The 144,179-nt window shown below is 38.4% G+C and overlaps 3 protein-coding genes and 1 long non-coding RNA gene across 7 annotated transcripts in view; 3 read left to right on the top strand and 1 right to left on the bottom strand.

The window, feature by feature from the left end:
- DPH6 (diphthamine biosynthesis 6) overlaps nucleotides 1-8,755 on the top strand; it is a 210,181-nt gene extending 201,426 nt beyond the window's left edge. For both annotated transcript variants that reach the window (XM_056346646.1, XM_056346647.1), the window contains one exon: nucleotides 8,439-8,755. In XM_056346646.1, coding sequence (XP_056202621.1) covers nucleotides 8,439-8,554 — 116 coding nt within the window. In that variant the 3' untranslated portion in view covers nucleotides 8,555-8,755. The remainder of the gene's footprint in view (nucleotides 1-8,438) is intronic.
- Nucleotides 8,756-49,140: 40,385 nt separating this feature from the next.
- On the top strand, nucleotides 49,141-58,018 carry ZNF770 (zinc finger protein 770). The gene is made up of 2 exons (XM_056345140.1): nucleotides 49,141-49,257; nucleotides 54,031-58,018. Exon 2 carries the CDS (start codon nucleotides 54,166-54,168, stop codon nucleotides 56,314-56,316), a length of 2,151 nt encoding a protein of 716 aa, XP_056201115.1. The 5' UTR covers nucleotides 49,141-49,257; nucleotides 54,031-54,165; the 3' UTR covers nucleotides 56,317-58,018.
- LOC130152138 (uncharacterized) lies at nucleotides 56,551-66,640 on the bottom strand. Of its 3 annotated transcripts, XR_008822894.1 has the most exons (4): nucleotides 66,522-66,640; nucleotides 66,103-66,208; nucleotides 63,888-63,988; nucleotides 56,551-58,932 (listed from the first exon to the last, which is right to left on the bottom strand). It is a non-coding gene; the product is annotated as an uncharacterized LOC130152138 (long non-coding RNA). The 3 variants fall into 3 exon arrangements; XR_008822892.1 differs by having other exon boundaries at nucleotides 66,103-66,624; XR_008822893.1 differs by lacking the exon at nucleotides 66,103-66,208 and having other exon boundaries at nucleotides 66,260-66,624.
- A 110-nt stretch (nucleotides 66,641-66,750) lies between these two features.
- Nucleotides 66,751-122,532, top strand: AQR (aquarius intron-binding spliceosomal factor). Its single transcript, XM_056345138.1, has 35 exons — nucleotides 66,751-66,962; nucleotides 67,814-67,870; nucleotides 69,044-69,084; nucleotides 70,048-70,083; nucleotides 72,188-72,308; nucleotides 73,628-73,768; nucleotides 75,368-75,436; nucleotides 75,934-76,034; nucleotides 76,700-76,776; nucleotides 78,025-78,089; nucleotides 80,003-80,119; nucleotides 81,062-81,175; nucleotides 81,984-82,087; nucleotides 82,882-82,984; nucleotides 84,027-84,147; nucleotides 87,070-87,211; nucleotides 88,008-88,186; nucleotides 89,966-90,133; nucleotides 90,550-90,719; nucleotides 94,183-94,424; nucleotides 96,074-96,217; nucleotides 96,787-96,856; nucleotides 99,399-99,509; nucleotides 101,053-101,162; nucleotides 104,328-104,463; nucleotides 105,882-106,091; nucleotides 106,917-107,054; nucleotides 107,873-107,944; nucleotides 111,134-111,321; nucleotides 112,974-113,145; nucleotides 115,678-115,848; nucleotides 116,581-116,666; nucleotides 117,484-117,658; nucleotides 118,745-118,858; nucleotides 122,018-122,532. Exons 1-35 carry the CDS (start codon nucleotides 66,879-66,881, stop codon nucleotides 122,264-122,266), a joined length of 4,398 nt encoding a protein of 1,465 aa, XP_056201113.1. The 5' UTR covers nucleotides 66,751-66,878; the 3' UTR covers nucleotides 122,267-122,532.
- Nucleotides 122,533-144,179: the final 21,647 nt, after the last annotated feature.

Below are 144,179 nucleotides of genomic sequence, written 5' to 3'. Positions count from 1 at the left end.
AGCTTGATAGAATTATTGTGGAAGCTAAATCTTAATTCTTTCTACTGAGAAACAGCCATAACTAATATGCAGAGGAGCTCAGCAACACTTGTTTATCTTTTAGAGTCACATTTCTTTGTGCAACTTGCCGTTGATGCACTTGATAACATACCTAATTCGACTGGTGCTGTGTGTACTTTGCGAGGTAACTTCTGTATATCCCGAGAGAGGTAGGTGACGTGTAATTGTCTTAGGGATGGCATTGAGATTGAAATTGTAATTGTTATACATATTGGTATAAAACCTCATCTGATGATTACAGTTGCCTGATTTGCTTACCTCCTCAGCACTCCTGGTGCATCTGTCACACTGTAAAGCTTTGGGAAGAGTCCATACTAGCCTTCAAACTAAGCTGAAGTTCAGGTTTCAGAATTTTGGAGGAGGGTCAGGAGAGAAGGTATACTTGGGAGAGGATGTTTTAAGATGGTAGCATCCATGAACTCTGCTTCAATACCTCACCTCATCCAGTCTCAGTTCTCCTGTGCAGGGTGTCCACTGGAAAAAAGGGATAGACTGGTTTAGGTCATCTTCTTCACAGGTTTCTTCTCTTTAGTATGTAGTTTCATGTTCTATCTAGTCTAGTTTCAAATATCCAATGTAGCTGAGTCAGGTTTTGTTTTGGGCTGTGTTTTTTGTCTGCTTTTATTTGCATGTACCCCAATGACATTTTCATTTCAGTCGTTTTACTACATAGTTTGTAATTTTAGCTATATCGTGTTATAAATTCCACTTCAATCTGCTGCTTATTACCTGCAAGTACTCCTAAGTCTTTTTTCATCAACCACCTTTTTAAGATTTTTGAGCTAGTAGCTGGCTTTTCACTTGCAGAAAAGCAAAAGGCTTTTCTTGTCTGCAAATAAAGAGGGAAGGAGGGGAATGCCAGGGACCTTCTCTTATAGAATGACAATACTCCCAGGAAAATGAGAGGAAGGGAAATAGATGTTTACCTGTTTTTCCTAAGATATGCAGTAACTTGGGCATCACTGAAAACATTATTTAGAAGCAAAGGCTTCCTAAATTTTGCGTACTCTGTTCTGAAGCTCTCTGGATGTGTCTCAGTTCATTAGTTTGAAAAGTCTTTATAGATGTGAAGTAGTATTTTAATTTTGTTTAGAAAAGGCTGAAATTAGAATTCCATATTAGCAAAGGAAAGGAGAGGGGTTCTTTCATGACTGAGTTAAACAGAAGCCTTTAGAAGAATAGAAAGGGGTTGGTTCATTCCCATCTTCGTGTAACTTGAATTACAGGGTTTAGTAAGTGAAACGGATCATAAGCTAAACCCCGCAGAGTCCAGAAAGCTCTAATTAACGCCCACAGTGAGTAACTTTTCTGAAATTGGTCTTTAATCAAACTTTGCTCTGAAAACAAAACAAGGTATCATGGCAGCTTGATAAAAGAGACACATTGCCAAGGCTGACAGGCCCACAATCAAACCAGCACTAAAAATAACTGTTTTGTCTACTCATTTTCTTTCAGATGCTAAAAAAATGCATTAGCTGCAGTCTAAAAAAACTTCCATAGTTACTCAGCCAAGTGACTCAGCTCTAGAAAAGTGAGGGTCCTATAAATGTTAATGCCTTTCCTAATGATGAGTGGGCCCTCCTTCCTTCCCACACCCTCCCATCGAAGCAGAGGAACAGCAGAGAGGTTGGTGAGGCTGGGAGGGGAAGAGGCAACTATTGGGTTCCTTCAGAGCTGGTTGTTTGAGGCCAGCTATCCCTCTCCTCTGGCTGCTGGTGGTGCAGAGCTCAGGCATCCTCACTGATAGTTTGGATTAAGATAAGCCTGTCATTCATCTTTCTTGTATCTCCCATGAACAGTAAGGTCCACGGCTGCTAGCTTGTGCACACACAACTTCTCCTCACTGATTCTGAGGGCAGGAGTTGTCAGTAAGGCACACGGAAACACAGCTCATTTTCCTCTTCCTCTGCTCAGCTGTAGAAAGAGTTGCTCCAACTCCTGTGGGTACTTATCCAAACCTACAGTGACCTTCGTTATGTTTTCACCATAGCCTCCATAAAAACATTGCTAGCACTGTTTTTTCAGGTTCAGGATAGATTCTAAAGGGACAAGGATCCACTGCACAAACAGGACTAGCAGTAAAATATTAAAAAAACATAGTCTTCTCATTATAGCAGATTTTTATCTCAGTACAAGAAAGACATGGACCTGCTGGAGTGAGTCCGGAGGAGGGCCACAAAGATGCGCAGAGGGCTGGAGCACCTCTGCTGTGAAGGCAGGCTGAGAGAGTTGGGGTTGTTCAGCCTGGAGAAGAAAAGGCTCCGGGGAGACCTTATTGCAGCCTTTCAATACTTAATAAAGTGCTTATAAGAAAGATGGGGACAGACTTTTTCATAGGACCTGTAGTGATACAACAAGATGTAAAGGTTTTAAGCTAAAAGAGGGTAGATGCAGACTAGATATACAGAAGATATTTTTTACTATGGGGATGGTGAAACACTGAAGCCGTTTGCCCAGAGAGGTGGTAGATGCCCCCTCCCTGGAAACATTCAGGGTCAGGTTGGACGGGGCTCTGAGCAACCTGATCTACTTGAAGATGTCCCTGCTCATTGCAGGTGATGTTGGACTAAATGACCTTCAAAAGTCCCTTCCAACCCAGGATGCTCTATGATTCTATGATTTCATTCGGTGAATGATTAGCTGGATGAAGTGTTACCCTGTTTTGTACCTATCAGTGCCTACAACTCACAGTATTTTATGACCAAAATGTCAGTGTCCTATCAGTTTGGATTCTAACAAACATGTCCTTCACAGAAGAGGTTGCAATCATCTGAAATGGTTCTTTGGTGTTAGGGATGAGCCGAAAGAGGATGGCTAACTTTGGCTTTAGTGGTTCTGGTCCAGGCTGTATTTTAATCTGGTATGTGATTACTTGAAAAAGACTTTTTCATTGTTACAATTAAACTAATCTGGTGTGAAAAGCAGGAAGCCCTTCAGTATAGATGGGTCCATAAGTGCAAGACAAACTGAAATGAAATGCGACAAAAACCTAGGAGATACATTTTTATGGCATAATTGTTTGAAAATACAGACATGCAGATTTCAGTGGCTGCTTTGGTATCTGACCAGGCACGTGTTTGTAGAGACCTGAGTTCCAAATGCAACTGTAACTCCTTCTGTAATTTCTTTTTTTTGTTATTGTTTTTTTGGGGGGAAGGGTGGTTATGTATACTTTAGAAATAGGCCTGAAACAGTAAATTGGGGTGGGGGTGTGTGTGTGTGTGTGTGTGTGTGTGTGTGAGGGAGGGGTGTTAAGTTTAAGTCATGCCAGTTACTTTTTAAATTTTTTTAAACAAATATTATTATGTATTTACCATTCAACAAGAAAGCTCATTCATCAGTTGTTGACTTAGAAAGAAGGGAGAGAAATCTAGACACAGCTTAAGAAGTCTTCACAACACAGACTGGATTTTCAAAGTTATATAGCAAAGAACACAAATTCCTTTATTGTCATAGTTTCAAAAACTGGTTTAAGTAATCACAGGTTTAAAGCAGTTTCACAGCCTTATCCAAATTCATATTGGCCATTTGTCTCATATATCATGGCAACAGACTTCTGCAATTCAAAGCAGCTGCTTAACTCATATTCAGATAAATATCCCAGGCCAGAATGATTGAAGTGCATCATCAGTATTGCATGAAGGAGCTTATATCATCTCTAAAGCTGTGCTTAATGTGATCTGCCAAAAGGTGCCACCAAACTCCCCTTGTTACCAGTCCTTAACAAAACTCAGTTACACCCTGATCATCATTAGAAGTATGCAAATCATCACTATCCTGACATTATAAATAAGTCAGGATAAATAAGGCAAAGACAGACTAGAACTCACTCAAAACCAGGGCCAAGGGAAATCAGCGTAATAACCAGGATAAATAATCAGGAGTGGTTGGCCTCCAAAGCAAGATCCATTTCCATTCTCCTAAGTTTAGTTATTGTTCATTTCACTCCTTTTGTGGATATGAATATTTCCCACTTGGAAAAAAAAAATTAAGACTTATTTCAAATTTCTGTAATTTTTGAATAAATTTATAAAAACATTGACTAATCTTGGCCACTTTTCTTTGGCCACAAAGACAAATCTTTGGCCACTTTTCCCTGGAACTGGTAGGCTCTTAGTATTTTTGAAGATTAGCTGATATGTTTTGAAAGTGGAAACACAATCATTTACAAGGTGTTGCTTCCATTTTTGCTGTGGGCAGAGTGGTTTTGAAAACCCTGTCCCTTAACAGGGAAATGACCCATATGACCAACGTGAAATAACGTGATCGAGAATACTGAAGAAAATGATGAGGTACCATGTGAAAAGCCAAGTACTGAATTATGCAAAATGTCCACGTTATTGTCATTTAAAATATTCACAGCTGCAGCAAAAAATCAGCACAAAATCATATTTGCAAAGGGACTCACTTTTATATTCCAACAGTATATTTTTCTTTGCTGGGCTCATTTTTATTTTGCACAAAAAGGTATTAATTAAAATGAAGCAAGCAAATTGTACAGGTTTCATTTTAAAATCTTATATCCCACTGCATCATTTTATATTATCTGAAGTAAAAGTGTGGGGAAAAAACCTGAATTGTAAAAACTGGCAATTTTTTTAAAGCATGTTTTCCTTCCTTGCTGTGGTTGTAAACCACAGAGACAGTCAGCTGGATGTTTAAGAAAGGGAGGGGGTCTCCAGTTCCTCGTGTTTCACCTTTTCATTGCACTGCCTGATCATTTAAGACAGAAGCTTGTTCCAGACAGCTTTAATTAAACTATGCTGTGAAACTGTATATAGATCAATGGAAGTGATCCATAACAAGAGGCTAATCATGTATTTAACAGTGTTCAGTCCAGTTCAGTCACCTTCTACCATTTCTGTGGCTTTACATTCATGTGGCAAAGCCCTGAATGTGTATATGTATTTTTTAATCCATCTCATTAGTGACCATATGCTTTGGCTTCAAGGGAGACAAGATCTGTCTGCAATCTGCCAGGGATTTAGGGACATCAATAATTTGTGAATAGTCATGTTGGTACTGGTCGAAGGGTTAAGTGTTCTGCACACCAGGGGCACATCTTTTGGGACTGGAACTCTTAGTCAACTGTTAGGAACCTGATCCCCTGTGACGCATCTTTTCAAAGTACATGCTGCATGTCAGATCTCTGCAGCTGAAGCAATGGAGCTTTATTAGCTCAGGGATTTAAAAACCTGCTCTAAGCAATGTAACAATATCTTTTGGTTAAAAAGTGAAGGAAAGATAGTAGTTGTAATATGAAAGTGATTTTTTTATGTGCTGAGCTAAATATGATCATCCTTTTTGTTACTATTTTCCTTTTCAATATAAACTATTAGATTACTCCTCCCCTGCAAATATCCAGTGAAGCAAGAGTACCCCAGCAATAATGGGGAACTGATTTTGGAAACATAAGTAGATTCTGTGGCCTCACCTCATACTGCCTAAATCCTGCTGAAGCCAATGACAGCACAGATGTAAAAATCGTCTTCCTAATGTTTTGGAATGGCCCTTGAGGGGCTCCCAGGGCACTGTTTTCTCTACTTAATGTGAAAAGCACCTTTAAAAACAATAGCTTACGGTGTTAGGTTGTGCCATGTTATATGGAAGGGCTGCAAAGTCAGTGTGAGAGATCATCAAATTATTGGATCTCAGTATCATGTCCCTACAGAGGAATGGCAGAAACAGATTGTAATGCCAGAACTTCTGGTGAGAAAGACTTGGAATTCTTGTTGTTCATTTTAAGTTTTGGCTATGTCCATATCCCTCAGCTGTACCCAGGTCAGTAAAAAAACGCCATAGTGGTGCAGAAAGAAACTCTGTATGGAACCTGTGCCCAGAACTTCTGCCGATCAGTTGGGATTCAGTGGGATACATCTTACAGGATGAAGCTTGCCTGCTTTCAGCAAATTTCTTGTAGTAATAATAATTAATGGGAACCGTCACAGGAAATGAAAACATGCAGAATACACATCAGTTGTTTGCTGCTTGCTCATCAGCTGGTTTTGTTTGTACTTTAATAAATGTTCTGTATCAGGACAGAATAAGTAACTCCAAGATCGACATCAATCATGTATAGCTCATGACTGAGGCTCTTATTTATCTAAAAGCATAATTTACATAAGTAAAAAAATATAGATTTTGATTTATTAGTGTCACATCATTAAAAATATACAGTTAGCATTGGAGGATTTAGAGTAATTTATTATAGCAGGTAAAATATATAGCTGTCAAATTTTGGATTGTGTCAGCTATGATTACCTAGGCCACCACAAATTTACTAATTGTGTATTGTCTTCTGTGGGACCTTAGAGTACAATTTTGCTGTTTTAGAAGACCCAGCCTCCTCTTTCCAGAGGAAATTTCCATAAGCAGACTTTTATCCACAATTTTTTAATATATAAAGATGCATGTCTAAGGTAGAATGCTTTCATATGAAACTATTTGATTTATAAGTATGATAAAACATTTAGAGGCATATGTCCCAGCTTTTCATCCACATTTCAATTATACGTGTAGGCTTTGCTGCAGCAGTTTGCATTTGCAGTAGAAAAGGTGGTGGTCTTTTGGAAAGGTTGCTCTTTCTGGCTGGCAACCAGGTCCTCTAGGGCAGGTTCAAAAGTAAATGTTTATGGCTATTTTGGCCACCTCAAAAAAACAGAGGAATGGAGTTATATTTCCAGTTAACCTCACTTTCAAATTCTCCCTTTGAAATTAATAGCTGATTTTGTTACGGTAGCTCTTAGCACTGTTTCACAGCTTTTAGGCCTGTGAAAAAAGTTAAAGACTAAAATTATATTTTCTCAATTTTAATTGAGGAAAAAGGGAAATGTAATTTTAATCAGGTAGAATCGGTGATTCTTGAAGTGGCTTGCCTTCACCCACTTCTGCTTAATGCCCTGTGAGCCAGCATAGCTATAAAGTTTTCTGAAGTCAATGCTGAGAATGAAAATGTTAGCTGATGCTTAATTACTGGGTCACTTACTGATGAGTATCTGCAATACATAACCTGACTACCTTTTTACACACAATGTCAAGTCCTCTGACCTTTCCACTGACTGTTGATCTTTGGATCACCCTTGCCTGTTTTCACCTCTAGTGTCAATGATACCAATACGAAAGGAAGTCAGCAGAACTTGAAGGACTGGTACTGTCTTTGCAATATTTTGTAGGTAGCAGAGCCTGTATTACATTACTTTGTGCTACTGCTGCCAGGTAACAAGACAGAAGATTTTTGGCTTCAGTGAATACAATTGCAGAATTCCTGTTTTATCCTGGATAAGGTAACACTTTGACTGAACTGCCTATTCACAGTTTCACAGGCAGTGATGCCAAAAAAAACCCTCTGACAGTCTTCAAGTTCTGCCCTCTTTACACTCTCTCCAACCAAGATTGCTTAGTGTTATAAAGAATTGCCATAATCATAGAAGCTGCAGACAGAAATAACTTAATGAAACCAAAACCTATGCAGACCATACCTTACCATTAGGAAACTGTCTTTTGTAGGGTCATTTGGAGAGCTTTCAGCAGTCTTCTTTAAGGGTTCTGTGTGGCTGGATTTCTAGCATGTCCATTCCCTGCAACATGACCAAAAATGTCTTGATACTGAGGTTTAAATTTTCCATTCTGTAGTTTTCTTCCATATTCTACTAACTAGATCTTCTTTCTCTATTATTAATTCTGTTCCCGTAAAGGACTTGAAATTTACAAACTTCTGCCACACATACCAGTCTCTTTAAAGCTCTTTATAGCTAGATTCTGTATTCTTAGCAGTTTGAATCTCTCTATAATTCTAAATATTCAGTCGTATATGTTGCCATCCCTGTACTTCCTCCATTGTATCTTCAGCATGGCATACTTCTACTGATTTCAAATGGAAATCATGTTCATAATGTTTTAAAAAATGGCTCCTTTTAACTTCTAGTAGATTGATGCACCACAGTGGGACTTGAGAACAGAATTTCGTTTACAGACAACTACGTGCTGATCATCCCAATATCAAGTATGACAAAGAACTGAATTTCAACTAGCCTTTAGTTATTTTTACTACCTGCACTTAGTTTCAGGTTGCTGTGTCTGTAACCAGCAGACCACTCACTCACTCACTCAAGGTTGAGAAACATGCTTTTAACTGTGTTGCTGAATTATGGCCTTAGGCAACGTGTAACGTTAATCTCAAATTAGTCAACAAGGAGGTGGGAGATGATGATTTTTCCTTCTATATAAAGTGAAAACTTCAGAGTTGCATTTCACTTCCTTTTGTTGCTTGCCACTCCACAATAACTTTCAAAAATGTATTTAGAAATCATTTCTAAGAGATAACACAAAATAGAAAATGAGACCGAAAGGATTCATTAATTGTTTTGTTTCTATTTTAGGACTGCAAGAACATCTTGAAAAATATTTGGACAAGAAGAAACCAGCTCTGATTTTAGTACCTGTGGTGGATTTACCTGGCAAGGAAGTTATTCATATATCGTGCTGGCTAAGCTAGTAATTTAAAAGAGATGAGCTGATACCAAAACACACATTCAATCCAGGAGAGAACAAAGAAAAGAGTTGATCATAACTGTGTTAGATACTTTCATTAAGCTATATTGTTTGATTTAAGCAAAGTCATATTTAGCTTTTTAATGATGCCTCACGATATGTGACAGTGCCTGCTTTGTATGAACAATAAAGGTTTCTCTACAAATTATTGTGCTTTTTTCTCACTTATTTTTAGTTCTGTTCTGGTAGTAGCAGGTAGTCTTTGGGAGATGTCATTTGCTCTGATTACAGTTGTTCTTTTGTTTGATATATTTAGGCCTGGTTACAATAAACTGATTATAACTTCAGATCTTTTGGATGAAGATGAAACCGGAGTATTAGCTCCAATACTGCTTTAAAGACTTGATTCCTTTCAATTCTGTTATGAATTTACTGACTTCTCTCCAACTTCTGAAGACTTTATTTGTGGCCAGATTTTAACCCTTATCTTGCACCAGGAAAGAATTATTCCAGGGGTATTCAGGATGCACATTTTACCAAAGCAAACAATAGAGATGATGGCCACACTGTAGGATCTGCCGTCTTGCTTTCTGGGGCAGTAGCGGGTATCTTTGTGCTTTACATCTGGTAGACAGCTCTTATTAAAGAGATACCAGTATCTCCCCCTTCAGAAGACTTGAGTCTTCTCCAGAAAATCAACATGAGTTCTAGCACTACTTTCATTAAAACAGTCTCAAACCACAGTCAGCTGTGTGTCACCTGCTCCTATCAATTTCATTGCAACTGATATTTTACTCATAAGATCAATATAGGAGAGAACGCCTTTTGGACTTTGCTTGAGGCAGTAAGGCACTGTAGAGAAATATTTTCAGACAAAGGCTATAAAGTTACACCTTCAAGAAAGAGTATCAAACCTTTTCCTTGCCTCTGTTCTCCATCTATATATTCTCATATCTTCTCTTCCAGTGTGTGTGCACTATAGCTACATGACCAGCACTCCAGCTGTCTTTCTCTTACACCACTGTGTACCTGAGGTACCACTACAAAAGTCAACTGCATGGCAGTATGTTTACGTTACGGTTACTATGAGGTGGACTTAGCACTCCAGTTTTATTTTCTTACCCACAAATATGCACTTGGCAGTAGCTGATACAAAACCAGTGACTAAAGGTAAGAGGATCTTCCTCTGTTAGATGCTTTGCATGTCCAGCATACTATGGTGATGATTACTTGAAAACAGAAACTGTTACATGTTAAATCCTCAATATTTTATCAAGTAATACAGCAGAGCTGCCATACTTTTTAATAAGAATCACTCTTTCCACAGTTATTCAAATATTTTAGAAGGTGGAAGGCAAAAAGCTTTTTATATACCAGTGTATAAATACATGGAGGTATTAAATTAAATTTCTTAATAGAAAACGGAAGAATCTGTTAACAATACAGTAGTTCATTAACGTTCTGTATCATTTTTATGTTAAATGTATTTGATCCTTGTTCTTTCCTATGACCAGAAAAGAACTTGTTAATACTTGGATATGCCTGTTTTGTTTGAATTCCACTGTTTTAGAAGGCTAAATTATTTTCTTACTTTTCCCTGGAAATACAAGTGTTTTATTTCTCTCGGTGTGGAGTGCCCACAGACCAGACGCACAAGCTGGACTGAAACAGAAGAGAAGGAGACTACTTTCAGAGAGCTGAGGATGAAGCTTAATTTTTCATCTATTTGAAGCCAAAGAGATGGTATAGTTTGACTGTCTCCTGTGGCAGTCATGTTTTTCATAGGGAGTTTAAAAAAGATACCAAAACATGTTGATCTTGGCTTTTGTACTGTGCTGCATATTTTAACATGACAGGATTTTTGCTCCTAAAGAAACCAGCTTTTCCTGCAAGTTTTCCTGCAAGACTCGTGACTCAAACTATCTTTTTCCCCAGTAAAGGTGCATTGAAAAACGATAACACAATGCATTGGTCTGTAAAAGTATGATCTTCTTTTTTGTCTCAACAGAAAGCAAACCTTTTCCTTTTTTGAGACAACCTGAACTTCAATGGGCTTACTTTGTGAATAGCTAAAGAATACTTTGCTGACTTTTTCTCCTTGAGAGGCTTCATGCAGCTTCTACGTGGTGTGAGTAACTAAAACTATAAGCTGGGTCTGCAGTGTTTTAAGTATGAACAAGGCAATTTCTTCAACATTGATATGCAAGGTAGGTGAGTAAAGTGCTGCTCCAGATAGAGACCTAAGACTTTTATAATAGAAAAAAATAACATAACACCATTTTATCTGCCTTATGCTGTCACACTTTCATCATAATTACTGGGTCCTACTGTGAATAAGTTGTTTCACAGAGCTCTTTTTCACTTTCTTTGTAACAGAAGTGCTAGCTGAAGATGGGAGGTGGGGAGATAGGCGCACACACACACATGCACACACACATACAGGTGTTTTAGTGAAAAGATGGAAAGACATCTAATACTCAAAATTTACAGATGCAGGGTTTGTTTGGTTTGGTTTAGGTTTTTTTCCCCCCACGATTATCTTTGTTGAGTGGGAAAAAAACCAGCAGGTTTTAATCTTAAGACTGTAAATTTACATCTGTGCTAAGACACCAGTTTTGAGGACTCTCTGTATTACAAAAATTCTTCTGTTTCTCTGATTTTTACTAAGCCTGCAGGAAAATGTTTTGTATGCATATTACAACACGAAAAGTTGGCTGATCTAGGTTCCAGCACTCAGAATACAGAAAGGCTATGTAATAGGTGGGAAAATGTCTTTAAAAATGTAACCTTAGGTTTTATTTTTAACTTCTTTGCTGTAACAAGTGTTAGAATATGGCTTGCACATCTTTTCTTCTTTTTTTTTCCAAAAGAAATCTGTCTTGTTATAGTTCTCTGTGACAGTAAAATGTTGTCTCCTGCCTCCTTTAAAAATCTCTGTATGTCAATTTCTTTAGTTGTTTGAAAGCACGTTAAAGTGAACTGGCCAAATAGGACTGTAAGACCAAAACTGATTTAATAACTTTGCATTTTACTCATTTCAAAACCCAGTGATGGCTACAGTACCAGTGAGTCCTTACAATGCACATGGCTAAGCTGCTATAAAGGCACCAGAGCTGATCTTCCTAAATAGATTTTAAAATGACATTGAGATATTTTAAGCAGAGATTATTTAATTTTTTTTCCCTGTGAGTTTTATAGTTAGGTGATTCGGGAGCTGATTTGTTACACCAGATAGCACGGGTGCATCTTTCCTCTTAGACTTCCGAAGTCTGACAGGCGTTGGAAGCAGGATGTCTCCTGAGTATTAGAGAGGTGATCTGAAGCAGCTCTTCTCCTTCAAGGACATCCTGTTCATTATCTCCTGTCTATGTGCAGTACTCTAGTCAATCAAAATACAGTGACTGAATAAAACTTTTATTTCAAATAAATTAATGCATTGATTTAATAAAAGGTTTGTACTGCATGCTATAACAGTTCTCTAAATGAACACTGAAATCCTAAAATACAGAAACTTTTCATGTGTCCAAGTTAAATCTCTGTTACTTCTTTCAGGATGAGTTTGCTGCAGCAAACCTAGTTTATTCTGCCTCTTAAAGTAAAACTGTTCTGAGCTCTCTGAGTACTAACTGGCACTTATTATGTAAGTAACCTCCTTTTACTATTATAAATGTCTGGCATTGGGAATACATATTAAGAATACTTGACAATTTACTAATTTATGATCTCTTTAGTTGTATTTTAATATTTTTGGCAAGCCAGCCTGTGTTGATGTATTAGCCAAACATTCAAAATACAGACTTGAGATCTTGAAAGCTTCTTTTTTTCAACTTTCATCTGAACACTGAATATTTTTGACATATTTTAAATTTTAATTTTAAAAAACAGACTGGGTACCTGTGAACTGAACCCGTATGTTACATGCAAGTGCCCTTTTACTGATGACTCACTGCTCACAATCTCTTGGCTTTGACTTCTGTTGGATTAATTCACGGCTAGAATTTGCCTGTGGTTTCCTGCTTTTCTCATTTTTTAGAGCAATGTCTGCTTTTTCCCCGTATTCCCAAATAGAGAGGTTGGTCTGAGGAAATTCTCACAGGATATGTCACTGGAAGCAGTCTCCCTGTCATTGCCTTGACTCTCCATTTCATTTGCAATGTTTGAAAACCATTTCTTGGATATGTCTGCTCATTCTCCACCTCCTATTATATTGCTATTTGTGATTTTATTATTTAATCTTAAATCACTTTTAAATACTGTTTGCATAATTTAATCCAGTTGACAAGACTTACTGTCCACAGTAAAAACAGGATGTGCTCAAAATAGGTCAGATCTCACTTCTGCTTTTCCCAGCTTTCAGAGATTCCAGCTCTTCTCTAAATTATCCAGATCTCCAGTTCAGAGACATTTCAGAACAAAAAGATAAGCTGAACTAAATGCCCTGAACAAATTTACAGGTGTCCCTATCTACTAACCTCTTAGGGGACACCAAAGCCAGGAGGCATGGGTTAGGATCATGCCACCCCTTTCCTGGGTAGTTTAAGCGTATCCATTAGTTTTCTTGGGCCTCTATTTCCATATTTGTATGTGTTCTCACCCTTTTAAAGATGTTGGCAAAGAGATGCTATGTTGTACTCATACAACCTGGAATAACAAAAAGTTTAGACTGAGTGAGCAGCACACGAGAGTGTGAAAGTAATGTTGTAGTGGGAACCAGAATGAATGTGATCACAGATAGCGATTTGCATGAGCACAATCTGGAGAGCTTTTCTCTCACCACACTGCCTGCAGCAGTCTCAGATCACAGGAGAAGTCTGTAATACATCTAGTAACATTAATGATATGTTTTACAGCATGATTCATCCCCAATGATCCCAAAGTGCTTTACAAGTCCATTGCATAAAACGTGCTTGGGCCATCGCTAGGACACCCACGAGGCCTCCCCTGCAGGTGTGGATGTAGGCAGGTCTCTGCGGTTGTGTTGCTGGCAGAAGAGCTCCTCCGCTCTCTGCAGTCCCCTGAGCAGGGGTATTTGCTTTGGCAGAAGCACAGTTACCGCCGAGAGATTTCAACCTCAAAGCCACATCACCAGGCAGCTAACATTATTACTTTGTTAGTCATGAGAAGACTTGTTCCACTTTAGATTTTGCCATGATAGAGGGGGAAAACTCCCTTCTGGGCTCCGTCAGGCAACAGCCTATATTCTCATTCTGCAGCTCCTACTACTGACAGCTGTTGACAGTACTCTATAACCATAACATCTATGGTACATCAAATTATTGCCATACCCCACACAAAGACATCGTTTGCCTGAGATAGGAGTTGTGACATTGCATTAGAGGTGAAAGTTTGCGCGAGCATTGCTTCACCTTCTCCGATTCCTGTGATTTTGTTGGTAGCTGCGTTGACAGTAGTTTATTTTGTTGCTTATAGAAGAACAGAGGTCCAGAAGGAAGAAGTACATTTCTCTGATGTAAGAGTTATCTCGTTGCAACAAAGTTCAGTCCTACTCCCACACAGACCCAACCGTTCTGCAGCAAGACCCAGATACATGCAAATGTAGAGCCTTTTGTAACTGAACCAAATTTCCACAGCTCCAGAGCCGGATCTGTTAAGGTTCAAAGCAGGAGGTGTTAAATGATATGAAATAATAGAAAAGAAACACAGACAAGAAGTCAGTGCCAAAGGAGTGGTATCATTAGGAACCGGTGAGGGAGCCAAGCTAAAAAGGCAAATAGGTCTAGGAAACTGAGGGGTTTATTCTGTATTTATAGGATGTCTTTGAAGGAACGGACCCTGGACTGCCTTCTCACTGTTGCTAGTTGTAACTGTAAAAGATTAACGTATGAAGAACAAAGAGGAATAAATAAGAGTTTCCAGGAAAGAGATCCAGAAGTTTACTTTAGAATGCATCTCTCGTCCTTTCAACAAGGTATAAAATGGTAAATGATTTGACTACTTACTGTGTGCTTTGGTCTGGCATCCGAAGGTGCGGATGCCTGACATGAGGGTAATATGCAAGAGGAGCCACCAGCTGTGTGCCATCCTGCTGTTAGGGGACATTTCTCCTGGGCACTGCCACAAGGGACCTGGCTAATAGGTCTTGACTGGAGGGCTGTAGCCCACAAATGTGCTTCTCAATTGTACTCCTCGTTCATCAAGGCACTACAGCGTACCAAGACATTGATTCGGGACTTGCCTTTCATTGTGATGGATCTTGTTTAAAACTAACTATTTAAATACTAAAAGTCACAATATCTCATATTGCTGCTCAGATGAGGCAAGCCAAATGTGATTCTCTTTACACAACAGTCCCCAGTGCAGACAAAAAGCTTTCTCAGGTTGAGATCCTGCCACTCACGTAATTATTTAGAGAAAGACAGCTCCACTACTTCAGCTCTGGTACTTCACAAGAAGAATGGAAACATTAGGAAAAGTTTTTTCTTTGATGTAGAATATGCTGCCAATTTTTTGTTATTAAAAGAGGAGCTAACTTTAAATAAATAAAATTTTGCCTGGAGGCTTCTGAAAACTAATGTTGTGTTTTGACAGTGTCATTTTTCTGATTCCTGAAAGCATTATGTGAGTTATCTCAGGACTTCATCATGATTTTTATTCTGTGCTGCATATAGTGAATTAGTTTTTCAGCTCTGGATTTTATTTGATTTCCGTTTCTCTCTCTCACACACACACACGCAAAGTCATATCCCTGTGCAACTGACAGGTGCTCCCCAAAGCTGTTTTTTCCCCCTTTTAAGGGACAGGTGGATCAACCCCATGTAGAGGAAGTGAAAGACAGGGTGTAGTAAAGTGGAGGCAACTACCATTATTTTTTATTGGGAAAAGTGGATGACGAGCAGTCATCTTTGAAAGTCTTTGAAAAGGAAAACAAACTAAGGAAATAGAGAAAGGTCACACAAAAACCCTGTGAAAAGACAGAGTTTTGTTTACAAAAAAAAAAAACCAAAACCACAAACCACACATGCTACCTTCAATGTGCCATTTCTATGCAATGCCTTTTTAATTGAGATTGTAGCTTTAAATCCTCTGAATTCATGCTTTGCCATAAAGGATATTGCTGTAAGGATGATATAGGACTTTAAGAAGAAGCAGATAGTCTTCAAATAACAGCTGATTTGAGACCCCAGTCTTTGATGATAATTTATGGCCCTCTTTAAAAAAGTAAAAATTCGTTTAGGTGTATGCTCAACTAGAAAACTCAAATAATATGTGCTTAGTGAGAGAAAAAAGATTGCTAACAGCACAATGTGTCTTACAGCATAAAGTGCAACCCTAAAATTGCACATTGCTGAGCATTCTTAATGTGCTGTGAGCAATTTCGTACACCACATTTCAAACACTGAGTGCACACTCTAATATGTACATATATCAAGGGTGGCCAAACTTTTTGATATGTGTCAAAAAATGATTTCAAGAGAGAAAAAGAGCTGGCCAAAGGCCCTCAATTCCACTTTACAACAACTATCAAGGTTTCAAATTCATATTTATTTCCTATGTGAATGCAAATAAAAGATTAAATGGGCATTTTTTTGGTCATGGTTGGTTGGGGTTTTTTTTCCCCAGAAAAAAGGAGTTGGGTCAAAATGTTTATTTTCTTATTGAAAAGGTCAGATTTTCTATTCAGATTCTTTTTTTTCTGAAATTACCAGAAAGTGTTGGACCATGGAAACCTTTCTGTTGCAGAACTTGTTGCAATTTACATCTCTTAAAATGTTTAGCTGGAATGCCAAGTGCTATTTAAAAGGTGGGTTTTTTCTATGATACTTTAAGACACCTTATTTTCAGTAGAAAAAGAATCTCCTCTCTGGTGTAGAGTTCAGAGATGTAAGCACAGTCCTTAAAGACAAGAACTCTTGAATTCTGATGTTATCATTGAACTTTGCAATAGTTGCAAGTAATATATTTATGACCTGTTCCTCCTGTAAAATTAAGACAACAGTAATGGATTAGATTAGATTGTTGTGAAAATTCTCTTGTAGGGAGTGATAGGTCTACAGTGAGGTATCTTGTAAGTGTTACACATCATCAAAAAGGAGAATGTGTCCAATGCTCTTTAATTGATAAGATGGATAATTTTGAGTCCTGAGTCAGCTGTAGATTACAGAGACTTTTTAAAATACAACACTGAGAGTTTTTCACTTGCTTTCTGGTCTACATTAGGAGACTTCAGGGTGGTATGGGGGTGCTCTTGCAGGTACAGACTGGCCCAGGAGCCTGGAGTATAGCCCAGGCTCGTGTACCCTGTACAGGGGCAGGGTAACTGTCTGGACTGTGTCTGGATTTGTTTGTCTCTACGCTACACAGCAGCACGCAGCATAGGCATACTTTGACTTTGGGGCTTCTCTTGCGTTTTCATGGGTTTCGGTGTATCCTCAAAACTAGAAAATAGTGGGTTTAATATTACTGAGATTTAAAAAAAAAGCTTTTATACAGAAGCTGGGGTTAAAAACTGCAAGTAGGGCAGGAGGACTGAGAAAACTGCTTTTTCTCATCTGTCATCACACACTGTACACCTTTCGTCTTTGGAAGACTTCTCCTTTGCTACCACTGTGTTTCTCTTTTCTCCCCTTTCTTTCCCCATCTGTGTTCCTATTTCTCCTTTTTTAGTTTCTTTTCTTCCTTCTCTCCCTGATACTGATTTATAATGTCCAGTGTCTGTTCAACAAAAGGAAAACCCCATGTGAGCTCTTCTTTTGCAGTCACAACTAAGGACCTTAAAAACCCATGATGAGAACCATAAGCCTAAGTGAGATGGCACACAGAAAAAAAAAAATTGGCCCCACTGGCATCAGGTGTATCTGGAAATACAAACTGTGAAGTTACATAGATCGAGGTAAGGTAAGCAAGCCTTCCATGCTTTTACTCAGGTGTTACCTGCATCTGAATAACGTGACTCTGTAGTGAAACATCATCTGTTGCCTTTACCAAGTCCAAGCACTCCACATACATTTTTAAAAAGCACTGAAGTGACTGGGAACAAAATTTGGATTTTGACTGAGTAAAATTTATGCTCCCTAGCCATGTAAGCACCTTTGACAAAATGTTTCTTGGGAAGGCAATGTTTTAATATGTGGTAGCTTGAATGGAGATTTGCAAAGTTTACCGGAGCAGACCTTCTAGATAAACTGTGCTGGCAATCTACTGCAAAAGGTGCTAGAAAAATTCTCATTATTCCTTGTCTCTTTTGCTCATGATATTGGGGGGGGGGGGGGGGGGCGGTTGAGGGGCTGCACGAAGAGTGCCACCCCACCTAGGCTTGCTGTCGAAGAGCAAAGCACTAGCACGGTCGCTCGGAGGCGCCGATTTCCTCAGTGGCCGCAGTGCTGGGGCAGGCGGCCTGGAGAGGCGGTGGGTGCCCCATGCTGGCAGCACCGAGGGCATTTGGGCAATGCCCCAACTGTCTGCTGTGGCCAGCCCTGAAGCGGTAAGGGTGTTGGACTAGATGATCGTTGTAGGTCCTTTCCAACTGAAATAATAGTCTAGCGTATTGTGTTGTGTTTGGTTCAGTTCTGGTTTTCTGACTCTCTACCCGGCCTGGTTCCAGAGTACCGAGCAGCCAATGTCTGCGTCTGTTGTTCAGTGTAAGGCCCCAGGTTTTCCGTGAGTATCTTACCGGTTAAGCACCTCACAAGTTAAAAATCCTGGTGAAAGCCCTTGTGCCTGTCCCCAGGCAGGGGTGTCACTGTCGCTACAGTGATCGCTGGGTGCTGGTGCCGGCCCGCGGGGAGGTTTCTCTCTTTTTTTTTTTCCTTCGTAAACTCTCGCAGCCTCCCCCGAGAGAGCCGGGCGGTGCCGCTGCCCCCGAGCACGCCGCACGGAAGCCGCAGCTGGGCGCGACCCGCCGCAGACGCGGGGATTCTCCCTCCGCCCGCCCCGCTCCCGGCCCCTTCCCGCCCGCCGGCGGCCCGCGCGCGCCGCCATTCCGCGGGCAATGCTGCCCCCGCCCGCTCCCGCCGCGCAACTGCACCGCGCGCTGCGGGCCGCGCCGCGCCGGGGGACAGGGCTGGGGACAGGGCTAGGGACAAGGCGGGGGGGACAGGGCGGGGGGACAGGGCAGGGGACAGGGCTGGGGACAGGGCTGGGGGGACAGGCGGCGCGCGGGGCTGGGGCGCGAGCCGGGCGGCAAGGGCGAGCGTGCGCGGCTGGGACGTGAACTTGGTGGCATCCGCGGTGCTTTTTGCAGCGGCGCCTTCGGTCCCCGGGGTTCTGCGCTCGCTCTGACGTCGTGCAAGCACGGGGCACGATAATTATGATCAGCGATTAATGCTAATGATCACCACTGTACGTGAGGGGAACGTACAGTCAACACGCACAAGACCTTACCGTACAGCTTGCTGCATGGCACACCGAGTTTTTCGTTAATTCTGTGTTGCCGGTAACATTGTTGCATGACCCGTTCGCTCCCGCAGCTATAAATACCAGAATTACATTGAAAGCAAATACAGGGACCTGAGTACAACTTACCAACAAGGAGGTCAAGAGAAAAAGGTTGTAGCGTGAACCATTGCCAAAAGGAGAGTTAAAACTTACTAAGAGAAGGAGTCTGCTTTGTCTTATACTTTTTAAAACACTTCTGTTGGTTGCTTTCTCGTGCTGCAGTTTCTTCATATGCTCCCTACACCCACTAACACACCCACCTACACACACTCACAATTTACCAACATATTTTATGTCTTTGCTGAATTAAAATCCACACCGTCATTCAAATAAAATAAAATAAGCAGCTGTGTTCTTTCCACCAAAAAACTAACATTTCCTGACTTGGCACTTGCAAAGCGTTTGAAGGAAACAGGCTGCTGGAGGTACTTTTATACCAAGACATTGCACAGAAGGCCCAGGGCTGGATCTGACGCATACCAGTGCACTTAGGACCACTCTGCTTTGGAAGGGGACCCTTCCCAGGAGGAAGGACCTACAAGTTATGCAAACCATGGCAGGTTGTCTCAGTGGTCCCTGAGAGTCCAGAATAGGCATCAGTTGCCTCTCCGGGCACTGACAGGCAGGGCAGCACAGACTCACATTGCAGGTATTTATTTCAAGGTGTCTCTTCCTACTGGAGGAGTCCTGCTCCCAGCAGTGCCGGCACTGGAGACTGTGGCTAGCATTCAACCCTGCCTGCGGCATCTTCAGTGCTAGCTCCCAGATTCAGACTGAATCCCCAGGTGAAATTTGAAAGGACTCAGCACACAAACAGTAGGAAGGCAGGGCCTAGAAAGAGTCTGCAACAGATTACATATCCCTGTGAATCCTGTGTTGGCCTCCATTCCTGCAGTTTATCAGCCATGGGCCATTGCACCTCACTCTGAAGATCAAAAGGGTTGAAAACAAGACAGCACCTCAAGTTGCCTCCTCAGTGTGAGTAGGTCCCTTTACTGTACCACTCCTTTCTGAGCAAGCATTACAACATGGCTGTGGCAGGAGCCGCTCTCTCAGAGCGTGTCACTGACAGCTGAAGGAGCAAGGCTGCTGCACTGTACAGATGGAAAGCAGATAAAAGAACAGTGACTAATTCAGAGATTCCTTGTCATCTAGTAGAATCCAAACACCTAGTTTACACTCCTGGTTTATTTATAAAACACATTGTGAGACACAGATCCCAAGAATGCATTCCTTAAATTGGCTATGTCAATTTCCCAGGATACTGAGTAGGTACATACCAAGCCAGCTGGTGGGAACAGCTGAAGAAAGGCAGGACTCTGATCCTTCCTCGCAGCTTAGGTGCCTTTCAGAGGTCATAGCCATGAATCCTTTCCTTGGATCACACATCTAAGCCAGGTTGGACTTCGCACAAATCCAACCCAGAGAAACAGACAGTGCTCTCCTCTCGTTTGGCATACAACTCACTCTGATATGTGACAACCATAATCAAATGCTTTTACTGCAAAATTTGGAGAAGGGATTTTGAATCGGTATTAGCTGTTAGAATACTGTAACCATCAATCATTGACCTACTGAATTTCTGGCCCTTGCTGTAAGCTTTAATCAGTCCATCTAGTCTTGGGTGCTTAGTGTCACTGCTGTTGATGGGTACAAACTTCTATGCCTAGGGAGGTGGAGCAGCAGCCAGTGGTGCAGGACAGGGCACAAAAGCTGCCAGCGACTCTGCCAGAAGCCTTTGAAGATCAACAGGAACAGTTTGTGGCAACTAGACTAAACAGGGGGAACGAACTGGGTTTAATCCCTCACTCTAAGAAGGACAAAGATGTATGCTCCACTACAGCTGTGGAACAAAGGAACTCAGGTGGGAAGAAGAGCATTCCAACAAAGCGTACCATTTGCTCAGATGAGTACGGACTAAGACACTGCAGGTCACATTAGTAGGAGCTTGTCATGTATTGATCAACAACTGACAATGATGGCAGAGGACCAGAAAAGCTCTGTTCATAGAAAAACCCGAAACTTCAAACCATGTATGCTATTGAAAGACTGTTTCCTTGCTTATTCTTTTTTAGCATTTGAATATTTTTGTTCCCTTTCAGGAATGGGACAGTGGATAATTATACAAGGAAAAAAGAAAACAAATTATTTCTTTCTGTGTGCTTTTTCTCTCAGTCTTTGCTCTTTCAGGTACAACTCCTCAGTAAAAAAACAAACAAACAAAACCAAAAAACCAACATCACACTTGTTCATGTTTCTGAGCTATTTTGTATCAAACTGTCAATGATACTCCTATTTCCTTAAGAAATCCTCCTTTTCATTGAGAGTTACTGCAATGACATTGGGCTAACCTGTTTTAATACTGATTTGACAGTAAGAATTTATTCCCTGAAGTACATAAAAACTGCTATCAAAGCCCTAATTCAGCAAGACACTTAACATATGCTTTCCTGATATTAGTGAGATATTTAGATGCGTGCTTATACACTCTGACCAACTCAGATCAAAGTGAATGCCAGTAAGCAGCACAGTTCACATCAGCACAGAAAATGAAGAGACCAAGACTTCAATAATATTATCTAAGAGGCTACTCCTTCTACTGCATTTAGGATACTGGAAAGTATTTTATGATACTGGGTTTAGGATGCTGGAAGCTTGCATTTCTGGGGCTAGGAACTGAGCAGATTATTTTAGAGAAATCCTGGCTCTCCAAAGCAATGGAGTATTCAGCCTCTGCACATGACATGGACGCACTGTCTCCAAAGCTGAAGGAGAGCAGTGGTGAAACCTACTGGTCTAGTGGAGCTATATAACTTGAAGAAGGGAATGTACCAGGGAGAATTAGAAAAATGAGGTTGCAGGAAAAAGAAGAGAAGCAGCCATGGCGATAAATTATAAGGTAGCAACAAAAGAAATAAGGAAAATGCAGAAAACTAGTTTTTTGCCTTGTCAAAGCCACTGCTCTTCCTCACCTTATACACTGAGGGCAGGCAATGGGAGTTATATATGAGTGAATGCACTACACTGTGAAATGAAAACAGAAACATTTTAAAATCAGTATCTTCACTCTTTCATTTTGTTATATTTTCCAGTGGTACCAGTCATATTCAGAATTTATAAGTAAATAGGTCCACCACAGAAAATGTACTGGGTCTGGCTGGGATTAACTGGGAGTTACTTTCTAAATAGCAGTCCCCATGGTGCTGCTTTTTTGGATTTGTAGCTAAAACAGTGTTGATGACACGCAAGTGTTTTGGCTACTGATGAACAGCACTTGCACAGCATCATGGTTTTCTCTTTCCCACTCTGTGCCCCCTGTGAGTAGGCTGGAGGTGGGCAAGGAGATGGGAGGGGAAGAGCTGGAACAGCTGACGTGGTGACCAAAGGGATGGTCCATACCATAAGGCACCATGCTCAGAAATAAAAACTGAGGTAGAAGGCAAAGAAGGGGAGATTATCTTCCAAGGCAGCCACTGACTGGAGATTGGCTGGGCATCAGTCTTCTTATGGGACATGGTGAGTGAGTGCCTTTGCATCACTTGACATCACATCTTTTGTCTTCGCCTATTAAACTGTTTTTACCTTGACCCACGAGTTTTCTCACTTTTGTTCTTTCTCTTGTCTCCCCATCCCACTACGGTGTGGGGTCAGGGTGGGGAATGAGTGAGCAGCTGTGTGAGTGCTTGCCTGGTGGCCAGGGTCAACCCACCATAGCAACAATAACAGAATTTCATCAAGTCAGTCAAAATGTCTTGAAATTACTCAGATTGCTACTTGAAGCAATGTAGTCTGGCATCCAGAAAATCAAACCAGCTACCATATCTTCAGACCCTTCAGTTTTCTTCTCCATTTTGGTCCTGTTATTCCTCTTATATAAATCAGGTTGTTGTGGAAGGCAGGGGAACCTTTGCATTGCTTTGACTACATGATGACCTGAGGAAAGGAAACTTGTTACAACAGGTCTTCTGGGATGGACATTAATCTGTATTATTTGCTGAAGAAGCCTAGGAACTTTGTGCCCCAGGCCCTCTTTACTTGAGACACAAGTATAGTAGCTGGTGAAAACTAACCGTAGGAAGCATTCTGCTTCCAAGGCTGATGACAATAAGGGGTAAAAGAGAAAAGAAAATGAAGAAAAACTCTCAGCACTCCTTCCCTGTGTATTGGGAAGCTGATTTTGGCAGCTCTGAAGGCTCAGAGCTCTGCTAAGATGTGTTGTCTCTTAATTTTTTAATGAGCTGAGCAATTGACAGTCCCAGCTGAGTACTCATTTTTGTTGCTGTTGCTAAGCAAAACAATGGTAAAAAAAGTTCCTGTTTAATTTTCTAAATCATAAATACAACCAAACCATTTGTTTGATATGTGCAGAAATTCATTCTATCTCCATGCCAGCTCAGCCCACATACCTCTGTTCACTCTGTTGTGTTTTTCATATGTATTTTTTCAAGCTATCCAACATATCCCAGGACACACCCAGATCTGATTGTCCTGCACATCCCATATACCCTTCAGGCCACACAGAGGTCATTCAGCTTATCCTCTTCATTTGCACTCCAGCAAAACCCTTGGTAATACAAATTGATGCAGGTTGTCTGTTCTTCTCCATAGTGGCTGAATATCTTGCCTTGCCAGTGCATATAGTTTTAGACACCAGACATGCTGGGAGCTTTTTGCATTTTCTCTCTCTCCTCCAGTTATTTCCTATTTTCTACAAAAAACTTCCTATCTTGTCAAATATAGAAACCTTCCAGACCCCCTTCTCTTTGTTTTCCATTTATCAAATACTTTTTTTTTTCTTTTTTATTCCTAATTTTCCCTTTCCTTTTCCCTTCTCTCTTACATTTTCTTTAGCCAGCCATCTGTCTACATTTTCCTTAGCCATCTGAGTTTTCACTCATGGATAGTTAAAAGAAGTTCTAGTCTCACATACATTTTGATAAGGGCTGATACTATCTCTCCAATCCTGTTCTTCAATGGCTTATCTGCTCAGAACCTGCCTTGCAATATAAAGAAAGTTTATCTAACATGGTATTAAACAATTTTGTCTGTAACGTGAGTAAGGAAATTCCCACTTAAAGTGTTAGTGAACTGTAACTGACTGCAGGATCCCACTTAGCATACTCAGAACATATTCCTGGTTCCACTCTTCAATCTTCTCAAGATATGTTTTTGTTTACTGTAAGCTACACTTAGAAGCTATTGGTAGGAAGTTCCCTCCACATCAAAAATGAAATTGTCCCTTCCTGACCAATTCAGACAATTCTCTGATCCTGAACCCTGACCTGCAAGGCACAGTCAGCAAGCATTTTGGGGGCCATAGATAACATAGCACCAGTTAAAATGGGGAGGCAGAGCAAAATGAGCAAGCAATTATTAGCCCTCACTGCTAATAGGGCAGCAAAAGGGGAAACCTCTGCCCCTTGGTGAAACTGCCTGATGTAAGTGCCTTTATGGCAAACAAAGATGCTGAAGAAAGAACAGTAAGTAGGAGAAAATATTTTCAGTCGTACTGAGTGTTTAGCTTTGATGGATCTTCCTTTGACTATGGAGTTCAACATTACAATTGTGCTACTCCCAGGTTTTTAATACACTGAGGTTACCGTGAAAACACCACCAACAAAACAAAACACCCTCACATAGCATTATTTTTCATGTTCTAGTATAGCAGCACTTTCTGTTCCAGCAGCAGAACTCTGAGTACTCATGAGCTTACTGTCAATGAGCACTTTGAAAAAATGCTACTGAACCTCAGAAATGTTTTCTATGTTCACCACAGTTAGCTTTTTGTCTGTCTGCTGGGCAAAAATCTTAAGCAAGCTACAGTTCTCTACTCCATTTTCTTCAGCCTTTTTCTCTCTTCTCTGGAATCCACACCTTTCAAGCGCAGTTAACCGATTACACAGGGAAAAGGAATTTAATAAATCATATAGGCACACTGTAAAGGATTTTCATGCATTCCTTTTCTATGTAAATGGTCTGTAACTTTTTCATGAATCAGGCCCATAGACTCGTTATTTTACACTTCCATCTTCCTTTCCCTGTAGAATTGCAATTTAAATGATCCTGAAACATTTGAAGACAATTAAAGGTTAGCTTTGCATATCAGTGACCTACCAGCAATTCCCTGTAAAGCTCTGATGTATGTACAACGTTTGATCTACAGCTACCTGACTTCAGGAAAGTAGAAGTGTTTCCATATTGCTCTGAACTCCAGGTAGGGTTGGAAAATAGGCTCAGAAGGCACGACAAAATAGCTACTACTTCCTTAGAGCTTCACACAGTTCTAGGACACCATGTGGATCGTCAGGACTTTTGACTTCCTTCAAGTTTTGAGCAACACATAAATCATTAGGAGGGTTTTGACTGCCGTGCTAGCAAGATTTAAGGGAGGTTCAACAAATACTTTTGGTTGGTTATGTATGTTTTTTCTTACATCAAGCCTTAACTGTATTTTTTTTAGAAATTGTATAACCTTTATTCCCAGAGGCAGAAATGGAGACTTATAACTGTGGCTCTCTTACAAAGAGCAAAGTTATGTTGGGGGAGGGATTTACATCAGTATACTATACTGTGCAAAAAAACCCACCAACCCGAAACTTGTGATTTTGCAGCAGCAGCCCCACCAGGCCTGACCTGCATGGGTTCTTAGAGGAAATGAAGGCTGCCTGACAGCTTGGAGTGACCACGTGTGACTTGATCAAAGGTGGAGTAAGAGGTACCAACCAGTAGAGACTTCTGCAGGCATTGGAACAGCATATGTTTTGAAACAAGGGCTGAAATATAGTCAGGAAAGTTGACAGAGACTCAGCACTTAACTGGATTTTGAGTGAATTGTGAAATAATTGGACGAGATTCTTTTCCTTCCTCTCCAACTCCTTCCGACTTCCTCCCTCTGGAAAAGCACTTTAATATGTAGAATATAAATTAACGGGTCCCAAAAACAGTTGATACACATTTGAGAAAATATTGTTGCACAGCATGACTGGACAGTTTTATTCCATTTGAGACATATTCAAAAGATGGAAATTATTATAATATTGGATGATGGAATAGCTCCAAACTCTTTCAGCTTTGTCTGGAACAGGCACAGCTTAGCAACTATTGTCTTACATTCTGACTAAATATAAATACTATCAAATATTTATAAATAATGAGTGCCAAATCAATCACATTGTAGAGTTTTACTTGAACATGTAAGTTCTGTCCTTAATCTGACATTTATGAAATTTTTACTACCAATCACTTAAGACAGTCATCTGTCCATATATGTTGTCTTCTGAAAAAATAAAAATGAGGAGATGGAAACAGCTCTGTAATTTATTCAAAATCTCTGAGACTGTTTCTGTCAGTGTTCGTGCTGATAAATGTTATGTTAACAGGTTCCCTGTTTGTTTGACATTCCCCTAAGGAGGGCTCAATATGATTTAAATAGTCTCATATATTTAAAGTACAGCATTAATATCTAGTCTGCAATGAGAAAGACAGGAAGGGTCACAGATGGCCCAGTCATCAGTCTTGCAGTTGATAGCCTTAGTCTCCCTTAGTAAAAGTTTATTTACATCACAAAATACTACTGATCTTGAAAATCTTGATTTAGGAAAATACAGTGTGGAAATTATGTCCTGGATTGCAAGACTAACAACATTATAGGAATTTGTCCAATAATAGTCTAATGTCTGCTTTCCACCTTTTTTGCCTAGATTTGCATGTAGTTTGCTATACCTTAGCTCTCCTCAAAGGAATAAGAGGCTTTTTGCAACAGATTAATACTTCCCCATCCTTAACACACACACAGAGGTACACATTTACACTCATATCCTTGGAAGCTATTTTCTAGAACATTTTTCAATGTCAGTAATACAGATGTGATGAATCAGGCCTCAATCATGATTGCAGTTGCATCCCTGTTTTCCAGAGAGCATTTGGAATTGCTAAAGTAATTCAAAGTCTCAGATTATTGCCTTTTTGTCATGAATATTTGTTATGCCTTGCCTCCATTTGATGGGCATCAGATTAAAATGAAAAAAGTTGAATCCATAGAGGCTCATTTTTATCACTGTAGACAGACTGAAAGTAAAAAACGCTACTATAGAGAGCCCACTAGATCAAGTAATCCCACTTAGGTTATACAAAGGTGGTTATTTTTTTTCATCAGACATTACAGAAGAAACGTTATCATTGAGCATCAGCCATGGGAAACCCAGACTGTCAGAACTTTGTTAAATACTTGGTGAGAAGAGCTAATGGAGACTACTGTGTGTCCATGTTTTGATTCACCTGCAATCACCAAAAACCACACACCAGGCTCCAGGGGGAGAGTGCTCTCTGAAGGAGGACTTAGAGAGGAGATTATCTAGAAGCTGTCAGCTTTCCTTTGAGTGAAATGATAAAGTTGACAACCAGACAGTTTTAATTTTGATGAGCTGGCTCTGAGGTTGCAGAAGTTAACAGAAACTGAGGTTGCTGTAGCCCCTCTGACATCCTCCCTGCTGAATTACCTTTCATATAATGTAGTGCCTGGTGTGTATAAATGAGATTACTCCTAAGAGATGTTAATTCCAAAAGCCGGGTCTTCTGTTTAGTCAAAGATTCAGATAACTTTCTCTTGGCCTTCAAGCCCACATGCTAACTAAGGATTTCAAAAGAAGGTCAGAGATTCAGCGCTGCAAGGCTTTTATGATAAGACACACAGCTGCCCTTACACATTTTTCTGGACTTTCTAACATGGTTTTTGGCAACTGCAGTTGAATCAAAACTTGGACAAATACATCATCTGTACTACAGAGGCCAAGATGATTTTTTCAAATAATATCCTGAAGATATTAACAACTTTTGGTGACTTTACTACCTTCAGTTTGGGATGCTGGTCAGCAGCATCCTCCACTACCTGAATAACTGCTGGTCATCATCATCATTCTCTGGAGTCCACAATGAAATATTAGGGCAAGTTCAAATCATGATCTATTTTCAAAATCACAAGAAGGGCTTTACTACTTCTCCTAAAACATTGATTCAGTGACTGTTACACACATAACCAGAAGTCTTGATGTATTTCAGTTGAGCCACACTTCTAAACAAACAATTATTCCTATAACTGATGGACCTTCCAAAGGAAAAACAGAAAATGTCTGTAACATTACCACTGAGGTCATGTTTTTATTAGATGCAGTAAAATGTTTCCAAGGTGCAAAAATTAAATTATCTTTCATTGTAATATGTTTAATTAGAAGATCATGTTACGTCCAACTACACATTGCTTGTAAAGTCCCTTTGGCAAAAGTTCTTTTAAAGGAGAAAGAGATGACACAACACAAATAACTGATTACCTGATGATCCAGTTTATCATAGCTCTCCATTTCCCCACTTTTTATTCTTCCTCATCTGAGTTGGATGAAACCTACGCTTGGCACTTGTGGATTTAACTGCTTTGGACATTTCTGAATAGGGCATGTTATTGGGGTTTTTATGTCAGTCTTAATTAGCTGTTCTTTTTGCCTTCATGTTTGCTGGTAATTGTAATCATACCACTGTCTGTCAAGATACTGTTTTCTCTAATAGGTGTGAAAATATAGTAGGCTGACAACTACTATTGTCACTAAACCCTTAGCGTGTCTTTGAAGTAGACAGAGATAATACTTTTTTATTATTATTATAATTATTATTATTATTTCACTGAAGTTTCACAAAGTGAAAGTCCAGGTATAGGAAGACGCATTCAGTCTGTGCTTTAAACCCTAAGCCTTACGGGCCAATGCCCTCATTTCCTACGATCAGGAACATGCTGGAATTCATGGCAACCAGCTTCAGGGTGCAACCACATAAAATACTAGGTGTGAAGAGACACAGAAAAAACTGAAGACAGGAAAATTAGAAACATGTATCCCCAAAGCCTTCTTAGTGGTTGCAACTAAGTCCAGTGAACTATATTAAAGTGAATCTGATATAAAGGAATCAAAGGTCTGGACACTCTTTAAAATTTACCATGCAATGGGCTAAGTATTTCAGTTAGAACATCAACAACTGGGAAAGCTGCTTGTCTGAGCCAGACAATGAAGACAGTTTGCCAATATGGAAACAAGCCAGAAATGCCACAGTGAGGGAGGAGAATTTATTTAGCAGATTTCTAACAACTCTGACAAACAGACAACATAATAGCCCTTTATCTTCTGTGTGGATCTATGGGCATCTGCCACTCAGTTATACCTTGGGGTTTTTTGTACTTCTCATACGTTAGGAAAAAGGAATCAGTTGAAGAAAGCATATTTAGTTGGCATTAAATGATTCGATTGGGTCAACGTGACTCATCAGGGACTTGGAGCCCTATGGTCATGTATGTAACTAGTGAAGATGAAGAGGAAGCAGAAGGAGAAACTGCTGTGGGGATATATCCTGCTCCTGATGAGCCTGGAACTAAAATCTGCTGGGTCCCACTCAGTGACAGGATCTCCACATTTTAGACTGAAACAGTATTTCTCATCTGCTGTCCTTTCTGCTTAAGCCACTTCTGAAAACAAGCAAACCACATCCTTTTGTTTATTCTTACCACACTGTCACCAGCTTCATCTGGTGGGCCATCGTTTCTTACACAAGAAGATATAATAAGCAGTGGATACCTACCCAGCTCCTCCACTGCTGCTCATTCTGGAATGTACAATGATTTATACTGCAGAATACTGCACCATATAGAGATTTCAATACCACGGCCATTACTACAGTACACAAGCTTCTGTCTGCAGTGCATTAAGCAGCATATTCCAATATCCATGTATAGTCTTCAGCAACAATGTAGAGCTGGAGTGCCTTGCTTAGGTGAAATTTGTAAGGGCAATTCAGTTACTGACATGCCATTCTTTTACCTCAGACTTCTAAATAAGGATCAAAACAGAGAGATTTTTCTGGTAACTTGCTCAAAGGATCAAACAGTTCCTCTCCCAGGTACGTACCTATCAGGTGATAAGGGATGCTGTTAGGCTGCTCATACATTGAGCACATCTGCTGGTGACCATATTCTTCACTTCCTTCTGCAGTCAGCTTCTGCAGTTTCTTCAGACAATTTACAATGCATGCTTTCAATATAGGGCAGGACCGTACAGGAGTATTTATGAGTGGAATGAGTTCAGTTACTATTATTTTTATCATACCAAAACCACACAGAAGTCTCTCTGTTCTTCCTAGGAGAGCTGAAAATCCAATTTAGACATGATGTAGCAAAATGAAATTTAAAAAAACCAAACCCAAAACATAGAGCAGCTGGAAGAGGGTTATAGCATTACAGCTACATGGTTAGGCAGCAGAGACTAGCATGTAAATGTAAATTTAACAAAGTAAATTTATGATAATAAAATAAAATAAATCTATGTCTTTTATGTAATGGAATTTAGTAATAATAATAACAGAGATCTCTGTAATACACGAAATGAGGTTATCCTTGCTATTAGAACGTTCAATTCAGAAGAAATAAAAGTTAACAACTGATCAAATCAAATTAAAATATAGAATCCCCAGCATACCCTTTCATCATGCTTTAATGGCATGTAAAAAGCACGTACTTAGATAACCAAGTGAATCTGAGCAAATCTTTATGCACAGATGTCATGGACAAGGACTTACCTCAGCTTTTTACAATATTCTTTTGAAGAGTTGCAAATCTAAAACTAAATCCAAATGTATAATTACCTAGGGATTCTATATCCAGAGACCTGACTCAGATCATTTGTAAGAGAAAAGCCAGTCCAGCATGCAAAAAATCTTTGAACTGTACATCCCATTTAAGTGTACGTTAAGAGCTCATATATAAAGAACAATACACAGCTGAACAGTTGAATAAAGAAGGGCAGGAAAGCTAGCCTTTTCTTGAAGGAATGCAAGGTATCTGAAGGAACTAGCTTTGTGTAATTATTTGGAAGGTGGATTCAAAGCATACTACTATCATCCTAAAATATTCTTCTTTCATGGAATTAAATTTTGTGTATTCATTCTTCATTTGTCTCTAAAAGGAGAATCTACGTAAGTTACTCTCCTGTCCTAGCTTCAAAATTCTGGAGGTTGTTTCTGTCTTCATTAGGGTCTATCTGAGTTTTGCCACTAATCGCAGAAGGAACAGGACTTGATTTTAATACTACTTCAGGGACCTCCTTCAGATGCAGTCACTAATCCACTTTTATATGTAAATCACATAAAACACTGACTTATATGAAAGTGAGGGGAAGGAGACACCTGTGATTTTGCTAGGTGGAGAATCAAGGCCTAAAGAATTGTCAGCTCTCAGAGTTAAAAAATTAAAAGAAAAACAAACCCCTTCAGAATAGCAAGAGTATCCAGTTCATTATCACTGTGCAAACTGGTACCCTTTATGGGTTTTGCTCTTTTTCTTTTCCATCCCCACTGTTCTTAATAATTCAGTACCTTCTTTCTTTAATCATATTATTAAAGGCAATGTACTGATGATTCATTTCACTTTCTTTGCTCTCTCAGTGATGTCCATTAATGAAGACTTACTTTTCAGCGCCATTGACTCACTTATCTAAATTATTTATTTGGTTGAGCAGTTCAGTGTATCCAACTTTTTTTGCTCAGTATAGCAACAACTTATAGCTCAGATTAGAGTATCATATTGATTTTCTCCTGGAAAATGTGTATGAAATGAATTGTGCTTTAATGTGCCAAAAGTAGTAAATGTGAGGCTGAAGAAGGTATGGCTAAATAGATAACAATAATTCCTTGTTCTGTAGCAATTTTTTACATTTGTTCTCATTTCCATTTTGAATGAGTAAAAGACTTTTTAAAACCTTAATGGTGCTGAAATGCCCATAAAGAAGCCCATTCCCTGCTGGTTAGGGTACTGGTCTAAGGTATGAAAGTCAGATATACAGGTTTTGCCTTTTGCATTCAGCGCCGACTATTCCCTGGCCACTCCGAATCAGAAAAAAAGACATTTGAAAGTCTTCCCCACCCAAGGCCTATACACTAATCATCACCCCCAGAAGACTTCATGTAAATCTTCAAGGAAAGGACATGTTTTCAGAAAATTTATTTCACAGAAAATTTTTGACCTGTTTCTCTTGTGTCAATGATTGCCCATTGCCTTGTTTGCCTTGACTGTAAGGAAACTGAGGTTGTTAGTGGGATATATTGGTGTGGCTCAACTTCATTTGATTCCCCTTTTTCTCTCCTATGGCCATGCAAATTCATAATGCCTCCCTCCTTCAGCTGCTTTCACAACTGATTGTACTATCTTCTCCTACTCCTATCTCCTAATAAAGATAATTTTAAAAGAAGTTAGCTGCTTTCAGTCTTTCATGAAATCCAACCAACAAAAGTGTTGCAAGAAGGGTTCGCCAGAGTCAAGAAGACGCTCAATATGAGTTATGCATCTTGCCCAACTTTATTAGTTTCCAACACTACTTATATAGAACCGATACACATGCTTATTTGTAAAGCAGAAATATAATTGGTTAGTAGTCTCTAAACACGCGCGGTTCTCACACCCCTAATTATCATGACTAAAATAAGCATTCTATCCATGTAGCTAATTGTGTTGCTGTGCTTCAGCCTTGTAGTTTGTTACTCCCTATTTTCCCATACTGGTCCCTATCTTTCTTGGCCCTGCACCTGCTTTCCCAGCAGCTGTAGCTTGTTACAGCCACGGCCTGTTGGCACAACATAATTACTCAGTCTCAGGATTCAAGAATAGCTTAAGGCTACCTTTCTTCTTAACTTCAGCACAGCAACTTCAGTACAATTCTGATTACAGGCCTGTTCTAATACCAAGCCTGGATTGTGCAGATCTTCAGAGATTCTAAAGCCATGCTTCTGCAGCCATTCTTCTACACAAAAGTACTTGTTTCTACTTGAATATTGGGGGAAAAAAATCTAATAAAGTTCCAGATACCCAAATTTTCTTCATTTGCTTCATGTGACATTTGGAAAGGTTATTTTCTTTGTTATGCCTAGACTCATAGATTTCTGCATAATGTTCATATCCTGTTTAAAACTCTAACCTATAGATAACTATTAGGAAACCTCTCTTTCAGTCTCAAAAAAACCCCAAAAATCTCTGTGAAATCACACTTCACATAGAGAACAGTATTTTCTTCACCTAAACACAGTAGTTTGGGATAATGGGAAAAACTTTCCATTCAAAGTCCTTGATCATCTTGTGTTTAGATTCCTAGGACTATTGGTACAATTCTGGTACATTCTGTAGGATCTGTGTGAAGCAGTTATCAGAAACAAGCGTGGGAACTTGACTATGAATAAAAAGGAATAAAATTTATCAGAATTTATAAAAGAAAAATGGAAGGTGAAACTTCTGAAGAAATGTGACTGATATTTGGCAGACGGAAACGATCTTTATTAGCTGTTTAATTTGTTATGGAAATGATACAGAAAAAGCTTTGAATGCAGAAGTATTGGAAATTTCTTGACTTAAGACTTAGTACCACCATCTGTAGATACGTCTGTGGAATGTGACTCTGGAAGAACGGACAGAAGCTACTGTACATTTTCCAGGCAGCAGGAATGTTTGTTCATAGGCATTATGTGATGCTAAGTATCATGGTGTTTCAGCACTTCACAAGTAATAACAGATTTTATTTTAAAGTGTGTTTTGTTCAAGAAAAGACTTTCTCCATTTTACAGAAACAAACTGAAACACAGAGGAAGTCTAGAATTCATATTTTTCTCTGTACTAGATTATGAAACCATTTATATGTGGAAGATGAAGGATATTTCTCATCAGACTGAATAACATTTACTGCACCTTTGTAAACAATCACATATGGGAGCAAGACCAACCTTTAAATGACTAGTTCATAATGAAAAGAAAACTTTAGCAAACAAACCAAGAAATGTTACCCAGATCCTTAGAGTACATCATATTAAGAAGCAGATTGGCAACACTAAGTTTTCAGTGCATCCCATTACTGTTCCTTAATTCATAATGCAGAGCAGATCCCCTCATTACTGCTGGAGTAAATTACACGATAGAAGTAGCAAATAAATAATTTTCCATTTAACCTCACAGAAAATCATGTACTTATTACCAAACCCAGTCCAGGCCATACAGCCCCATGCTTTCATAGCCTAAACTCTCCAATATCATTCTTTACAGAAAAAAAAATTGAGACAGAAAGTGTTTTAATAATGTTTGACTGATGAGTTTAAGTAGCTTTTATTAAATATTTGTTGAGCTTAAATGGCTACTGAATACTTGGGAAAAGAGTGCCATTGTTAAAATATCAATGCCATAACTTCTGAATTAGTGAAAGCTGCATAAAATTCTAGGTGCTTCTTAGAATGTATTTCCTCCCAGCCACCATTTGCACAGTACAGCAACCTCCCCTCTACACAAAACTTAACTCAAAATGAAAGACTAGGCATAACACTGTTCATCTGGACTCTTAAATGTTTCAGCAGGAAAAGCTAATCAATATGAAAAGAACAACAAAAACAGAGGTAGGAAAAAATTGCAGACATTTACCAGTACCCTGAGTGCTGCCCCATGCCCCTGCTCCGAGGGATGTGGCTTTCTGTTCTCAAGTAAACTCAGACACAGTGCAGCTGCATAATCTGGGTTCAGACTGTTGAGGAAAGAGCTGTGTGAGAAAGATCTGCAGGAAGGGGGGTGGCTGTACCCTCCTTGCATGGAAGCTGCTTTCAGACCCCTGCCCTTGCCCTTGGCCCTTGTTAAGGGGCCCTGCCCATGTATCCCACTGATCCAGACCTGACCCTGAGCCACTGACTTGACTTCCCGGATTGGACTTGCACCCGTCTCACCACTACAGATTGTCTGGCAACCCTTGGACTGCTGGCTGACCTTCATTACCATCACCAGACTTGCTGTGCTCTTCTTCTTCATGTACTGCAAGGCTGGACCTTTGTTAGTGCAACCACAGCCCTGCACCTGCCTTGGGTCACCCTTGGCTTGTGGCTTACCTTCCTTTAGAGAGCATCCTGCTCTTGCTGCTACCTAACATCTTTATATGCCATAAGAAGTCCAGGCCTAACACACACACACCCCTGCCCTCCAAAAAAAAAAAAAAAAAAAAAAAAAAAGAGAAAGAGAGATTGAAAAACTAGAAGACAAACAAAGACAAACACAGCAAACGATAAAAATCCTTTGCAGGTCACCTTAGGCACTGCTTTTTGGCAGAAACCAATTCAAGTATTTATAGCCAAGCTAAAACCCATTGAAAGCACAGGTCAAAATGGAAACACTGACCCCTCCCTGCTGCAGGGTTAGTGAGTGCTACCCTTGTCTAAGTACTTGTAAGCTGCTTGCAATAAAAAAACCTCTTAGTTTCAGTCGTCCAAGTGTCAGTCCTTTGTACTGGTTAATATTATCAAGGGAATCCTTGCCTGACAGAAAGTAATTTAGGATCCATTAAATATGATTACTTGGCCTTGAAAATGATGGATATTGAACAGAATTATAGGATCACTTTACAAAAGAAAGGTCTCTTTTATATCCTTTCTTGTGGGGCATTAAATAAAGTCTGAGAAAACTCCTAAGGGATTCCTGGCATTTATAGGTTACATTTATGAAAAGAAGGATTGATATTCATATTAAAAACTCTAAAAATTTAACAGGGTGATGTGGCAAGCACGTGGACAGCTGTGACATGTCTAAAAAGTGAGTGACATGTTCACCAACTGTTTTCCTTGCTTCAATTATACTAGAGATATGAAAAGTGCCTTTAATTTGAGACTAATCTTTCATGTTCTCTATTGGAACATTAACCCCAAGTGGTTTCCTAAGTTCCCCATACTTCTTACTATACCTTCATTTTTAACTGAAGTACTTATGCCAGAGGTTTTCAAAATTCTCAGGCCACTGTTTTCATCATACCCTTTGCTAGCCATATGTTGAAAGTGAGTTTGTATAGAGACTTGATATGTTTATGCTGCTTTAAACCAACTGAAATATAATCTTCAGAAGACTGTATTTTAGGTACAGGGGAAGTTTGACTTCTTCATTACTAAAGGATCTGTCCTGAAGTTCAAACATGCAATGAAAATAGGCAGACAGTTTGTTCTTCCTCACATTTCTCCCACTTGAATTTCTGACCAAAACTGAGGAATTGAAATCAGCTAACTTTTCTTTGTATTGTTTTTTCCATGAGGAAGGTGAGTTGGCTAATTTGTCCCATGGAGAAGGCTGGAAATACAGCCCCAACAACTGGAAAAATAAGTTTTATGGTTGGCTTCCCCTTAAAATAAATCATTCTCTAGAATGCAGGGACAAAAAGGAAAAATAAAGAGAATAAGATAAAGAAAAATTAGGTCTTCTGCTTTGATCTTTCTCATCTCACTTTGTTTCCACATAACAAGCTGCCCTAGAAACCACAGTATCCTGAAACGCCCACCTTCACTCTGATATGTCCCTACAGATAAAGGTTCACTTTACAGGCAGAAATTCCAGACACTTTTCTTGAATCTTCTTCATTAACCATAAGGCAGCAGTTTCATCACTAAGACTAAAACCACATTCATCATCTACTTCACAAACATAAACAAAACCACAGTATGTCTGGGCACAGCACAAGACATGGCCCACTGACAAACCTTGGCTTATATGCTTTATATTTTGAAATGGGAAAGAGCTTTAGTACATTTTAGATGTGAAATTTTCAAGCCAGTATTGTCAATGAATTCCCTGACAACTAATTTCTGATTCCAGTATATGCACTAAGCACACATTCAGACAATACAAGATTGTTGATGCATACTTTGAACCATTTGCATACACTGGCATCTAAATTTTATTTTTAAAATTTTAATATATCATCTCAATGACATTGTCACCTCTCTTTTTTTAGATCTGACTATATGTAGTGCACACCTGAAGCGAGTTTGACCACTTCAGAGGCAGCCTTTCTACTTCATATTATGTGTGATCATTTGTACCTGCGTAAACATGGCACAATATTTTATGGGACTACAGTGCTTTAATTTATACTGACAACAGCTGCGACATACATCTAGAACTGAGCAGATTTCAGGAAATGTCTGATTCTACAGTAAAGTAGGTTAACTCTGAGCTGATTTTTTTACTAGTAAAATAGCAACACTCAGCAGCCTTATGCCTCAGGCACACATCACATACATACACATGCATTTAAATTCTCATCGCCAAATTCAGAGCAGAAATCTGAACTGGGATTTTCCACATCCCCTAGGAATGCCTCAGCTATTTGTTTGTTCAGGAAGAGGGGCAGTCTCACTTTCCAGTTTCAATCAGAAGAACACATGCTTGACATGACATAACTTCACTGAAGAAGGTTGTGTTAAAAGTGATAGATGGCTCAAAAAAAACAGTTTTAGTGAATGAGCATTTCTGATAAAAAGGTGGTTTCACCAAGCAGTTCTTGACCAATTCCACTTATGTGAGCTTTACACTAATTTGGTGACTTTATAATATGTAAGGAAATGAAGAATAAATGCCCTATATTACTAATTAAATTTATACAAAAAGATTCCTGATAGTATCATTATAATTTCATAATCCTTAGCATGCAAATTAATGCAGTGCTTAACCTCTCCCTTTTTTAAAGGAATCTGTGATTTCACATCTGGGAATATTTAGCAACATATGAAGTTTCTTTTCATTTAATTTTTCTTTTCAGTAATTAACTGGAATCATCTTGGAGATAACAATACCTGAAAAGTTCTATCAGCTGAGTATAGGAGGAGATGCAGAAGAAAAAAAAAAAAAGATAGGTGGTTGTAAAGAAAGGAGCATTAGGCAGCCTTTGATCTATGTACTAAAATCTTATTAGCTATGTTCCAATGTATGGAAATGCACATAAAACTATGTTTTTAATTATGCATAATTTCATTATTCCCTAGACAGCAATCCTAGGTAGCCAGACTAGGTCAGAAGCACATTTTTATGATTGTGACATAAACCTTGGCAAACAGGAGCTTATAATGGAAGTGCTAACACAACCTTAGCACTTCAAGTGTAAAGGGTATAATCAAATTTTAAAACAATTGTATCGCATCCATTAAGTATATTGTCACAAGCCGGCTATATGACAGGAAAGTAGATGACAACAACATGCAAGCAAAATGAATCACGATTAACTGATGTTGTTTGTCATATGTATTTGGTAAATTGTAAAACACATCACACAGTTTTCAGTGTTGTATTTTTTTATAAATGCTGCTGACTATGATGCTAAAGTGGTCCAGCAAGTTGTATTGCAGCATGCATTTTGTTTGCACATTCCTCCCTCAGCTCTGGAGGTGAACCTAACGAGAAGCTGCAACATAGACTAAAGAGAACATTTCATTCTGTGGGACAGCTTAGAAATGTGTCCTCTGCTTCACTTGCATGCATCAAAATAATATCCTACGGTTTTAGTTTCAGGCCTTCCTAGGGTTACATCCACATTTGAAAGCTGCCTATATTTTTCTAAGGGTTAGATGATTTGCAACACCAGCTCCCAGCCCGCTGTGCCCATACATACACATCTAAACATCTTTCCCTTGCACTGTTGTGAGTACACTGCACTTCAGTATATTCAAAAAGGTTCTGCACACCATGGTCATACATTATACTGCTCAGCTATGTACTGCATATGTTGCAGGATTTATCACATCGTGCATCATTGGATCTCTATCAGAAATCCACACAATTTCAAACCAGGAGTGAACTAAATAGTTCCTATAACTTCACTCCATCATTAGTCCTCTTTTTTATTTTTTTTTTCCTCCTTGTCCCTAAACTGTGTCATTTTCAAGGTACTGGTAAGTGGCATGGAGAAGACATTGAAGACCTATTGTTCTTTAGAGTGACTAATATAGATAGGTTCCCGAACAAATATCTGAAGTTGTGCTGTGACATTAAAACAAAAATTCTGAAGATACGAATGATGGTGTGGGTCGGCAAACGCTGAGTGGGACTGAGAAGAATCCTATAGTCCACTCAGACAAAAACAGAGAACGGTGCAGGACTGTGGTGAAGAGCAATAAAGCCGTTATGAATTGGCCAGCTCTGAGATATTGCTGATTAGCAGGTAACCATGACAATGTACTCCCAGTTAATCATTCATTCATCTTGAAATTAAGACATTTGAGACTACTGAGTGAGTGCCTTTTCTCTGACTCATAAACCTGGGTAAAACATATGAGGTTCTGTTGGTTTGTGGTCATTGGGTTCCCAAAATGTACTAAGGCAAGTAAAGGGATACATGGAACCATCTTCCTTCCACACGTCATCAGTACTCAACAACAAAAAGAAAACCTCCTCTTTGGACTGGTATTTTGTTTTCTAATCTTTATATATATTGTATATATATTGTATTGGTCTCTGCCAGGTGACTTTCAGGTGCTACAGTTTGTCTTCTTATTCATCTGTTCATTGGTGGAACTTGTACAGGTTATGAAGTCTTATTATCTCTTTGAATTTATTAAGTTGTTGCTATAGAAAAGAGGATGGGTTTATAACAAATGTCTTATGTAAACTTAGAATTTATCATAGGATGGCAAAATCCTGTCATGCTTTCAGCAGACTGAAGAAAGACTCGTCAGAGTGAAGCACCTTCAGCTTTTGACTTTCTCAAAAAAGAGTTTGAATGGAAAGTTACTAAACTTAGACCACAGAGCCCAGGAAGTTGTTCATAACATTATTTGCTTTCTGAGTAAGAGATAAAGCAGAAAAAATTGCAAACTAAGGAATGCATCACGGTTTTCAAAACAACTCTATGACACAGATTCTTCCTCTATGGGCAGAGGCAATCTCAATGTCAGTTTTGAAGCCAAACATGTTATTTATCCGTACTGTTCAACTACTAGAAAGTTTTCAGTAGTAGCACTTGGCAACCTACTCGGTACTACTAGTAAGAAAACTTCTTCTGGCTAGCTCAAGGATGTACTTCATGTGAAGATGGGTGCTGGAACTTCGTGCCTAAACCTGGCGGCTTGCTTATGCAATCAATCTGTGCAGTGATGTCAGATGACTTTGTCCTAGAAAAGCCTCAACATCCCCACTCGGGCAAGGATAGACAGGGTTTGTGAACAGATGAAATTCAGATTGCCAAAAATGGAACATGACTACTTCCATATTGTATGAGGATCATATGGAGCTCTTAGGATTAGCTATATTCCTTTGCTTAAAGGACTTCTCTTAGGATTAGCTATATTCCTTTGCTTAAAGGACTTCAAGAATACTTAAACTACAAATAGAAAGCTGACAACTTCAATAACATATGCTAAAAGGTAGGCAGTTTGTGGAAGGGAGGGATGTGAGCTTGAAAAATCAGAATTTTCTAGCTCTCAAATGCAAAGGGCAGTAGACAGCTGTGGGCTAGCATTTGAGTGGAAAGGTGTTACACTCTCATGACAATTCTGGGTAGTCAAGGATGCACAAGTAAATGTGTAGGCTGGCATGAGTACCCATAATATATCATCGTAACTGGAGGACTTGAAGGCTGTGTAAAATTTACAGATTTTCTATTTTCTTAACTATTTTTGTTACTCATGTTAAGAAGAAGGTAATTTAGAGCTGAAGTCAGCAAGGTGAAGCACTGTGAGATGGAAAATACCTTTTACATTAATATCCAACCCTACAGATCTTATGCAAGTAAAAATCTATCCTTAGAAGCCAAAAGTGTATTTTTTCCCCGAGTTAATAATTTTATGTTCCCTGCAGTATGTCTTTAGCTGGCATTAAGCACATCTATTCAATTTCAACATATTACTTGAATTATCAGAAATACTCAGGCTACTTGTAACTCTATGTGAGACTCAGTTCCAGATTTTGAGTAGCTTTAAGATGAAGATTCTTGTATCTGCAGAGAGCTCAGCTGAGTTTTAGAGGACTCTACATGTGCAGGCATCTGGTTGTGGAAAGGCTTGCAAGAATGAGTCTAGACTGTCACTAAACTCCTGATTTTCAAATTTAAACCACTTAATTATTGGTTAAATAATTATACCACCTGTGTTCCACTACATTTACACGCAATGATGTGTCCATACTTTCTAAACTAGAAGATCAAATCTAAATGAAAACTTTTATATTACAAATCAAGATAATTTGATTTGCCAAGATTTTCTGTGGTGTAGAAAATACTAACTGAATTGATGAACAGGAGGTTTGGGGCAAGTCAATACAGGAGAACTGGAGTTTTAAGAACAGAAAGGATTTCTTGTCTCATTTAATCCAATTTTCTGTTGTCAGGTGGTCAGGTGTTTCATGTACTACTTCTACTACATTTCTGGAAATATAAACATACAGATTTCCTAACTGCCCCATACCAAGCCTACAAGTTTTGCTGCTATTTCATATTTTCAGTCTCCCTTCCCTTTCACCTATATTGTGATCAATATTGAAAACTGAGGCAAAATACTCAAATACATTTTGAAACATGCATAATTTATCCTCTGTTGTCCTTCATCATCAGTGTACTGTTCCCTTAAATTTACATGGCTGAAGAGCCTTTTGCTATATATATTTTTATGACTAATAAAGTTTGGCTCTTGGCAAATCTTATTTCACCACTAGACTTGCCATCTATGAGGTTTAGCTTGCTTTGCTGACCACGCTTTGATTTAATTAATTATCCTAACTTCTTGAAGATCACTCTTTCTTTTGAAATCAAGAAACCTAAACACCAACTTTTATTAATCCTCCAGTTAATCTAAATGTAATCTATATGTGATCATTTAAAAGAAGGTTGGGTTTTATGACCAACCATTCTTTAGTGCACTTACTGCTTGCCAAAACCAAATGTAAATTAATTCTAAAATATAATCACCTATAATTGACTCAATAATCATTCAGTATTGGCTATGACATCCAGGAATAACTGGCTCCAAATACTCTTATTGATACTTGTTTCCCAGGGAGTGGCATGGAAACCAGCCTGTCCCATCAGTAATTTCGACTACTGTGTTCCCAGCTCACTTACTTCTCCTTAACTTAGGCTGTGGTCCCACAGAACTATAAGCATGTTTAATTGCTAGTTCCTTTGGTCTTTCAAGCCTCCATCCACCCCAACTGTGATTCTTCTCTTCTCCCTTGTACTACTTCCAATGCTCTTCAAACCTTTAAGAAAGCCATTCCAAAAAATTAAATGACAAATAAAAATCTCTGCTCTGAAAAAATATAGAAGTTACTTGCTGTCAATGCAGGAAAATTCAAGTCCTTTGTAGACTTAGATCAAGATTCTCAGTGAAACCATGGGCTTAAGAAGTTATAGCTGGACTCAGTGTCTTACTCTAAAAGTGCACTATTACTAAGCAGGTAGATGGTTATGCCTTCTTAACTACACAGGCCTCAGAAACTAACTACTTCTGAAGATAAGAACCTACACACTTCATGACTAGAAAGCAAATTGAAAAATGAAGAATTACAAGTCCCTTACATAAACCTTAAACCTGATAGCAACACCCATAGAATCACAGAACAGCTGAGGCTGGAAGGCACCTCTGGAGATCACCTGGTCCAAGCCTCTGCCCAAAGCAGTCAGCTAGAACAGGCAGCTGGCTCACAGCCAGGTCCAGCCAGGTCCCGAGTATCTCCAAGGATAGAGACTCCACAACCTCTCTGGGCAATCTCTTCCAGTGTTTTACCACTGTCAAAGCAAAAAAAATTTTCTCATGGTAGGTGACACTTCTGTATTTCAGTCTGTGCCTCTTGTCCTTTCAGTGGCCACCACCCAGAGGGACCTGGCTCCAACTGCTTTAATCCTTCCCATTACGTATTTATACACATTGATAAGATCACCGCTAAGTCTTCTCCAGGCTAAACAGTCCCAGCTCTCTCAGCCTCTCGTCATATAACAGATGCTTCTTAATCATCTTAGTGGCTCTTCACTGGATTCATTCCAGTATGCCCATCTCTCTTCTGTACTGGGGAGCCCAGCAGTGGACACAGTACTGAGGACATGTTTGTTTTCTCCAGCTGTGTTTTTATGTTCATTTTACTGGTTCCATGATAGGAATTAATTTCTATTTTACATAAAGTCATTTTCAGCCCCACTCCTGCATACATGATATTGCACAGTTTAATGTTTCAGTGTTGTAAGGAATGCTTTATCACTGAAAGGCCACCTAGGCTAGCAAATGGCACCGAATGTGAAAAGTCAGAAACAAACACATATTATACACAGCATGGGCAATTTTATGTTGCATTTGAATTTTTCAATTCTAGATCATCAGAACTTCCTTCTAAATTGAAACAAATGAATCTTCAGGAAGCAGGTGAAGGGGAACTTTCTATGGAGTATGTCAATCTGTACATTAATTAATACATTGATTCCATTTGAGAGTCTGCATGTACCTGTCTTCCCACTGAGATACCCACTGTGCAATCAGTGGTAATTTAAAAATCAATTGCTCTTCTGTAGTAATTAAATTTGCCCATTTGAACAGATATAATTGATAGACCCTGCAACTAATTTCAAAGCAGGTTTCTTAAGGGATTCTAGAGATTAAGGACTGTGAGCCAGCAATTTGTGGGGTTTTTACTCAGCAAATGAACATTAAATAAACTGTTTTGTGTATCGGTTTTAAATACACTATACCAGATATTAAATTTATCCTGAAATATTCTGCTAGACACAGCAAAATATATTGCTATTCAAAGCCACAGAATTAATGGAAGAGATTGTAGTCAGGCACAACCACATCTTACAGGTACTGAGATATATCTTTTCTTACATTTCACAGAATTAAATGTGTTGCCTATAAAATGTCATATTCTTTAAAAATTTCTCATTTTTTATATGATGCTCTTTTTTATAAGTCCAGTTTACCTTTCTTGAAAATGTCATTAGAAGTTGCTTTTTGTTTTGAGCATATAGAGTGAATTTATGCAATACACAGTGCTTAAACAAATAAAGTATGATGCTTGCACATGTAGAATACATATTTCTGAGATTCATTAAACAACTAACTCCCCTCAAGGCTATTCACTGTTATGCACCAGAGGGCTTTAAGATGGACTTTTAGGGGAAAAAAAAAAGGCAGAAAATAGGACAAGAGAAAAAGGCAGAAACCTAGGACTAGCATGAAATGCGTATTTACAGTTTTAAAAGTCTTTGCAATTTACTTCTGCCCTGAGGTGGCATTAATTGACACATTAGCAAGTTATATACTGTGTTATGTGCCTATTTAGCCTAGAATTCAATATAAATAACACCAGGGAAATCACTGCAACACATTACAAATACAGAACATGTTTAAAGTAGGGAACACCTTACAGAAGCAGACACATTAATAACAACATGTTGCAGTTAACCACAAACTCATGTATTTGAATGCAACTCATGTATTTGAATCACCAACTTTCTTATAATTCCTAAAAATCAAAGAGAAATAATTTTTTTTTTAATGAGGTGTGGTTTTCCATATCAATGTACTATAGCATACACCCACAAAAAGATTAGTCACCCATTTTTTGTTGACATTAAAACTGAGATGCTAATACCTATTCCAAACAGAAGTAATACACATTTAGAATAGTAGGGTAAAAAAGTACATAGCTTATGTTGTTGCAGCAAGGGGGAAATAAAGTTTTCTTTCACAAAATAAGGGTATACCAAAACACACACATTCTGCACATTCTCAGAATGTAGAGAATTGTTACAGAAATTTTAAGATTAATGTGCATGGAGAATGAATAGCAGTATCTAGGTGTGGAAGCATCATAAAGAAAAAACAACTGGAGAACAGTTACAAGAATGGCCTGTATTCATAGCACCTAGATTAGTAGATTATCAAGATCCTAGGACATATCTACCTACAGTTTAGCAGGACACCCAGATAAGGAGGTAAAGGGCAGTGAGTAAACTCCAATGACTTCACAAAATGGGACAGGATGGTGAAAATAATCAGTCAGGTTACAAAAAGACATAGCCAAAACAAACATGTGGGAAGAAGGTATAAGTGAATGACTGAAATCAGTTTAGATTTAAAAGAAATCTGCTTTACAAATCCTAGGAAGGCTTGCATTGTTGCTACAATGTTGCAGTATTATTTCCTACAAACGGTGCATATTTTATTCGTTAGCACCATAAAAGCCAATCATTGATTCCATGTGTTGGCAGCACTTTCTACAAAAACCTGCTGAATGAATTCACCTGTTTTGTTATAATTGCACCAAGACTGAATTTAGTATTTCTGCATTACACTCTCTGTTAACTCCCAGGCCTATACAAGGAGATCCTCAGCTGGTATACATTGGTACGGCTTCTTTAAAATCAAGAGTTACAACAATCTACACCAGCTGTGGATCTGCTCCATTAGTTTATTTGGCACAAGCAGAATCTAGTGGCTTGCACACTTGCTTCAGACCAGACGTTTCATGAAGAACAGACTGCTAAGACTGGATATATTCCTTTAAAAAGGAAAAGATACATAATCAGGTGATCTGCAATTATTAAATGATTAATAATTTTTCTGAATAGCTTTATGAGACTCATGTGGCAAATATTATGCACTTTTTATAGCTGTGAAACTGACATCTAGAAGCGTTGCCTAAACTTCCCAGTTACCCAACTCCGATTTAGTTAAACAGGAATTTCAAAATTTTTGTTTGCCCAAAGTTTAGGTCAAGCTGACCCACCCTCTCAAATCATTAATGCTCAAGAACCAACCATCTCAAGTCGTCAAAACTGATGACTGAAAGGACTTCTAATCAAGGGACTCACTCGCAGGACACAAAGAACAGACAATTATAAGAGAGGATCTGCAGCAGAAAAAGGCCGAGCTGGTTCTGCAGTTTGTGGAGGAGTGCTGAGTATTGGGGCTTGTGCGAGAACTTTGGGGGAGTCGTGGGGCAAACAATGGGGTGAAGAGTAGTGAAGAAGGGATAAGGACCATCAGATCATCGAGTCAATCACCTGGAGGCGTAACTGCCCAGGCATAAAAGGACATTAATGGAAGTCCTGAGAAGGCTCATACATATGTAAATAACCCAGAGAAATGTGATGAATGTCTATGGGACTCACGAAGTAGTTCAGCATGCACATCAGGTGGAGCGATCCACTGTGCATCCTGTGCCGCAATAAATAATGCCTGCTTCTTAATGCCACGTGATGTTAAGGAGTTTTATTCCCGACTTTGGTAACAAAAGGCTACCACTTGCCTGTGGTCACATAGTGTTTCCAAGCCTTCAGCTATATACTGCTCCTATCCCCATTTTAACTGTAAGACTTGGCAGTCTTTCAATGAGGTTAATAAATGATTGCATGCCATTGAAGTAATGATCGACACTATTTAAGCTGTTTTCTTGAGCTTTTAAGCTTAGCTGCAAATAAATCTTGTTCTGCAGTGTTAAAATTTGGCTTATGTGTTGCAGACTAGGTCAGATATTATTTAGTATCGCTGGTGATGAGACTGATTTGATTTCCAATAGTACTAAACTAAGAAGCAGCAATTGTTCTACAGACAGTTGTTCCTAGATATTAAAAGATACATCTCAAGGGCAGTTCTGTAGTGATACCGGGGCCTGCAAAATTATCTTATGCTTAGGCCTGTAAATGCTACCAACTTCTCTTTCATTAATGTACACAAAATTAATGAGTAAGCATTTATTTTTTTTAATATATCAATAGGATATCTGTCTTTATTCATCATCAGTGAGTGAGAGGTGATTGGGCGTATCTTCTAGCCAAACTAAGAATTATGACTGTCAAATTCTATGTTTTGTTATTGTTTAATCAGTTGGCATCACATTGCAATGACTTGTGTTAAATAAGCTATGCGTCAGTGAAAGAGGACTGATTCTCAGGTTAATTCATTCTTGAAAAAAAAGAAAGGTGTAAATTACTACTCTGATTCTGCCTGTGTCTGTTTCATTACAAGTAGGAAGAGTTCTACTCTATGAGTGGGGAGCATAGGATCGGGCAAGTGACAGCTGTGTACCTACATGCTTCATTGGGGCTGCTTAAAGCAGTCTGCTAGCAATCCAAAGGTAATTTAAAAGCTCAAAACCAAGCAAAATATCCCAGCAATCTGGATGAAAACTTCTCTGCATTAGTGTCGACACAAGACAAAATGTGGCCGGATCTTTTCTGAACTACTTTGTGAGTAGCAAGGATGTGGATCATGCCTTTGTTGGAAGAGAAAGCTGAAATGTCACCCTGCAAGCTAACAGAGTTCCTCATTGCCACCTGTTCTCAGCTTTCTTATAGCCTGATTTCCAGCAAGCTTATCCAAACAGTTTTGAAAGAGCCATGCTGTCGGGAGTTTTTTCAGCATACATGATTGCCTCTTGAATTTCCAGTAGGGCTCCACACACAGAGCAGAGAGACAATATAAATTACTGTGGCCATCTCTTCTCCTGGATGTTGGAGAAATGCAGTGGAGACATACTGGCTGTTCTTGCCAAGACTGCTGCCTCCTAGGATGGTTTCTAGGGTGTATCTCCCTATTACATCAAGGGGTCCAGCCTTCCACTGATTTAAATCTTTGGTTTGTTGTCTGTTCTGTTCTGCCCTCTTCCATTCCTCCTGCTAGGAGTCAGATTCTAACCTCACCCATCGCACAGAGGCGTAATCTTAAAAAAAGGAACAGCTGAAAGAAAAGTATGAATGAGCTGGCACTCCTGATTTTTTCTCTGAGAAATAAATGTTGCACATGAAAATACTTACTTTTGTTTAATTCCAGTCTGCATGAACAAAAGAAAGAAAATAAGCAAAGCTCTTAGGAAAATGCATCTATATTAAAAAAAAAAAAACCTTTAATGGAGTGCTATCTAATAGAATGACTTATTTTGTCTTCAGTCTTGCAAATTCACTCACAAAGGCGGTCTAATAAATTATGTGATTTTTAAGAAGGTGCAATTTTGTAGGTTTTGTTGTGTTGTTGTCTTTTTTGGTTTTGTTGCTTTTTTTAAGAGGAAAGATAAAAAACACCTTCTACTGGCTTTCTGTAATTCCTGGGCTAGGGCAGATTTCTTAAAAGAAAACATTTTTTTTTAAAAAAGCAAAAAGCTACAGGATTTTTTATGGGGAAATTTTGATATAGAGATTAAGATTTGACTAATGAAGTACTTACTGGGCTGAGTCAAAACTCAGGTGACTGTCCCAGTAGGACTACAACCTAACCAGCCTCATCCGTGTTCTTGTGTTCTATTAACTGACTTTTATGGTGGATCTCTTACCCTTTGCTCAGCCATATGCGTGTTCTTTTATGAGGCAGAATCACAGAATCATAGAGTGGTTTGGGTTAAAAGACCTTTAAAGACCATTTAGTCCACCACCCTGCTGTGGGCAGGGATGTCTTCTGCTAGACCAGGTTCCTCACAGCCCCATCCAGCCCAGCCTTGAGCACTTGCAGGGATGGGGCATCCACAGCTTCTCTGGGCAACCTGTGCCAGTGCCTCACCACCCTCGTAGTAAAATATTTCTTCCTTGTATCTGATCTAAATCTATCCTCTTTCAGTTTAAAACTGTTGCCCTTTGTCCTGTCATTATATGGGCCTTGGCAAGAAGTCATAAGCCCCCCTTTAAGCACTGAAAGGCCACAATGTGGTCTCCCCAAAGACTTCTCTTCTCCAGGCTGAACAAACCCAACTCGCTCAGCCTTTCCTCACAGGAGAGGTGCTCCAGCCCCTTGACCATCTTCATGGCCTCCTCTGGACCCGCTCTAACAGGGCCGTATCTTTCTTGTGCCAGGGACTCCAGAACTGAATGCAGGACTCAACTGTAAACGGTTTTCTGTCTTTTCAGGGATGTTTTCAGCCCTTTGCCTGCTGGGCCTCTAAGGTAACCTCAGCCAAGCCGAGCTCACCAAGGGGGCTCCAGCTGCCTCCAGCCCATGAGCTCTGCACAATTTTGATCCTGCTTTCCTGCAGAGGTGGCAAAACTCTGTGAAACTGTTACTTTCATGTGCGTGTTATTGAAGGTCTTTGTAGACTTTCCAGGGAAATGCCCCTGTCCTCCTCCCTCCCTGGCACCGCTTCCCAGCCTTTTAGGTCGCTGGACTGGGCCTTGTGGCACATGTATTGTGTCGCAGGGTGAGCCCCCAGCATGCTTTAGATGCAGCCACTGGGAATCAGTTATTTGCTTTTAGGATGAAGTAGGAAATGTGTCTTATTGGTAGGGAATAACGTGCCACCAGCGCCTAATAATTCACCACCAGTGCCAAGGGACATCTCCCCTCCGGCCAGGACTACAGGCGTGGGGCGCCCGGCCCGCCCTGGCCGGCGGAAGGCGGGGCCGGATGGCGCGGGGGAACGGAAAGCTCCAGCCCGGGTTTCCCGGCGTCCCGGCATCTCGGTGCCATCCGGGGGGAAGCGTTTAGGCGGCAGCAACCCCGGGAGGGATGAGGAAGGTGGAGGTGCGGTGGCAGGTTCTTCAGGTCGTTCTCTTCGCCGCCGGTCCCTGCTTGCCGCCCTTTCCCTCGGCCGGCGTCAGCGCCGCTGAGGGCTCCGCGGGGCGGCCCTGCCGGCCGCTAGTGCGGCGCGCTGGGGCAGAGCCCGCGGGTGCCGTGCCGTGCCGTGCCGTGCCGTGTCGGGCGGCGGGCGGGGGCGGCAGGGCGCGCTGGGGGAGTCGCGGCGCGGACGGGCGGGCCGGGCCGGCGTGGCCCCAGCAGGGAGCCCGCGTTCCGCTGCGGGAAACCCGCCCGCCGTGGGGTGTGCGCGGTCTGCTCCGGTGAAGGGCCGGCTCACTAACGGCGTTCAAGTTTGTAACTGGATTGAAGTGTGCCCTGCTGGGAGGCGCGGTGGTGGTGGTGGTGTCGGTCCCGGGGGGCTTGGGCCCCTTCAGCAGAGCTTAGGTTTGGTCTTAAACCAGTCCTGCTTCAGCGTGATACGTCTTTTTTCTTGCTTCAGAAAGTGTTTTGAAAAATACATTGAAAATAGGGGGGAATGAGAGCTGCTAGCTTTGAGGAGCCGTAATGCGTGATGTGGATTTCTGTACAACTTGCAGATGAAGGTTACATTTCTGGGTATTTGTGCCCCCACTGCAGCGATCTGAATGCTTCCCTAGGGAAAGCTGGTGAGGAAATCCAGCGCGCAGTGTGTTTGCCTCAGAGCTTAGGCTCCTATCTCTGTTGCATGCTATGTGTTTCATACATCAGCAGCTAGATTTTCACTTGTCTGTTTTGTGGTTAACATTACAAGAGACACGGTACACACCTTTATTATTATAATCAATTTTCTTATAATTGTGTCTAGAAAGCTATAAGCATAAGCTTATTCCAAGGACCTGAGGGTATACTAATAATAATGTAGGAGTCCTTCAGTGGCAAACTTGGAAATATATTGAATTTTCAATTCTTAAGTGGCTTGTTTTGAATTGTATTTGAGTCATAGGAAAACAAGCCAAAATATTTATCTTTTATAGGGCCAACTATATGGGTGTGGGAATTGGAGAGATGTTTGTGCAACTTTGGTTTTTTGGGGTTTTCTTTTTTTTGAGACCTCTGGTGCTGGGGGCAGAGCGATCTCCACGCATAATATACTTATAAGCTCATTAAGAAAAAACTGTGACTGTAAAGACAATAACGTACTTGAATCCTCTCTGCTATAATTTGAAACCATTTCTAGTCACAACTGTAAATGGCTTGGGGAATGGCTTAAGTCTTTTTCTTTAAAGCTGGCTCTTCTGGTTTTGTTTTTGGGTTTTTTGTGTTCTTTATAATCAGGTTTCTTCTTTAAGTTAAACAGCCCAGTTAATTTAATCTTTTCCTGTATATTATGCATTTAAGCTCTGATCGATCTTGATCCTCTTCTCTGAATTCATTCCAATTCATATACTTGACTAATTTGAAGGGCAGTATTCAAAACTGGATAGAGCACCCTAGTTGAATTTTAAACAGGAGTGACTAGTATGGAACAGTTACATGCTACCAAAGCTTTACTTCTGTTTACACATCTTGGTATGGATGGCATGCCATTGGCATATTCAGCTTCTGTTTTAGCTTAGGCTCCAGGTCTTTTCTGCATGACTATAACGTAGTAAGTTGTTCCCCTTCCATTCGATTGTTCTTGCCTAAATTGAAGATCTTGCGTTTCTTCTGATTAAAGTGCCCTTCCCATCTTTTTTTTTCTTCCTTTTTTTTAAAAAAAACCTTCTCTGATTAGTAAAGACTGGGTTTGAATTCAGAATTTTCTTCTGTCATGTTCTCATTTTGTTGCAGCTTGCTGCCTTTGTAATATTAATAAACAAAATCTTTACTTAATCATTAAATAATGCTAGATTTAGGAGGGTCCTCTGTAGACCTTTAATGATCTTATTGATTATATTTTTCTGCGTGTCCTTGCAGCCAAGATGAAAAGCAATGTCAACTTAATATTGAATTGGACCTAAACTAAATCTTTATCACACAGGAAAGTACATTTTCTGACTCTTAATTAGGACAAGCCTGTGTACTTCCAAGGCTGGCAGGAGACAATATTGCAAGTTTGTTTTTTGCTCTTTGATCTTTAGCAGCAGCATGTTTACTCCTTAGATGTGCAAGGCACAGAGCACCCTGAATAGATGTGGAGAAGTCCGTCCTTAGTAAATAGGATTTGAAAATGTATTTGGGCCACACAATAATGCCTGTCTTAGCTTCTTTCTCATTCCACTGCATCCCCTAAATTTACCTCATCTGAGCCTTTAGTGTTTCACAGGGCAAGACGACCCCAGCAAGAAGCTCTGGTCTGCTTTTGACACCTTGTACTACAGAGCATTTTCCTCATTCACCAGATAAAATCTTTAAAAAATTTATAAGCTAAATACAAAATCCCTTGTGTAATATGCCACAGCTGTCTCTTACTTTGGACTGTTTTTTCTTTGCGTGTCAATATACTGTTTGAGCATTTTCCTGATGCGTAAATTGGAGCTGTATGACAGTATGTTAACTAAAATTCATCAGTCTTTACAGTTCTTTCTCAGGAGGTTTTCCTTCCTTGCTAACGGAGGCTGCCTTGAGCTGTACAGAAACTTTCAGCGTAGCAGAGCAGCTTTTCTCCTTTTCTCAGCCTACCTGTCTCGAGCTTCACAGTAGCACAAACTAGAAGGCATTTGGTGTCACACACTTACACTCTCTGAACTCCCAGCTTTTACATGGTGTGACAACTGGGAGGAAAAGGAGGTGTCCTAAGAGTGTTGTGTTTTCTTGCATCTTCAAAAGGCGGCTGAAACTGAGTAGCTGTTAAAATTATACAGGAAAAGTTGACTTTCTCAATTGCTTTATAGCATTGATAAATCCTATCCTGAACTATTTCATTAGTGTCATTAGGTAACTCCAGTGTAGTGACAACTGCAGTTGTACATGCATATATAAGGCATAGATCCAAATGTTATTTAATAAAGCCCACAATCATACAGCAACATATCTGTTAGAGGTAGAATGATCCTACCAGACGGCCAGGTTTCTTTCCATTAAGCGTAAGAAAAACCTTGATTTACCAGGTATTTTCAGTCTTTTGAGTCTCATTGTAGCTTGCTTTAAATTGCAGTAGGCTTTTTTTCTTGGCAGTGACTTTGAATGGAATTTTCAAGTATTTCTGAATTCTTAAAAACTAGGGACATTAACTCTTTGTGAAGAGGCAGGGGTTTTGGAGACAATAAATGATTTTTTATTATTATTATTATTCTGCTGTTATGTAGAAAGAATATAAAACTTGTGAGTTATAGTATCAAAATATCAGCAATTATAGTTATTAGAAATGTCTTGTGTATCTCAAAGTTACTACAAGTCCTAATTATTATGTGGTTGCTTTAAAGTTTGCTCCCTCCATCCCTTTTTTTTTTTTTTTTTTATAAGGAGATACAGGTATAGCATAGAGGTATTTTTATTCTGCTGTTTGTACTGCTCTTGTGGACTGGAAGACTTAATCTGCCTTAGATGCTGCAAGTTGTTGTGTTTGTGGGTTTTTTTAGTGGAACTAAAAGCAATACTTAAAAAAACCCCAGAATTTTCCCAGTTTACCAAAAAAAAAAAAAAAAGGGGAGAGTTAGAATACATAAAGTTGTGACAAAGAGCAGTTATTTTCCAAGTTCACAGGAGAATGGAAATAACTTTGTAGTAAAGAAAGGCATAGCTGAGTGCCAGGAAAAGCTTTGTGGGAGGGTGCGATGTTGGAGTAGGAGCTCTGCTGAGGTTAAGGAACCTCTTTCAGAGGAAGTTAAGACCACTTTGGAGGCTGTCTAGACGTGAGTAGGCCTCGCAGTGGACGGCTTGGGTGAAATGGTTACTTGGAGTGATTTTTAGCTGTTCCTATGAATATTTTAATAACTTTTCATGCACTCAGGTACTTATAAAGTTTCTGTTTCTTGTTTGTAAGTCATTATGCCTTAGCTGAGACACAGTAGCTTGCCCAAGTGTGTTCAGTCTGTTGATAAACCAAGGAAAATTAAACCTATTTAATGGGTTTGGTTTAGACTAAAACATTCATTATGATGAATTACGGTAACGACCTTCATATTTATGATGATTTCAGAGTATATGCATGGTTAGGTATCACTGATAGTCTAGCTGTATTGTGAAACAGTGAGTATAAACCTGTGTTCGTCCTTGTTTTGGGGGTTATCCTTATTCTGGTTGCAGTTTATGGTTAGCGTGTTGTTGCTTTATCTCAAACTGGCAAACACCAGAACCAGTCAGCAAAAAAAAAAATATTACTGGATACAGTTCATAACATGTAGAAATGTGAAGAGTAACTAACAATACATTGAAACTAAGTATTTTTACTCCTCACTAACACTGCATTAATTTCTTATTTTCGATGCCCAAGAATCCCTAGTTTTCTCTTTCTCTCATCTTCATAAATATATATGGGAGTTAGTTACTGCTGTAGGGGAGAAATTTATTTCAGTAAGTTCTTGTATATTTTGTTAAGAACATGCTTTATTTGTAAATAACCTAAAACATCATAAGGTAGCTGAACTGAATATTATGTGGAAGTATAGCTGTGTTCACAGCACAGATGACTTAGACTACTTTCCGGAAGAAACAAGTTTATTTTTTCCATATTATGTAACATAACAAGTGATTACTCTGTTAGAAGAAAAGCCTTTTAAGCTAAGTTAAATCAGGAGTATTCTAATCTAGATGCTTTTGGTCTTTTATGTAGAAAACGAGGCAAACTTAGACAATTACATATTAATGTAGGCTAAAATAATACTCTCTCTCTTATTTTAGGGACCTGTGGGATTTAAGAACATCTAAGAAAATCTGCTTCTTCTACATCCTTCCATCTTAGCATGCAATTGATTTCACTTGAAATACCTATCTGAAGAAACTTAACAGTAGGCGAGGTGTAATTGCTTTTTAAAAATGGTAAAAGTAACAGCTGACAGGATACCCAAAAGAAAGCCATATATTTGTGACATTTGCTATAAACAGTTTGAAACTCCATCCAAATTAGCTAGGCATTATCTGATACATACTGGTCAAAAGCCATTTGAATGTCATGTATGCCATAAAACATTTAGGCAGCTAGTCCACCTGGAGAGGCATCAGTTAACCCATAAGCTGCCTTTTAAGTGTACTGTTTGTTATAGAAACTTCAAAAACTTAATCACTTTCTTAAAGCATCAGCAGCTTCATAACGAAAATTATCAGAATGATACGAAACAAGCAGAAAACTCTGTGGATTCTGAGCAAGACAGGGTCACTTGTGGCATATTTCAATGTTCTGCGTGCTGGAAATCTTTTACAGCTGAAGAACGGTGGACACTGCATCAATGTCTGAAGGCAGATCATCTACGTGGTGCCAGGAGGAGAAAGAAAAGTCATGCTTGTGAATCATGTAACAAGACATTTCCGTCAAGATCTAAGCTAGAAAGACACTTCCTTATTCACACTGGCCAGAAACCTTTCAAGTGTTCTTCATGTGGCAAATCTTTCAGACAGTCAACGCACTTGAAAATCCATCAGCTCACACACACTGAAGAAAAGCCTTTTCAGTGCTGTTTTTGTCAGAAGGGGTTTAAAATACAGAGCAAACTCATGAAGCACAAACAGCTCCATGCCAGAAATAAGACTTTCCCCAATATTGTATACAAAGCAAAGACTCTTAAATATGCCAGACCTCACAACCTGCTCGAAGGAAAGAGGGATAGTCTTGAGAATGCTGACACTTACGAGTCACAGGAGAAAAACCCACTTGATGTTCACTCAATTTATGTTGTACCATTTCAGTGCCCTGCATGTGAGCAGTGTTTTGAAACAGAGCAGGTTCTAAGTTTGCACAAATGTTACTTAAGAGATGGCAAAAGTTCAAATAATGGTACAACAGCATGCAGCCACGCAGTCAGTATGAAAAATAAGATCCTGATGAAGCTGAAGTGTACTGGAGGAAAGGCAACAGACTTTGCTTTGACTGATAGAAAAAAAATAAAATCGGGTCACTTTAAAAGTTCTGACCTGGTTGCAGCTAGAGATCAGTGTTCTGATCAGCATGCTTCTACTAAACCTTTCAAGGATTGCCATAGCAAGCTTGACATGCACAAGGTACTTAGTAATCGGATGAAAAGAACCTTAGCTGTGCCATTACCTTGGCAGAAGCACCTGCAACCTCACGACTTTGGAATTAATTTAGAAGGTATGCTTCCTGGTGAAAGCATGTTAAACATTGATGATTCAGTGGATAATAAAGAAGATGCTTTTTATGGTTCATCAGATGATGGTTTCTTTGATAATTCAGAAGTACCTCACTGTGCTTTTTCAGCTTCTGCTAAAAATATACGTAACAGACGCAAAGTGTGTAAATGTGACAGATGTGAAAAAATCTTTCCATCTTCATCCAAACTTCAAAGACATTATCTTATACACACGGGACAGAAGCCCTTTGGCTGTAATGTTTGTGGGAAGACATTTAGACAGTCAGCTCACTTAAAAAGACATCAGCTCACCCATACTGAAAAGAGGCCCTATAAAAGCCCAGTTTGCCAGGAAGAATTTGAAAACCTGAACAAACTTTTCAGTCATCGGGGAGATCACATTGAATTTAAGTGTTCTCAGCCTGTGGGTTATTCGGGTTGTTCTCAAACACCTTCACAGGCATCTAGCTTTCAAGAATTTGAGCTGATTCAGTCAAACCATGCAGCTGAAATCAAAGTTGAAATCGAGTCAGGGGACTTTGTTCTTGACACCAGCAGTAGAAGCACAGAGCCGTCGTATTTGGGTAGTAAATTGTTGGAAACAGAGAAAAGCTGTTACAGCTGTTGGCATGACTTTTCTGAAGATACTGAAAAAAATGAAGATGTTAACAAATTGTATCAGTGCAGTATCTGCTTTAAAATTTTTAAGTCTCCTTCAAAGCTTGAAAGACATTATGTAATGCATGCTGGACAGAAGCCATTTGAATGTTTAGTTTGTGGTAAAAATTTCAGACAGGCCCCACATTTGAAAAGACATCACCTTATTCACTTTAAAGAGAGCTTAAACCTGAGTTCCACTGCGCAACAACTGAAGAATACATAGTTTTTATCAAAACTGGATAATGTCCTATGAAATTATATACGTGGTTGCATAATTATTAAAAGGCTTATGTTAGACCGAACAATTGGCTGAATGGGATTATCTTTTTTTCTATTATGGGGATGACTATTACGACTATTCTGTTATGGAGGTGAAGAGTTAATTTACTGTCTTTGGAACTGTCTACTTGATATAAATTGTGGCGAATGTAGGAAGATGTTTAAAACAAAAAAACCCTTGCAACAGAAAAGCCACTTTGCATTTATTTTCCTAAATTAATTCATAAGTACAGATTCTCACTGTATTAATAGTGTTGCAGCAATCTGCAGTGCTGCATGAGTCATATATTTTAAAAGTTATACCTTTTTCTGTACAGGATTTTATGTTATGCTGTCCAATTATAACTACCAGAAAAGTAAAGATAAAAAGCTTAACTTCTAGAATAGAGAAAAAATGGTCCTTTTACTTTCTTCTGGATCCCTATACATTGCACACAAAGGACAGTTGCTGTATTTATTTCATACTTCCTAAAAAAAAACAACAAATAGAAGATGCAGAAAATAAGTAAGTAGAGAAGGGGGAAAATAATGAGAAAAAAATATTGATGTGGCATTATAGAGGAGTTAATAGAAAAATGTTACCTGCTTTGTAATGTGCTTGGAGATCTGTGGATGAGGAATTGGATCTTTTCCCTTTTTATGATAAAATATAAGTAGATAATGCTAAAATAGCAGGGTTTCTAATCAGTTAATCCACTTTACCACTTCTTTGTGTATTCCTTGCCTTTTCTAGCTTTTTTGGCCAGTTCAAGCAATACCGAACTATTTTTCTGCAAGAAAAGAAGACAAGAAATTATCATTAACATTGTAAATGGGCTTACTATCTGTTCCAGTCTCCTGTCTAGCACACATGTTGCACCAGTAAAAGAAATGTTCTCTGAAATGTGGTAATAATTCAGACGAGCAGTTTTGTTGGGAAGTCATGTTCTTGTTACATTAAATATAAGAGACTGAAAATAACTTTTAGCTCAAATTAAGTAATTCCAATTTTGTATTAATAGAATCAGTAGTTATACTTTCTGGTAAGTAGGGAGCTTTGCCCATTGTTCCTGTAGGGCTGGCAAAAAGCGTAAGTGCAATGGAGCTTTATTAATTATGAACAAGAATAAAGTTTCTTTTTTTTTTCCTCTGAAAACTACCTTTTTAGGATATTTTCCTTTGTTATGCAATTTTTGAATAGTTGAACCATGAAGTTTTTAATCCTATTTCTAAATTAACATATCTGTAAGTAACATGACATTCTTTTCATGATTTAAATAGATCTATATTTATTTAAGTAAAATGGTTTTGATTTTTGTAAAAAAATTTTGAAATTATTTATCTAGGTTTTGTTGTGGCATGAGCTTTGTAGTATTTGGTATAAATGAAGAGTGAAGAAAACTTTTATTTTATTTTTGTACATGTTACTGTTTCTCATTTTCAGAGAGAACAAAACCAGGAAAGATAGTTGGAAACAGTCTGTAGTTACTATGATTTTTGTATGACAGATGAATTCAATATGTTAATAATAACTATAGTTATATATTGAGAATTTTTCTCCCTATGTGAATTGTTTCATATTGAAAGAGAATACTGTATAAAGTGTTTTGAAAGTGTATTGTAGAGCTCTTGAAATACTTGTAATAAACTATTTTGTTTATGTTGTACTTTTATTGTACACTTTACATACAGCTGAGTTTTGAAACGATGTAACTTTCACTATGCAGAAAAGTTTTAAGACTACATATCAAAGTAACTAAATTTGCATGTTAAAACAATAGGTTTTGCTTCAGCTGTTGTTTTGTCATAAAATAGAAATACGTTCAAAGATAGTATGATCTTTCTTAAGGAGTCACAGTTATTTTACAAAATGCTATGTTTGAGAGGAATGATTAGAGAACACCAAACTTGGTATGTTTTGAAAATACCAATTTGAGTAAAATGAGGGCAAGGTAATACAGAAAGCTGCTTTTCAGGGATGAATAGACATATGTGGGAAGTGTTATTGTCTGATTAATTTGGAAACCAACATAATTGGGCCATAATGGGATTTCAGAAGGGCAGCAAGGGCCACTGTTTATCTGGCTCTCTACCCCTTTTTGAAAAGTTTTCTGTCAGTATAAACTCAGATTATAGCATAAACCAAATAGAACAGGTAAAGCGGTTTCTAAAGAATCAGAAGAAAAAAATATTAAGGTTGGAATCCTGTCCCTTTGAAGCTGACAGTAAAATTCTCTGAGTACCTTTGAGAATTTGAGCTAGAATGGTTCTCCCAGTGTTGACAATGACATTTTGTGTTGCTCGTTAGTATGTTAGTCATTTTCCATAACGCTTCAAGGAAAGTTCGAGCCATCAATCTTTGAAGTATCTTTGGTGGCAGAAACATTGCCTGTGGTTTTGTTAGAATGAGCTGATGGCTAATAGTAGTGGTCTCATGGTACTGAATTTGTGGATTTTTTTAAGACTATATGCAGAACCAAAGCACATTGTATGCAGGAAAACAGTGGGTCCTCCTGTGTTGATATTGAGCTCCCCTCAAGGAGAACTTCTCGAACTGCCTGTATTCAGCTTTGAGGTATTTCTGTGTGGAATAAAAGAAGGGTCAAATATTTTAAAAAAAGCAGAAAAAGGTAAAAGGGATTTTTTTAAAAAAGACAAAGTATACTAAATTCACTGGAACTGTAGTGCTAACTGATCACATCTATTTTCTATTTAGGAAGTGTGGCTACGGATAAATGAAAATGTGCATGATTTTGGTTGCTGTGCTATCCTTGCAATGCTTGCAGAAAGTCAAACCTTGCAAAATATATCTAAGTATTCCTATATATCTCTAAGGAAAAATTCAAAAAGGAAAAAAGCCATCATAAACTACAGAAAACCTGTTTAATCAGTTTTGTAGTTCCTTCTTACTGAGTGGTTTCTCACTTGTCCGTGATGTGCTCTCACTGTTATACCCAGAGCCAACAAGAAAAGTTTATGAGGCAAATAGGAGATAGACACAGAAGGAGCTAGACGGAAGGTAATGAGACCTTAGGTTTCAAACTGAGATGCTGGATCTAATGTTTAGTTTTGCTGGCTGCCTTCTAGTATAAATGTAAAATTCAGTCATAATCTTGCAACAGTAGCTCACTTGAGTAACACGTAGATAAGTACAGCTGGATGACTCTTAAATCGGTAAAGACTACGGATTTGGTCCTTCTAATGGCCCCTTGTAATAATGTTGAAAATGTCTACATCTCCTAAATAACTAAAGGGGTCACGGTTCGTGTTCTTAGTGCAAGGTTTTGTGGATTTTTAAAGTGCAAGTTTTAACTTAATAGCCTAGTTTTATGGTCTGATGGCTATGGATGAGATGTGTCTGAGAGGCAGTTATCATAAGGAAAATTGAAATTACAGAGCTCTTATATACCTTATTTGCTCCAGGTTGAGCAAATTAATTGTTCTCCATATAGTAACTGGTTCTGTCAAGCAGCTTTTAAATGGCATCTCTTTTAGTATCTGTTAAAAAAGTTTATCTTCAAAGTCCATGCAAGTGAAGGAGAAATCAGCCTTATGCCAACAAAACCCTCACAAGTAAATTGATCATTTGCTTGTTCAGAAAGTGCCATTCTAACATGAAAGTGTCACTATGTGTGACCTAAGTTATCACAAGTCTTTGAATGCTGTTTTACTTCTGTACTAAGCCATTCCAGTTCTTGTTTGCTTCCAGCATATGTTTCTGCATGGCTTGATGCTGCTATACACCTGACGTAGTTTGGATATGCAGCTGAAATCTTTCCTTTTCACTGAAATCTTTCCAGTGTCCCTGGTCCCAGTTAGTATGGATCTGTGAAACCCCGTATGTGACTTACGGAGAGTCACAGAGATGGTGGTTGCATGTGTGCTGCTGTGGCATGCAAAATGGTGCCTGAGGATGTGAGTGCATGAAGATGTGAGAAGCTGACCAGCTATGATGTGTGCTGGGGTCTCTCATTCTCCACTGAAAGTGGTCTGGGTATGTAGGGTAATAAGAGCACAGGGAAATGGTGGCTGTCCAGCTTTGCCTATGGCTGCTTCACTGGATGTGGCATTGAAACATGCCTTGCTGACATAGTGAAGGAGGGGAATACAGAAAATTATGTGGCCGCTGCTATATAAAACATAAAATTCTATTCATAAGCTAAAGAAACGAACTACGCGTGGTGTCCCCATTTGTACAGCTAATGCACTGCACTCAGTTTCTCTTGCCATCAAGGAACGTGCTATCTTCTTAGTATGCAAATTTGCATTATTTTATTTGTGCATTTTTTTTAAAGAGCATACATTTTAATGCTTAGTATGTGTTTGCAAAAGTAGCTTGCTGAGCTACAGAAATTCAGATGATTTCCTCAATTTCTACTTTATTTTGATTCTAAGAGGACCCTGGAAAATACAGCTGAGCAGAGATACTCCTGTTAGTGACAATACAGTCCTACTAAACCAAGTTGGAATCTGCTAAGCCATCTAGACACCTCAAGTGCATCAGTCAACTTGAGGATAAATTTTAAGCTCATATTATGATTTTTTTCATGACATTGAGAGTAACTTTGGATTAGTATCTTGTAACCTTGTTTGCCATAGTGCAGTTTATCTTGTACTCTGGTTCTTAATAATAGCAGGTACTTAGGTAGTGAGAATAACTTTGTAAGAATTCCCTCAGGCATCAAATAATGTGTCTGATGTTAGTGCAATTAGCAGAGGAAAAATGTCCATTTGCCAATAAGCTAAAATCATTTGTTGTGTGATATTCTAGTTTATATCACAGTAGAAGGGTTTTTTCGGTAAAAGGAATCATTGAAAAATAATTTATTAACTTTTAGTATTAATGCCAGTGTGAATTTTGCTCTTTTCAGTAGGTATTCTGTTTAATTGCCATTTTATCCTCTTAAAATCCTGCCATGCTAATGGAAATGTCTACTAAAAGCCTAGAAAACATGGAGAAAGACAAGGATGAAAGTTTTAGGAGACTGGACCTAGCTCTCAGCATCTTACGGGTTGTTCTCTCTTGATTAAGTTTTGTGCTGCGTATCAGATATGCTTCAGTTTTGTCTGCAATCTTTTTTTTTTTTTTTTTTACTGTATTGTGAAAAAGGATGTGTGATCGAGAATCTACTTTTACAGTGATGCTGCAACAGACTTAACTTTCCATAACATTTCTTAAGCTAGCACTAGCAGAAAGGAAATTATTTTCCTTGGAGTCTCATTTCAGTGAAGGCCTCACGCTCCTCCATCAAGCAGATTTATCTCACGTTATTTTTTCGCCCCATAGAAATTGTATCACATAACAGCCTCTTGCAGGATTTCTAGCCAATATTTCTACAGCTTTACTGATCTCTTATCTTCATACCACTGTTCTGCTCCAGTTGGTAGGAACCTAACTAAAATTCTCTGCAGAGAATTAGTATAGCCCAGAGTCTGCTCTAACTTGAGCAGTTACCCAAATGTGTGCCCAGCAACAGAAAGCAAAGGATGATAAACTCCCGTATTTCCCCTTCTCTTTCACTAGAGGCACTGCTTGCTATTCTGGGATGTAAAAACAGCTGGGTTGCTGAATTAACCATATTTTTCTCTAGTCATGAGCTCAGAATTTCCACTGAAGTTATTGTAAGTTTTGCACAAAAATCAAGGGCAGTACATTGGCCAGAATGTTTGCTAAATAAATATTTATACACAAATCAGAATGCTACTGACGGCTTCTTTACACTTCAAAATTCTAAATATTTTAAGAAGCATCTGTTACTAAACTGAGGCATCATTTTTGAAAGTACCCATATTTACTGAGTGGAAGTACACATATTTACTGAGTGAGTACCCATATTTAATGAGATTAACACAGTGACAAAGTCTTGGACTAGAAGAATGCACATAAAATAGTAAAAGCAATGTGATGTGATTGAATTAAAACTGTAATAAACAGGCTCAACATTTAGTTTATGTGGCTATTAACTGCTATGAAGGATAAGCTGTAAGTAAAGGAATAACCCCAGTCATTGTGCCTAAGCTTTTCACACGTTGAACGATTCCTCTGATCTTTTCTGAGCAGCTTTTCAAAATTTTATTTACCTGAAAGCAGGTTAAATCAGTATGTTTCTTCTATCATTTGAACATGTAAGATACACAGGAGGTTTCTGGTCATCTTTGAATAATGCATTATTCCATAAATAATTATTCCATTTCTATGCCATTCATCTCCCTGACCCTTTCAAAAACTTTTTTCTTATAACTTTGCAAGTAATATTTAAAAGTGCTGCATATTCATAGTCACTTTCCTTCTTTGGTGAGAAGAAAAGCTGTATGTGCAAGTTTGTGCATATACATGATAAGACTTGAACTTCTCACGATTGAAGCTTTCTGTTTCAGAGTTTTTCAGAGGGAGGCCTCAAACCCCCTTGTGTTTATGTGTAAAAGTCAACAAGCTAGAGATAAAAGCTGATTTTAAAAAGATGTAGTCTCCCAAGCTTTACAGCCTTGCTTCACAGAAAGCCTACCCAACATATGGCTTAATGTCCCTGGGGCTGGGATTCATCTGCCCTAAGTTAAGGTATCCAGTGTGTAGTTAGGTACTTCTGCAAAGCTAAGCTTATGCATTTAATAGAATGTAATTATATTAGGCCAGACAACAAATTCCCGTACAGCAGTGAGATGCACACAGGTATCTAGGCCTCCATCCTGAGAAGCATAGTTGTATTAAAAATCACCTGGACCACCTCGGTATTTTTAAGTTGCAAAGGGAAAGCACAATTCAGCCATCTCCCTTTAGGACGTAAAGTTTTTATTCTTTACTTTCTGCATACATTGCTGTCAGAACAATCGCAGCTCACTTTTGAAAAATGTAATGTAGACTTCCCTTGGTGTCTTGAGTTATGTGCCACAAGGTCCAAGAAACACTAACGGTATTCAACATACTAGAAAAGAGTAAAAACTGCTATTGTAAGCAGAAGTACAGCCTCATTCGGTCATTTTGGAAGGAATAAGAGGCTCCGGCATCTCTCAAGAAGTAATGCGGATCAAAGACTCAAAGCCTTGATCATGCACTGGAGCTTTAGGCCTAGCCTGAAATCACATTGGTTGACCAGCAGGAAAACAACCCCTGGGTGGGAGAGCGTGGAGCTGGACAACAACGCTGCCAGTGAGCTGCTCTTCGGTTTCATCAGAGCAGCATTAGCGTGCCCTCAGCTGTGAGGGAGCAGAGTCCCCACCCTGGCAAGGTTTCAGTATCTTCAATTCTGTTTTATGTTAGGGGAATCTCTGCTGCCTTTGATCCCCTGGCAACTGGGAGTTCAGGCAATAGCAGAGTTGCGATAGTAGCCACTCTGTCATTCCACGTCAAAGAGCCAGGAGTAATTGCTGCACTGCAGTGACCAGGCTGAGGCATGTGGGGAATACCTGTCCCTAGCACGCTGCTTGTGTGGAGGAGAAGTCACCTGATGCCCATTTATAACTTTGAAGGAACCTGATGACTAGAATGCGTAAGGTAATGACATTTTGTACCCTGAGCACCGTGGTGGCATTTGTTACCTGCTGTGGAACAAAGATTTCTCACCAGTTTACATAGGTGCAAGATGGTATCCATACTGAGCCTCCGTCTCTCAGTGCAGAGTTTATTTACATCTAAGAAGCTGAAAGATGAAAGATTCAAAAGGTAAATCTCTATATTTGTGTGAAAGAGAAACAGTAAAAAAATGAGAACACTTTTATATTAGAAGTATGTAGCCGCTGAATCTAGTTTCACTGGTCATGTCTTACTGAAGACCCTAAACCAATAACAAACCTTAAAATCAATTAATATTAGAAATCCTTATAGAGAAATTATTTGGAGTGTTCATTGCTAGAAATTAATAATTTCTATAACTGTGTAGAACCTAAAATAATCTAAAAGGTAGGCAGGACAGAACATAGAATCAACCTCTGCTGATTATCACTAGATACTTCCTGACCCATTGATTATTCGGGAGAGAATCACAGAGATAAAAGCAGTGGCCAGCTTATTGATGACCTTGGCTTATATAGTATACAAAGAAGAGGAGAAAAGCATATTCTTCCTGGCTACAATAATATTTAAGGGCAAGCATCCAAAACAAGGAGAGCTAATTAAGCAAGAAAGCAGCATTGAATATAAATTGACCAGGACTGTATGCAGCCTAGAAATGAGTAATAGTCTTGAAAACTGCATCTACTCAAATGTGTGACTTTTTAAATAATACATGCCTTCATGAATGAATTAACAGATTTTTGAAGAGAAAGAATATTTGATTTTCTTGACATGTTAAGTCAATGAGTACTGAAAGATGGAGAACTTCACAGAAGACTGTGGGGACGATGGGGTGCAGGGTTTTATTTTTCCCCTGACTACAAAACAGTTTGGGGTGGAAAGTGACAGATGTGCCTCCACTCAGGGGGAAACTGAGCATAGTGTTCAAGAAACCAGTCTTAATAGACAGTTGTGAGCTGGGGTGAGAGTTGCAGATGGGTACACAGGTACAACACTGTGTGTCATTATGCCTGGTCTCACCACAACTTCTCTTTAAAGGTTCAGCTGCTCTTTAGGTTTGAAAGCGATTTATTTTGCCAAAGTGCTAATTTACTTTCGCTATTCATTTGTAGTCCTACTGTCCCAGCACTCTGTAACAAAACAACACCCCTTACAGAGAAATATTTAATGATTATTTATAGGGAGGAGATCTCTATCACTTTACTTGACATTGCCACCAAGGGATGTAATCATATTGCCTAACATTAGGCATCTAATATTAGTTTCTGATATCAGAAGGTCCTTCAGAAAATGAGTCAGAGCACTTAAATTAGTTCTCATTTGCCCTCTGGAAGGACCTCTGTCACCACATTGTAGTGGGTTTAAGACCTCACTGGGACACCCAAGTGCCAAAAGTTAGGTAAACATGGATTCCTCCTTGAGCTTTCATAGCCTTGATACCCTATGGAAATTTGTGGGTTCTGACACATGCCTGATGATCTATCATAAGCAGAGGTCAGAAGGTTTAAGTCAGCCTTGCAAGGCTGTTCTAGACAATTTACCAAGACCAAAATCTACTTGCCTGCCTATTTTTTGATATGGGGATAATTAAAAAAAATGTCACCTTCTAGGTAACACTTGAGCATAGGACTAGACAAGAAATCAAAGGTCATCAATTACTGTCACCTCTGATCCCAAGAAATCATCATAGCCTCTCCTGATTGTCCCATGGTCCACTTAAGCACAAATCAAACCTTTAGCTCCCATATGAAAGCCAGTTTTAGAAGCTTTCCTATTTTCAGCTTATATTTACAGGTAATGAACTTACATTCCTTTGTCCTTTTATATTATTGATTCATAGCTTCACTAGTTCTCTCCTTTCCTGCCATTTAGCTCTCTAGTCTACTCTGATGGTAAAAGTACTGTTTGTTTGCCAAACTGACAAGCTGTTACCTTTCTACTTGTTCTGATACATGCAAACATAAGCTATGTATGTTGATTTCTGAGGCAGTCAAATATAGAACAACCTAATTGTGAAACACAAATTTTCTGGATCTTTTAAAGCAAAGGGTTGGATATTTATTTGAGTGCTGCCACTGTCTGATCCTATTCAAGGTACTGTCATTACTTTTTCCATTCCCATTGTACATTCTAATTCAACTTCAGAAAGAATATTTAGTTTAACCTCTGCTTGAAGAAATGAAACAGATCACCTTGATATCAAAACAAAGGAGGTCATATTCAAACAGGCTTCAATGGTACCTGCCTGGAAGCTGAAAGCACTCAAGTGGCAGGTGCTGGATAATGAGCACAGAAACAAAGCGCTGGGACTTCTCTAGGGAGTCCGTTAATTTCCTCCTTAATTAATCTGTTTACCAAATAGAATAACTTCATCGCAAACCACTCTATAAGTCGTTACCAGACTGCTGTGAGCCTCTGATTCCCCCCTCTTGCTTCGCCTCTCCTCCCCGGACCCCCGGGGAGGGGTGTCTGTCAGACCGAGCGGGCAGCTACGCCCAGGCCTCGGCCCACGTTTGGCGTGACGGAAACCTTTGCCCTAAAGGACAAACACCGTAGGAGGAGTAGCCTTAAGCGGCTTTACACAGCGAAGGGAGAGGACAGAGGCCACCTGGTGCCTTCACCGCCTCCCTCTTCTTTCCCCTCAGCCCTCCGGCTCTTACAGGCTCCCGAGGGGCTCGTTGAGGCGCTCCCGGCAAAGGGCGGGTGTGCTGCCGGGGCCGGCCCGGGCCGGCGGGCAGCCCTCCACCGGGGCCCGCTCCGGAACCCGCCTCGCCGCCCGGCGCCCGCGCCCGCCGGCTGCAGTGGCGGGGAGCGCGCGGCAGGTGGCGCAGCCGCCGCCCCGCCCCGCCGCCGCTCTCGCGCCCCTCGCCCCGGAAGCGCTGCCCGCTCCGCTGCTCGCCGCGCGCACGGTGCTTCCGCTCGGCCTCCCCTGCGCGCGGGGCCTGCCCGGGCTGCGAGCGGCGGGGGGCGGCGGCGCGGCCCGGCTGTGCGGCCCGGCGGCTCGGGACGGCGACGCCATGGCGGCGCCGGCGGCCTCGGCCCCGCCGAAGAAGATCGTGGCGCCCACGGTGTCACAGATCAACGCGGAGTACGTGACCCAGGTAGGGCCGGCGGGGGTCTGCGGGCCGCCTCTCCCGCGGCTGGGCCGGCTGCTGCAGGGGCCCGGCCGGCAGCGGCGGCGCCTCCGTGTTTAATAGTCTCTGCCGTCGGTGGGTGTGAGGGAAAGAGCCTTGGCTCGTCCTAAATGAAGAAAGATTTGACACCAGGGTTACATGTGAGGGGGTGTTTGCCCTCCGCGTTTCCAGATCAGAGGAATCTACAAGGGCAGCACTACAACATCAGTCAGGTTTGTTCCAGGCCGTGGAAAGTTGCTGAGAATTTCCCGTTGTTGAACATTTTAGGTCGTTTTATACAAGTATTCATCTTTTGTGCTGGAAATGCCACTTTCCTTCCTGTTCTACAGCATGAGGAAGGTTGAATGAAGCTGCTTAGGAAACTTGCCACTGGCTCAGGAGTTTTGGTGAAGTGATGGCTACAGTGAATAGCCTTGAAATTTTAGATCTTTATATATAGCTTCTGGTTCCTTGAAATCTCTCAGTGGCAGAGTAATAATTTTCAGCCTCGGGTTTGCAATCTCTGAAAGATCATGGGGTATTTTTGAGGGATTTGCTAGAAGTAATGTAAGAAAAAAGGTGTTTATTATATACCAGTCTATGCAACTGAAATTTTTACAGGGACTTGCATTTCTGTTGGGTTGGGCATAAAACCTTACGTGGTTGAGAATCGTTGCTCTTGGAAAACATAATTTTGTAACCTGCAGTTACTGTAAGCTGAAATGAAGCAAGGTACTAGTGAAATAAAGTTTTGGAATGAGATGTGCTACAGAGTTATTGTATCGCTACAACTGAACATGTATATATTTACATTTTTTTTTATATTTTCCTCCATGCAGTTAGCAAATAAATACTGGGCTCCACATGTGAAGAAAAAATTGTCTTTTGATTCAAAGGTAAATAATTTTACTGGAATTGTGTTGGGATATAAAAAAATGAGGATCAACCCTTTTCTGATGTGCCAACGTCCAATGGTGCTTTTTTAATGTAAGAGTGTAGAAGACTGCTTGTAAGGTCAACAGTTGCTTAACACGCTGTATTTATATATTTTTACTTTATAAATGTAGGTGCTGTTATAAAGGTGTGCTATAGCACTGCAGTTCTTTTGTATGCTATTTGTTCAGTTTATATTGGCCAAGACCGTAGGAGAATACAAGATTTTTGAGCACCTCCTTTGAGCTTAAAAGATATTTGAGGAGGTGTTCCTCTTAGAAATCAAAGAAGGATGAAAGATGCAGGTATTACTAAACTATGTACTTCTTTCTAAAAGCTTCCTCAGAGAGTTTTGATCAGGTAACTTTAGTACTGCTCTGGTGGATGTGTGTGTTTTGAATGTTTAAAATTTGGCATGATGTGTTTGGTTTTGTGTTGGTTTTCTATCATGTGGGGTTCTTAAGCATTAGGTTTCTTTCCCCGGGTGGTTATTTGGCTAACCCTTCCTTTCCAGCCTCAGTATACTCAATCTCACTGTAGTATTTGTGATACTGTTTGTCTGCAATTGTTAGAACTAGGATGTACATAAGCAGCTGGATTGTCATGTAATGTAAGAATGTATCTGTTGTAACAGATGGTGCAGATTCTTTCATTCCTGTTGGAAGAACTAAGTAAAAATGGCTGGATTTGGTTAAATGTCAGTTAAAAGAAACAGTGACAACAAATGACAAAGTTTCTGCAGTTTTCGTTCTTGAAGACTGTTCTTTAAATTCAACAGTAAGCCAAAGATTAAAAATAAAAAAAGGTTTTAATCTCTTTGATGTTTGTATAAAAATCTCAGTGAGGTGTAGGTTATTCTTTCAGAATAACTTGAATGAAGGTCCTGTCAGTTTTCTATCGTTGTATGCCTTCTCCTAAGTTGATTAACTTCCTTTGTGAGAGTGTATGTCTATGAAGCTTTAGGACTCTTCAGAGCTGAGACATAGTTGTTACAGCATTTTGGTCAAATAGCAGTAAGCAGAGAGTAATTAATTTAGAGTAACTTTGAGTGCGTAAGATGTTTTAATGCATTTCTAATCACTTTATGAAGTACATAAAGTTCTTGACCATTTTTTTGGAAATGTTCTTTCCCACAGGTTATTGAAGATGTGTATACAAAAGAAATTGTCAGGTCAAAGTAAGTACACTAGTCACTTTTGTTTATAAACAAACATTCCAACATTTTCTGCATTGAAGTGGTTTTTAATGTTTTGTAAAATATTTTAAAATGCATTAACATGTTGAAAGCAGATGAAAATTACTTGAGTGTGTTTGAATCATTTAATCATTATGGCGTTTCAAAGTCTGAATGTGGCAAAAAGAAAGTTCATGAGCTCATAATCCTTAAATGTGATGGGTGGACATAGTATTGTTTGGTTCCTTGATCTGGTAATCTTTTGTTTTTTATGTTGATTTTGTTGTGATAGTTATAGAAGACTGATCCCTTCTTTTGTCACTAAGGTGTGTAGAGGAAAAAAAATACCTGTTGAGCAGTTGCTGCCTCAAGTTTTTTCGCTTGTTCTCTGATTATTGTTACTGGGTTTTTAAAGGGCAAGTCTCATTTTAGTGAATTGTAATGTTAGATGGAAGAGACAAAAGAGTTCAAGATGAACTGCATTCTATAGCTGTGTACAGAAAAGTTGTAACTGTAGTTCTTGGGAGCTTTTCTGGGGAAGTTTGAGCTCTGGAGAGAATTCTGTTTATTATTCCTTCATGAAAGTAATTAAAGAATTGCCATACAGGATCAGAACAAGCTTTCATTTCCAGTCAGTAAGAAGAGGTACTATTACAAACTGATGAAATATGTAGTTGTAGTTTTCCAGAAGACACTCTCAGCTTCTAGCAATTTATCTCTTCAAGGCTATTGGAAGCAGTGTCTTCATATTTAGAAGATCTATATGGATTTTTTTTTTAATGTAAATCTGTTTGCTTAATGAACCACATGAACTTTAGCTTCCCCAGCAGTTGCTTCTGCATTCAAGTGGTTGCACTTGCATGGAAGGGGGGGGAGCAGAAATAATTCCTAGATGTTTCTACAAAGGTGTGTATGGGAGGCTTTCTTTCCTGTGTTAATTGATTTATTTTTTTTTTTTTTTTTTAGGTTTGCTATTAGAAAGATAATGCTTCTTGAATTCAGGTAAGCTAATTGGAGTGAAATTTTAGGCTATTTTTTGATAGGAACCTATAAAGATGAGAAGCAGATGTAGTCAGTTTGAAAGTAGTATACTCATTTGTTCCTACTTGCTCAAGCCTTGAATTGTGTACCTAGGAAAATTACACGAGGAGAGCTTAATTTAAGGAAGAAATAATTTTATAAGCATAAGTAACATATCAGAGTATCTTGGTTTATGATTCTGAATTTCTCGTGAAAGTGAAGCACCAAAGAAGAAACTATGAATGAATTGGACCCAAGGTTTTGACCTGTAATTTGGGATGTGTCATTAAACCTTAGATCAGAACTGACTGAAGTCAGAGGAAGTTTTTGGAGTAAGACTCTTTAATTGTGCTGCAGCAACATTACTAACATTTTCTTCACTTGAAATGGAAATCTGTTTAGAAGATTCTTACAGCTACTTCAGACTTTACTGGAAGAACTTGTAAAGAATGTCTAAAATGATGTAAAATAAATATTTGCAATATTTACATGTTTAAAACCACATTATTTAATGTTCTGTTTGTCTCTGTTTTATCTCTCAAGTCTTGTAAGCAGATAGAATGAAATGGCTTTTGGTTGAGATAGATTCTTTATTTCAAAAGGCTGAAATATGTGAGTAGTACCATGTAGAACAAACTTTCCTCTGTTTCCTGCTTCTTTATTAGAAAAGGCAGAAGAAAAAACAAACTATGGTTTGAGACTAACAAATGGCATGCTGGTAGCAAGACTTTTAGAATTTGTATGCCAGCAATACCATGGGAGTTAGAGGTGTTTATTGTTTTTGTGAGCGTTCTTAATATTACCAGCCTGTAATGTAACTTCAGTACTTTACTGGTCTATAGCCCCATCTACTGCCATTTGTCCTGTAAGTGATTTTCTCCCCACCCCTGATCTGTCCATTAAGCTATCCTGTCTTCACACACGTGGTATTTTCCTGTCCTTCATGTTTATCCTCACTTGGAGGCATAATAGTATTTTTACTAAAATGTAAGTTTATTGGAATTCTGGGGTGAAATGATGTGTGGAGCTCTGTGGATTTTTGGGGAGGGGTTCCCCACTCCTGTTGGCAGATCCAGGCTCTTGGGAAGCAGTATGTATTTTATCTTGTATATGCCTGTTTATGTGTCTCAGCTCCATCTGAAGCTGCACATTGTGGCTGAGCTCCCAGAAGGTATAAATCCCTGTCTGACCATTAGCTAGCCTTTTGCTTCTGGTTACATACAACTCTCACTGCCTTTTTTCACCACCATCTCTGGTACTTGTCTTATGTGAAACTATTGAAGTAACTTACTGTAAGACATCAGGAACAAGGTGAAAGTGTGCTGTTGAGAATGATGGATTTAGGGATTGCCTCCTCGGGAGTAACTATCTTGCGTAACTTCAAGAAGAAGTTAAAGGAGGGAGACAGTTGTTTGTTCAAATAGTCTGTCGTCTCTAAGATCTATTTTTAAGAATTTATTCTATGAGAAGTGTGCCATATTCATGAAGAAGAAATGCTCATTGCTGGAAAGCTGCTATTTTCCAGTGTCCGGTAATTTTTTTTCACCTTGAAAACAATCACTCTGATAATACTTTAGTCATACAGTGATGTGCTATGTTTATTACCTTTATATGATAAGAAGCACAAAATCTTTCTAGATGATACCTAATTTTTTACAAGAAAGAGTATTTAATTATACAAATACTGTTGTGCAGTAGTTGTCCTTTGTGTCTTATGCTAGGAAATGCTGCATGTGGCATTCTTTATACAAGGGTAGTTTTTTCTATTTTGTTCTCCTTTTGGAAAATCAGTATGAATTCATGTTATGATTTTGTACTTGGCTGTGGCTACTTGTTACACTTGAAAACCTGGTGAGTATGTCTTCCCGGTAAGAAACTCCTCTGTCTCTTGTAGCAGTTACTGACTCTAACTAAAGTTTTGCTGCAGCGACCTAGATGAGAGGTAACTTCAGGAACTACTCACAAACTATAAAAGATGGCTTTAAGGAGAAGGAGGAAAAAACCCCTGTGAATAACTGCGCTCTTAAATGAGTGACAGATTGTGTGGGTGGCAGCATCTAATGAAATATTCTTTGTCTCTTCACAGCCAGTACCTTGAAAATTACCTATGGATGAATTATTCTCCAGAGGTGTCCAGTAAGGCATATTTAATGTCAATCTGCTGTATGGTGAATGAGAAGTTCAGAGAGAATGTCCCTGCGTGGGAGGTAACCAATTTCAATTACAGCTAGAATAGACTTTGATCTGCAAGTTGCAGCTTTTGTGGTATGCTCACTTATACTGACAGAAAGTAGCAAAGCTTGTAGTGTTAAAAGTAAATGGTACCTCAGCTGGAATGTCTCATGTGGTGAAGTGTGTATTCTTTTTGGAGGAAGCAATGGACTGGTGAAAATCACCCGATTCCTTCTAGTGCATGAGTCCTTTGTTCTGCTGTGTGATGCCTTTACATCATCATCATCATCATTTGCTTTTTTGGCACCTGACAGAAGTCAGGCATTTGGAGAGAATTCTTGCTCTGATATTGAAAGAAAAAAGGATTTTTGTATCAGTGGATATAAGAAGGCACCGCTAGAAGTCTAACATACTATCCAGTAGCATCTTGCTTAAAACCTGTGGATATGCTTTTGTAGCTTTTTTGCATGAAATTTTATAGTAAGATAATCTTTTATTCTACTTTTCTGTGTACTGTTTTTTGTAATAATAGGTTTAGAAATTATTTAAGTGTTCCTGCAAACGGTCCAGTCCTCACAGGCCATCTCAACAACAAGAGCTATGCAAGCATTATTTCAGAAGTGCAGTTACTCTGATCGTAGTGTTATTACTTTGGTGCTGGCAAAGCCAAAGGATTAGTAACTTGCTCATATGATGTCTGTGTCTGTCTTTATTCTAGCATATGTACTAGATGCAAAGTGACACGTGTCTGTTACATTCCAAGCAGCTTAATTAAATTTGTTGTTTAGTACATGGCTGCCCTTGTAAAGACACCATTTTGTCTCAATGATATCCTGTTTCCTGCTGAAGTAGCTGAATTGGGGTTCCGCAACTGTGATTAATCTCTGGTGGGTTTTACCTCCTTGCTTTTTTATAGATCACTAAACAGCTGCCATAGTTTTGGCCAAAATCTACCAATTCTCTTCTAACCAGTGTCATTGTATGATAATTCTGTGCGATCGCCAGTTGAACATTTTGGACTCGACGATCTCAGAAGTCTTTTCCAACCTAAATGATTCTGTGATTCCCACAACACAATCTACTCCAGTTGTGCTTCTTGTTGAGTTTGTCTTATGCGTCACTTGTGTTAGACTATGCAGAAGACAGTAGTCCCACTAAAAGCATTCCCACAGTGTGAGGATATTGTTAAGTCTGTTCTTGTGCTGCTTGGTCAGAATAAATGAAAAAGAGAAAAACTAATCCTTCCTTCTATAGATTTAAGTGGATTTAGAGAACTTAAACTGTGTTACGTGAATGAAGATTGAAATGGTTTGTATTGACCTGACTCAAAATCAACTTCCTCTTCTCTTTGTAGACGTTCAAAAAAAAGCCAGAATATTTTCCCTTCTTTTTCAAATGCATACTGGAAGCATCACTGGTTGAAAGTGACAGTGAATACTCTCTGCATGAACAGACAGTCCTGCTACTTTTCCTTGATCACTGCTTCAATAGTTTGGTATGTTAAAAGTAACTAATACTTCCAGTGTGTTTATGCTGTTCTGTGTTAATAGCAATTTAGTTTGAGCAGTTTAAGAGACAGATGAAGCAAAATTCCCGTTTAAGGAAAAGATGGTACTGTGGAGGGCTTTTACCTCTTTTTCGTTATTGCTTTATCTCTGTCATCATGTTTGCTGTTTTCTAACACAAGGTCATAGAAAAGACTTGAAATTGGAGGGCTGGCACTTACTGCAGTTTAAAGGCATGTATTTTGACTTGATTTTAAATGGTGCTTAAAAATAATATGTATTTATATTTTTAAAGGCACTTTACACTTAAATCAGATGACATAACTGCTATGCTCTTTTTAGTTTGTGAAATTGCACAAAATGATTTCCATTAACTATTGAGAAAGACAGTAATTTTTTTTGCTTTTAAAACCTGGTTTAGATAGTATTTCTATCTGCACTTCTGCATTAGTTTTAACAAAGCATTTGACCAAGTTGTGTTCCCAATCTACAGTTAAAACACAGTTATAGATCCCAACTAATGAGTATGGAGAATAATTTACAATTATCTGTTGTATGAAACAGTAGTCTGTTACCTCTCTTGCTACTGGGCTTTTTCTTTACTTACATTGCGCGCAGGATGTATCAAGGTTTGCACAAATAAAGAAGAAAATCATGTGTCTCAGACAAAACAATTTAGAAAGTCTAGTATTTGATTTTGGAATTAGGAAGGATTACTGGAGCCAGTAATCATCCTGAACTTTAGGCGTATAGTTTGAGGCTGTATTTTTCTGTAGTGGCCATGGTAAAATGGATCTTAATCTTAAAGGAGGGTTTGGTGGTGATTATATGGAATCCTACTTAAAGAAGGCATTTCTCATACAACATTTATGGAAGCCAGTAAAAAAGTGCCTGTGAAAGCATATTGCTGTTAGAAGCTGCCCTTTATGATACACAGAACAGGGTAGTCGCAGTAGTGTTGTAAGTAAGGAGCACTGAAGTGTAAGGTTTCAGAAAGCTGAGGGTTCAGTATTTGTCCATAAAGACATATTTAAAATGACGATGGAAGTTTTTCAGTAGTTTAGGAAAAAAAGAAAGACTTTGTGGGTCCAGATCACAGGCAGAGTTGGAGAGGGAACATTTGAAACAACAGTTGACGTTACATAAATTATAGGGAAAATTCAGTTATTTCAGATAATGGGAAGAGTGTAGATGAAGTGGGAGAAACTAGATAAATGAAGAGCTTTGGGAGAGAAAGAATAGAGTAAAAACATAGAGAAAGCACAGTAAGAAAGCTCAGGTCAAGAATAAGAAATCACTGAAGAAGGAACATCAGTTCTCGTCAACTTCTATGCTAAAAATACTTACCTGACTGTGGCTGCTGCTGAAGTATTACTAAGAACTGAAAATCTGTGAAAAGAACATAAAATGCCAAAGTCGTCAACAGTTTTTAAGTGTTACTGGGTAGGGCTATTATGCAGTTTCCTGTTAGGCAATTGTGGAATATTTTTGTGAGATGGTAATGTACATTGATGTATTTTTGTATTATAGGTGCATCAGAAAACATAAGAATTCTAAAAACATGGTTTCTGTCTGTAACTTTCTAACAGGAAGTGGATTTGATCAGAGGTCAGGTGCAGCAGCTCATTTCCTTGCCGATGTGGATGGCTCTACAACCTGTAAGCATAACCCTGTAAACTGGCAAAGCAATCTTCTAGGCATTATCGAAGTCCTATAAAGTGAATTCTTAGGGAATACCATCATGGAAGTCTAGTATTTAAAGCTGCCTGCATTGCTGTGGAATTATATTTTTGTGTGCTTGGTAAAATTCTCTTTCTTATTTGTTGCTAATTTCCATGTAGTTATAATTACTAATTAATTATGTAATTTTTCATAACACTAAGTTCTGTTGCTTGTAGCTTCTTTAAGCTATATTGTAGATAAGGCCAAGAGATCACAGGGACTAGGGAGTGGAGCTGACATCTAGCAATGGCTGGACTCTCTAGCAGTATTACTGTCTTGTTTTATAGTGGTACTTCCTGAGATAAATCTGGGACAGCTATTTATTTGCTTGTTATATTTTTTTTTTCTGTTTTAATGAGAAGACTGGATTGTATTTTTAATCTCTTGTGAAAACAAGGTTCCTTGGTGACTGAGTAACATTTTAATATTTCAGAAACGACTGGAACAAGAACTGAAAAAGACACCAAAACTAAGAAAATTCTGGAATCTAATTAAGAAAAATGATGAGAAAATGGATGAGGAGGCAAGAATGCAGTATGTTACAGAAACCTTTTTTTCCTGTTAAGTCCAAAGCCCTTAATACATACTTTTATTATGTTTCAGCTAAAATAAATTATTTCAACTAAAAAAAAAGTTTTTTTTTAAAAAAAGATGGCCAGTAAGAGTAGATCATATGTGGTCTCCTGGAAACTATTTTGTTTTCCAGCAGTCTTTATGCAAAATTCTGTTATAGAACTTAGTATTTATTTTGATCGGTGAATTTGTGATACCAAATCTTAAAGCCATACAATGAAAGGCATAAGAGAGTATTCATGTAGTTACTTGTGTTTTTTCATGTTTAGCTCTTAAGCAAACGGCTTACACAAGAATTTGAATAAATTTGTGTATATCTCACCAAAGTTAAATGTTCCAGTACTTTGTGTTGCAGTGTGGTAAGGTGTAGGTGGTGACATACATCTCCTCTTTGACTCAATAGAAGCATGGATTGCTACTCAGTTCTGCGTTAAAAATGTAGTCTCTGCTAATCTGTCTGCCTGAATGCAGAAAGAAAATTTATTATCTAAACAGTTTAGGTGTCTTTCAAAGCAACCTGCTACCATTATATAAAATTTAAAGGAGCTAAATTTGTATTACTGAAAGAAATAGTTTACTTCTAGTTTGCATTTAAGGAATATTAATTTTTTGTCATATTATTTTAGAGCATATCAGGAGAGAAGATTTCTTTCGCAGCTCATTCAGAAATTCATTTCTGTGCTAAAATCAATACCTGTCTCAGGTAACTGTGGTTCTTATGTTACTTTGTTATCTGGTAGTCTGTCTAAAATTCTTCCTTGTTGCTGAAGCAACAACCTCTTAAGGTCTCCAACCTCAGGTTGGTATCCTATCTGGATGGCTTTTAGTGAAATCCATGTCTGCCTGCATGGATTTCATTGTAAAATTAGTACTCAAATTTGTATATGCTTTAAAAATAAAATAGCAGAAAGCTACTTTAAACTTCTCTTTCTGTTCAGCATGGACTTAATAAAAAAAAATATACCTCTGGGTACTGATATTTATTGTGTGCTTACAGCCTTCTTAACAGCATTAAAGCATTTCACACATACTCTGATGCCTTGTTAAACAGGTGGTATAAATGCATATTGTAAGGCTCTATTCTGTTAGTACTGTTGATTTGTGGTAAGAACAAAAGCCTAAGTGAATTGAAATTCTGTGAGATTTGACTGTTTTTGATTTAGAAGTCATCGTGACAAGCAAAATTACATGCTTGCCTGATTTAGAATGGAAAAGTGTTTATACAGGGAAGTGTTAGCCTTTTGACAAAAAAGGCTTATTATGCTCTAAGCACAGCACAGTTTAGGTGAAATCACTTTCTGGAGTTCTGCTTTTGCTCTTAAACTCTTAGCAAACTTCAGCTCTTAAGTGAGCTGTAAGGGGAAATTCTGTGTATTGTGTCTTCCTCAGAAAGGGTACCTATTCCCTCTGTTTTCTCAGTTAACGCAAGACCTTTTAAAGAATATTTACGTTAACAGTTCTTTAGAGGCTTTAGGCAACAGATATTCATTAAAGCAGACTTGGTATGTGTTTTGACATGATTCTGAAGGCTTCTTAGTAGTCACCACTGAGTACCTTTGGATATTGTTAAGGCCTTTTGCACACACCTTGATTGCAGCTTTTAAACAGGTATTTTTGAGTACCCGGAGTTAGACGTTCTTAAGACACTTAACAGGCCATTTGGTATCTTTCTGCATTTTTATATCTCGCGTTGCTTGGGTTTCTTTCAGGGTGGATAGTAATCACTCCTGAACCTCTGGTTCCGTTACATTCTTATAACCAAAATTTTTCTGGTTTGCAATGGAAGAAGATTGTTTCAGAAAGAGAATAATGTGCTAGTTAACTTTTCAATCTTGTTAAAAGCTAATAGTGGTATATTAGTAGCACTTGCTAGATTTTGAAAGAATAGGTCAAGTACGAACATACTGTGGTGTGGATCAATCACAAAAAAATTACTTTTTTTTCTGTCTAGGTCCAATTTCTATGGACAAAGTTCATTATTGTGAGAGATTCATTGAACTCATGTTAGATCTTGAGGTAAGTTTTTAAATTGCTTCAACCTGTTTCCAGGTGTACTTATCTAGATTTTAAATGCATAAAGTCATTATTACAGCCTTACTCCAATTAGCAGGTCGTTATGTCGCAGTTGTGCATATGGTTGCTTTTGTAGCAGTGCCTCCACATTGGGAACTGACCAGTAATGTTTATAAACCAGATGAACCGTTAGAGAAAGCTAGCATCCTAAATTGCTCACCAAAGAAGACTTTGTTAATTGGAGTAGTGGTGATAATTCTGGCAATTGATGAAAATGTGTGACACTTTAATCTGCTAGGAATAACCCAGAAGTGCCCTTCCCAATGCATCATAGGTCACATAAAGTATCTTTTGTGTTGTGGGATATAGTCCTAGAAAGCGTCAGCAGTTCTGAAATGCAAACTATTGTTATTTTACTAGAATTCATTACTTAGAAGTAACAGTTTTGATGATCTAGGTTTGTTACAGAATAATAGGAGGCAGAGTGAGATTTTCCAGTATTTTTCAGCAGATACTGAGAAAGCGGGACAATTTTAAGCTTCACAGTACCAGAATTAAAAATAAAAGACATTAATTTACAATTTCTCATGTGAGTAGCAATTTCTTTAAAATAACTTCATTTAGAAGACATTCTGAAATAAGACAGTGTTCTGAAACAGTAAGCCTAGGGAACTTTAAAACGTCTTGATCTTTAACTGATACAGACTGTCCTCTGCTAAATCACTTAAGTAGCCTGTGCACTTGGGAGCAATTGAATGAATTCTTTAAGTTAGAGGTGGTTGTCTTAGGGATGTGTCTTAGGGATACTCTCATAAAAGAAAATACGTATTTGAACTTAAACTGAAGTCTGGCTGTTAGGCAAAATGCTTAGAGGCAGGACACAATGTCGGTTTTCACCAGGTACTACAGGAAGGTTAGAATTCAGACAGTTTGAAGTGTGTTTAAGTGACGGGAACATGTCAACGAGCTGTAATTCCAAGTGTTTCTGCCTTGGTAGCATGTACTGTGTTAATGGGTGCTTTTACTTATGTTGAGGTCTTTTTCAGAATATTACTGTTTCATCATATTACGGTATATAGACTGCCATCAAAACCTGGTGATTTGATAATTTGAAAGGAATGAGCCCATGGAAAGTTCTTAGGGTTTCCCGAGTTTGGTGTTTATAGTTACTGTGCAGGGCAATTAACATTTTCTACTAGAGATTATTTTCTTTATCTTAGTTCTAAACACCATGTTGATGCTTTTTGGCTAAATTCAGTCTGTAGATTCCATTGAGAACAACTCATTTTTCTCTTGAGTTCTTGAGGTGTACTACTGTATGCTGTTGAACAGTTGCTACGTATAGCAACTTAAGCTATTTACGTTGAGAAGAAATGTTCTCCGTTTTGTTTACAAAGAGCTTTTATAGGTTTTTAATTAAAATTTGAAAAATTCTTAGACCTAATTTGAATATCTTACAAAGAATAGTAGAGACCATACCATATTTAGAAGAAGTACAGTTTGTAGTCTTGAGAAAGACAAGCATGAAATTAATGAGTATGGAAACCAAACATTTAAAACAATGTTGAAGACGCTTAACATATCTTTGGTAGCACATAGTCATTATGTAGACAATAGTACAACAATTGCTTTATTTAATTTACTTTTATTACTGGCAGGATGCAGTCTCAGTAATGGCAAGTTTATGCTGTGCTCATCAGTCATATAAAAGTCTGTGTTCATAACAGCTTGCCTGCATAAAACCGGTGTCTTGGCTTACATAAATGCTGCTTTAATATGAGAACCTCTGTTGGGGTATTAGATATGTAAATAACTGCAGCGTTCTATCTTGATATGCCTTGAAATGGAAAACTATGAGAAACCATTTCTCACATTTTGAAGAATTGCTTATATTAATGTGAGGTTGTTTACCACAGGCTTTGCTTCCCACACGGCGATGGTTTAATACAGTGTTGGATGATTCCCATCTTGTTGTGCACTGTTACCTGTCCAGTCTTGCTAAAAGAGAAAAGGAGGGTCATCTGTTCTGCCAGGTGAGATAAAAAGATGCTGAAAATAACTTTTTCATTCTTACGCAGCTCTGAATACTGCACTTGTTTTGGTTTATATTTCTTTATTAAGACAGGCTTTTCTGTTGGATGCAAACTACATGGTTTTTTAAATCCTTCAGGCAGTATTTCTTACCTGTACCTATGTGTGTTGCTTGCTCTTACATTTCTTGTCCTCGTTTTGAACAGTTCTTAAAAGGACATTCTAGAAAACAGTGCAGCTTCTGCATGCTTTACCCCTCATGTAGCAGTTGTCACCAATGCATTCTTCAGCGCTCTTTGACCTCAGACTGTTCTACAGTGCAGCAGTTTTTCACTGTTGTCCTTCTGTTTACTCAGTCATAGACAGTATTGCTTTTTATGGCAGGATCTGGAGATCTGTCCCCTTCCCTGCATTGCAGTTGCTTTTCCTGCTGCTTGCTGTCCTTCATCTCTGGCATTTGTTCAGTTTCTCTGAGGGTCGTTATTGATGGAACACAAAGCCAGCAGCATATCTGAATAATTTTCTTCTTCTGAGCTATATGATCTCATTGAAATGTAGGATGAATTCCAGAGCGGGCATCAGAGAGGGCAGGAGGGAGCAAGACCTCTCCCTTTTGATAACAGCAAGCTGTAAGCTGGGTTCAGTGTCTCAGTGAACCTCTGGCTAGATCACCTTAGTGCAATTAGTTTCAGTTTCAAGTCCCAGTATGTAAAAGAAACTAGGTTGGTTGTGGGCAGTGCTGTAATTTCTGTGGCTTGCAAAATTTTATGCATCAGCCAAGTATGAAATTCAGATACCACTCCTTAGTCCATTTCTTCTAAAATTTTGAGGAGCTGTTGTTTGCGCATGGTGCCCAGGTTTTTCCTCTTGAATTGTGTTTTTGTTTGTGGTGGGGTGTCTCTTAACTGTTAATCCACTAATTTATATGGATGATGATGTCGCAGCTTTTAGATATGCTTAAATTCTACACTGGCTTTGAAATCAATGATCAGACTGGAAATGCTTTGACAGAGAATGAGATGACAACAATTCACTATGACAGAATTACTTCGCTACAGGTAGGCAGGTGATTAAGGGCTTATGGGAGGGAAAGGATTTGGTTTTGTTGTTTTAGTCTAAATTGCATCTGGAACAGGCAGTAAGTTATTTCCCAAAGCAAACCCCTTACTTTTCCTCGTGTGTTACAAAATAGTTTTAACTTGAGTTTCCTATACCATGTCAAAGACACTTTGGTGTTATGTGACTAAATAATGTGCTCAAGCAAAACACGACCACTTTTGATTTGATATTATTGAGATGAACTGCTCCCATTAAATCTGTTCAGAAGGGAAAATTAAGTGCTGTAGGAAATGAATTTACAATTACACAGTAGGTGGCACCATTTCTTCAAGATCAGCACACATATGGTAGCAGTAGTGGTCCCTTGTACATAAGAGATGAAATAAAAATTCACATTATTTGTAGTCATATAAAGATGGTTACACTTTTCAGAATTTTCCCCATCAGTTTTAACAAAAAAAAAAAAACCCAAAAAACCACAAGGAAGCATGGTGAAATTAAACTTGTGCCTTGTTTTTTTTAGTTGCCTACATGGCTACCTGTCTGCCTCTGTTTCATTATAATGATGGAACAGGTGCTGATAGGAGAGTGTATAGAAAAGACACTGTGTGGAAGCACAGGAGTAAAGATGGTGCTAACTAAGAAAAACAGATTTCACCTGGTTTTTATTTCTGTCCTAGTAGTGTCCACAGGGTGCTACATGTTATGAATCAGAAGAAGCTGTGCTTTTTTATAACTATTTATGTTGTTATTAAGTTGTTTCATTAGTATACTTACATTCAGTTTTGGGGAATTGGTCTTTTGTAGAGAGCAGCATTTGCACATTTCCCAGAGTTATATGACTTTGCACTGTCAAATGTAGCTGCAGTAGATACTCGTGATTCTCTGGTGAAGTTATTTGGACCCCTTAGGTAAGTGATCACAATGAAATTTAACATGAAATCAAAATTCTTTGTTCTCAGTCTGCTTTAGTATAACAAATTTGTAGCCTTTTTTCTTTCTGACTTCTCATGTGACTTCTCAGGTCTTTCTGCCTCGTCATGGTGCCTTTAGGTCTGCTGAAATAGTGAGACAGGGAGCGTTTGTCCACTAGTGGTAGAGTACTAGAATTCCAGTATGAGATCAAACATTTTTGTTCATCTTTTTTCTAATGAATGTGAAAAAGTACTAATTTTCTAGGAAATAACTAGCTGCTTAAAGTAATTGTAGCAGTGGTTAACTACTCTAAGTTAATTACTAACTTTTTAAATTTAGCTTTTTTTCCCTCCGTTCTGTACAAAAACTACAATAGAAATCTTAGAAGTATACCCCAGTGTTAACTGTACTGTATTGTAAATGCTGTGATTAGAAGGATAACAGTCTGTATTGTGACAGAGGCAGTGTGTGCTCTGTTGTTTGATTCTGTTTTAAGCTACATGTCTTGAAACTATAAAAATCACTCACACCTTGCTCTGTTTATTGCAGGTGAGTGGTTAGGCTACACTTGCGGCTGAACGGGCTTCGCCCATGAAGTGCTCTAGAGCGCTTTGTAACAATGCAAAAAATAACGTATCTCAAACTTCAATTAAAATCCTGATCTACAGTTGTTTGGTCGCTGATTAAATTCATAGTTGCAATTCGCTTCTTAAGAAAAAAACCTAAGCTGTGGTAAGTGCTCTTCAGTTTCAGTGTGTCACAAGCTTCTGTTCTGCCTTCCGCTGTGCAGCTCAAATATTCTCCACCGGGTGGCGTCATACCTCTGCCTACTGCCGCCCCTTGCTGAGGGGGAAGACTCGAGCTATGACAAGGAGTTTCTGCTGGAGTTGTTGGTAAAAACATAATTAATATTGCTTGTATTTCTTCTTTTGCAAACTGAAGACGTAGATAAATTTAGTAACTACACTGTAGTAAAGTAGCCATTTTATTACCTTTTGCTGAACCGCTTGTGAACCACAGCAGTGTTATAGCAGTGAAAGGCGTAGTAAGGTGAGGTTTAAAATCATATTAATTATTTGAAAAGGTTTATTTATAAATGTAGTTCCCCTGAGAAACTAGTATGTGTTGTAATTGTAAAGGTCAATAAGCAATCTCAGCAATGGTTTTGAGTTCTGGAAAGATTTTTGATCTTTATGTAATAACCTGTTTGTCCCCTTTAAAAACAAAAATACCTGCTAAAGTGGATCTAGATATTCAGTACCTATTTGGTTCCTCAAGCCTATTTGAAATACTGTTTGATGCACATAATGGGGTTTTTTATAGTAAGTGTATAACAGTAGTACTGTAGGCTTCTAATTTGATATCAGTATTAGAATGGCATAGCTGTTTTTAACATCTTTTTTGTAGGCTTATTTTGTGGCTGTTGATTTTTCTTAAAAATTGTTCATGTACTTCCCTAAGGTTTAGACGGTAGTAATACGATGCTTGTGGATGCCATGGAGAGATACTTATTCAGGTGACATACTGTAATATGGGATGAGTTTTTTTCTACCCAAGAGGAAGTTAAGACTAGCTCTTGCTGAATGAGCAGTGTTTGTTAGCTGTTTACCGTGGAAAGCAAAATAAATTTTATTTGAAGTTGACTGTCTGCTAAGCCTTGACTGAATATTTTCTGTTGTGCCATACTCTGCTGAGAAGCCAAATGATTGACTCTAGTACTATGATCAATAGCTGGACTGTATGTTTGTTCATCTTCTGATGTCACTGTGTGCATTTATTTATATGTAATTAAATAAAAAAAAAATCAAAACTTCTTAAAAGAGAGAAAATGGCAAGTAACCACCAGCAGTCTTATGCCTTAGTGTGCATGTTTCAAAAGAGCTTTATTGTCCCTTTTTTAACTTAAAGAAGTTTAAAATACATCCTTTCTTTTAGGTATCCCGTCATGAACGACGAATATCTCAAATTCAGCAACTCAACCAGATGCCTCTTTATCCCACAGAGAAGATTATTTGGGATGAAAATATTGTACCAACTGAATATTATTCTGGAGAAGGTATGGTTAGTAGTTTGGTAAATGCTGAACAAGACAGTAAATGCTGCAGAAAAAGCAGTTGTGATGTCTGTGTTCATTCTGTCTTCAGAACCTACTGGAAGATGCCTAAGTACTGCATGTATCTTAGAGTAAGGTCAGCTTTTTTTGAGTTGTAAATCGGGAACCCTGAGATGAAATTGTTAGCAAGTTTATAGTTGATTTAAAGAAAAATCCAAAGGCCTATGTTTAGACAAAAAAATTTACTTGCTTGTAATCTAGGTAACAGATGTGCTGTACCGCACAGGAAGTTACTGTAAGGTGAAACAGGTTGTCAACCTGCAGCAGAAAAGCTGTTGTCTGTGCTTTGCTCTTAAGTACGCTGAGGAAAGCTTTTTTAAAAAGAGGGGGGAAAAAGGCTGATGATAGGAGGAAGTTAACACTAATTATCTTACTCTTTTAGTTCAAGGTGGAAGTGTATGCTTAGTCACTGAAAGGTAGTGTATGCACCTGAAATTCAGAATCTAGTGTTACTGCTCAGTGTGCTCATGATCAAAGTAGCAAACTGCAGGTATTGCAAGCAAGGAGTTATTTGATTTTAAGCTTTGCGATAAACGGCACATATTTTTGTTCACCAGCTTTAAAAAACTGTTTTAATGTGGATCAAGAGAATTTTCATTTGGAATCAGAAAATTTTAATTTGGAACATGGAAATTCCAAATAACAACACATTTTTGAAGACTAGTATAAAGTATGTTTCTAGTTTGAGCAGGGAGTGTTCCATACCTTCCTCCATGTAGTTTTGATTCAGAGGGTTTTTTTCGTGTAGGTATAAGCCTTAAGTTCAGCTTCTTAGCATAAATGAGGTTTTCAGGATACATTCTCTGTGAACAAGTATTAGTGAGAAGAATGAGATTCCTGAAATTTCATGCCTTTAGGTAGGCAGGGTTATAGGCAGCAAAACATCTTTTTCCAAACACATCTGATACAAATGCCATCTAGAGATCTGCCCCAGAAGGGTATGATGCAGGCAGTTAAAAGCTGGTTCAGGTTCTTCTGAATAATAGGTCTGATGATGGGGTTTATCCTTTAAAAAAAAAAACCCAACAAAACAACAAAAATGAGACAAAGCCACTCCAAAACAAAAAAAGTGCAAAACCACAAAGCAAAAACCTCAAAGTAATTTCTGGGAAATTAATACATAAACCAAGATTATTTTTTTTTATTTATTTTTAATGTATGTTCTGAAACATTCAGGTTCTTAAATACAAGTTAAGGCAGCTTTAATGTCATTCAGACCGTATTGAAAGGCAGCCTTTGCAGTACTTGTTCATGCAATGTGTGTTTATTTTGTGTTTTATTGGCCAGAAATATTAATCACATTATATGTATTATTGCTGGGGCTTGGGGGGGAGGGTGGAGAAAGCAGCTCATCACACCTGTTTCTGTGCTGTTTTGTGACTTTTAATAAAGCATTAAATGTTGTTAATAGTGAAATGTAATTTTGGCAAGTAACAGTGGTTGCTAGTGGTTTCCTCCTTCTGTGGTGATCTCTTTTGCTGTTATTATTTTGTATTGATAGCAGTGCTGTGAAGCATTTCTGTTGCTGTCAGACTGTTACAAATATTTTCCTATTTTGCTTCTCTTAGTTTCAGTTTACACTTTCTCTTTTTAATCCCCATGTATTCTCCAGCCCTGATTTCAAGCAAGACAGTTTTGCTTCTGTGGTCGTGGGTTTTGTTTGTGGTGTTCTCTCTCTCTCTCTCTCTCTCTCTCTCTCTCCATATATATATATGTATACTTAGCTAAAGTAGCTAAATTATTTTGGTCTAAAACTTAAGAGTAATTCAGCCCAAGAAATATGAGCATTATTTCTATTCTTTTTAAAAAAATAAGGAAGACCAATATCTGTCTTGATAAATGCTGTGCAGCCTTAAGAAGTGTTGCTACAGGCCCTGCCCTTTGCACATATAACTGGCTTTATAGCACAGGGTTTGTTACTTGGTGTTGGGAGATGCGTTAAAAGTATTTTATCACCATGAGGCTTTCCAGAACAGAAATTACTGTGTTCTACCGCCTCTATTCAATGCCATTGTACCTCAGTGCATTTGAAAGCCAATAGGTAGTACATATAGCAGTGAAAGGTTTCAAGGATAATAATGCAAATGACAAAAGCCTGATGCTTTCACAGGTCTTGAGTATAGGTGTCAAACTGGGATGTTAGTTAGTAATGTTAAATGAGTAACATTCAAGAATTTTTATTATTGAAAATTTGCATCTAAGACTACCCTAAAGCTATGCAAGCTTTAGGACCTGTCTAGGGGTTTTAATGCTCCTTGTTTAGTTAGAGCTAGTCTTCACAGGTTTTTCATTCTCATAACAAACAAAAAAAATTAAAAACCTATTATGAGTAACAGAAACTTTTGAGGAAAGTTGTATGTTAAAATTTGGTATCTTGGCTTAAAACTTTTTTCTACATTAATGATATTCGTGGCCTCTAATAAACATAAAAGATTGGAATTGGGGAATTGTTGGATAACAAATGGATGTTATTAGTTAATGAGCCTTTTTCATCATTACTTAATGCTGGCTTAATTCTTGTATTCCCAAAGTACCATTACTTTGCCCTGCATTTGATTTTTACAAAATCAATTTTGTTGCAGTCTGAATGCGGGGAAGGATTCAGTCTTTCAATAGTTCACTGTATTACTGCCAGAAGGATGAAAACTACTTTACTCTTGTGTGAACTTATGTAGAGAAAACCTGAAAAATGTGTGCTTTTTAGTAGTATGTATTTATAAAAGTAGTTCTTAAAATGTCCCAGGATAACAACTATGGCTGTTTCAGAATAACGTGTGTATGAATTTGTAGAACCAATATATTAATTCATCATCCTTTTTTATTTATTCTTCAAATACCTCTTCCCTTCCACCCTTACCCCCTTAGGCTGTCTTGCGCTTCCCAAATTGAATCTACAGTTTCTCACTCTTCATGACTACCTGCTGAGGAACTTCAATCTTTTCCGCTTAGAGTCTACCTACGAGATCAGACAGGACATCGAAGATAGTGTCAGTAGGATGAAACCATGGTAATATTAATTAAGTGATGCAAACCAGTCAGTTAACCTTGAGTTGTAATCAAAGTGCATTCAAGAATGAGTAACTGATGTTGTGTATATACTGAACACATAGTAACAACTATATTTTAAGTTATTACATAGATACTGTGTTTTATACTAAATTCTTCCATAAGGTGTTGCCATCCTGTGGGATCATTTTGCAAGTGTGTGTTAATACATATCCCTGTAGATGTGTTAGGACAGTATGTTGGATGCTAACAACCAACCTTTGTTGTGTTAAGATGGATGAGTTAGTTTTCCAAAAGTACTAAGCCTTGGCTGGCATTACAAAATCTGGAAACTTACCACCAACTCCTCTGGTTTATGAGAGGTGTTACGTTACTGAGTATTCTTGGATTTGCCATCTGCTACATTTTGATCCTCTTTAGATTTCAAAGGATCATTTGGTGCGATACCTGTTGTAATCAGTAGCTGCTTTTTGTTATCCTCTCTTTTTTTCTTCTCTCTGTGAGGTGCTGGGTTTTTTTATAATAATGCCACCATAAGCTACCTTTTGTTTCTTGAAATGTAAGAACAAGTCAGTTCATGTTATGCTTCAGTTCCAAAATGAAGGATTACGTGAATCTACCTCAGTAGCATGTAAAATTTAAGACTTCTACTTTTGTCTTAGAGCTGACTCAGGTAAATTGTTTCATGGTTTAAAAAGAGAACTGAATCTTATCAGATAATGACTAACAAGCTTTTGTGTTTGGGATTTTTTTTGTTTGTCTTTTTTGTTTGTGTTTGGTTTGGGGTTATTTTTTAGGTTATCGGAATATGGAGGTGTGGTCTTTGGTGGATGGGCCAGGATGGCGCAACCCATTGTCTCTTTCACAGTGGTGGAGGTGGCAAAGCCCAATATTGGTGAAAACTGGCCCATGCGAGTACGAGCAGATGTTACAATTAATTTGAATGTACGAGATAACATCAAAGATGAATGGGAAGGTACTTATATTCTTTGAAATAAGGTGCTCATCAAAATACACTTTGATGTAAGCTTATTTGTAAGAAAGGTGCTTTTTTTTAATCTGAGATACAAACTGGATGACATCAGTCTTGAAATAGTAAACATTCTGTTCCTAATGGACAAGTAAATAATAACTTCCATCTTCATTTTAGGAAAGTATAAACTTCTTAGACTCAGAATTTGGGTAACTGACTTTCAAACAGCGCATTAAGATTGGTAAATTTGTAACTGTTAAGATTCTGGCCTTTACAGGGAATATGGAAAAGTAACTTAGCATTGTAATTAGTATGCATGCTAATAATGTCATATTGAAAAGTAGTGGGGAATGTGGTATCTGTCTCATATGCAAGTGGAGAGCACAGATTTTGGTTTAATTCAGACCAGTGCATTTTAATAGTTTTCAGTATATTTGAATGTTGTTAGGAAGTACTGACTGTACCAAATACTGTTTCCTGTAAGGAGCCACAGGTGTTGCTTCTTTTGCTTGGGGAATTGAACTTTAGTTGACTGCGTTGGCAGGTGGCATAGAGGCGTGTACTTGGATTATCAGTAAATGTCATTCCCTTCTCTTTTGTTAGAGAAACCTATTAGATGTGCTGGAGCTGCATAGTGTGATTACAGGACATGTAGTACAAATGCTAAAGCTGGAGCATGTGATAAACAAGCAGATATAAGTTTGGGAATATAGATTTCTATTAAAGTACAAAAGCTGGAAGGATGGCAGCAGACTTAACTATACTGAAGGTAGCTCTATAGCGGTGCACCTAGCTTTTTAAATACTAGAACAGCCTCTGTGATTTCAAAAGCAGTAATGCCTTAATTTAATCAAAATGGTGAGGAATTAATGAATCGTTACCTGACCTAACAAGGTCTTAATGAAACTGCTTTAGTTTGGATAATATCCAGTGTGTAATGAGAAACTATTTGTTTCTTGAAAAATACAGCATGTTTACTAAATTTTGAAGGTGTCTTAGATCTTTGAGCATCTGTAGATATGCTGGAGAAAAGGATTAGTGTTCAAAATTACGTTAGGGAATTGGAGAAATTCTTAAAGTAGGCTGTGGATTAACAGGGATGAATATAAAGATTCTAAACTTCAGAACAAGTCACAACAAATGTATGTTGGGAGAGTAACTTGTTAGACAGTAGCTCTGCAGAATGAAGATCATCATCACTCAAAAGCGAATATTACTTCACAATATATTACTGCTGAGGGAGAAATTAAAACACTCAACCAAGTCATGTCAGGATTTATAAACCGGAGTGTAGCATAGAAAACCAGTAACTTTCAGTGACCTTTTACCCTATTAAGTAGATAACTAAAGTAACTTTGTTTAGGATTTTGTGCCCAGTTCTAAGCATGGCACTTAAATTGTAAGAAAAACAATAATAAATTGGAGATAGTCCAGAAGAAAGCAATGAGAACGAGAGAGTAATGATACACATGACCTTTTGAGATAGGTTGTGTAACCTAAGTAAGATTATTGGGAAAAGAATAATCTTGAAATAAGTTTATTGTCATAAAACAAGCAGTCGGTTTTTCCTTTTCATATCTGATAGTAATGTGCAGCAATAGTGAAAAAATGACAGTATCCTGTGGTTCTGTATCATCAAAGTTAAAGGCATATTTTGAAACAGAAGACATTATTGTCTAAACAGGTGGGGTTTTATTTAAAAGATTTTTTTGTATGTATATATGGAATGGATAAGTGAAATGACTTTCAATCAAATCACTGAATGTTCCTTTTTGGAATCAGGTCTGCGTAAACATGATGTCTGTTTTTTGATTACGGTACGTCCCACGCAACCTTACGGCACCAAGTTTGACAGACGACGACCTTTTGTTGAGCAAATTGGCCTGGTGTATGTCAGAGGCTGTGAAATCCAGGGCATGTTAGATGAGAAGGGACGTGTTATTGAAGAAGGTACGATATACCAAAACTTGTTAGAAATAATTTTGTTGTTGTTAACAGCCTAATCGTTGACTTGCTTCTCTTTTAAGCAGTACTCACTGAATTCATTACCTGCTTGAAAGAAACAAACCAATTCCTTAAGCAGCCTGAGAAAAGTTAACTAGTTTCCTCTGGTAAAATCTGATGCAATTTTATTGATTAAATAAATACAGTACATCTCATTATTAGGAATAAAATAGCTTACATTCAAAACCTTATTAGAAATGGGATGATAGCATCAAATAGGAATGCTTGTAATGCAGAAATTGGTTTAATCAATGGAATTTGTCTAAATTTCACTTCAGGAATGATTGTGTATCACTTATTTGAATGATAATCTGCTTTTAGCATTAATTCAAATTCTGATCTTACTGTTCCATTATGGGCAGGACCGGAACCCAAGCCAAGACTTAAGGGGGATTGCAGAACATACAGAGTGTTTCTGGACCCAAACCAGTATCAACAAGACATGACCAATACAATCCAAAATGGAGCAGAAGATGTATATGAGACATTTAATATAATAATGAGAAGAAAACCAAAAGAAAACAATTTCAAGGTAAGGTACTTGCTCCTTGACTCTTAGGATAAGCGTTTGTCTGAATATGCCGTACTCGGCAGTACTGAGACATGTTCATTTTAGATGCACATAGTTAGGCTTTTGCACATGGTTTGGCACCGGATTACTTCAGGAAGTTAGAGCACGTCAGCTGGTTATAAGTTGCTTCTGCAGGTAAGTACTAAAGTAACTGGAAATCAAAACACTCCTACTTCACTTAAGTGTATAATAAAACATAAGTTTAGAATTTCAGTCTTTTAGCAGGTAACTTACAGGTTAGTGTATTTGGCCTTTTGGGTAAAGGGAGTATGTGGAATGTTTTTGTTACCTGGTATCATAGCGGACTGTAGGAAGAGGAAGTAACTAATCAAAAGGTGTGGATCAGAAAAGCCTGTTAGCTTTTGGGAACATCACTGGGTCAGTTTCTTATCAGGCTTTGGAGGGTGTCAGATGAGGATTTTAGCACTTGATATATTTGATAGTCCTTAAAGAGAATGTATGCTAGCTTTGTGGAGTGAATGATGGGTTTTTTGCCTGCCGTAGCAATTTTCACACGGTTGCAGTGCATGATTCTTCAGCATTTTACTTCCTTGGTATCTTTTGTCAGGAGATTTTTCATGGAATTTGGTCAGGGTTGCAGATAAAGCTGTTGCTAATACATGATGATACTCTGTATTGCCTATGAGTAAGATTAAAATTATGCACACGACTCTAATTCAGTTTTACATATAAATTCAGCAAATGTTGTATTTCAGGAAGCTTATCGGTACCTTAGCCTTCCTTGCCTTCTGTTAAAGAAAGACGAAAGTTTTTCAGCAAAGTTGATGTCTTTGAATTTCTAGAATTGTGAATAGGTCAAAATTAAATCTAATGTCAAGTGGTCTGTTTTTTTTTATTAGGTGGCGTAATTACAGTATCATAGAATCACTTAGGTTGCAGGGCAACTCTGGAGGTTATCTAGTCCAAGACCCCTGCTCAAAGAGGGTCACCTGCAGCAGGCAGTCCGGGGCAATGTCTAGTTGGGTTTTGAGTATCTCCAAGAACTAAGAATCCAGAACTTCTCTGGGCAACCTCTTCTAGTGCTGAATTGTCCTCACAGTAAAAAAAGTGTTTTTTTGTGTTCAGATGGAATTTAGTATGTTTTAATTTGTGCCCATTGTCTCCTGTCACTGGACACTACTGAGAAGAGTCTGGCTCACTCATCTTCATTTCATCCTATCAGGTATTTATCATGTTGATATAATATCCTCTGAGCTGTCTCTTTTCCAGACTGAACAGTCCCAGTTCTTCTGGTTTCTCCTCATGTGAAAGATGCTCCAGTCCCTTAATCCTCCTTATGGCCCTGCACTGGACTCACTCCCATAATTCCATGCCTCTACAGTTTTTTTTCTTTTTTACTAAGTAGCCCAGAACTGAACACAGTGCTCTGGATTCGGAGATGGTCTGCCATTCAGAGGGGCCTGGAGAAGCTTGAGGAGTGGGCCCATGTGAACCTCAGGAGGTTCAAAAAGGCCAAGTGCAAGGTCCTGCACCTGGGTCAGGGCAATCCCCAGTATCAATACAAGCTGGTGGATGAAGGGATTGAGAGCAGTGCTGCAGAAAAGGTCTTGGGCATACTGGTGGGTGAAGAGCTGGGCATGAGCTGGCAACGTGTGCTCACAGTCTGAAAACCCAACCACAGCCAGGGCTGTATCAAAAGAAGTCTGGCCAGCAGGTTGAGGGAGGTGATTCTGCCCCTTTATTCTGCCCTGGTGAGACCCCACTTGGAGAGGGCCCAGAGGAAGGTCCCGAAAGTGATCAGAGGCATGGAGCACCTCTTCTGTGAGGAAAGGCTGTGAGGGAGTCGGGGTTGTTCAGCCTGGACAGGAGAAGGCTTTGAGGAGACCTTATTGCAGCCTTTCAATACTGAAGGGAGTGTTTGTAAGAAAGATAGGGATAGACTTATTAATAGGGTCTGTAGCAATAGGATAAAGGGTAATGGTTTTAAGCTAAAAGAGGTTAGATGCAGACTAGATATATGGAAGATATTTTTTACAATGAAGGTGCTGAAACACTGGAACCGGTTGCCCTGAGAGGTGGTCGATACCCCATCCCTGGAAGTATTCAGGGTCAGGTTGGGCAGGGCTCTGAATAACCTGATCTAGTTGAAGATGTCTCTGCTCACTGCAGGGATGTTGGACTAAATGACCTTTGAATGCTCCTTCCAACCCATATTATTCTGTGATTCTATAGTTCAGCCTCAACAGTGCTGTGCAGAGAGGGGGGAGCACCTCCCTTGACCTGCTGGCAACTTCTTAATGCAGCAAAAGATACTATTGACCTTTTTTGCTGTGAGGGTGCATAATTTCATGTATCTGAAAATATTTTGTGTGTGTATGCTCAGTTTCTTTGCTGTTTAGACTATTGAATCTTCAATGTTCCTTGAGCTTTCCATTATGAAAATGCAGTGTGCATGAAAAACCACCTTTACTTTTGGTGCCTTAAAATCATGCTTTGCATAATTGAAGTGGTTTTCATTTTAGAGGAATCTGCAGCAAGCTCTGACCAGATGGATACAGAGGGAGGGAGGAAGACTTTGACTCTTCTGTATCTAGAAAGATGCCTCTGGTGTGAAGCAGTAGTTTGCAGTCTGCAGAGAGGATTCTGGTGCCATCCAGCTGTGGATTGGTATACTGGAAGTAATTCACAGAGAGTCTTTTATAACTTTAGATTTAAAAAAAAACCAGAACTGATTGTTAATGCTATGTGTCTGTGTCAGATTAATTTTACATTATCAGCACAAGTGCTCTCTGCCAAAGCCTGTTGGTGTTCTGGCACTGTGTTTCCTCTGCTGAAGAGCAGATGCGTGGTGTTCTAAACCAAGTTTCAAGTAGGGTGGTTGCTGGAGACTTGCCACTGAAGTAGGTCTATTAACAGGAAGACTAAAGTCCAGCTACCTCTTAGTTAAAATTAACATCCTCTGTGCGAGGCCAGGGTCTTGAAATTGGTGTTTTCATGGGAGGGGGAAAGGAGAGAAAATACTGACATAACCACAGATGAGTAGAGAAATTAATCTGGGGGTGAAGACCAAGGTTTTGGAGGGAAACAAGCTGGCTGGAGGGATGGAATTTATAGGTTTGAAAGAGAAACTTTAAGATGCTTGAGGGTCTTCTGTGTCATTTGCCTGTGTCATCCCCAACCCCCACCCCAAGTGTTCTGGAATGAAAACCTTACTGGTGATTATGGTCCTCATTACTAACAGGATAGCTGAAGAGTTACATCGTTTGACACTGGTGTCTTGTTGCATATATATACTCTGTGTGTGTATCTATATATATACTCAATCTAACAAAGCACCTGTCAATTAAAGACTGTTACATACTAGCATCTTAGAATGGGTTTGATTAGTCTTCACTATGTCATGTTTTCTTGGTAAAAAGTCAATCTCTCCAATCATATTTTTTTCTATTTTTCTAATTTGTAGGCTGTTTTGGAGACTATTAGGAATTTGATGAACACAGATTGTGTCGTTCCTGACTGGCTGCATGACATCATTCTTGGATATGGAGACCCAAGTAGTGCACACTATTCGAAAATGCCAAATCAGATTGCAACTCTGGATTTTAATGACACTTTCTTGTCCATTGATCACTTAAAAGCTAGCTTTCCTGGATACAATATTAAAGTGACTGTTGACAATCCAGTTCTGCAAATACCTCCATTCAGGTGATCTCAAAATTTCAAGTACTCCTGGTCTTATATTCTTGCTGAAGTGCATTGTCAGGTGCAGTTGGGTTCCGTGGTTGAAGTGAGGTGCTGCTTCTTTAAGGAAAGACGTTAATATGTTAATATTAAGATTTAGATAGCTATGTAACAGTTAACTGTACTGCATTTTGGCTCAGGACCAGCTTCTGCTCTGTTCTGTGCAAAAATGCATCAGAGCCTTGCTTGTAGGTCAGCCTATTGAATGTATGGGAAAAGCAGCAGTATGAAATAGAATCAAGACATGTAGTATTCGGTACTGCATGATGCTATCTAGCCTCCTCAAGTTCAGCTTAAAGATTTTTAATTACGTAGTTCCCTTACATGTCTCATTAAAGCAAGCTAAGAGCAGCAATTTCAACATCAGTTAAAATATGAGCTTTTGGAAAGACCATTCAATCAAAATAAAGAGTTGTCTGAAATCCCATATTGTTTATTTAATTTAGAAATGGTTCCTGAAATAAGATTCCCACCTTTGACCGCTAACTGAGATATATACATGTTTTGTTTCAGTGGTACTGTTGTCCAGCATATTTAGACTTGACAGTTGTGTCCCTGCTGGTGGACCTCCTTCGACTCTGGCAACTGAGTTTCACAGTGCATGGTGTAGGAGAACAGTTTCTTCAGTCCAGCTGAAGAAACTATATGTTTCTCCCTTACAAGTTAATGAGAGTTGAAATATTTTTCCTTTTGAAGGAATAGATTTGACTGGGGAGGGAAGAGATGGCTTCCCCCTGCACCAGTCAGCTCTTATCACGGCTAAACTGAATCTTGAAAAGCAGGGAGGTAATCTTCCTTGCTTGCTTTTTTTTAAACACTGCATGTAGAATATGTGTGGAGAAGGCACTAACATTATATAATGATACAAAAATAATCTGAAGGTATAAAGACAAGACACCATGCACAATTTCCCTTGATGGACTAGTGTTCATTTTCAGTTCATGGATTAAAACACAGATACCCCTCTTTATGAAAAGTGATTGCTTCATTTGCCCTGTAAAGAGAGTAAGATTATTGCTGTTAAGGATGTCTGCATTGTTGTCTCAAGATAATTCGATAGCCATTGGAATTCCTTCACCATGATTTGTTTCTGAATTGGAGAAGCTTGCTAACATGTAATACAGAGGGCTATACAAAAAATTGAAAGGGAGGATGAAAGGCTTAATCTGTTGGGGCAGTTTAGAACATTGATGTCTTTTTGTGGGGAAAAAAAATTGTGCAACAGTTCTAGAACAAAATCAAGTTATTACTGCTGAGCAGAGTGTGTTGGTGGCTTTCTATTGCAACTTTACTCCTGTCCCTTCCATTTTCATTTATGAACTTTGTGCCTTCAGTGCTTTTCCAGCTGGCTGTCAGCACTGCTCCTGGCTTTTCAAGCTATGTAAAGAGCACTGTTGACAAACTTTCTGTCAAATACGCTTTCTTAAAATCTGCTTCATCAATTTATTTGTCATTCCTTTTCCTTATCCTCATTAATACTTTGTCATTTGCAGCTCTTAGTTTCCCTGCTGTGTGAAAGTTTGACTTAACAAAAAAAAACTTTTCTGTATAAACTTCTAAGACAGTCTGGTATCAGTGAATGTGTTGAAGTGTAGTCTTAAATTGTGTTACAGGATAACTTTCCCAATAAAGGGAGGTAAAGGAAAGAAAAGAAAAGAGGATGGGAGTGAAGAAAAATCTGAAGAAGCTAAAACACTGGTTGTAGAGCCTCATGTCATTCCAAACAGGGGACCATATCCATATAATCAACCAAAACGGTAATAAACAAATGAGAATTTACTTACAAATGGTAACACGTGCATAGCAGTTAATTTTCAAAAGTAATTAAAAAAATAATATTGTTGGTTATAAACAAAACATCATTTTTATTTCAATACTAAAAGAAGATTTGAATATGAGACTGTTTTGTTTTTTTACATTTAAGTGAAACTCTTAACGCCCTGTCTGTTTAAAAATTTCCCCTGTAGAACAATGAGAAATACTGTCTTTTAGTATTGTGTCAGGACTTTGAATATTAGGAGAATCACACCTAAATAATTGTACGGCATTCTTGGCAAATAATAACAGAAGACAGACAATCTTTTAGATGGGGTGGTTTTGCTGTCACGTGGACAACTTGAGTTACTGTCTTGCTTGGAAATTGTGAGATTGTCATGTCTATAAAGATGATAGTTGTTGGTTTAATCTAAATAAAAGTTTGCAAGCATGTAGTTCTAGACAAATGTGTGGCAAATTGATTTATAATCAGACTTGTTAAAAGCAATTGCTTTTATCAAAACTGTTGGCAAATCAATCAATTCTCTGATCTTGTTTTTCTTTGTTACAGCAATACTATTCAATTTACCCATACTCAGATTGAAGCTATACGTGCAGGAATGCAGCCTGGGCTAACTATGGTAGGAATATTTTTAAGGATTTTATACTCTATTTATTTGATTTTGGCTTTAGAGTCTGTTTTACATTCAGCAAAATACCAGTAGTGCCCATTTCTGTAGCCTTGCTGCGGTCACTTCTATTAGTAGTTTAAAAATAGGAAAAATTAATGTACAAAGGTTCAACATCCTCCCATCTTATCAAAATAATACAGAAACACAATTGTTTTCTGTATAACTGTAGCCTGTGTTTCAGTGGCTGAAGACTTCCGACAACTGAATTTACTTTTTCAGTGGTTGGATTGCAGGTTTTAGACTGTAAAGCTTTTGCCATGTATGTAATTTTTGGCTGTTTTAAACTACTGGCATTATTTTTAGTTTGATCTGACTCCATTAAAGGAAATGAAAGTCATTGAATTGTCTCCAGGGAGCTTTTTTCTGCTGTTTTGTGAAATCTAATGTGCAGTCCTTTATACCCTACTGACTTCTAGAACTAGAAGTTACAAACCAAACCAAAGCTATAGATTTGTTATGAAAATAATTTTTGATCAGTGAGTTTCTGGAAAGGTCTTTAAGGTTTACCACTCTCAGTTAGACTTTGACTTACAGGTACCTGTCTCCCACTGAAGTGCAGTCTATCCTGGTAGTGACTCAGTGGAATATTTGAATGAACTTTTCTTTGATATTCTTAATTTCTTCTTGGCCTATATAGGTGATAATGCTAGTTTTTAGGTTTTTGTATTGATATTTATTAGTACCATGCTCTTCCTCATTTGTTTTACAACTCCCTATACACTGGCACCCAAAGGTGCAAGGCAAAGGAAAAAATAAACTTAAGGAGAATTGTATGCCTTTTTTTGTGTCCCTGACTACATGTTCTGAAATTAGTAGTGTTGTAAATGTGCATAAAAGTTACCTGAGTTCCTGGCAATTTTCTGAATAATGGTATGTTTTCTAGTAGAAGATAGAATATCAACTTTAAGGTCTATTTGGAAATTAAAGCTCCTTTTTGAATGCTGTGAAAATGACACAGTGATAGATGCTTCAGATTTGGTTATTAAACAATGTTGGAAGGGGTTTACATAATTGAAGTGCTGGGTTTTACATCATTGGAGTGTTTGTCTAAGAATACCCATGCCAGTGTGTAGGAGTATTGTTTTATGTCAGTAGTATTGTCAATAGAAAAGAGCATTGGGAAATTTAAAATCTTCATTACAGTTTTGTAATATGTAATTAACACATAAAAATACTAGAGAGGGGGTGTCTTAAGTCACCTAGTTTTTTTATTTTTGTATTTTTTTAAAAATAGCATTGCATACTGTTTATTAATGTAATTTAATATTTGTTGAACTATTAATGACCTTCAAATGCAGGTATGTAATGCATTATAAACAACCATCTACCTCACTTTTGGAGGGTTTAAAGAAAAGTAACTTCCTGCGCCTGGTACTTAATCAATTTTCATAAATGTTTGAGGTGGCTGTTACATAATTTGAACTTTTCTACTAAACCAGCATTTGCTCATGTTTTAACGGGTTAGAGAATGAGAGTCAAAAGGGAAAAACAATGACAAAGTCAGCTTTTTGATTTTGAGGATTTATTCTGACTTTTTCAACTATAGCACCCACTTTTTTGCAGGGAGGTAAGGCAGACTGAGAAAACAGTTACATAATATAGGCCTATGATTTATTTTATGTCATATACTTCTAATATTTTTGAGAAGTGCAATCCTGATTGCTTTTGAATCCAGTGATCAATGAGATTCTTAAATAATGCAAGTGTGATGTCATAGCAGTTTGTAATGTGTAGGTACATATGAAGCCTGCTGTTCTGTGCTTCTTGATGCTGAACAAATTACTTTGAGATGCTCTGTAGTACTTGGATGCCTTTGAAATGTCTCAGATACCAAATTTTGAATGTTGTTGGTATAATTGAACCTGTAAAAACTTAACTGTTGGTTACTTCTGTATGATCAGTGATAGAATTTTGAGTAAATAAAAAAAATGGAGTTTTTTTTCCTGTTCTTTATATCTATCTCACATTAATCTTTCCAATTGTGTGTTTTGATGCTTTTTTCACTGTTTTCCGTGTGTAGCCTGTCCCAGGACTTCTCTGAGGAGGTCTGTTTTCATGGGTTGTGAAACAGGATAGTATTTCGTATGTTGGATTACCATATTCCTTTTAGGCAGGAATCTGCCTAACTAATATGAATTAATCTTTTATGACATAATGTACATGTTCTTGAAGTTCACAAAAGCCAGCCAGTGATTGTGGAATTACCATATTCCTCTTGGGCAGAAATCTCAATTAGCATTAGGCTCAGTCTTTCATGGTGCATGTACATACTCCTGAAGTTCACAGAAGCCAGCGAGCAACTGTACATGAAACAGAAGACTTTTTTGTTGTTAATGTTGTACATGAAACAGAAGACTTTTTTGTTGTTAATGTATAATGTCAGTGTCTCATGAGATTGTTCTGGGTTTTTTTCCCCAACTGGCTATATTTTTGTATTGTGCAATATTCAGATAAATTGTGTGTTGATTTTTGGTTTTAATTTTTTTTTCAGGTAGTGGGTCCACCTGGTACTGGAAAAACTGATGTAGCAGTCCAGATAATTTCCAATCTTTATCACAATTTCCCAGAACAACGAACTCTTATAGTTACCCACTCTAATCAGGTAGTGTCAGTCATGTATGAAACTTTTCTGTAATTAAAATCAAGAAGAACAGCAAGTATTGAGATCAGTAGGTCTGGGATTTCAGTTGTCTCAACAATGAAAACTTGAGTTGGCTTTGGTGCAATTTTGCCAGTTTCATAATGTGAAATTAACTTTTTAAATTTAATTCTGAACTATTCATCAGAAGTTTTCAATAGATTTAACTGGTTGGGGTCAGAAATTTGGAAGTATTTTGAAAAAGTGTCAGCACAGTTCTTACAGTTGCACATTTACTGCATGTGTGCCAGATTTTTGCCACTTGGCTTTTTTGGACACTGGCTGTCCTGTGCTTCATGCTTCTAAGGAAAGGCCTCCTGAGCGGAATGCTTGCTTCCCAGCCATTAGAAATGGAGTCTAGCTGCTAATTCTCAATCATATGTAAAATAAAAATGATAAAAGTCTTCAAGACTCTTACTCTAAATCAGCATCTGGTTTGGAAGGGTTTGTTTGGAAACCAAGGTCATCTATTTTCTGGTCTCCCTAATTAGCCTACCCTATCTCAGTTGTGAGCTATCTTAACTGAACATACCACTTTGAAAACATTTAATCTTTTTCTGTCAAAGTGAGAACAGGCACTTATGCTGTTGATCACTGAATGGTGGATGGGGCTTCCTTTTGGTGAGGAGTTACAACCTGGAATAATACAGGCCAGTCTGCAGTGGGTTGTGGGAGAGTAACAGGCAGTGAAGGTGAGAGCATGTCCCTTGAGGAGAAAAGGAAGTGATTTGAGACAGGTAGGAGACTCTTACCAGACAAGACTTACATGAGAATATGAACTTGAAATTTTACTTCAGGAAATAAACTGTATCTCAGCAGGGTTCTTTCCCTATAACTTGATGCTGTTCTTCAGCATGTTTGATGACTTCCAGCTGACTTGAAGTACAAGTGGAGCTTGGTCGTGTTTACTCTTAGTTTCATAACTTGATGATCCAGTACTTACGAATTTACTCCTTTGAAAGACACTGAATTGGGCAGTTGATGTTAAGCTGTTAGAGAACTGAAGAGTTTAAGGCAGGAGATGTAGCACACCTTGAAGTTTAGTTCAGCAGGATTTATTTATCCATATGGAATAGAGTCACAGTACCTGCCAGTCAGTACTGGATCACACTTTTCTAAAGTACAGTAGAAGTTTAAGTCATTTTAAAGTCATCTAACAAAACCAGTGTTTACCAAGTGTGCTTCTTGAGGCAGTTTTGTAAACTGATAGCTTTATCAACTGAATTAACTAGGTGATAAAATCAACTTTTAAATTTGTCTTAAAATTGTAAAATCAAATTTGATAGTTGTATAAAGTATCCAAATACAGGAGTTTTAGTAGGTGGATTTCCCTGTTGTCAAGATTAAGAGCTCTAGTTACAGTGTTAATTTCATGTTTGCTTTGGCTTCCATTTATACCAAAATAAGCATAATTTGCTAGCTGGCTTACTAGTAATTCTTCAGTTTTTCCCTGCAAGAGCCTCTGAACTTCTAAAAACTAGTTTCTCCTGTTCTTGTCAATCTTTAGGCCTTGAACCAGCTGTTTGAAAAAATCATGGCCCTAGACATTGATGAGCGCCACCTCCTGCGTCTGGGTCATGGAGAAGAGGAATTAGAGACAGAGAAAGATTTCAGCAGGTGAGTGGCCTGGTTTCAGCTGGGATGGAGTTAATTATCTTCTTAGGAGCTAGTATATGGCGTTGTGGTTTGGCTTTGAGGTGAGACTTCAGTTTCTCAGGGCTTGTTAGCAAAAAGGCTGGAGGGGCACAAGGATCAGGGAGGGGACACAGCCAGGGCAGCTGGCCTGAACTAGCCAAAGAGGGATTCCATACCATGGGACGTCATGCCTGGTGTATCTACCTGGGGGGGTTGGCCGGGACTGCGAGGTTGTTGCTCCGGGACTGGCTGGGCATGGGTCAGTGGGCGGTGAGCAGTTACATTGTGCACCACGTGTTCCTTTCTTCCTTTCCCTCTGGATTTTATTCTTTCCCTTCCCCTTTTCATTATAACTGTTACTGTCATCATTGTTATTAATGTTTCATTTTTATTCTCTTTGAATTATTAAATTGTTCTTTCAACCCTTGAGGTTTACATTCCTTTCCAACTCTCCTCCCCATCCCTCAGGGTGAGTGGGGACTGAGAAAGTGGCTGTATGGTGCTTAATTACCAGCTGGGGTTAAACCAGGACAGTGAGAAAGGAGGTGCTAATGATAATCTCACTTGCATAAACATTGTAGCAAGATGTATGTGTTGAATCCATCCTACCTTGTAAATGAACAATGAGCTGTGCTTGAGAAATTTTACCTTTCTACCTTGTAAATGAGCAATGAGCTGAGCTTGAGAAGCTTTTACCTTTCTCATATTATTGAATCCTAGTAACACAGAGTTCACTTGTTTTCAATACAGGAGTAAGTAATTTTGGCTCTTACTCAGTAGAGAAACTGTGTTCCCTTGAGAATCCAAAGGCAGACTCGGTCAGTTCCTTGTTCACAAACTTAGCTGTTTGAATAAAAGTAGTTTGTTATTTTCTGGGCCCATATACACTTCATAGAATTAATTGGTTGTGTGAGAGAATTTTGAATAAGAAAAGTAACTTTGTGCAGTTACAAATTTTTTCTACAGATACAAGATCACTTCTGCTGGCATGGTGAATATTGCATTAATAAATATAAATGTTAAATTAAACGTTCTGCTTTTAATTCTTCAGAATGATGCTTAACTACAAAGTTGCTTATTTCATTGGCAAATAACACATTTTGAAGAATATATACATAAGGAAAGCTATCAACTCTATATCGATAAAGACTTAAGAACCTGTTCTTGTAAATATTTGAAAGTTTGTCACTTGTTAGTCCAATTGACATCAGTAGCACTTCACACATTCTAAGTGGGGGTGTAATGGTCATGCACTGGAAATAACTGAACTTTCCAGTACTAGGTTATAAAAGCAATACTTTGACTTCAAAAGCTGCAGTAAAAATTAGATATAGTCACTAGAAGCTACCCACATATGCATGGTTGAGTTTCAGTTAGCAAAATAAATACTTTATGATTATTTTTTTTAAAAAAATGAATGCTTTGACGTAGTCACGTTATTCCAGAAATTTGATAGCCAAAATCTTAGTGCAATGATGCCATGGAAGGTATTTATTTAGTAATATCCATGGTTTAGTATATTCCTTGAACAGTAGGGCTCATCATTAAAAGGAGTTTTCTTTGAGTTGCTCTACATTTTCTGTTTTCATTCTTTTTCAAGGTAACTCCAGACCTATGGGACATTACTGCAAGTCCTGTGGGTTCTGGCAGTTTGGGAGGGAGAGATAAGGGTTGAGGAACATGTTTAAAGGTGCACTGCACACTGAGAGGATAGGTTTATTTCCTGTATGTCTTTCGTTTGTTTTTAGATTGCTTCTGGGTTCATGGTTTTTCTGTGTCAGGCTGCTTTAGAGGGCACAGTACTGGTCGAGGAATTTCTACTGCTTGAGAGCTGTGTTCCTTTTTTGCTCCCTCTGCAGGCACAGCAAAGTGGGGCAGGGGATATAAGAACATAAGGTGGAGAGGAGCTGATTAAACTGGTACTGCCACCTAAACACAAAGGGAATCACAGCTAAAGAAAACTTACGTAGCAATGGACAAATACATATAAGAGGATGTACGACTTAGGTTGTGAGAAACAAGAGGACATTGGAAGTGTGAGGTTTCCAACAAACTGGTTGCAGTCACTTGTGATTATAATAGATTAGTTTTACTGAAGAAGAAAAACCTGCTTAGTATTCCAAGGATCTTAACTGTCATAGTTCCTAAGGAAATTGGTTTTTTTCCGGTTTTCCAGAACAATGTCATATTCAGTTGTGTCTTAGTAAATTCAAATCTCCAGTTTTAACTACTCTTATCCTTCTAAATAAGACAGTAGAACCTTGTGATTACCAGGGATTGGGTTGGGTTTTTTCTGTGCAGAAAGCGTATTTTATGAAGGGTAGTTTTAATAACCTGAAAGTTAGCCTTCATTCACATTTGAGCTTCTAACTATGTATGCATTTTTAAAAGAAAGTGTCCTGTTCCTCTCACTACTTTAAATCCACCCATTTATACTACTTTTTAATCTGTTTTCTTTTTTAGTAATGTAAGTGATTTTTGTTCTTGTACTGCTTCTGGGGGTGGGGGACTGTATGGAGTAAAAAAATTGATTTGTAAAGGAAAAAAATTGAGCTTAAACTGTGTAAGAGGAGGAAGAACAGAAGGAGTAGGTTACAAACTAATCATAAAAGTCGTAAAAGTTATTCAACAGGCAGTGATGAGTACAGGACTTCTTATATGTGGATGCAGACCTGTCAGTTATGGTGGGCTAAGCATTAGTGCAAAATGTTTTGTGTATTGCCAAAGGAAGTCAGCCTTATCATACTGAAACTTGGGATGTAGGTTCTATTTATGATGGTCCACAGACTTGTATAACTTGCTTGTATTTGTGTAAGTTGTAGTGTACCATAGTTCATGAATGGTACATTGGAAGTAATGCTTTTCTGCTTTACAGATTTACTAACACTTAGGAAGCTTTTGTTATAGCGATGGGATGAAAGAAGCTTTTTCTACTGTAATGGCTTTTGCATAGCTCTGTAAATTATTAGGGCTCAACTGATAAAAATACTATGTGGCAAGTTGTTAGTTTTTGGAACTGGGTAGTAGTTACGGGGTTTTTTTGAGGGGGGGGTGTTGTTTTTTTATGATCTCTCAATATGCTATTTAGATAAAACAGTTGCAAATTAAATACATTTAAACAAAAATTATATTTGATACATTTTGTAGGTACGGAAGAGTTAATTATGTGCTAGCTCGAAGACTTGAACTTCTACGAGAAGTTGGGCGATTGCAAGAGAGTCTTGGAGTCCCAGGAGATGTTTCTTACACTTGTGAAACAGCTGGCCACTTTTTCTTATACCAAGTAAGGACAGAAATACTTCTACAGAGACTGTATGACCTCAGCATGTTATGAAACACTTTTGTAGAAATTGGAGCGAATTTTTGAGAATTGAGTCAAAAAAAAAAAAAAAAAAGGGCATTTTCTTTGGTGGCTTAAAATACAGTAACAGCCAAAGTTACAATTGTGACATTACTTACTTGTATTGCTGTTGCTTTAAATCCTGCCTGGTGATTCACCTATTGAAAGGCTGTCGCTGCTGCACATCTTGACTGCTAGCAAGGTTTCTAACCTGAAGTTTCTCCTTCAGATAGGAAGATCTGTGGGCTGCTTTACATTTTGGACAAACATTAGAACACCTACTCAGTGGTCCCACTAGAAAGCTTTTATGGCGTTACATGCCAGTGTGAAATCAGATGCATAATATACAAAATGTTGACTTTCTATATATTGTATATCCCTCATTTCCCTTCCATGTATTTTTCAGTGACATGCTTCACATTAGCAATTAGTGTGGCTTAAGCAGACTTGTAGAGTGGTATTTACGATCAAGTGTGTGCACTGTGTGTGTTTTTAGAGATGTTACTCTAGGTTAGCTGTAGTGTGCACGTAAACACTAAATGGAAGTTAGGTGTTGAAGAGTGCTAGGAGCACTGCTAGAGCTCATCTTTTGGTTCAGCTTCCTCCCAAAAGAATGCCGCTTGGTATTTAAGCCAACGTACTGTAAGTGGAGGTAATCAAATGATTAGCTTCTGTATTGGATTTATGCAGCAAGGTTTTGGTAGCAGGGGGCTGCAGGAGTGATCTCTGAGAAGAGGCCAAGGGCTGCCCTGTGCTGGACGTGGCCAGCTCCCACAGACCCACCACTGGCCAAAGCTGAGCCCATCAGTGACACTCGTGGCACCTCTGTGAAAACATCTTCGAGAATACGTAAAACCCCAATGAGCAGTAGCTGAGGGCAGAGGGCAGTGTGAGAAACAACTCCACACATGAAGGTCAGAAGGAAAAGGAGGGCCAGGAGGTGCTCCTGTCACCAGAGCAGAGATTGCCCCACAGCTGATGGAGAGAACCATGGTGAGGCAGGTTGTCCCCCTGCAGCCTGTGGAAGACCCCATGCCAGAGCAGACGAATGTGCCCTGAAGGAAGCTGCAGCCTGTGGAAATCCCATGCCAGAGCAGGGGAGAAGTGTGAGGAAGGGCTGGCAGAGATGCGGTGTTATGAATTTGAATGATAAGCCCCGTTCCTTCTGCACTCCAGGTTGACACACTGCTGTCAACCCATGGCAGCTTGAAAAGTGTTGTCCTGATACAAGGTCAAATGCTAATTTAGACATAACTTTGGTTTGTGATATTATTTTTTTTCAATATTGCATGTGCAAGACTACACTTTGCAAATGACTTTATGATATAAAAATGTCAGAATGTCACTTTTGTTTGCCATAGGTAATGTCTCGTTGGGAGGAGTATATCAGCAAAGTGAAAGTTAAAGGTGGAAAATTGCCAGATGTTACGGATGTCTCCGGTTTCTTTCCTTTTCACCAGTATTTTGCAAATGCGCCTCAACCAATTTTCAAAGGCAAATCCTATGAAGAAGATATGGAAATTGCTGAAGGGTGTTTTAGGCATGTGAAGAAAATATTCACTCAGCTTGAGGTAAGACATGTCACTGGAAGGTAAGTGGATCTGCTGATCCTATAAAAAACTTCACACAGTTCCAAAATTCTCATTTGCTCTACATCCTAAAAGGAGTACCTATCTCTAGGTATCTTCATTAGTTTGCAGGACATTCAGGTGAGAGTTAACACCTTTGAGTAATATAGACACATCTCACAATAGAGGCAAGGGGCTTATCTGTTTGTTGTTTTTTTTTTAATCTTGGGAAGCAGCCATTCTGCCAGTTTGGTTTTCACTGATTAGGTTACTAGGGTTGGTTTCCCTATCACTGTTCCTCTGATCCTCACAGGGTCATTGTATTTACAGTGAATTGCCTTTAATCAGGTAACCTAGAAGTAACTTAAACAGATTTTCTTCTGTTTTTCCCAGAACTGCTTGAGAGGCTTTTAAAAGTTAGGGTAAAGGTGACCTGTGTATCATTTGGTTATATTAACTGTGTTGGTCTTTCTAATACTGAAGTTGATGTGATGTTATGATACGGTAAAGTATGAAACAGGAAGATAGAGTAGAACAAAAATTTGGGGGATTCTGGAAAGGTTCCTCAGAATTAACTGAATATTTGTTTGCAAATTTATATATGCACACAGGTTGCAGAATTCATTGATGTATTTTTAAAACATTGTTTTTTGTAATATTGTGGTTTCCAGGTTTAGCTTTAAAAGTATTATTCAGATGGGATTGTTAACAGCAGATACCTCCTAACTCTCTTACCTAATTACATTAAGAAGGTGGCCAGATAGTTTGAGTGAATACCTTTTATAAGCAATAATTTTTTGTATTCTGACTTTCTTTTCACCTCCATAGGAATTCAGAGCATTTGAACTTCTCCGCAGTGGCCTGGATAGATCCAAATACCTGTTGGTGAAAGAAGCAAAAATCATTGCCATGACTTGTACTCATGCTGCTCTGAAACGACATGACCTGGTTGAATTAGGTTTCAAAGTAATGATTATACTACACTAATTGGTTTCTGGGTTTGATTCCTCCTGCCACTTGTATAAACTTTTTGTCTGTCCTAAATCTAGGCAACTAGATTATTTTGAGTTACAGCTTTTTTACCAGTTTCAATTTGTAATTTTACTGCTGTAAGTAAAGAAAAATTTAACTTCTGTAAGTAAAAGATGAGATCACTTGTAAGCTATTGCATACATGAAAATGCTTAATAGTGCATGTCTATTAAAGAAGTTACTTTTGCCATGTTAGATGGAACTGCAGTGATATGACTGAGTAATAAAAGGTAGAATTGAGGGAAAAAAACATGGCCTTTATAACTTTCTTTACCTAAAAAATGAACTATGATGCCATGCTGTTTTCACTCTGCAGTGTTAATGATAGGTATTAATTTAGTACAGACTTCTAGATGAAAGCTCACCACAAATAATTCCTTCGGTATTATTTTTCTCTGATAATACACTTGCATTGAATCACGAAAGTGCTGCTTTTCTGCTTCAGTGCAAAGATACCAAATTAGTTTGTTCCACTGCAAAAAGGTTTTCTCTTGTGGATGGGTTGTGGCATATGGGAAGCATGTCATGGATTCCTTCTAGATGTAAGCTGTGATTGGTACAGATGGATCTGCCATTGATGTAGAAGGATTTTTGGTAATACTGATACTGTGCCTATAAGGTAAAATCCTGCAGTAACTGTCCCGCCCATCAAAAACCAAATGCGGAATTGGTGTTGACTTTGGGTAGGCTGAATAACAGCATTATTATGTTATTAATTGTTATTAATTGATGGACATCTCTTTTCTTTCTCAGTATGACAACATTTTAATGGAGGAGTCTGCTCAAATTCTGGAGATAGAAACCTTTATACCTCTCCTGTTGCAGGTTAGACCTGAATCATAAAACATATTACAAAAGATGATAAATGAAAGTCTGTGGTTTTAAACAATACAGAATATTAAAAGGAAAATGTCTTGTGCAGAAAGTAACCTAGAACAGATGTTTGCCATTAGAGTGCACAGTTAAGAACTTTCATATTGTTCTATATTAGTTGTTTATCCTTGGGTTTTAATATTACGGAGTAAGCTACTATGGTTCTAAATATGTTGGTTTTATTGACTAAATAGTAGGATTAGCAGATTTTCATTTTGAAAATGAGAAAGTGAACATGTTCATGTAAACTAGGTCCTGGCTTTGTTACTTTTATTCTATCTCATTTGATAGTGATTATTGCTAATTTTTTTTTACATTATTACTTCTTATTAAATAATGGTTTTGTTTCCCAAGAACATCAGACTTACATAATTGCCCTGTGTTATCCTGTCTGCTTGTGGTGTTTGGTCAGTTTCAGTCAAGGTTAACAGAGCTGGAGAGATACTAAGTACCTACAACTTTAAGGAAACTTGAAGCCAGAGAAAGAAGAGAGATTCTAATTGATATTATACCTCCACAGAAAGAAAAGAAATGGTTACTGGTTCTGCTTCTACTGTTGCCCAATAATTCCACAACTTTGGTCCAGCTCATTCGTAAATGTTTAGCCTGCAATCAGCTGCAGCTTGTACACTGGCAAACCAACAGTTGGTAGATAAAGGAATGTAGTTGTGATACAGTTGAATGGAAGTCTTGCAGCTGGAAAGGTACTGCTAAGGAAAAGAAGGAAGGAAGGAAACTGAAGCTCATGTGGCCCATAGGATACTTACAGTACAGTCTGTAGGAAGCCAGGTTAGCAATAGCTCAGTAACACAAGGGGTTGTTGTGAAAGAGGGTCAACACTGCCAATTTTAAAGTTGAGTATGTTTCCCTAAAAACATTTACTGTAATCATTTCTAAACTCAACACATTCACTCAGACTGTCTTGAAATATTTTTTTTTGTGCCTCCAGCGAAGACTATTTATCTGTGGTTGCTTTTAGCAACTTGAGAGGCATCACTCTCCTCTTTTTAAGAGCTAGAGGATTTCATAAGGAAGGAAAATGTGCTTCTCAAACATCTGTGGCTCTGTAATCTCAGATTATCATGAGATAAAATTTCACCTCTTGAAGTGAAGTATGGGCTCCCTCAGGAACTCTGTGCAAACTCTTTAGCTGCAAATCAGAAGCTGATGTGTGGGAAGTCAGTAAAACAAAGACAGTCTGTACTGTGGACTTGATTCTTACTCAGTGACTCTGAAAAATACACAGTCTGCATTTGCTCATGATCTGAAATTAAGCTTCCTTCAGAAGTTTTGCCTGGAGGAGATATTTTTATTGAAAAGGAATATTTTTAAGTCTCTTAGAAAACCACATCCAAGCTTTTGGATTTTCATTCTGAAGGAAAGTTAATCTCAATTGGAAAAGGCGTGATAGAAACTCCATGAAATATTTGATATGATTTCTAAATGCAGCTCATAATTTTTCACTTTGCTGTTTAACAATGGAGAGTAGAATACAATCGCAGGAAAGTAACTCAATATGGGCCTAGTGCACAAAAGAATGTGTGTGTCCAAGTTAACCGTATTGCTGTTAAACCCAAGTCCTGTTTTCAGTTGCTGCTTAACTGTAGGTTTTTAAGTTTTAGGGACATTAATGTAGTACTGTAACACCTTCTTGATGTGTTAAAGACTGCAGAGTTTTGATAATTATGAGCAGGTAGGCAACTAATTCACTCTCTAAACTCTAAATACTGCCTGAACTCTGAACAGGAGCACATATTTCTCTGTCCTGTTTGGGGTGTTTGGAGAGCAAGCCTCTGTTGGGTGAGGCTTCTCACAAATCATAACACAACATTGTACTGCAGTGCTATGTAGTGAATAAATTGTGTGGCTTTTACCATGGGTTTCGTTACTATATTTCATGAAATAAGTATCTTCCAGTGTTTTTCAGATGTTTGAATGAACATTTAATAACCAGGTGCATCAGACTGGTGAGGGGAAATAAGTGTACGTAAGCAATGCAGAAGTTGGAGAGTTTTGTGTTATTAAAGCAGATTATTTCATCACAGAGCTGTATTCTGGGGTTATTCCATCTACAAGACCTTATTTACAAGAGCCATCCAAATAGTCCTGGAATACTGAAGGTTTTTTTTAACAAAACCTAAAGAACTAGGCTTACAAAGTAGTAGTACCTGATTTCTTGCACTTGCAATTCAGAGTAAGAAATTTTTTAAAACAGAGTTCTTTATAGAGAGCTCCTTGAGATTGAAATTGATGATAAGAGCAGAATGGTTATATAGAATGGGAAAAAAAATTAGATCTCTTTCCATGCCATTGAAAATTACTTCTGTCCTCTTACTTTCTTACTAAGACATCTTTAGGGCTGAGGAGCTAGACAGTCCAGAGTTCAGTTTTCCTTCTTTGCTCTCTGATCAGAGAGGGCTTAAGAGCTCTTCCATTTCAAGAGGCAAGAAAAGGAACTTTAGGCTTTGTCTTGAATATGCTCCTGTGGGGAAAGGACAACAAACATACTGAAGCACTTTCAGTCCAAGAGCTAGGGTGAGGATTAGTTAAGAGGCACATCCTGGTCACGGAAAAGGCCATGTGGGAATTCCAGAGGTAAACAGGTGAAGCATGTGAACTAAAGAGACACTTGAAAGGCAGGTTTGGTTTGTGCCTTAGGTGTGTGAGCACTAAAACTGTTTCAGATGCTTCAGGCAGTTCATATTCACTGTCTCAGAACCCAAGAAATAAACGTTTAAAGGTCTGTTCTAGGATAACACTACTGTGTAGAAATCAGGAGTATTTTTACTATTGTAACTTCTGTAATTGTGGTTCTTCCTTTTGTCACCTGAAAATATATTACTTTTGGCCTTTAAAATAATACAAAATTTATTCTGATGTTTCTCTACTGATTTTAATAAACTTACATGTTGCTTTGTAAGAAACAAGACTTTTTTTAAACACTTATTCTTTTACTCCCTTTTTCTGGTAGTAGTTTGGAAAGAAGCTAAAAGTCTTTAAAATGGCTGCAGTTCAGTGTAGCTTAAGAACAAATGTTGAAATTTGTTTAGGGCTTAGACTAAGACAGCCAGTGTGACTATTAATGTGTTGTAAACTGAGTGCCTTGATTATATTGTAATAGTTGTAATTGTTTAAATCTAGAACCCCCAGGATGGATTCAGTCGTTTGAAGCGGTGGATTATGATTGGTGACCATCATCAGTTGCCACCAGTCATTAAGAACATGGCTTTTCAAAAATACTCCAACATGGAGCAGTCTCTTTTTACACGGTTTGTTCGTGTTGGAGTGCCAACTGTTGATTTGGATGCACAGGGAAGAGCAAGAGCAAGGTAAGACAGAGAAAATTGCATATCTAGCTTGTAATAAATCACCAGATGAAAAATTGGAAAAGTGCGTATGTAATTTTGTAAGCTTGGTTTTTATTGTTAGGATAGGAGTTTGCAAAACTTATTTAGTTGTTTTGTTCCGTTTGTTTCAGCTTAGACTGGGAAGGCAGATTTTACTTTGCTGAAATGTAATCAGATTTACTTTCTTTTTTGTTACATAGTAGTACTCTGCTGTTGTATGAGTACTTTAATGAAAATATTGAAAAGAATGGTAGTAGTCTTAAGTGTTTAGGGTTTTTTGCAGTTGAGACTCTTTTGCAGAAACTTCCTTTTCTAAACTAATGTATTTAGTATAATCAAGGCTAAATAAAGATTTGATTTGACTATAAAATATTTCCCTTAAAGTCTGCAAAAGGATGCTTTCCTTGTGGTATTTCAGCAGAGCTTTAGCTTTGATTTGAGACAATCAGGTTGTCCATGCAAAAGTGTAAAGCCTTTTTTATATTGAAAGAGATACTGTGTCTCTCTAGTAAGATACCTTTTTTTTTTTTATCCATGTATTTGTCATTTCATTGTGGTAATTTAGATGTCAAATTTATTTATTGTGTAAAGTGCATATTTGTGGTGTCGTATTAAGAAGGGAAGAAAAAAACAAAAAAGAGAAAATTACTTCATATGAAATCTTGCGGCTCTTAAGTTTAATTATAAATCCTAAATTTTTAGGCATAAAATGGAGTGAACTATACAAATAACCTTTTTTTTTTTTTTTTCATGTAGGAAATGTTAGGGGTGGTAGAATATTACTTCCTAGTCACATGAACAACAGTTGAGTATGATTTTTAAAATGCAGATTATATCTGAGTATGATGATAAATTAAATTCATTTTGCCATCTACTACTTTGCAACATCTCAGCAAATCTGTTTGAGATAAGAGAGCAGAATTCCTTCTCTTTGCAGGCAATTTCAAGGATTTTTTCCACAGTTCTTTATGCTTTGTCTTTTCTGAATGTAGGTAGTAGCTTCACCATGAATTATCTGCTACTTTATCTGGTCTGGACATTGTTGTGCATTTGTGGATGAGGCATTTTTGTTATATTACTGTCCCTATAAGTACCAGAGATGATTCAGAATTGGGTAGATTTTTGATTGCTTTCCTTCACATCTCATGTTAATACATGGCAGTACACAAAATAAAATAAATTTCTTTTTGCAGTAAGAAGCTTTACAGCAGATAATGCAGAAAATCCTTTTTCTCTTACTCCTTCCTTTTGGTCAAGAAGCATTAATAATCCTTAAGTTTTGTTACCAAAGAGAATTCCTACTAGATTCCTTTGCAAAATTTGTACCCTTCGATGTAAAGCTGATGAACTGGAACAGGCTGAAAAGCTGAGTGTACTGCACTGCAGTGAAATCTGAAGTTTTATGTGATAGAACACCAAACGGAATCAAAACTTAAAAATAAAAAATTGCTGGATAGCTTGTGTATGTTCATTTATATATATATACAGGCTATCCAGCAAAATTATTTTTTTCATTGAAAGCCTACACAGAACCCCTCACTTTCAAGATCAATGCTTCCATATCTGAACTATTTTGAATGAGTTAAAGAGCCAGCTTTTAACTATTCGGGGTTTGTCTGTGTGTTTTTGAACAGTTTGTGTAACCTCTATAACTGGCGTTACAAGAATCTGGGTAACCTGCCTCATGTGCAGCTTCTGCCGGAGTTCAGAACAGCCAATGCAGGGTTTTTGTATGACTTCCAGCTTATAAATGTGGAAGACTTCAATGGTGTGGGAGAGTCTGAACCCAATCCTTATTTCTATCAGGTAAGGGAAGTATTATATGTATAATTTACTTGATTTGGTTATGGCTTATTAAATCTGCAATGAAGACAAACTATCAAAATACAGTAAACTGATGTTTAATTCATGTTCTCAGATAATTGAGTCATATGTGCACATGATTTTTTTTTTTTCTGCTTTTAATGAGTTTTGAATGTTGAAAATGGTAAGTTATTATGTTGTACTTTTTGCTTAAAGTGAATGACTGTGCTTGATATCTGTGTTTTCTCAGCGTTATGGGAGGGGTGAGATTTGGTATATAATTCATTGCGAAACATTGTTTTGGCCTATGGCAAATTAAAAGTTCATTGTAATTCAGCTGTACTGCCACTGCCATGATAGTGAAATAAACAGTAGCATTTCCCCTGTACAGGAAGGATTGAAGTTTGCCCTGTGACACATATATGAGTTTGAAGAGGTGCTGTATTGATGTACATGGAAGAATGCTGAAAAGCCCAATCCTCAGAGAATGAAACAGTACTAAAAGAAATATACCTAAGAGGCAGAGAGACATTGAGGCTGAAGGAAATTGCCAAAAAACCCTAGCCTTGGCATTTCTGAACTAAATTTTCAAATTAAGCCATCAACAACAGCTTCTATCTGTTTCCCTTAAATATAGGAAAACCTTGTAATGAGGTGCTTATATTTTCAGTCTTCTTACTTTTCTTGTTTTAAAAACAGTGATGAAACAGACTCTGGTGCCTAAATCACCAGTTTGGGTTTTGGAAAATTTAGAAGCTGGAGCTGTGTGCAGGTTAATGGTTTAATTCAAATATGGAATTAACACCTTATATTTTGCTTAATACTGTGGAAAGCAAAGAATAGGCTTTAACATGATAATATTCATGGTCATTTTTTCCCCCCTGTGAAGATCATTGAGACTTATATTAATCTATTCTTTTAAAAGGTATGAAAGTTATTAGTAAGTTTTGCTTGGGTTCCTCTCAGGTGTTTTTAAATACAAACTAGTATGCTATTAGTGAAGAAAGCAACGGTGAGTCATAATCCACTCACATCTAAATTGAAGGCAGAGTTGTTTGGAGGGCAGAGTTTCTTTTGATTTTGTTTTTTAAGCTCTAACACTGTAATGTACAAGTAGTAAAAAAGTTGTCCTGTGGAACAGGAACAGCTGAAATTAGCGCCTTAAAAATGGGTTTCTGGTAATTGAGAATCTGAGCACTGCTTTAGACCACTCCTGGGCCAAAGAAGATCTTGAAGATTGAGAGATATTAGCAGAGTATGTTTGTGGCATTGTATGCTTTTTCATGAGGTAACAGTTTGATGCCATGTATTATTTCTCTTTGTGAATTTGGGTGTTTCTTTCCAGACTTAAAGGGGATTAAAATTTGCGGAATAGCTTTACACCCACAGGTGTTTGATATGCCTGGCAACTGCATTTCCCAAGTAATGCAGAGGCCATTTAATAAGAAAAAATAAATGAGGCTGGTATGTCCAGCCTAGTCAAATGTATGCCAAGTGGGGATAAGAGTCTCAGTATAAACAGAGCAGGAATAAATGTCGGCAATTGAGAACAGCTTTTTAACCTGAAAGATGATTTTTGTTGACAGACAATGGATTTAAACAGGCTATGAATAACTTCAGTCTGGAAATAGAAGAAAATTTCCTGTAGCCAAGAGAGTGATGCTTTGGGACAGACATTATTTCTTATTATGGCACAGAAAAAAAGTTAGGAAATACAAAATAATAGCTGGTCATTTGAAATTGAGTAAGCATATGGCCTGCTATAGAAATAACGGGATTTAATAATCTAGATGTCTTTTTCCTAATTAATAGTTGAAAGAAATTTACTTACTCAAATTCAACTAATTTTTACTTTCAGGTTACTGGAGAGTGAGTTACTGCAACTTGTTTGCATGCATGTTTGGAACCATGTTATATTGGCACTAAGTGTTTTTTTAAATGCCTGTATTTAAATACAGGTATCTGTAGATTATCAGCTTCTAATACTTTTTAACAAATAATTCCAGTTTTACCTATCAGGTGTGGGGGTTTTGGGCATGGGACCTTTAAGAAGGAAAAAAATGAAATATTGTTTGAGTTCTGCAATAATAATAAAGGTGGCAGTTCCTTTGTGCAGACAGCTATGAGCATTTAATGCATGTAGATACAAATGTGTAAATATTTACTGGTCCATAAAACTAAATTATATTTAACATTTAATTATTATTGTATTTAAGCACTATTAAGTATTTAGAATTTAATGTTGTTGAAATAAAACTGGGAGCTTCTGCATGAATATTGGAAGGTGTCAATCAGTGGCTAACAATATCGATGTAGGTATTTTCAGCAGTTTTCTGAAGAGGAATCAAAATGAAGTTAAGTGTTCTTTTACTCTTTCAAAATGGCTTTTATTAAATGAGCAAAAAACCCACCAGATCTAGAGACATTTATCCCAGCACTGAGGCTTTTGTCTAAATACATGTTAACATCAGAGGTGGTGTTCTTTTCAACCCTACAAGTTGAGTAACCCCTTTTTCTCCTCTTTTAAACTTTAAGAATCTTGGTGAAGCAGAGTATGTTGTGGCAGTCTTCATGTATATGTGCCTGCTTGGTTATCCTGCAGACAAGATAAGTATCCTGACAACATACAATGGACAGAAGCATCTGATTCGTGATGTCATTAATCAGCGGTGTGGACATAATCCACTGATTGGACGGCCAAACAAGGTGACTTTTAAAATATCAGTCATTAGAGTGGTTCTGGTTTGTTTGTTTTTAAATCGTTATATTATAGAACAGACTAACAGATTCACAGCTTTCTGCACAAGTATTCCCTGGTCAACTACACATTCAATAACCTACATTCTATGGAATTTCATAGAGTAGTACCCTTGTTTCTGCCTGTTGTAATTTGACATACAAATTAAGTGAGGTTGGTGAACTTGGAAAGGCTGCCGACTACATGAGACAGAATAACTGTCGCTTATTTTGTCCTCAAAAAAAAACCCCAACCAGACAAAAACCAAAGAAACCCCAAAGCCACACCTTCAGGAAGATCCACTCAGTGGAAATGACTTGATAAAATCTAATGAAACAAATAAAAAACATGGTTATAAAAGTCTGATACTAATTCTGCACATTAAAACTCTGTGTTGTAAAACTGATGGCTTTCAACAATCTTTCAGTGTTAGTACCTTACTGTTAGCTGCCTGAATTGAATAAAAATGTAACAGAAACTTTATACAGTCAGCCAAAAGCTCCTCCCAACATCTCCCCAAAAGAACAGGGTGATGATTTTTTTTGTTAAAGACCTACTTAACCAGAGTTAAAGTGCTTTCCTTTCTCTTCTCCTTTACTGCAGTCTCAGTCTGAAGTTGATGTTAAAATTTTGGTGTCACTGTTAATTGAAATGGCAAAGATTAACCTATGGAGGTTTTTTCTTGGTTTTTGATTCCCTAGGTAACAACTGTGGACAGATTTCAAGGTCAACAAAATGATTATATTCTCCTTTCACTAGTGCGTACCAAAGCTGTAGGCCACCTTAGGTATGTAAGAAGAAACTCTTGTAGTGTCATTAAACTACAGGTTTTCTGTACCAGGAAGATGTTCATAGTCATTATACAAACATGTTCAATTATTTTAGTACGTAGTAGAAATGAAGTTTAATGTTATGTATTGGAAGTTCAGACATACTTCCTTTTATAACTGGTACCCTCTTCACAACCACTTTATCCTTCGGTAATGGCTCTTGTTCTATAACTAGTTTATATTACTGCAGATAGGCTGGACTTGATTTCACCCTAGTAGAACAATAGGCATGTAATGCTTGTTCAGTGAATGCAGGGTTAAATTTTCTCATAGACTCCTCCCCGTAAGCAAGCCTTTGATTTATTTTGTCTCAGAACTGTTTGGTCACTGCTCACATTACATTATTATGTGTAGTTTCAAAAGTTGGCACTTCAGTTTTGGGGTAGGGTGGAGGAAGACTTGTCTAATCAGCAGTATTTAGATGAGTTACCAAACTTACATTTACTCGTTCAGGGATACAGAAGTGCTGTTATGATTTTTTTCTCAGTGTCTTGTGAAATCTAGGAAATTATCTTTTCTTGTGAAATCTAGGAAAACAGTAAAGGGTGATTTTTTTCATAATTATTGTTGGTACAGTGAACCCCTTACATAATGGTTCAAGGATTTGATAGTTACTGAAACAGTATGTAGGGAGAAAATCTAAAGACAAAATGGTATTTTAGCAGATGATTATATATTTCCTTTAATTCAGACTTCTACATCCTTCTAGTTATTTTTATTGGAGCTGTGTCATCAGTGAAAAAGAACGTGATTGATTTTTTTTGTTTTCTGAAGGGATGTCCGACGATTAGTTGTTGCCATGTCAAGAGCCAGGCTTGGGCTTTATATCTTTGCAAGGGTGTCACTGTTCCAGAACTGTTTTGAGCTAACTCCAGCTTTCAGCCAACTCACAGCTCGACCACTTCACCTCCATATTGTTCCCACAGAATGTTTTCCAACAGCAAGACAGGTAGGAACAGCTGCTCTGAATTTTGCTATCTGTAATGGGGGGGGGGGGTTGCCCACTTTGAGTGGGCTATAAGAGGTGGGACCATCTTCTTTGCTAAACCAGTGCCTCTTGGATAATTATGTACCTAGAGTTAGCTTTTATCATGATACACGCTAACTGTTTTTAATCGATCTTTCCACAAAACTTAGTCATCAATATGTTGCTGCATCTGGTTTTTTTTCCTAAGTTCTGCCTGTGTAAGTCAATAAATAATTTTCATTTGTGATAAATAGGTAAATTTTTAGTTATGAAACAAAATAATGTTCTCTAAAAAATAGAAGAAGGGCCACACAAAGCTAATTGCTTCTCATTAAAAGAGGTAAAATTACATTTGACTGAGTAATTCAGGGTAACCAATCAACTGTTTTTTAAATTGAGGCCAGAATCACAAAAGAGTTTTGTTGCTGAACTAGGTTCATAAATAGGAATCATAATGATTTGCACTAGATCTTTAGGGAAGGGTTTTTATTGATCATCTAAGCACAGGACACAGAGTAAGATGCTAAATGAAGAAATGGAAGAGCACATCTGCATTGCTTCCTGAGCTTTGAGAAGGGGTGCCTGCATGAACTCAAAATTGTTACAGATCTTTCCCTGGTCTTAAGTGCTGTTGACAAGTTTGGGAGGGAGCCCTTCGTTGGAAACCTTCAGGTCCACTGTGCAACAAAGAATGTGGTGTGCACGGTCAGCGAGTGTGAGCAAGAAGGAGCTGGACTGTGGTGGACAAGTAGGCTAGGTCCTAATCTGATCGTAAACTATTTGTGCCTTAATATGTTAAGTGACTCAAGTCCACGATGTACTTTATAGAGTAAGCATCAGAACCTGACCTTTCCATTTGAAGTTTCTTCCTTGGGCTGCAGTGTTGTGATTAATCCAGTTCCCCAAAGTGTAAGACCTATACTTCCTATCTTTCCAAAGAATTAGGCTTTTTTTTTTTTCTTTAAAAGCATTTCTTAAGAGTTTGTTTTCTAATATAGTTAAATAACATTTGAATAATGGTTGTTTTGCTTTACTTGCTGAGTGTCTGCTTGTTTGCCCCTTCCTTAGAATGGAGAAAGACCATCTCATCAAATACATGTTATTAAGAACATGCCTCAAATGGCTAACTTTGTGTACAATATGTATATGCACATGATACAGAGTACACGCCACTATCAACAGGTAAGGACCTTCTAACTTTTGGAAGATGTGTGTTTAAAGTAAAACTGATTTTTTTAGCAAGTGACGTGAGATGCTGTTGAGATTTGAGACTTCCTATTATGTGTAAAATTCAAGAAAGTTTTATGACTGGGAGTGAGAACATGGAAGTTTTTAAAATCTTGCAGTAGTAACAGCAGTGTCTTTTAGTAATTTAAGCCCCATTTTAAGTCCCCAAAACCAGCAGTAATTGATACCAAGTGCTAGACATGGCTCTGCCTGGGCCCAAAAATTCATCATTAATAGTAAAGAACTAGCCTGACCAGTATTTACTTGAAGTGAACTTGTGTGCTGTGTTTCAGGTAAGTGCAGCTAGTGGTGTTATAGCACCACAGCATGGTGCAACAATGTTTTGCAGTAGAGGTTCTCATGACAAGCCTGTAGTGTATAGAAAGACCAGATCATGTCTTGGAACCATTTTAACCATGTTAGTTCACTCTATTATCCCTGCTGGTTAGCAGCTGTAGCGTTTTTATTCTGGAGCGGTTTTTTTCAGCACTAGTTCAGCACCAAGCAAAGTAGCATGAGGTTGGAAGCAGTTGTAGATGCTTTCTCCCTTCTGTACCCATTTTTGTTCATGTTTAATCCCTGAAGCCGAATTCAGAACCCAACAGAAACATCTTGTCATCTTATGTATGTAAGCAGAGCTTTAAGGTAGTTTAGGTAATATGCTGAGCAGAAAGCTGCCTTTACTCAGCATACTTGGATCCGTAAATGCCTAGAGGTAGTTGATAGTAAACAGAAAGGGAGAGGTTTTAAATGCTACTGCTCAACTGCATCACCTTTCACTTAATGTGTGGGTGTGTCATGATTATATCACCACTAATTTGTTCTTTCATGGTACTCTGCAGTTCCCTCGTTTTTTTTCTCTTCTGAAGGATTTTCAAAAGTGGAAAAAATGTATGTAAAAGGGCACTCCTCGCTCTGCATTAGCTGACTGTGGGAAGAGAGTGGTAGCATGGCTCTGTATCCTTAAACAGATTAGTCCGAGGAACTTGTCTCTGAGGTCTAGGTTCTGTTCTTTAATACAAGGATTTTTTGCCATCACCTTTCTTCCTTCTGCCTTCCACTGACTGTTTCACCTAATATGGAACAGTGTAATCAGTAGAGATCAGAACCCAAAACTTCTCCTTTTACTGAATGTCAGGCTTTCAAATAGTAAATTTCTTTTTCTCTGCAGTTCTTACCCAGTGATTTGGTTTTTTTCTGGGAGGCATAGCTTCAGCCAGATTTGGAGTATTTTGCTATGCAGAGGAAGCCTTTGCCAGGTGGACAGGATACTTTCTTGCTGTTTTGAGGAAGTGCTCTAATTATCTGCTGTAAAGAAAAGGGGATGGAGAAAGAGGAGTGACACTACTAAAATCTCTTCTTGTAACTGTATGGTTTTTTTTAAAGTAGTGAGAACTCACACTGCTGTTAGAAACCCAGTCCTATAAGCATATGATGTGACTTGTTTTGGAGCCAATTTGTCTAATATAGTTTGAGTCTTCATCACATACAATCCGCACAGTTGAGAGATCTCCATGGACTGTGCATTTAGTCACATTCAGATGTAAATGAATAGCCCTGTCAAAACTAAGAAGTGAATACATGTCCTGAAAAGCAGATGACAGCATCTAAATTTTACCAAAAGATGGGTTTGCTTGACATCTTTATCAGATATGGATCCAATCCTTCTGCTAATACCAGTTACTTTTTAGCATCCTATTCTTGTTCAGTACTAGCTAAAATTAGTTACAAAACTGCTGTTTTCCTACTGTGGCAATGAGTCACATACTCCTTGCAGCAGAAGCCAAAAAGTAATCTGGGGAAAAAAAAAAAAAGCATGCGTTATGTTTCTTTTGCCCTATTTAGTACAACATGATATTTTTCCTTTTCTTTTACGCTAGTCTTAACAGTAGTAGTCACGAAGCACAACATGCATCTAACTAAATGTAAGAAGAAAGAGTATGAATTTGTTTCATGCATCAAGAATATATTTTTGTAATTAAAGCATATCTGGTTTTGAAAAACAATTTTTCTGTGAACAAATAATTAAGAGACACCAGTATGATAACATCAAAGTCTACAAAAAAGCGCTTTTCATATCTCTGCTGGCAGTTATAATTGCTTCATAGATTTGCCTATGCTTGTCAGAAATTTGTAGTATTAGTGTCATCTAATTGGCAGTAAGACTTCACTGTAATTAAACATTTAGTCACGTGAAGCCAAGTTGCTTTCAAGCAAAACAAAACTAAACAACCAACCGTGGGAGGTTTATCGACTTTCATTTAATTAAAATGCTTCACAACGTTCCAAGGAAAAATCCATCAAGTCATCAAATAATGTCAGTCTGCAAGAAGTATGAGTGTTTCTGTACAACCTGGAGTTGTATAGCATTCATCCATCCTCTTCAATTCAGTGTATTCTTGAGGGTTTTTTCCCCCAAAGTCTGTGACACAGTTACTGTTGCTGCTTATAATAGTTTGCAAACTACTCTTTTGGTTGTGAGCAAAACACTTGGAATATACTAAATTACTTTTCTAGAAGTATTACGTGAGAAATGTGTAAGCGCTTCTTTAACTGTTACTGGAACTTGACAGCTGTGAAACTTGTGTACCTATGGGTAACATTCGCACAGCATTTTATAAGGTATTTCAAGGGGAAATTACTGGAATGAGTTGTTAAAGACAGGCCTGTTAAAGGCCTCAAAAAGCAAGTTAAACATATATAGGAGTTTGAAATGGTAATCAGTGAGATTACGGTAGGTATGTGCCTGTTGCTCCAAGTAGGGATTTACCATAGCCCTATTACTTGTCTGGCTGTTTGGGATAATGAAATGTGTTTGATATACTTGAATCAGAAGTACTGAGTTCTTAACACCCTCTTTTAAGGCTAAAAATGTGTCTAGTAAGACCATTGTGTGAGCCAAGGTTATTCTTAATTTTTTTTTTTTTTTTTTTTACATAGGAGTTAAGTGCCTTCAAATGTTTAGGGCTTCTAAATTTTAAGTCTTTGTTAACTTGTTATCTAATGCAAAAACCTAAATATAAGGTGAAACAGTCCAACCTAAATTAGGAATAGGCACCCGAATAGATGTATTTGTTGTAAAAACTGAAAATAAGTTCTTTTTTAATCATCTAGCGTTTACTGCCCCCACCTGCCATGATTGAAGAACCAGAAGTTACTCAGACTCAAGAGACTGAAGTAGAAAGTGAAGTGCAAGACACGCAGGAAGATGCAGAAGAAAAAGAGAATAAGGTAGGGGAAGAAGTGGTAAAGGAAGGAGAACTGAAAGTGGCCGAAGTGGATGAACATCGAACAATGCCGGAACACCCGGGAAGAGACAGTGATAGTGGAGACAGCGAACCTGAGAATGAGACTGAAAAGTGATCCACGGGATGTTTGTCCTCTACATGTTTTGGAGAACAGATGGGGGAAAAAAGCAGTTAGAAGAGTAATTGCTGTTTGTGCATTGACTTTTTAAAATGTTTGCTTGTGTAACATCACCTGTTGGGTATATTTTTCACTGAATGCTTTGTGGACTAGCCGAAGGTTTGGCAAACATTTTACTGAATTCTTGTCAGTATCAGTAATTTGCTTAATGGATACGCAATTTCATTCTCAGAAGTTTTTCAGTAAAGATGCTTTTTATACCAGTTTTGAGTGTTTGGCTTTAATTCAGTCACTGCGTTACCCGTTAAATCTCACTGATTAAGTGTATTCGATATTAGTCAGACACTGCTTGTAGTTTCCTTAATATTTTACAATGGAGAATTCCTTATGTAGAGCTGTGCTCAAATACACTGAGATGGTATCTTAGGTGTAGGCTCAAGTTCAGTGAGGTATTTGTGTGTGTGTGAGTAATAATGTGAATTACCATGGGACTTTGAAGTGTGTAAAAGCCTTTTTGAACGGGGACCTTAGCAGGTTCTCAGAATTTCTTGAGGCGCAGGTATTTAGCGACTTCTGATGCTGTTTTTAATTGATGGTTATTTACAGAAGTAGTAAGGATGCAGCTTTCCAACAGTACTGTTGTTTAAATAGTGTTTTGAAATAAATGTATTCCGTTTTAAGAGGACACAGTAATTGCCTAGCATAAAGCCACATGTGGAAGAAAAAGGGAAGTAGTTTCCTGAATGCAGGATTTGCAGAACTACGATATTGTTGTTAATGACATAGTGGTTTAATGTTTTAGGTTTTTTTCTAGGGTAACTTCCAAGTGTGCATCCTTCATAAAGTGATTAGAGAAAGGTTTCTCCTTGGTTCATTAAGGATACCTGCCAACTTGGCAAGTTAGTCAGTAGTTCAGTAAGACTTAGGAATTTCCAAGTAGATTTTCAAGCACACCTATTATTGCTGCTAAAGGGAAAATGCTTGGTTTTCAAGTGTTGCAGCTGTGAAGCTGCCAGGATTTCCTTATTAAACTGACTAGAGAATAATTAACTTACAGGCTTTTATTAATAGCATTGAGGTTCTTTATTTTTCTTAATACTTTTGTATTATAGTAAGGAAAAAAGAAATAGTATGAAGTTAAATATAAGCCAAGCTCCATGAAACATGTCTATTGCACACCTGTGGGTGCATGCTGAGGTCTCATCTGCGCTCCCCCTGAAATCATTCTCTCCCCATCAGTTACAGGGGAGCTCAAGAGTAACAAATCCTAATACTTGCTGTTGGTACACAGTGTTCTATGTTTTTCGTTTGCTGAAATGAAGTTTTCCCAGAGGAAACTAATCATTTGAGCAGAATTGGTATTCTTTTATTGCTTGTTGGAATTTGGAAGGGATTGTACTGTTTATTACCAAACTGACTGCCTTGGGAGAACAAATACTAGTGCTGAACATTTGGGTGTTAAGTTTAATGCAGTAACATTCACATATTCATGCAGGGTCAAATAATACAGGGCCTTAAGGCCACAAGTGGTTAGCTCTGTTGAGGGTTGTCATCTTTTTCTCCAGCTTATTTTCTATAAATATTTGAGTCCGAAAGTCACTTATTGTGCTTTGGTATTTTAGAAATTGGGTTCTGGAGGGTTTTTTTTCTAGAATGGATAATTTCACTGACAGTCTATCAATAATTAGGACAGAATGACTATTAGTAAGCACCAGAAGCTGAAAGGAGCTGCGAAGACCCTTTTGAGCTGAGCACAGTTTGCAATGAGCTGTGACTCCACCTGCCTGTGCGGTGCTGTGTCTGTGTTTGGGCCCCGGGCACACGTGGTTGCTTCTGGCTCAGCCCTTGTAGAACAATGGCCAAGTATAGTCATCCTAGACTTCAGTGTTGCCCTAAAATGGTGAGTGGAGTTGTAATGGAGGTTGTTTCTGGCTGGGGTGCAGGAAGAGACAATTGAACAGCGAACAACTGAAAACGTTTGATGAGCCTTAATGCACAGCTTTCAGAGGGACCAAGCACCACCTGTGGAAGAGGCAGAAGGTTTTGTTGAGGTGACTTGAACTGAGCAAGGGGTTCGTTATCCTTGCTGACATCTTCCATATGATGAACTCTACTTTTTTCAGGGATGTGATAGCATTAGGAGAATGCATTTTCAATAGCCTGGAAAATGATGTTTTCCTGTAGCAGTGGTTGGAAAATTCCTGAAGTTTCAATTTGGAGTACAGGGTTAGGGGCTGCTTTTCCCCCAGAGCTTTTTGGTTCTACTTTTTTTTTGTAAAGGCTGACCTTTGTCTTTTCCACCAAAATAATTTTTATGTTCTGTTTACATTTTCTTATAAGAAAGGTGGGAGAAGTGAAGCAGTCTGAAACTGTCATTTTGATCCTTGTGGTTTGTTTTCCAATGGCAATATTTAGTTGGGATTTAGCATCCCCTTCTGACGTCCCTGTCTATTCTAGTGAACAACAAGATCCAGTTGTTAAACTAAATGTATTGAAATTAAAGAAGACATACAAATTTAATTATTCTTAAAAGACAGAATCTGTAAGTAAATGAACAAAACCATAGCTAAAATAGCTTTTAAGAAAATCTACTCAAGCATTATTGCAAAGCACTATTATAGCACTGCATGAAAACCTAGTGAACAAAATCTTTGTGAGGACAAGATCCTTTAAGGGTATATAAACTGGAGGACAAGATATAAAATTACTTTATTGTTCCAAAGCCATGTAATTAAAAAAAAGCCCTAAGGACTTTTTGAGTGAAACTAAAGAACTGTTAGTGGCTTTTCTTCATATTTATTTATCCATCACTTCCATGAGTTCCTTAATTTTTCTCTGTTGCACTGAGCCTGTAAAACAACGTAGGCACTACTTTCAAGATTTATTTAAATAGAGACTAGTTTAGAAGCAGCTCAACCCTTGGACTCGAATATTGTGCTGATATAAAAGTGATACTGTAATTCAATGTACTGTTCCTTTCTGTAATAGCTAGAAAAACGAGGACAAAGAGCAGTTTACTTGGGTTCTGTCATCCATACAAAGCTGAGATAGTACTGTATAAATACAGGCCCCCTTCCATCTGCAACTCTGAAGTAATGCAGTAAGTGGGTTTAGGTATGATCAAAGAAAATGCCTTAGTAACACAGAGCATGGCTTGCTTTAGCCTGTGTGGGAGTTTGGAATGGCTTGGCGGTGTGGCAAAGACAGTGGATAAGTTTTAAAAAGTTCAGGACAAAGTTTGCCAAGGGGAAAAGGAGAGGCAAGCTGAGGGTCTCAGTAAGCTGTTTACAATAATGAGTATGTCCATAAACTCCTAAAGATAAGGCCATGACTTTTTTCCTAGCCTGCCTTGGATTTGTTTTAATAGTGGATACCAAATACTGCTCTAGGTGTTAGATAAGGTAGTTTCAGACTTCCTTCAAAAGGGAAGCAAACATCTGGCTCCTTCCCTTCCCTCTTGGAATGGATCTCTGAGTTTCCTGGGACGTAAAAGGGTAAGAATCCTGAAGTATTTTCATGGGGAACAGAATTTTCCCTGATAGAATGACGAGAGACCGGTTTTATTATCTAAAATCACAGAATTCTTTTAAAAAAGAAGACCTAGAGGCAGTGTTCATCACATACTGGATAAACACGATGACATACAATTCCATTGAAACAAGAATTAGGTAATGCTTGAAATCTTGTAGAGCAAGCAGACAAAAGCGACTGTCCTAGCCAAGAAATGAATCACAACCCACAACAGTCAAGAAGCTGTGAGTGTCATTATGGCATATAGCCCTTTGCCAAACATGGTAATCCTCCCAGCAGAAACAATGAAAAGAAAATTAATGTTTTCAGGGGAGTTTTAGAGGCTGTTTTTATGGCCGTTAGTGCTTCTTTTGCAATGTGGTTTCTCGTGTTACTTCTACAATCCTTTTTCTCAGAGGGTTCGTTGTTTAGGTACCTGTCAGAAAAGCCCAGTAACTGTATAACATTCATGTGCTGTAGTACTGATAAACACATTTTAAGAATGCTGTTTCCATTGCAAACTGAAGAAGAACTTTCTTAGAAGACTTTCAGCTAAGCATCCTAAATAACTCCCAAAATAAAATTCCTCCTTGCCAGCACAGGCATCAACAAAATTATTACAGTGAAGAGAATGCAAGAAAAGAGGCAGAAATAGTACCTGCAGTACTACTCCCTCTCAGTTTGTAGGTAGTAATATTTCAGGAGACTAAATACTACTACTGTAATGAGTAAGTGACCTTTTCCCACTCTGATAGGTGACAAGGACAGATTATTTCTCTGGGCCTTGCTGTGGGAAGGCTTTAATCAGCTTAATCTAGCCTACATCAGGGGTAATGTAATATGTTGCTATTAAGAAGAATAGTATGTTTCATTCAGCTTCCGTTAAGATTTTTCACTTGTGTTGGGGAGAAAAAAAAGCAAGGACAAGGATCTTTGAATCAAGTAATAGCATGACTTAGGTGTAATGCAGAGAAGCGTGTTGCTCTACTGTTGTATCTGGAAAACAAGATAAAAATAAAAGCCGAAGAAGAGTTACTTCAGCTATAGGTAAGAAACTTTCCAGAGTTCAGGCGTTATCTCTCTGTCTCTCTGCTTGAGAAACACTATCAGAGCAGAGTATGTTTCTGTACGAGTATCTTTTTGCTTGGTTCTACATTTTCTTAAAAGTTGTCAGCTGCTGTCAATCGCTGACATCTATAGAAAACCTATGTAAAAACACATACACAACTACGGTGCATGTTTGCCTAATGAAACATTAGAATGTTATGATTCCAGAGAACAGCATAAAAGAGTAAGCTGGAGAGCCAAGTAAGGGTCAGGAATATATTAGTCCTGGCACAGTTAGCAAGAGATAAAAAGAAGCCGCCCCTATTTCAGTTATCAAGTGTGAATTCCTAAATCACTGAAACCGGTGTAAGAGAAGCCCTGCTACGCATCTAGAGACGCTTCAGCATCCTGCTGTGCTAGCCTGACATCTCGTGTGTGTCAAGAGCACTTATTTTTAGATGGGACAGTCATTAGGGACATAACATATCTTAACTACTGTAAAGGAAGTAGTTCAGGGGCAGCAGTACTGGGTAGGGAGGAGCTCAGTACAGAGGCATGAAGATTCTGTTTCTGACCTTAATCCACCGCAGTATAGATCGCTCTTGTTTTTTCAGAGAGATTTTTTGGCAGCAGCAGTCATGTCCTATTGGGTGAGACCATGTTTCCTAAACTGAGACATAATGACACGTTTTGCATGCTGAGTCAGGGGAGAAAAATCGGGAGAACTGGGGGGAAAAAACCAAACAGCCCAACTGCAGAAGAGTTGTCCTGCTGTCACTGACCCCCTCTGGAGACGTGATCAAAGTTACATTGCAATACAGCATTTAATTACTTATATAAAGATTACCTGAGTTTGAACAGAACTCATGCATATTCAAATATTGCCTCTGTATGGCTCTAAATTAAGACCTAATTAATGACTAAAGAAGAGATAATGGTTTTGCTTATCGGAAAGATGTACTGAAAATTACTCTTTGATAGAAATCTACTAAAACTAAAGTGTGTAGCGGTTTTGTGGTCTCACACAGATTCTAGAGGGGAACCTTGCGTATTCACCTTCTAGAAAACGCTGAGTTCTTGTTTTGCGGACTGGCTCTCACTGATACCCCATGGTGTATCGGTCTGAATTTTCTCATCTCTGTCAGCGTGTAGTAGTGAAAAATGATGTGGAGTAGAAGGCCAGAACACATGGCATCCTGGTCAGTTCTGTATTTATTATAGCATTGTACCTAAACTGTTGTAATGAATGTGATCTACATAAACCTGATGTGATAAACCAGGGATTTCCGTAACAGAAAATATGTTAGGGAATTAGGAAACTGTTGGGGGTTACTGTTTTAGGAAATAATGCAATTACAGAGTGATGACAATTTTCTCAAAGCAATGCTTTTCCCAAAATGTTAGTTAAATGCTGCACTTTGTTGGTATATTTAAAAACAAACAAACAAAAACTGTTGAAGCAATTGGTTTTAGTAATGTACTTTTCCCTTACATGAATCATGTTATTAAAAAGTCAAGTGATAAAATAGAAAGCAAAAGGTACAGTATTACCAATAAAAAAAGAAAACTACACAAAAAGTTCCATACCAAAAAAAACCCTAAATATTTCAGCGTGTTCAAAAATTCTGATTTTGTTGTTGTTCCAACTAGTACTGAAAAGAAATCTTAAAATGTGGAATTTCACACAAAATGAAAACTTGAAACTCTGATCAGCTCTGTTAAAATGCATTCAGATGTTGAACCCTTCCTGCAGTACCACTTGAGTCCCAGTTTTGAAAACTGACCAACCTTGGCACAGAAGTGAATGATTCACTATAATCATCATGAAGTTCACACTATTAAAATTGTCCTCAGTGCCCTGCTTTCCTATCCTGGTCCAGGCTGTAGTAACTATGTCTTTCCTCGTTTGGACTGACCGTGTTTCAGGCACCTGCTAGTTTTATTCGGAGCTAAGAAATGCTTCAGGGTAGCTTATTATTTTCACAGGCTCCGTTCTTTATCTCATTTGATCTGTAATGTACTATGAACTAACCTTGCTCCTGCGTACACAGATACTTCAGGGATGGGGCAGTTGTCCTGGATTGCTCCCTGCTCCTGCAGTGTTCACCCGCTGGCGTTCTGTCAGTCCGAGCTGCAGGATGAGATGAGGCGCTGAGGACAGCTGCTGCTCCTGACTCATCTTAGCGCTCAGTCCGGTGCACAGCACCTTCCTGTAACTCTGTGCTGAAACAAGCCCTATAAATGGAACTAAAAACAGCAAACACAGTGGGTTCAGTGCTTTAAATTTTATTTATTGAAACACGGAGATCAGTGGAAATAACGTGCACACCTTGTATAGCAGTGGATTTATATAAAGTTGATTCTTAAGATGTTACTATAACCACAAATGTGATATACTTAATTTTGTCAGTATGAAACCTGGTATTTTACTTCTATTTATAGGGTAAAGCCTATTCTGTAAACTATTACTTTAAACCAGGACTTAAAATGGTTTTGGTATTATTTCAGTATAGGGAACTATGAATTAATATATACCCATGCTTTCTCACTGTGGAAAGATATGAAAACACTTTCAATTTAAACAGTTTAATGCCTTTGTAAGTGATGTTTTGGCATCCCATTTTCCCAAAAAGGGTTTGTCCTGCAAATTTAAAGTTACTCTATTTGGATTTATTCTATTATATTTAGAAATTATGTAGTATTCCAAGATGAATACAGTAGAATAAAGAGCCAATGTAAATTGTTGCTAATGTTTCTGTACCGTGTAGGAGGAGGTGTGAAGAAGGCAATCCCTGTCCTAGGTTTCTGAATTCTGCCAGCTAAGGAGAGCATGTTCCACCCAAGCTAATGCGGGTTTGGGTCAAGAATTTTTCTCTTAATCCTCTAGACCTTAGCTAAAGATGCTGAGTTTACATATGTACAAATATGAAGCTGTCCTGAAAATTGCTGTCCAGACTTTTGTACAAGGGGTTGCATGACTGGGTAACTGGGACCTGGAAGGCAATAGGTAGAAACTGGTGGGGCTATTAGATCAAAGATGCAATAAGCATAATATGCCACGAGCATATTATGAGGAGATGCCCAGTAATGTGTAGCAGTAAGATATATATATATCAGTGTTTTAGCTGTAATTTATGAATGTAACAACAGTTCCACGGTTCTTCTAGCAAGATCTTTAAATGAACTATAAATGCATCTGCTTTGATGAAATATTTTCACAGTTGGCAGCTGTCTCCACTTTAAGCTACCTTTCTCCTTTGAGAAGGGAGGGAAGCGATTGTGTTCGCAGCTCTTATACTCACGCCTGCAGAGCAAAGCTCTCAAGTCAACCAGAAGAGCCTTAGTGGGAGTTTCCCCTACCCTCCACCTTCTGACACAGGTTCACTGTCTCATTCGCCCGTGATAGGACATTATTTCCCTACTTGGTAACCGTTTGCCAGATGAGTTTTGCTAATTTTTGCTGCAGCCTTTTGCAGTCTGGATGTGGTCATGTTAAACAGACAGTTGAGGGGAAAGAAAGAAGCCTTGCCTGCATTTTGGACTGGTTATGGTATACCTCTGGAATGTGAAAAGGAATGAATGTGCTCATAAGTAGAAATTTGTATTAGGGTAATTGGCCTGAATTGCCAAACTGGCAGTAACCTGATCAGCCACTGCCCGACTGAGCATAGACCTTGTGCATCAAGGTCTCTCCTGAGCCATACAGTCTAATCCTTTAGGATTAGGTAGGAGCTATGTGCAGATTTTCAGGTTACAGTTTTAGATTTTGATGTTTACATGATGTTGTAGTCATGCAGTATTTTTGTTTGGGTTTGAGGGTTTGTTTTTTTGGGGTTGTGGGGTTTTTTTTCAGATCTAGCTCTAGGCTGTAGACATACCAATAGATGGAGAAAAAACTGAGTCTTGCAGCACCCTTTTAAAAGCAGCACTCTTGGAGACAAGGAACAATTATTCATAACAATTTGTTTGGTAATTCTGACAAAAGACTTGAATGTATTTGTAGTGTGTTCTTTAAATTTTTGGACTATCAACATTTCAGATACCCTGAAATATTCTTAAAATAGGGAAGTCATTCAATAGAACAACAAAGACTGTACTTGTCTTGTTCTAATTTGAAGGCAGATTTAGGACATCTTGGATATATTGGCAACTGAGATATCTGAAGACACTTCCAGTTAGCTATTGAACTAGTTTGTTTATGAAAGACAATCAGAAATTGAGCACTAATTTGCAATATTATATCAGTGAGTACATACTCAGAGTGAAGATTAACTTCTTTGTTTTCTAATGGAAGAAAACAAAATAACCATCTGCAACTGAATTTTAGGGGCCTGTGCAGCAAAGACAAGACTGAAGATATTGTACCACTGTTTGTGATGTCCTGTGCAATTTCTTGATTTTAATTCATTCTTCTGCTTAAGTTTAAAACATGTTTAAAATTCCAGCTGGCAAGCTGCTAGGCTTGCAGACAGCATTGTAACTGTGAATATCATGACATCCATATACTTACATTTTCAACCATAATATTTGTTTAGCAACTTCAGCGCTGAAAATATTTGTGAAAAAAAACCCAACCACTTCATCTACACCATAAAAAAATGTTGACATAACTCAGACAGAATTTTGACATAATTCAGATGTATTCACCTTGTCTACAAGATGTTTTTTTAAATGAAATGCTCAAGTCTCTTTGATGCTCATTTTCTTTGAGATACTTGGATAACAAGAACTTAGAATATCTTAAAGCGTTTCACTCTGATGTGATTTAATATAGCCTAAGTGTATCTTACCAGATCTTTATGAAGCATAAACATAGGGGAATTTTAAAAAGCTGCCTATACAACAGCATTTGTAAGCTGTCTTTTAAAAAATTGCCAAACATGGTAACAGACACACAGTGAAAAATTGGAAATTACAGAATGTTCTTGTTATCTGTCAAAAAGGTGGAAAAGACAAAATGAAGGAAATGGGAGGATTGAGGGATATCTGAAGTACATGTGTAACTTACACAAACAGAAACCTTTCCATAGGTTTGGGACATTTGCCTTCCTCCCTGTTTGGTTCTTTGCTGTTTCTATTGTATGCCTGTTCCAAAATGCACTCTTTTCCACTGGGCACAGTGGAGTTTTCTATAAGATCTCTGCAAAACCTTTTTAGCCATCCTTATTTCTCTATCACTGTCATGGAAGGAAGGGGGAGACACATTTTTAATATATCTAGGATATGCCAGGACTCCAAAAGTTTTCACTAATCAAGATGTGACATGCACATGCGTTAGTGTCTATTTTTAATTTCCCTGCCTCCTGTTTGCTTTTAGTGGTTGAGATCAGAAGATACTTACTGTATCACCTAAAATGCAGCTGCCAAAGCCATGGCTAAGGCTGGAAGCTGAATCTTCAGTTCTGTGGTACAGGTGATACACCACAGCGTTAACAGGGCAGGCAGCAGTTCCCCTTGGAATATGCAGTCTCTGGCTGAAGTTGGTGACTTGAACACACTTCTGTCCTTGCCCAGCAGCCCCAGTCACCCCGCTGGGATTGCATGAGCCACTCTATGATAGTTTCTCCCAAGGTTGAAAGGTTTATGGGTGTGAATGTCAGGGAATGCCAGGCTTAGCGGTGCCTCGATTCCTGAGATAGTTTGCTGTTTACAGTGATACCTCTGTTCTTGCAGCCCACCCAAGACCTGAGCCATTTGCTGAGGCCACATCTGTCACTGTGGGTATATCTGTGTTTTGGTACAGTTCAGTTGGTCCTGTTCAGGTGGCAAAAGAGGAGAGAAGGGCTTTTGTCAAACCACGTATTCACCTTGCTTTCCTGCTTTGGTGAATGCCTGGCAGAGAAAATCTGATCATTAAAAAAGTTACAGAGTTTTACTGTAAAGGTAAGGCTGTTTTCCACGTATTTTTCTGCTTTTACTGATAATTCAGTAATTTGTGCACTTTTCAGTATGGTATCATAAATCAGCATAAATTCAGCTAACAAATCCATGCCATGCCTTCCCTGAGCCCTGCTATAATCTCTTTTTCCAAACAGCAACAGCAAGTCACAGAATCACAGAATGTTTTAGGTTGGAAGGGACCTTAAAGACCATCTAATTCCAACCCTCCTGCCATGGGCAGGGACACCTTCCACTAGACCAGGCTGCTGAAAGCCCCAACCAACCTGGCCTTGAGCACTCCCAGGGATGGAGCATCCACAGCTTCTCTGGGCAACCTGTGCCAGTGCCTCACCGCCCTCACAGTAAAGAATTTCTTCCTTATATCTTGTCTCAATCTACTCTCTTTTTGTTTAAAACTTTCACGTCTTGTTGTATCACTACAGGTCCTACTAAAAAGTCTGTCCCCATCTTTCTTATAAGCACTTTATTAAGTATTGAAAGGCTGCAATAAAGTCTCCCCAGAGCCTTCTCTTCTCCAGGCTGAAGAACCACAGCTCTCTCAGCCTGCCTTCACAGCAGAGGTGCTCCAGCCCTCTGCGCATCTTCGTGGCCCTCCTCCGGACTCACTCCAACAGGTCCATGTCTTTCTTGTGTTGGGGGCCCCAGGGCTGAACGCAGTACTGCAGGTGGGGTCTCACCAGAGCAGAGAAGAGAATCACCTCTCTTGACCTGCTGGTCATGCTTCTTTTGATGCAGCCCAGGATATAGTTGGGTTTCTGGGCTGCAAGTGCACATTGTCAGGCCATGCTGAGCTTTTAATCTACCTGGACACCCAAGACCTTCTCCTCAGTGCTGCTGAAAGCAGTGTTAGTATGTTAATATGAAACATTAGTGTGATTGGTATGAAATTAGTCCATGAGCAACACTATCTAGGTGGCGTTATGTTGTTCAAGAAAACATTCTTTCTGGTCATATTTTAAATGTATTGTGAACAGAACTCGGCTGAAGAAACGCAACTGTTTAGGCAGCCGGTAGATCAAGAGTTACTGTTATTTTTCAAGATGTTGTTTACTCTGTCATGATTTTAAAGCAGTGCCTGCTGTCATGTTGTTCATGTATTTTATTAGCATCTGAATTAGAGCAACCCATTTAACTGAATAATATTGTGCCACCCACAGTGATCGCTCATTAGGCTGAGAAATCCTGCTTTTTACTACCTTAACTTTTGCTTCTCTTTCTCCTTAATGAACCACTTTATAACCTCGTATATATGGCTGGTTAACAGCAGTGCCTTTGATAACCAAGGTGCACATAGTAAACACTTGGGTTTTAATTTTAAAAGAATTTCCTGAGCAGTCTGTATTTTTACCATGAAAACTCAATTATGAATTTTTAAAACTGAAACACTGAGAAATGTTTCAGTGTTTTATGTATGATCAATTTATTTTTCCATCGTTTGGTTTTTCTTGGTTTATTTATCTACTGGACATCTCACAAAACTAGCAGAAAATGCCAGGCAGTGTTTTGGATTGTGTAGCATTTTCATATGTATAAATATATCTGCAATTTTCCAGACTGCTGAAAGAATGAACAAGGCAGAAATAAAATGCTTTGACAGCTCATAACACATCTCAGTCATTGGGGAGATAACTGTTAATAGTCTTGGTGGATAATAGGCTTGATGGTTCTGTTAAATAAAGCGCATAGTCTCAAAGCTCAGCACAGGGAGTAGGTGATAATGAAAAGGACCAGCAGATACACAAACTCATTTAGCCTGGTACTAGTGGTGTGAAACCTGTTTCTCATTAAGTCAGAGAATAAGCTATGGGAGGTGTCCTCCTTAGGTTGCCTGTTGGCACCCTGAGAAGTTCTGCAGCTTTATGGGCTAGCCATAGTCTGGACCTCAGGATTTTCTTAATGTATCCAAATGTATCATATATTTCCAAATGTATTCTATTTATTCCACACATTAATTGTATTCTTCATCTGTAGCCATATTTTCTCATGTGTTAAATGAACGTTGCAACTTGTCTCTGTAAAGCTATGTTAAAAATTTGCATCCAAGTCATTCTAGTCTAGATTTCACTTATTAAAGTGAACCTGATATTTCTCTTTCTTCCTTTGGAAGTTTCCCAGGAGTCACATGTGACTCAGTATTTGTTACATTAGACTCTTATTAAATATGGGAACCAGATTTTTCTTGGATGAGAAGATCTTTTTTCCTCAAAAAATAAATGTTTTCAAACAAAAGAGAGTTCTATCTATATATCTCTGTATGCACTTGCAGTCAGAGTTAACCCTTTTCTACATCACTCAGTTTTAGACAGCAGATGGCAACTGCTTAGTGCGGGGATTATTTTGGGTCATGGTGCTGGTGCTTCTTGGCTGGCCCATAGGCATAGCCTTGTGTAACCTCTATGGATTCCTTTCTCCTCTCACTGCTTTAATAGGGCTAGATGAATTAAGCAAAGTGTTGCTGAAGGGTGCATGTTTGAGGAGGCAGCATGCTCAGAATGCGTGCAATGGCAAACGCCTGTGTTAAGCCATGGAGAAAGCCCTGCATTCTCCATGAAAGCGCGGACAACCATTCAGCTGTACGCTGTTGGATTTCAGTTTGTTCTGTTAATCTTCATTTTTCAGTTCTGAACAAACTCTTCTGAGTTTTTAACTGTGTACATTTCTCTTGAGCATGTCTAAGAAACCTTAACAATCCAGAGGTTTGTCTTCTAAAATACATGACAAAAGTTGTAGCTGTTGTTTTGAAAATGAGTAACGATACTATGGACTTGGAGAAGGTAGCTGTGTACACATCTCTTAGGTTTTGAGCTCAGTGTTAATTCTAATTAAATAGTTGAAAATACTGCCCAAGAGGCGGAAGGCACCTTCTGGTTCTGATTAAGACACTTGTGAAGAGTAGATGCTGAACTGGAAATTTATTTTTGTGACTATTTTAATCTACGCTGTACATTGCTCCATAACAAGAAAAGTGAAATTCTGATCTGATCTCTTTAGAGTGTGTATTTTTTCATATATATGTTTCAGTGCCTCTCAGTTTAGTTGCTTTGCAATAGATACTAGAAATCTTGTACGTTACCATCTTATTTTGTGTTAATGTCCTGTGAAGAGCAGGTTTTCAGTGGAACAACTTTGCTTTTTTTTGGCTAAAAAATAAAAGAAACCTTCCCCCAATTCAGCTGTATAAGGCCAGCAGACTTGACACAGGGGGATCAAATGCATAACTGTTTCTGAGTAGGACTTTCATTACTTCATGGAAGGGGTAAGTAATGTGACATAGTCTCTGTGGTAGCTGGAGATTGCACTTGGTGGTTTAAGAGACCTCCTCTATCTTGCCAAAACTGTGACCATTTCTTCAGAATTTTTTCATGTAAAAAGTCTACTTCAGCTTGGATATTTTGGAAAGTTTGACCAAAAATTGCTTAGCCATTTTTGTAAGGAAAGCTAGGGAAAAGTATGCATATGTTATGTAAAAAATAAAATAGGACAGCCATTTTGCTGAGAGGTTCTAATCACCCCAGTATTTATACACATTTGAAATGTGACAGGAGGGAGTGTAAGGGTGATGGATGACTTCTTTTCCTATTTTGGGGAAAATATGCTGTAATTCACCTGCTTCATAAGCTCTTAGAAAAGCCATGTGTATGTGTTGAGCAGTGGAAATCTCTGAAAGAGTCTGTCTTCTCTGTCTAAATTCAGCCATGCTGGTTTGTTGCACTAGACTGGGCTATATCCACACCGTTCCTGTAGAACAGGTGACCATGCAATATTTGCCCATTCACGCACAGGAGACTCGGTGATTTTCCCTGCAGCTTGGGCTGTGGTGAGGTCAGATACCAGAACTCAGAAGAGGCAGATTTTTTCCCTTAGTTTGCAGTAGACTGCCCAACGTGAATGAAGAAGGCTCTTGACCTAACTGTAGAAGGTAAAACTGAGGAAACTGGGACTAGGAATGAAAACGTTCGGGTTCAGAGATGGGGCAGTTGCAGTTGGCCACTATTTTCAGAAGTCATAGATTTCTGGAAAAGGGTTGGAAATGGGAGACTAGAAAAGCCAGACAAGATTATATTGAGGCCCTGGACTTGAATGTGAGTAGGTAAGAACTAGTTCGTGCGGAGTTTGAAGATATGTTGTTGGAAGGGTTGGAGGAAAGGAACACACCGAAGAATGATACTTACCTCCAACACGGTTGTAGAAACTTTTTACTCCCTTAACAGTGATATTGGTGAATGTAGACACTAGCCCTGTTGGGGAAAAAGAGTGGCATTATGATGCTATATGATGTCACTTCTGAATTTCACCTTTCTTTTTTTTAACCTCCCAAAAAACCATTATGCAAAGGCAGTTCAGTGAAAGTATATCATGCTTGCAATGTCAAGCACCCAAAGTCGGGAATGGTCCTTTTACAGCTACTGATTAAATAGAAATTAATGACTGCACATATTTTCTTCAGCAGGGGTCTTGGCATCATTCTGGGTGCTACAGGGATGTGCTCTGGCTGTGATGCTTTGGATCTGAACATCATCAGATCTATTTCAGAGCTTCTTATATGTGGGTATTAATGTATCATCTTCTGCAGGACCCTTGGGAAACTCTGTGGTGAAGGATACAGCAAAATCCCTGAGGAAATCAGCAAGTCCATCTTCTCTAACCTGCAGTTTAGAAAACCAGCTCTAAGGCCAGTTTACAGAATTTATATCATAGAATCCAGAATAATTTAGGTTGGAAAAGACCTTTAAGAACATCAGATCCAACTGTTGACTCAAGACTGCCAGGTCCACCACTAAACCATGTCCCTAAGCACCGCGGCTGTGTGGTTTTTAAACACTTCCAGGGATGGTGATTCCACTGCCTCCCTGGGCAGCTTGTTCCAATGCTTGACCACACTTGCACTGAAGAATTTTTTCCTAATAGCCAATCTAAACCCTGCCTGGCACAACTTGAGGCTGTTTCCTCTTGTCCTGTTGCTTGTTATCTGGGAGGAGAGACCAACCCCCACCTGCCTACAGCCTCCTTTCAGGTAGTTGTAGAGAGTGATAAGGTCCCCCCTGAGCCTTCTTTTCTCCAGGCTAAACACCCTAGTTCCCTCAGCTGCTCCTCATAACACTTGTGCTCTGGACCCTTCCCCAGCCCCGTTGCCCTTCCAGGGACACGTTCCAGCACCTCAATGTCCCTCCTGAAGTGAGGGGCCCAGCACTGAACACAGGATTCGAGGTGCGGCCTCACCAGTGCCCAGTACAGGGGGGCAATCACTGCCCTTGTCTTGCTGGCCACACTGTTTGGGATACAAGCCACGACAGTTACTTGATAAAGTACTGAAAGGGAAGAACAGGTACGGAAGCAGCCCCAAAATACCTCTCATTTCCTCTTCTTGAGTAAGCACCTAATCATTAGGGTATAGTAGAAATTCAGTCTTGTGTATATCTAGCCATAATTATTCTTGTAATAGCTCCTGCCTAGAACTGCCTGCAACTTGGTTCTGGGAGGTAGGGATATGTGGTTTTACCACAGTAGGAACACAAGAGAATTACATACGCTATTTACCAATAAGCTACCGCAATTAAAAAGCCATTGTAAAATAAAGTTGGCTATAGCTCAAGTTTTGGGTTGTTTTTTTTCTTTCAATGAGAACAGCGAGTGCCTTGAGCCCTCAGGAAGTGGTTTCAGCATGTGAATCTAGATGGGTAAGAAAGAACATCTAAGCTTTGGAGATGAATGGTATTTCAGAAAGACTCTTGTCCTCATTTAGCCTCAACCATTGTCTTATGCTGAATTAGGTGATGATACATAGCAGAATTTTAATATTTCAGAGGATAGGATCACAGAAAATACAAAGCTGACTGAAGTGATTCACTGGTGTTTTGGGGTTCTTTTTTTTTGCTGATTCTCTTCTCTGAAACATTTAACTTCCCCTGTGTATTAACAGTGAACTCAGGAACTGTGAATTCTGCTAGAGCAGAGCAGACAGCTAAAACTTAGGCATTAAACATTCATCTAACATGCATTTTTTTTAAAAAAGGTGGAAATATGAGATTTTAGATTGACCACAGTATGCCTCTTGGATATGGAAAATGAGAGAAATAAATGCATCCAAACTCAAACCCTAAATCTAATATGTGGTTCATGTGATGGACTCCCTGTAGGGATCCTTCTAAGTACTGAAATGCAAGAACATTCTTTGATTTATTCAGCACAAACAGAATGACTTGGATGTTTTTTTCTCCCTCTTATAGATCTACAATAATGAAACAGAATTGAAACAAACTTCTGAAAATTCAGATTTTTGTTGGAAGCTACTTTTGAAATATCTCTTTGTGGTAGCTTTTCCTTCTGCATAGAAATAAGCTTTCTGAAATCAATGTTATAAATTAGATTAACTTCTTAATCATAAATGTTACTGTGTGACTTCCAACAGTAATTGTACTAGCTGGTAAAATGGAGCCTGAAATGTACAAACATTTTTTAGTTACTGCTTAAGCCTAGCAGCTATGTTCTGGGAGTACTGGACCATTAGTTGTTTTTGCTCTTCCTTTTGCTTATATTATACATCTGGTTGGTACCACAGAGGGCCTACTATGTCAAGGCTGTGTCTGTGATGCTGAGTCCCAGAAGGATTTAAGAGACTCCGGGAGTTAGAATGCCAAGTGATCTCTGTGAGTATCTCTTTAAGTCATGAATATTCAAAAGCAATAATTTTGTGTTTAGCTTTATTGAAATTTTACTTGCAGACGTATCTACCCAATATTGACCTTTGTAACATTCTTTTCCCCAACTTAAATTTCTGTGGAAATATGTAGAACCAGGATCTCTTCTTCCTTTACTTTTCCTTTTAGAGTTCACCTATCCCACATGACTTTTTCCCAGGTTAAGTAATTAATCTGCTCATGACATCATATTAGTTGTTTTGGCAGTGGTGACATTTTTATATCCAACTGCGTTTTCCTAACAGTTCCAAAAGCAGGAGGCAAAACAAGAATTTATGTAAAGTTGTGGTTTTCAACCCAGCTGTGTTTCTGTGCTCATTGGAATTCCAAGATATTTTTTTTCTTTTCATTTGAATACTGCAGAGATATTTTTCCTAAAGGTAAGCCCTTCGGTATTTCAGTTCCTTGTTGTTAATAACTGAACTCAGAATCTCACTGCTTTGTGGTTTCAGCTGGGTATAACTTTGCTGAAACCACCAGAACTTTCTATGAGTTGCAAGCAGATCAGCTTGGAGAATCTGGCTGGGAAAGACAATTTCTTCATCATGACAACTATTTGTTATTGTTATAGTCATCTGTAAAAGTGCATTCCCCAAAACACCAGTAGGAATGAGCTGCTAATTGGAAAATTTGAGGACTACTGGACTGATGCTTAAAACACTGGACTGGTACTTCCAAGATTAATTTTTATTTTTCAGATTGATCAAGAATTTCCTGTTTATCATTAAGTCAATTAATCTGTACTTCATTACCTTATGTATAAAAGCCTCATACAAATTTTAGGAGTTTAAAATTCACTAATAAATATGAATAACTTAGTTATACCAAACCGGAAGGCCTCTAAAGAGCTAGAAAACTACTGACTTTGGGATACATGCAGGTTGTTAGCCAGCATAAAGCTGTAATTACAGTGCATATTCTAGCTTTTTCTCTTGATGTCTCAAGCTTTAAGGGCTTGCTTAGTTCATACACTTCCTGCCCCTCTGATCTAATTTTCAGAATATGCTTAGACATGGTATTTTCAGCATTCATCTTACTTTTTAGTTAATCTTTATTTTATGCCTGTATGGAATTTCACCTGCTTCCTGGTGCTATAGAAATTGAATGAACAAAATAATATTGTAGTCACTTAGTTCAATATGAATAGGCCAGTTCCTGCTGGGGTTAGAACTTCTTCAGTAATGTTTGAAGATGACCTCAATTAACAGGTCTGTAGGGTACACAATTGATTCAAAATTAATGGCCAGAGTAAATTTGCTAGTTATAGTTCTACCAAATACATATTTCTTTATCCTTGGGTATTCATGCCTTTTATTTAACTGTAAATAGCTGTTATACCCTCCTTAATTTGATAGGAAAGTGATACACATGTACAACTCTTCCTGGGCTTATTCCAAAGCCTATAAAGTCAATGAGAGTTTATTGAGAATTTTTGTGCATTTTGTATCAACGCCTTAGGCTTAGGCTTTCTTCTAAGTATTTTCTCTCAAACATATAATAATCTTTCTAAACTTGCTGTAGTTAATTCCCATTTTTCTTGCACCTGGGTACTTAGAACTCCCTGAACTCACTATTCTAGGTGCGACAGTCTAATTCTTACAGCAGCCATTTACATAATTTTCACTTTTGTCATAGGGTCCTCACTGGAAACCAGCTTGATGGACCATCAATGACAGAAAAAGGAAGCAGAGTAGATGAGACTTACAGAAGATAGAGTACTGTTTTCCAGTATCCAGACGTTTTGACACAATTTACATTTCACAAGAGGTTCTGTATTAAAGGTCTTTAACTTTAAAATGGTGTATTTTTTGAAAATATATGGATTTTAATTGCTACTTTCAGAAAATATATGTAGTGTGCTAAATGTAAGGGTTGGAGGTACTACAGCACCTAATTCTTAGTTGCCTTTCACTCCCTCAGGAATCTAGGCAACTGGCGTAGGTGTGCAGGTTCCACCTAGAATACATGAGATGGTTTAGGCATTGCAACATGCCTAAAGTAATGTTAAGACATTTAAAGCTAATTTATTGGAAATAATAAATCCTGGGATGTATCTGAAACTTCCTTCCTTTCTGGAGCTGGTGTGCTTGGACTGGAGAAGCTAGCAGGTAGAGACTGCTCACTTGGGAGCTGGAACCTGAAATCCTTGTAGAAAGCGTCAACAACTTTTCATCCTAAATAGGCCTTAACCTTTACTATTTCTTTTGTTGGGTTCCTTTTCATGTGACACCTGGGTGTGAAAAAGGAGGTGGGCAGAGAGAGGAGGCTATTCCTCCTCCCTTTTATTACGGATTAGAGGTCAAAGTACTCTGCTAGGAGGTAAAATACAAGTTTAATGCTCTCTTCAGCTCCTAGGTTAGCATTATAAGCACCATATTGCCTTTAATGCTTAATGAATAAAATTCCGCCTCATTCTGTTCCACATGGATCTCTGGGCATGAAAAGGTAAAGACAGAGAAAACAAGAGATGAAACATGACTCTGCAATCTACTAGTTCTGCTTGGCTGATGGTGTCCTGGGCACCTGCTTTTCTTTTTTTAACCCAATATTGATGTAAAGCCTCTGTGAACGGTGATGAACAGAGCAGAGGACAGCGATTTGTCAGCCAGAAAAGCAAAAAGCAACAATGAACGGGTGGTGCAGCCAGCAAGATCAGCAGGAAGGCTTTTGGTGTGGCCTCTCTCCAGCAGGTGGGGGATCCCACAGGGGATCGGGTGGTGGGCAGGGCAGGGGTCCCACCAGCAAGGTCCCAGTCCCACAGCACCCGAGTGAGGCAGGCAGGGCAGGCCTGCGCATGGCGGCCAGGTCCAAGCAAGAGTCCAGATCACAAGGCAGCGTCACGGTGATGAGGCAGGTCTGACTGAGGTCAGCCTGGGAAGTCAACCTACGGGACAGGAGTCAGATGCACAGGTAACCAGCAGGCCCACAGCGGCGAGGCTGGGCTGAGACATCAAGGTTCAGTGGGGATCAGGAACAGGGCTGGTGAGAGGAAACAGGCTCAAACATGGCCCCAAGATGGCTGGGGCAGGGCCGTGGGGGTGGGGACGGGCTGGACACCAGCTGGCCCTGCTGCAGCATCGCTGGGGCAGGGGCTGACCATGCTGGGGGTCTGACCTGGGGTCCTGGGCTGTGGGCTGTCAGGGGGAGCCCCAGAAGAGGCTGTGCAGGGATAGTCAGGGCTGGGGATTCCCCAAGGGCAGTGGCCAGTCTCCAAATGTCATGTGGTTAAACAAAGCTAAACAAACATGCTTTTTTTCTCTTTACTCTGTCAGTCAGCCTGAATATAGTCTGAATCCTTAGAAACCTCGGTCCTCACGATCTCTGTTGGAGGATTATGTCAACGCCAGCCCCTCCGTGTGCCTCTATTCTCTTTAGAAAATGGCTGATTCGAGACTTGGCAGTCTCACTCAGCAAGTAACTTTCCTTTTTTACTGATTTGTACTGAGTTTCTTGTCTTAAGGCCATCCATTGTTTTTTTCTCATTTTGAAGAGCAGTATGCTATATTTGAATTTTTGTGCATATCATGCTTTGTTAAATATCTATCCAATACCTCGGTCTATCCAAGACATTTTGCACTGGGAAATGATTGCTTATCATGGGAGTCATTCCTCTGAGGCCAACCACGTGGCCTGGTAGTTTTACTGTTTTGCAAAGTAGGAAAATATCTAGATTTTCTTTGTGGTGACTGCCTTTGGTTGTGTTTTGTGTATTATTTTAGAAGATATTTTGTGGGAAAATAATTGCTTTATGAACCATCAAATTGACCTTTTTTTCCTGAACATCTACTGTGCTTAAGGCAACAGATTCAAACTGTATTTTCAGCAACATTTTTCCCAGTTGACTTAAATGATGAACTTTTGCCAATGAGATTTTACTGATGCCATCTGGTACTTACTCTGATCTTGAATCACTGAGATTTTAGGTAGATTACGTATTCCTTAAATATGCATTTAACCTTTCAATTAATCCTCTTTTTCAGAAGTTTTCCAGGTTTTTGCAATGGCTCAAACCCCCACCTGCAATGGATCATTGCTCCCAAGTCCAGGACAGTTTCTGTCTGGCCGTTCTTTACAGGAAGAATGAAAATAAACAGAAATTTTAGCTATGCCTTAGAGATGTTTTCAATGGAAGAGTACCTTGCTGTTGTCCACAACTTTTTATTTATCTGCAGAATATGTTGAACAGCTTTAGACAAAATGCTAATTTAAATTTTACTTTTAAACATCTTTGTAACAAGCACAAATAATTACTAAGTTGGCTGAGCCAGTAACAGGTCTTCCTATGTTAAGGATGACAGTAACTAGAATAAAGTGTTCCAATACATCAGAAATCAAGCATTCTATTCTTTTAGAATAGTTACACCAGTAACTCAGAAATGCCCCTTCGACATTTTTCTGTGATATTAATGAAGCATGCTAAGTGAAGTCTGAAATGCAGTGATTGTTTACAGGATATGTACAGAAAAGACAGTACAAACATCTTACTGAAGCCTTGGTAAGCGCTCGGTCTTGTCTAAACCAGAGCCTTTTTACAAGGAAAAGGAGGTAGACCCCAATTTATTTTTTCTGTAGTTAGGACTTTGGATAAATAAGTGACAAAATAAGTACTGGTAGAAAACAGTTCCCACTGTCATTCCAGAATACTATTTAGAAAACTATTAAACCCTAGAAGTAATCCCCTTTTAGTCCCCTGAAATTCTTTTCATCTCCGAGCATTCTAGAATGGCTCAAAATGTGGTTTTGCTATTTTAATT

This window comes from Falco biarmicus, chromosome 7, assembly GCF_023638135.1.
Source record: "Falco biarmicus isolate bFalBia1 chromosome 7, bFalBia1.pri, whole genome shotgun sequence".
Classification (NCBI taxonomy): domain Eukaryota; kingdom Metazoa; phylum Chordata; class Aves; order Falconiformes; family Falconidae; genus Falco; species Falco biarmicus.
Note: the sequence above shows the minus strand (reverse complement) of the source record. Positions and strands in the feature narration are given on the sequence as shown.

Coding starts and splice junctions, on each gene's coding strand:
- ZNF770 (XM_056345140.1), top strand. CDS start 54,166: ATGGTAAAAGTAACAGCTGACAGGATACCCAAAAGAAAGCCATATATT.
- AQR (XM_056345138.1), top strand. CDS start 66,879: ATGGCGGCGCCGGCGGCCTCGGCCCCGCCGAAGAAGATCGTGGCGCCC. Junction 81,176..81,983: donor ACAGAATTACTTCGCTACAG/GTAGGCAGGTGA, acceptor GGTCTTTTGTAG/AGAGCAGCATTTGCACATTT. Junction 88,187..89,965: donor CATCAAAGATGAATGGGAAG/GTACTTATATTC, acceptor TTTTGGAATCAG/GTCTGCGTAAACATGATGTC.